The sequence below is a fragment of the Ochlerotatus camptorhynchus genome, unplaced genomic scaffold (genome assembly GCF_037179485.1).
Source record: "Ochlerotatus camptorhynchus isolate MF236.1 unplaced genomic scaffold, CSIRO-AGI_Acam_v1.1 ptg000149l, whole genome shotgun sequence".
In the NCBI taxonomy this organism is placed as follows: Eukaryota; Metazoa; Arthropoda; class Insecta; order Diptera; family Culicidae; genus Ochlerotatus; species Ochlerotatus camptorhynchus.
The window spans coordinates 1325332-1469510 of NW_027040639.1; the positions used below are offsets into that span (position 1 = coordinate 1325332).

At 40.2% G+C, this 144179-nt stretch overlaps 7 protein-coding genes and 1 non-coding gene across 11 annotated transcripts; 4 read left to right on the forward strand and 4 right to left on the reverse strand.

The window, feature by feature from the left end:
• Positions 1-1326: 1326 nt before the first annotated feature.
• O-fut1 (O-fucosyltransferase 1) lies at positions 1327-16492 on the reverse strand. Its single transcript, XM_065221793.1, has 2 exons — positions 16319-16492; positions 1327-3059 (listed from the first exon to the last, which is right to left on the reverse strand). The coding sequence occupies exons 1-2, from the start codon at positions 16422-16424 to the stop codon at positions 1957-1959; spliced, it is 1209 nt and encodes a 402-aa protein (XP_065077865.1). The 5' UTR covers positions 16425-16492; the 3' UTR covers positions 1327-1956.
• Positions 3118-3189, reverse strand: TRNAE-UUC (transfer RNA glutamic acid (anticodon UUC)). Its single transcript has one exon. It is a non-coding gene; the product is annotated as a tRNA-Glu (tRNA).
• Positions 16493-16715: 223 nt separating the features above from the next.
• LOC135701081 (UPF0587 protein GA18326) lies at positions 16716-17388 on the forward strand. The gene is made up of 2 exons (XM_065221794.1): positions 16716-17019; positions 17073-17388. Exons 1-2 carry the CDS (start codon positions 16767-16769, stop codon positions 17309-17311), a joined length of 492 nt encoding a protein of 163 aa, XP_065077866.1. The 5' UTR covers positions 16716-16766; the 3' UTR covers positions 17312-17388.
• Positions 17389-18254: 866 nt separating this feature from the next.
• Positions 18255-64258, reverse strand: SCAP (SREBP cleavage activating protein). Of its 4 annotated transcripts, none has more exons than XM_065221776.1 (9): positions 63968-64258; positions 61894-62874; positions 22296-22655; positions 22047-22221; positions 19445-21970; positions 19213-19381; positions 18784-19152; positions 18516-18722; positions 18255-18442 (listed from the first exon to the last, which is right to left on the reverse strand). In XM_065221776.1, exons 2-9 carry the CDS (start codon positions 62349-62351, stop codon positions 18261-18263), a joined length of 4446 nt encoding a protein of 1481 aa, XP_065077848.1. In that variant the 5' UTR covers positions 62352-62874; positions 63968-64258; the 3' UTR covers positions 18255-18260. The 4 variants fall into 4 exon arrangements, with proteins under 4 accessions (XP_065077848.1, XP_065077847.1, XP_065077846.1 ...); XM_065221775.1 differs by having other exon boundaries at positions 63955-64258; XM_065221774.1 differs by having other exon boundaries at positions 61894-62871; positions 63811-64258.
• Positions 64259-71591: 7333 nt separating this feature from the next.
• On the forward strand, positions 71592-75060 carry LOC135701069 (Golgi matrix protein 130 kD). Its single transcript, XM_065221778.1, has 4 exons — positions 71592-71668; positions 71926-73356; positions 73414-73650; positions 73712-75060. The coding sequence occupies exons 1-4, from the start codon at positions 71627-71629 to the stop codon at positions 74855-74857; spliced, it is 2856 nt and encodes a 951-aa protein (XP_065077850.1). The 5' UTR covers positions 71592-71626; the 3' UTR covers positions 74858-75060.
• Positions 75061-80771: 5711 nt separating this feature from the next.
• On the forward strand, positions 80772-81681 carry Ntmt (N-terminal methyltransferase). The gene has a single exon (XM_065221762.1). It carries the CDS (start codon positions 80889-80891, stop codon positions 81660-81662), a length of 774 nt encoding a protein of 257 aa, XP_065077834.1. The 5' UTR covers positions 80772-80888; the 3' UTR covers positions 81663-81681.
• An 8177-nt stretch (positions 81682-89858) lies between these two features.
• On the reverse strand, positions 89859-104992 carry Klp68D (kinesin-like protein 68D). The gene is made up of 4 exons (XM_065221779.1): positions 104775-104992; positions 103907-104094; positions 93552-95247; positions 89859-90597 (listed from the first exon to the last, which is right to left on the reverse strand). Exons 1-4 carry the CDS (start codon positions 104805-104807, stop codon positions 90154-90156), a joined length of 2361 nt encoding a protein of 786 aa, XP_065077851.1. The 5' UTR covers positions 104808-104992; the 3' UTR covers positions 89859-90153.
• Positions 104993-119899: 14907 nt separating this feature from the next.
• On the forward strand, positions 119900-136259 carry LOC135701079 (senecionine N-oxygenase-like). The gene is made up of 3 exons (XM_065221791.1): positions 119900-120112; positions 134829-135396; positions 135462-136259. Exons 1-3 carry the CDS (start codon positions 120098-120100, stop codon positions 136160-136162), a joined length of 1284 nt encoding a protein of 427 aa, XP_065077863.1. The 5' UTR covers positions 119900-120097; the 3' UTR covers positions 136163-136259.
• Positions 136260-144179: the final 7920 nt, after the last annotated feature.

Genomic DNA, 144179 nt, shown 5'->3' on the forward strand with positions numbered 1-144179 from the left:
CTTAAATTATCGACACTAATTTAAAACTTCTTCAACAGTCTAAACTTGCCTGGTGCCTAAACGATTACTGAATTTCTTTAAAGTTCTCTAGACTGCCCTGAATTTATCAGTATTTTTTAAGAACCCGCAGCTTTACTGAAATTAACTAATTTGCCTTGGAGTTTGGAAAATGTTCCTTAAGTATTATAACCATTATTAACACTCGCTTTTCCCTGAACTTATCTATGCTTACCTGAAGTTCTGTTCTCATTCTAAACAAGGTCATATTTGAAAAAAAAAAGTGATAATCGCGTTAATACAAAATTGAGTATATTAAATTATTAGCTTAACTTAATATGAAAACTGCTTGCAACCATTTTGTTGAAATGGCTAAATGTAAATGTAAAATGGCTAAATGTAAAATGTTTGACAGGGATGCTCTACATAGTTTTCTTTTCGATTTTATACTATATGTATTTCCACTGTGATAATTCTTAAACATAAACCAGGGGGAACGTCACTTCTGGGGATGCATTTTATTTCAGAAAAAAATATTTAGCAGCGCTGGGATGGCATGCAAGCGGAATGAACAGAATGGATTAGAATAGACAGAAGGATAAACAGGGATTTTCAGGATATTTTGCAAAAACATTGATAGGAATGCATAGGAATTAGAAAGGAAGGAATGGAATGAAAATAAAATTTTCTGGATTTTTTTTTTCATTTATGGGGATATGTAGCAAAATTTGTGAATAAATTGTTTGGGGATGAGGATTCGTTGTTATCCCTAACCTAAACGTATCCTACATATACCTACCGGAAACAAATCGACAGTGAGCATGCATAAGGGCCTATACGCGATGATCGATTCTCTTCGTCGATTTACTCGCTAGATTTAACGTTTCTCGGTGCGTTTGCTGTTGCTTTTGATAGCCAATACAACCTGTTACTACTATGCATTGAACAAATTCAAGGAAATTGTTTCGCTTAGCTGTAGCAATGCAAAGAAAAAATCGATGAAGAGAATCGATCATCGCGTATTCGCCCTTATGCATGCTCACTGTCGAAATATTGTTGCCGATGAAACGAGATACTCATATATCGAATTTGTTTATTATCGGGGATGGCACCAGTGCGAAACCGAAGTTTTTGTCATTGCGAACCTCAACCTGAGGTAGGTTTTAAAAACAAACGATCAAACTGAAGTTTGCCAGAAAACAAGCAGACCCGATCTTGATACCCGATCCAGGTTGGAACTGAATAATAAACAAATTCGCTAATAGAAAACGAAACAATCAAGACATAGAAGTTCGGATAACAAGAAAACACGTTCAAAACTGATTTTCTGTACAGCCAAGATTAAATCTTCATTTTTAATTATCACTGAGTTACTGAGTAGTTGCATGTTCATTTCATCAATCAGTCTGCAAAACACCTGACCTTCCTATGTAAATAATACTTCCTAAGTCTATCAGTTTCAATGCTATTGTGTGTTTACTACAAACAAAAACCATACGTGCTTACTCATCAAAAAAAAAAAAAACTATGTCATAAAATGCATTACTAATCGTCAGATCGCTGGTAACCGAAATGGAACATCTCACAGAAACAAACCACTGATTCTCGTGGGCCTATAAAGCAAAATACCAGCCCACAGAAACGCAACAAGAAGGTCATTCGCAGAGAAAAAGAGATATTGCGTTGTATACACAATCTCAACAAAACACCATAGAATCGAAAAGTCACAAAACCTATTCAAACTACACTATGTATATTGCACGAACGGTGATTGCTGTCTTAAAATCAAAACAACCAACGTCCACCAATACGAGAGGCGCTGTTGTGCCTCCATACAAACACTCACGTAAGGAACCTTGGGGTAGCCCCGTATGTTGTTTTTTATTTGTCTTAATTCTTCAGTTTCTTTCTATGATCTCATCCTCGATCGTCAGCATCATCCCTCCACGCCGCACATGATCACAGCTCTTCATGCGTCACTGAACCGGCTGCCTTTGCCGTCGTCTTCACAATATGTTTCTCCGCCGGGAAGGCCCAGAATGTGGACGGGAATCCCTTAGCGTCTCGCTCCCGTTTGACGAAGGCCGTATAAGATGAGACACAATTCCCGATGAAGTGGTTGGACATCCCTAGAATGGCCAGATCCAGATGTGGGTTATTCTCCGGCAGTTTCACGACCACGACATCCATCCGTCTGAGTGCTTCGTTCAAATCGTGAATCATATGATTATTGTCCGACGCAACAAAAACCGATTTGATTTCGTTATTTTTATAAGCCTCTTTATGGTTTTTGATCTGCCGTTTAATCTGACGAATTATGATGTCTTTCGGTGGAAGACACATGTCCACGGTAAGCGATCCTTTCTCGTTCCGGTAACCAAGACACTGTGGCGACGAGAACAGGTTGGAGCTTTCTTTAACGTGGTCGCATGCCCGTACCCAATCGATTCCATTTCGCAAATGGATTCCCATGAAAGCTCCTTTGGGCAGTGAGCTTTGAATGAAGTCACGTGCGGCATTCTCTATCTTGAAAGACCACTTCAAATGCTTGTGCAGCTCGCGATTCTCCATCTGAATGGGAAAACTGGCAGGTGCTCCAGTAAATGCAATCACGGGCCACTTATCACCTGGATACTTTTCTGCCCACTTGTTCGCCATGCCATGATGATACACATCGTAGTTCAGCTTGGGCCCGAAGAACTCCGACCTGGCAAAATTGACCTGGAACGTATCCCAGAAAGGCCCGAACGGATTACCACTCTTGGCGTTGCATCCACCACCCTTGCTCCCATCCAAACCCATCCTCTCCGTGTAGCAGAACGAAATCCGTTCCTCTGGTGGCCACAACGATGGCGCCAAATGTGTCATGAAGTTCTCCATCGTAATCACCCGATGATAATCCATCAATGGTGCCACCTGGAAGTACGTATTAAACGGCACCTGAATGGAATTCGCCGCTCCTTTCCTATATTCCACCCACGGTGGAAGCACCAGCGTCCGATTTAATCCGTGAGCAAAACCTAACGCACCCAGATAGTGATCAGCTTGGTTACCGAAACGACCTACAACAACGCGGGACAAACAAGGAAAACGTGAGCAATTACATGGAATGAAAAAAAATTCCCATACCGGGAATCGAACCCGGGCCTTCTGGGTGAAAGCCAGATATCCTAGCCACTAGACCATATGGGACACGGTTGAATGGAACGGGATGCATGGAAACAAACGCGGCGACTGGTTCAGCGCTTAACAGCATCTTTTATGAGCCTACACGGTCATTGAGTTCAACCCAAATTTGGGCTCGGTTTACTCATAGATCGCAAAAAGTGCAGGAACACAGCGATGAGTAAATTTGCATCATGTTTTGCAGGATTTTCAGGAAAAACTTCTCGAATATGGGATTAACAAAGATTTGCTTCTCTCAGTCTATTGATATTTATCCTAGACTGAGTAAAACATTCGTCAATTTATCTCATTTTCCGGTTGATTTTTGAGGTTTTCCACAGGAATACATGAGGCAAATTTACTCATCTGAGTTCCTGCAATTTTTGCGACTATGAGTAAACTGAACTCAAATTTGGGTTGACCTCATTGGCCGTGTATGTACATTGTACGTGCATACAACAGAGTGGACAGTAGAGTGTGCCTCAAGCGCGCAGATGTGAGATGAAATCGAAAGTGTTATTGCGGTATTGGAGATCAAACGTTGGCCCTCCCGGCGAATGTAAGAACTATCGAAGTGATGATGGTTTCAAAATATCTTCACGATGAGAGACAATTTCTAAAATGCTTATATATTAAGGTGATACTGCACGTCATCCAACAATGGCTGTCCCTACAATCATTAAATAAACGTGTTTTGATATGCGTACGAAAGACATCTTCCTACAAAACAGTATATTACTAATTACATACCTTAAAAAATGGGCCTGAATTGTATGAATAAGATCTGGATACATATTTTGATACTTTTCCACCAAAATATTGCCAATTCATTCACGCATTGGTAATATTTGCATTAAAATGTACGATCAGTCGATTTTGTTCTGTCCAGGGCATCAAATTTCAATAACTGTTTTCACTAGTTTTCACTTCTCAGAACCACACTAAAAACAATTACGACACGTGCTTCTACAAGCACTTTCAAGTTAATTAACTTTTAAAGACGATATTTGCTTAAATAATATCATTTGCATCGTTAAAAATGCGAGCCGCGAATAATTTTGCAAGCTGAAACTGTTTTGTTTACCTTTTTCTACACACCGCATTGCGAAGGTGTGTGTACGAATCATCTATCATCGTATCCAGTGTTGTCGATTTAATTGAATCAACTTGTGTAAAAACAATGCTTTTATTGCTTTTTAATGTGCTTAAAATGTGTTCAATTTAGAAACAATCACTAATAAATGTTTAAAACAATTTCTAATTTTGTTTCTCAAGACAAAAAATGAAAGTAAATAAATCTAGAAATCTTCTATAGAAAACATATGTGTCGTTCTGAGTGCACTGCTCGAAGCAATCAGCTGATATGCAAAAGGCGGCAAAAGGATGATTCTAAAACAAAAACATACACGATAAGAAAAAATATCCAATGGCCAGTTCATTTTTGCCTACTTTTGACTTTGAGTATAATCATATACACCTACTTTTGGGTACAACTAACTATTTTTGGGTAGAAGAGAATTGTCAATTCCATACTAATTGAACACAAGTAAATGAAAACTCTTCACCCACATTACCTACTTTTGGCTTCCTGCAATATAGTGCCGAGATTTGTGAAAATGAGTCACTTTGGGATCTTTTTTCTTACCGTGTACCCGCAGGTTTGAGCTCTGGAATCACTTTTGGACAGGTCGTATGTAACAAAAGTGTACAAAGTGTGATGTTGAATCAATTAACTACTATGATGACTTGACATGTTGGTCTTGGTGGCTAGGCGCATAATTATTTTCTTTATAGGAAGGGGTGTCCTGGGAAGTGGTAGGTCGATAATATTGGCAATTCTTTGCCTTTCTATTTTTTTAATTAACATTTACACATTCGACCTGATAATAATGAACTCTAGAAGCTATGTTTACGGTAGTTGCGGTAGTGCATGATGTACACTCACACCACTACAGCATCAATGATAATCAATTCACTGACACATAGAAAGGAGAGAAAAAAAGCAAAAAAAGCGTGACGTATCGTATCACCTTAAGAAGTAAGCATTTTAATTAAATTTGGTTTTTACTACGGTGGAAAAAAAAACTTTATGGATAGACGGATAACATTTTTTTTTTCAGTTTTTGCATGGATTTTAAATTTGTAGTAAAAACTAAATTTAATTAAAATGCTTAATTAATATAATGCAAGCGTTTTTTTAATTCTTTGCCTCATCACGAAGGAATTTTCAAACCATCAGCATTATGATAGTTCTTATGTTCGTCACGAGGGACAACTTTTGATCGCAAATAGAATGAAATAATTTCATTGAAATTCAGAGGGGAGGAAAAAATTATATTTTGTCGCATATAGAGGGAACAGTTCACAAATTACTCAATAAACACGAAAAAGTAGTAGAAAACATCATTTCAAATCATCAAAAATATTTCCTTTAACATGGTGTATTTCCAGTTGTCCGCTCTATGATGCATCTGATTGTTACGCCTCACACCAAAACTACGAATTATAATGTTTTAATATGCAAAAGGTACTGATTATTTAGTATCTAGTCACGTCCGATTCATTTGAAATGCAACCGATCGATATTTCACGTGTAAACAACGAACAAAAAGGAGACCAAAAAAAAAAATCTCCGGGCATAATTCCCCTCTCACAAAATTTGCGAAGGAAGAACCAAGGCGGAACAACAAACAAAAAATCCCGAGGGTGTTTTTCCACGGCGTATCACCAGTGTTGGCATTTCAAAGGGTGGAAGATCCGGAGGTAACAACAATTAAGTCATTATTAGGGCGTATGATGTTTTCTTCTTAATTTCACGGTACAAAACACTGTTTTTGTGTTTTTAGTGACGCACGATGTTAGATTACACTGGTAACTATAAGTCAAGATAATTAAACCATCAAGAAAATGGGAAGTTGTGAAATAGGATTAATTTTTTGGTCATCAAAATTCGGAAGCGGTTTTCTCGATATGCTGATTTTGGATTCCACCCTTTTCAAATGTTAGTCTAGACTTTATCAAAATTATTAACCCTCTTTTTCATAGACGATGTTTTGTTTGTGTTTTAAAATGCAAAAATGTGTTTGAGAAACAAGTGCTAAAACAAAAGCTTAAATATATTGAGTAATTAAAATAAGTTTTTATTTAAATCGATAATATTTAAAATGTTTTCAGAAGTTGAACTAACTGTAGCTTCGAAGGTTACAAATGTCAACTTAATAAAAATTCCGGTAGAACTAGCAAAAACCGTTATATTTTTATAAAGCGAAGACAAGTCAACCATAAGAACCTAAAGTACCAGCCACTTAAGGAAAAATTCAGTACATTTCTTTCAAAGGAGTTATAAAATTGTATCTTCTTTTTAAAAAGGCTTTCTATTCAACCCTGGACTGGTTTATCTCTCAGGATTTGTTTAGAATTTTCTCTAGAATATTTCCTTTCCATCATCTGAAAATGTCCTGAGAGTTCATCTTAGAACTCTATCTGGAATTCCCTTACAACTTGCTGTATAACACTCTAGTAATTCGCTATTGAACGATTTTATCCCCTCTGCAATTCTCTTACAATCTTCTAATAAGTTAATTCGAAAGTTTGTCCGTAACGCTTATTTTTTTCTTCTTTTGGATCCACTGAGAATGGAATGACAAAAAGAAAAATGAGATTAGATTATGATTGTGTAGATACGTGAATTATACACCATGGACGCAGGACGTGAGAAGCGGATGGGTGAGAAGTAAGTGAGTGAGTGAATAATGAGAAATTCATCAAATTATCCCGAGTTGCCGAGGGTATTCAACTAATTGTTGAAAATTATTAACTATGTATAATAGATTGATGCAAAATTTGAAACTTTCGCTCCACAGCGCTCAAACGGTTCCAAATTGGATCCTTATTAGCCTCCCAAAATTTGAACTCATTTATTAAGAACTGACTTGGCATCAAATTTCAGGAACAAAAGTTATTAATAATTCGAGTTACTTATATCTTATGATTATGCTCAATCAACTGTTCAGAAGGCAACAATGGTCTTCCTGGCGCGTAGAATCCGTTGAATAGAGCTCAAATTCATGACTACTACACTTTACCAAAACAACATCCTCTATTCGAATGAAACCACAGATCATTGAGATCGGAAGATCGAAATCGCTTCTTCAAATGAAAGCTGCAACCGGATGACGGTAGGGTTGTTTTGTAATTAGATGATGCTTCACTCGAATACATTTCATTGATACGAGAAGCGAACGGACCTCAGTTGAAATACGTAATACTCTCTGTAGAATAATTGTCATCCCAAATTGAAATGCATATGGTATTGGTATAAGCAGGGTGGCCAGTGAACTTTCATTTTAAAATTCCCGGTTTTCAACAAAAAACTAAATTGAACGCATTTTTAAAATGGCGACCAACTGTAAATTTTCGATAGTTATTTGTAGAAAAAATTACAGAAAGTATTTTTAAAGCTGAATGTAAAAATTGAACTCTATGAGTCAGTTAATGTATTCCAAACAAATCATTGATCTTTCGAGATACTTTGAAAGCTCACATTTTTTTAAGCTTGATACATCTTATGATTTCAAAATCCTAGAATTTATTGAGTAACAGAGATTAAAGTCACTAGACCAAATGCTATCTGGATGAATAGGTTATAAGACAGAATTGTGAAAAACAAGAAATTTAATTAAAAAAATGTTTCAGAAAAAAATGATCTTGATACAAATGAAAATTAGAAGAAATTGTTAGGGATATCGGATAAAGAAAATGTGTCATCACTCCGTTGTCTATATTAACATGAATTTTAACCTTTCAGTACTCGGGCTGATGTACAAGGTTTTTTTATACTTTAACTTGTTTTTCGTCGATCTGAGCACTAATGCTACCGACGCCAGGGAGGCAGCCACAGATTTGAAAAAAATAAATCATACTTGAGTCATAATTGTCAAGGTTCTGAGACTAGGAAGCATTTGAAAGGTTATAACAAATAAAAGACCGCGCGATCACACTGCTGAGCGCCGCCTACAAGGTACTCTCCCAAATTCTATGCAGCCGTCTGTCACCATATGCAAGAGAGTTCGTGGGGCAATACCAGGCGGGATTCATGGGTGGGCACCACGGACCACGGACCAAATTTTCGCGATTCGGCAGGTTCTGCAGAAATGCCGCGAATACAACGTGCCCACACATCATTTGTTCATCGATTTCAAATCCGCATACGACACAATCGATCGAGATCAGCTATGGCAGATTATGCACGAGTACGGACTTCCGGATAAACTGACGCGATTGGTCAAGGCGACGATGGATCGAGTGATGTGCGTTGTTCGAGTATCGGGGACACTCTCGAGTTCCTTTGAATCTCGAAGGGGGTTACGGCAGGGTGATGGACTTTCGTGTCTGCTGTTCAACATCGCGTTAGAAGGTGTGATCAGAAGAGCTGGGATAGACACGAGTGGCACGATATTCAGGAAGTCCATCCAGCTCCTTGGCTTCGCCGATGACATTGACATTATGGCACGGAACTTTGAGATGATGGCGGAAACGTACATCAGACTGAAGGCTGAAGCTAGACGGATTGGACTTGCCATCAACGCATCAAAGACAAAATACATGAAAGCAAGAGGTTCTAGGGAAGACAATGTTAGCCTCCCACCCCGAGTCCAGATTGACGGTGACGAAATCGAGGTGGTCGATGAGTTCGTGTATTTGGGCTCACTGGTGACCGCCGAAAATGATACCAGCAGAGAAATTCAAAGGCGCATTATGGCAGGGAATCGTGCCTACTTTGGGCTCCGGAGGACGCTCCGGTCGAATAAAATTCGCCGCCGCACGAAGTTGACTGTCTACAAGACGCTGATTAGACCGGTGGTCCTTTACGGAGACCTGAATTATGCTCGTGGAGGACCAACGCGCTCTTGGTGTTTTCGAACGGAAGATGTTGCGTATCATCTACGGTGGAGTGCAGATGGATGACGGAACGTGGAGGAGGCGAATTAACCACGAATTGCACCAGCTGCTGGGAGAATAATCCATCGTCCACATTGCAAAAATTGGGTGACTACGGTGAGCTGGGCACGTCGTAAGAATGCCGCACGACGACCCAGTGAAAATGGTTCTAGAAAGCGACCCAACAAGAACAAGAGGAAGAGGCGGGCAGCGGGCAAGGTGGATCGACCAAGTAGAAGGTGACCTGCGGACCCTTCGCAGACTACGAGGCTGGCGAACTGTGGCCATGGATCGAGTAGAGTGGAGACGACTTCTTCGGACAGTAGAGGACAACAAGGCCTTAGCCTGATTGGTAAGGTAAGTAACAAATAAAAGAACATCTATAGAATCTTGCGGACAAACCCTGGAATTTTTAGTAAAATTTAAAAGTAGTCACAGTGTTGATTTCAAACAAATATTGAGGAGGAATCCCATATAATTTCGAAGGAGAAGTTCTGAGCAGAGTTCCAGAATTATTCTGATTTGAAGTGCTTAGAAATTGTTAGATGAATTTGGAGAGATTTCTGTGGAGAAGGATGCTCTAAAAAGTTCTAAATTGAATTCTTAGATAATTTTGGAAAATTTCAGAAGAAGTTGTGAAAAGAAAACTTTAAGGAAAATTCCTACGTAATTTTGAGGAGATTTTTATGGGGATCGCGAGTAAAATGACAGATGAATTTTAAGAAGAATTTCAAAAGAATTATGATGAGAATTCAACAAGAAACAGAGTTCTTAGAGTTTTCTGGTGATGCGCTAAAGATTCATCACAGAGCTCTAACAAAATTGATTGAAAAAAAAAAAATGCTGATGATTAGAAAGAAATTCTTTAAAATACTCCAAGGGGTTTCTAAATAAAATTTCGAAAGATTTCTGCTGTTTTGAATAGAGTTAAAAGAAAATGTTGAAATGAATTTCCAATTAATCAAAGTCTCCGAATAGGTTCAGGGGAATTCTAAGAAGAATTCCAATCAGGGTCTTACAAGGGGTTTCAAGAAAATTCAAAAAGGAATTCAACGGTAATTATTAAGCGGAGTGTTTTGTGGTTAATTTCAGAAAAATTGTATGATATTTTAGAACAGAATTCCAAGTTAATTCTGGAATTCATATTATGAGAATTTTGAATAAAATTGCATGGTTATTTTAATTTCAAATTGAAAACAAAAAAATTAAAACATCGGAAAAGAGTAGTTCAGATTCAGTTTTTTTACAAATAGGGGAAAAGTTGGCTTCGGCAATACCTTAACCTATTATCGTCATGGGGGTAAACAACGTCCTTGAGAGCTCAATTTTGGCATGTGGATACATTGTGTTTCAGAGCAACTATTGGCCAAATTTGAGTGCTCTAGGACTTTGTTTACCCCCCTGACGATAATAGGTTAAGGTATTGCCGAAGCCAACATTTCCCCTATTTGTTTCCAAGGTCGAGCATCTTCAATATTTTCTTTTAATGCCCATGCACTTTACATCTGAAATTGAAACGACAAAAATTAATTTGAAATTTTGCTCAGTGATTAAATACTAAAAACAATAAGACGAAAAACTGTAGAAAATTATACAGCAAATAGAGCTAGACATTCATTTGGTAAATAATCACTCTGTTTTAATAGTTTATTCTGAAATTTTGGTTCCTATGGTATGGTAAAATTATTTTTCCCGGTTCTTTCATCGAATTCTCGGGTTTTTCAAGGTTTTCCCGGTTACTTTTCAAATTCCCGTATATTTCACGGTATTCCCGGTTTTCCCGGTTCGCTGGCCACCCTGTATGAGGCAAATCATCCAAAGCGATGATGTAAATAATTCTATCGAACGTCATTTGCTGATGTGAGCTTACAAATGAGGTTGAAACATAGTCAATGCTATCAGAGGTGGTACAAACATTGATAAAGCGTGGAAACCGTGGATTGTCTATTTGTTTGTGGATGAACTATCCTCTACCAACAAACGATGTTTGTATACATGGCTGATCATGGCTATTCAGTATGGAAATGTAAACAATCGAATTATAAATCTAATCTAAAGCATTTGCAAGTCCCCCTATTCTTAAATGGTTGTCCTCTGAGCACTGTATGTTTTACAGCCAATTTTCAAATATATATACACACTAATCGAGTCAGTACGGTTTTACCGAGTTTTTGAATTGCGGAACTGTTCGGTAAAAGTTTAAAAATCTGTGGAAAATTTATTAATGAGAAAATTTGTTCTAAACTTGTACATACTTAGTTCTGTTAACCCCATTTAATGATAGAAAATAAAATTGGTCAATTTCATTGATTCCTTACGGATAACGGTCATTTGAATTTTTACCGACTTTCTCAGCAATTCAAAAACCCAGTAAAAAAATACTGACTCCTGTAAAAAAATCTTAGTGTGTATATTTATAACTATAGCCAAAAGGTACAACACAATAAACACGTTATCTCCCGCTATCCAATAAGCCTCTTCTATACTAACGGGTGCCGGTTCCAGTGGTTTCATTATATGGCAATATTGGCAATATCACCAACAGGGGGCTGAGCACTTCCTACAATGGACGCAAAACGTGATCATCACTCACACACTCATCTCGAAACGGTTACTTTCAAAAGTCGGCGACGCATCGACCAAAAGAACTTGCTGATGAAGAACAATGAGAAGGACCACACAATGGTTGCTGCCGAGTAAACAGATGATCGCGTGACACACATCGAGAGTGGCCTGCTTCTGTCGACAGCCGAGTGAACACAGATTTTTTTTTCAAATAAATATCATCCTTTATTTGTTTGACAGTCATACACTGAGGCAAATAAACTTAAGAATTTCATGAGGCTCGACTAATGAATGAAACATATGAATTTCATAAGCGTGACTTATGAATGCTCTTATACGCCTTTAACCATTTAATTTCCTCAAGTGTTGAAAGACGAATGGTCAACACACAAACCCGGTAATCTCCACGTCCATGTTTCGGTTCCAGTCTGCTCCGTGTTATTATTTTTTTGCAGACATTATTTTTCAAACGGCAAAATAGGTTCTTTTGCTTCAGTGTATATTTTTTTTTTTTTCCTTTGGTTTGTTTTTTCCGTCGATCTTGTTTTCCGTGCTGAGCACCAATGCTACCGACGTGCCAGGAAGGCAGCTCCCACACCTGGACCCTACCTATCGACCCATCAACTCATGAACCGGGGACCAACGGCTTTACTTCCCATCCGAAGGAAGGCGTGATCAGAGATGTTATGCCTCAGAACATCCCGGCGGCGCCGACTGGTATTGAATCCAGGCCTGCTGGGGTGAGAGGTAATCACGCTTACCACTACACCACCGGCGCCGTTGCTTCAGTGTATATGTATCAGTTTATTCACCAAAACCCACAATGATTTGCGAACTTTTCCCTTAGTGAACTTCTTAAAATATCGTGAAATTTTTCAACCCTGGTATTTATACTAATCAGCTGATGGAGAATTCAACCATAAGGCAGTAACCCGAAGTTCGAATGCATACTGTTAAAGAGCTCAAACAATTCAATAATCATTCAAAGTATTGCGGATGTTTTCGTTCAGTGTATGTCACTGTCACATTGCAGAATATAGTGTTGCCACAAAACAGCTGCTTGATCATGGCACAATCTGTTAAACAATTAATAACTTTTTAATTTGACGTTCCACTGAAAAACGATTATCCGCAAAGTTGTAGCTGGGAAAATTTCCCTTAAGAGTAGCTATGGAATTCCGCTTGTATTCTCCTTTTTCTCTTGGAATTCACTCCCAGATACCTAGGAATTCTCTTTGAATTAAATTTTAGTTCATACAAAGCTCATAGAGTTCTTCCCAAAATTACTTTGCCATTTGCCATGGAATTCTCCTCTTTGAATGCTACTCCGCAAGTTTAAACTGATTGGTTACTCCTTTCATTTGTTTCCCTGAAAGCTTATAAACATATTTTAGAAGACTGCTCGATGCTATAATTATCAATTGCACGACTGAATAGGTACTGGCTTCAACAGAAAGTTCCCAGGTTATTAAAGAAACTTTCCTTTTAATAGCTACGTTAAAAAAAATGCTATTTTCGGTAAAATAATTATTAAGTACTACAAACGTGTTTACCTAACGTGAGTGCCATAAACTGTTTGAAAAGAACAGCTTGATAATCAAAACTATTAAAAGTTAAACAATTATTTAAATATTTAACGACATGAATTTTAAAGAATATCCTTAGCAGAATCTGTAAATTGTTTGGTTGATGTAAGGATAGCTCTTTTCATTCTAGATTCTAGACCGAAAAAATAAATTAAAAAACTACATTTGTAAAAAAATGCATACACAGATAAAATTGTAAATGTATAGTTTGAATTATTATAAATTTAATTAATAGTAATTAATATATTTTTGAATTTTAAATGCTTGATTCTTAACAGAAGCTGCTATTTTCAGGGGTATCGTTTTACAACAAAATGTTTACTCATGTATTATGTTTTTCCATGTGTAACTCATTTGTTTTGGTAATATTTTATGTTAAAACTAAACATGAACAACCAAGAAAGAATTGCCCCGTAACGTGGGTAGATCACCTTTTCGTGGTACGTTACGGGATGTAAGATCTACCACCGATTCCTAGTCCTGACTACTTCAAACTAGGGGAATAGGATTTTTAGTAATCCAAGGAACACATCTTAGTCCTTCTTACTTTTTATGAATTGTTGATAGTGACAAGACTCGACTTTGTCTACCGAGGATGATCTTGAAACAAGGAAAAAAATGAGTTAGTTGTCGCCATCTATGTGAATCCTAATCTTCTATTCGTTGTTTCCTAGTTTGAAGTGGTTAAGGGGGTAGTCCACTCTGGAAATTTTAAAAAATCTTTTTTTTTTGGCTTAAAAAATACTTTGGAATGTCTACTTTGACACTTGACCGCAAGTCCGCAAGTGACATCGTTCCAAAGTTATAGGCCGATTAGTGGACTCGTGTCCAGACGCTCCAAGCGCGCTCAGGTGAGCCATTGGAGTACCCGCCCGTTACCGGCGAAACGGCGTGTCTTAGTAGTTCCAACTGATGCCGCGATTATCTCTAAACGATGTTTTCAAAATTGGCGGGCGCTGTATTTTAGAAACGGCTCATTCGATTTAAACGGTGATTGAATTTTCGAGTTAAGTACCTTTTTTTCTAATCTTGTACGTAGCCGATTTTCAGAAGAATCAAATATGGATTTTTGGTGCAAGCTTTTATCTCCAATGTTAGGGTACAAAAACGGACTGTTTTTTTTTTTCAAAACGTCGCCAAATTTTTATTTTTCAACCAAATCAAAAACGGCTACGTACAAGACTGGGTCATTTATCAGAGAATAACCACAAAAAAATCGTTGTTCCAGCTCCAGTGGTGTGAACGCCAGACGTCCCGCCCCGCGACGACTCAGACGGGAGGTCTCCTGGGGAACCTGGTGCAGCGGCTACAGGAGACATCCAATCGCGCCAAAAAAATCTCAATTAAAGAGGACATTTCAATTGACAAAACCATGCATTCCTTTTTTTTTATTGATCGTTATTTACACTCAAAAAAAAAATTCGTGAAAATGACCTATTTTTCATGCCGCCAGAGTGGACTACCTCCTTAAGACTAGGGTTCTGATGCATGGCCATTATCGGTGTCATACCTTAATTTTGTTGCTAAGGAATCCAATTTTGACTGACAAAGGGGCGCGCCTTTGGAGGGTGTTTCAACACTCCGAAGGGTATAAATAGCGGGACCTTTCAGTTAGAGTGGCGCAAGAGTGGCAACTGTAAAAAATCGAATACTATGAAGTCTTCATCATTTCTCAAAAGTGATGGAGTAATACAACATGCACTAAACTAAGGACACGGGATATACTGCAATAGATCAATTTACTGGTCGCAGTAGTGTTAGGTTCTTGTTCGCTGTGCTGTCATTTTTTTCACCAATGAGAGTACAGAACATGTTTGAAACTATGATAGGTGATGATCCTCTGGAGAAGTTAATGGCATGATATAACCGATTAAACATAATTGATTATTCGATTCGTTAAGCGATTAATCGATTATACGAATAACAATCAGACACCACTAGATGAACGTGAAACGTCATTTAAAGACATCCACCGTCAATGTGAAATATAAGAGTCGTTCATAAATAATGAGAATTTGAAAGGGACCTGGGCTAAACACAAATGACGTCCCCACGGTTATTGAAAAAAAAACACGACCCTAATCAAATGTGCATGGTTATTTTGCTTAACGACGTGTTCCAGGTATCATTCAACCCATTTGTGGAATAGTTATATGATGTGGGTTATCATTCGTTTATGGCATTTTTTTATTAGGGGAGTGCTGATCGGTTGCTTTGAACCTTTAAGTTCTTACAAGTCCCTGAGAATGCTCCTCAAAATTACTTTGCAATTTATGTCAGAATTCTCTTTTAATTACCTTGACTCCTACCTCAGACTTCTGTTGGAAATTTACTTTGAATCTTACTCTTGATTCTCTTGGAATTCTACTCAGAAACACCTCTGAATTTTCCTTATACGCTTCATCTGAAGTTCAAGAGAACTAACTTGAAAAGAATCCTCAGATTTCACTTCAATGGCTGTGAAACTGTTGCAAGTCCCTTAGTTTAAAAAATCTGGATTTTTCGAAAATGTTCAATGTCTTGACTATTTATTTTCGTTCCAGATACTAGACTTACCATGTCTGATTTTATATGGATCAGCTATTTAAAAAAATGTTCCAGGTTAAAATTCTTAAGAAATTATCCATGTCACAGAACAAAAAATAAGAATTTCAGATCGCACGCTGTTACCGAAGGGAACGTAAATCCACTCCATAATTACTTTGATCAATGAGTAAAAGTGAATAACGGGGACGATAAAGTTGGTAGTATTATAAAATGTTTTGAAATTCCATGGCGTACTTTAATATACTCTATTCTTATTTTTAAGTTGATTGATATGAGAATTTCAAAATTCCCTGCGAATTCAAGGTAAAATCAAATTCCCTGAGTCCCGGTTTTCTAGATTTACAGTTAAAATATCATGGTGCACTATCAGCGAAACGCATTTTTTTATATGGGATTTTTGGTCAATGCACCCGAAAAGAAGCACCGTTCAAAATTTCCAACTGTTACTGTATCACATTGCTAAGCAGGTACATTAACCTCAAACAGGCAAACGAAGCAAAATTGTATAACTGACTTACCCATGCAAGGACAGAACATGATGTATCCATTATCGTCCACGCTGATACTCCGCACATTCCGGATGAAAGTAACACCAAGAAAAACTAGGAAAAACGTGATTTTCATTGCAAAAAACGCTGAAAAATACACCCACTTTTCTCCGGAACGGAATAACTTTTGTTTGGAGACGCTAAACAACTGCGTCCGTCGGTTTCGTTTTCGTTTCGGTTGTTTTGTTGACAACTTCGTGAGTGCCCATGCCGGCGAAGGAGAATAGGGTAACCAGCTGCTGAGCATGAGTGCCTTTTCCTTCAACGAGACGTAGCTACAATGCCAAAATTGCGTGACTGCGGCTGCTGATGCTGACGTGACATCTAAATCAAAACAATCACCGGCGAGCGGCATTTTCCCATACAAATTACTACAGATTTCCTATTAAATTTTGTAGAAGAATATCCACTCAGAACCATGGTAAAAATTGGTCTTCAAATTAAGGCCACCCTCGAGAACATCGAGGAGCTCAAAACGTGCCACCCAAACTATCCGTTTTTCCTGAAAATCAAGTGCACCAACTGCGGCGAAGAGTCGGAAAAATGGCACGACATCACCGAGGGCGAACACGTCAACGAGGATTCGCGCAACCCGAAGGGCTTCAACTTCTACATGAAGTGCCGGATGTGCTCCCGTGAGAACAGCATCGACATCGTCGAGGGAAGCAATGGTAGGTGATCTTGAGCGCTGTTGAGCTGAGTTACAGGTTGATGCTAATTTCAGTTACCTACACGGCGGACGATTCCGGTAAGCTGAAAACGATCGTAGCATTCGACTGCCGTGGGGTGGAACCGGTTGATTTCAGTCCGCGGTCCGGTTGGATTGCCAAGGCGACCGACAATGGGCCGAAGTTTGAGGATATCGATCTGTCCGAGGACGACTGGGTAGAATACGACCAGAAGAACAACACCTCCATTGGGGTTTACGAGTTTGAGTCTGATTTTATTAAGATGAAGAAGTAGGTTAGTAATTCTAGATATATGCATTTGTTCCTTGCGTTACTCCAGAATTTCGTTTGCGGCAATAAAAAATATATTTAGGAACATAAAAAACGGCTTTCGGATACCATTCGGAGATGAACTAGCCTGTGGCTTAAAATCTCATTAATAAAGATATAAAAAAGGCTTTCGGATACATCTGACTATAAAATCGAACAAAGTAAAGAATCATTTAAGTTAACTTTCATTTTCTTCCAGTTCTTTAAAACCGTCTGTTAGTTTGCATTCTTTTCAGTAAAAGGCCTTTTCGTTCAACACTTACAGGTAGACGACAAAGTACTATGTGTTGCATGTGTTCTTTGATTCATTTGAAATGTGCCTGTGGCGTGATAACTGTTACTTTAATGATAACCCTACTATCTACCTACTGCATTTGGTGCTGCAATGCATACATGTTAACATTTCCATGAGTGATTTTTGCGATTCCAGTTTATCTGTTCAAAAGGCCCTAGATACGATCACCGTTTCAAAATTGTTCGGTCCACCAGTTGGTTCTAAATTTTAATCTCAAAACTCGGCTTTACACGAAAACAAAACAATAAATAACTAAAACAAAAATTTCACTGTTTTAGAGAGCTGCGCGATTGCTATTTCTCTTCCTATTTTACCGATTTAATCAACAATTTTGAGCGAAAGAAAATCGAGTACCTACAACGAAATCTTCCATACACGCGGCAAATAAATATTAGCTAAATACGAGCGTGACTTTTGCGATAAATTAGCTTCTTGTGTGTATCTTTTATTGCTAGTGAAATTAATGAAGAAACCTACTCTTAGTTCATAATTCTTTAGTAAAAGTTGCTGGGTCTGCTTACTATTCTCTGTCTTTGCTTTGAGTGTTATAACTTTGTAATGTACCGTCTTTAGTTAGGTTTTGTTGTGTGTTGGTATAAGTCTTCTGTTAGGGCTTGATTTAGTCGCACTTGTCCGCAGCAACCAGCGGGAAGCGAACGATTCTCATCTGGTTCCCGTAGTCGCAGATCACCGATCCGCACGCCGGTAGCATAATCTTCGGACTTAGCTGCGAGTTCGAGCAGTCCAGTTTGACTTCCCGGGCGACCTCCCCCGTCCGTACGTCCCACACGACCAGCGAACCTATGGTTTAGAAAGTAAAACAAAAAATACGGTGGAAGAGATTCAAATTTGAAGTGCGATATTCAGAACTAACCTGGCTTCCCCGTTACGAGGAGTGATGGTGTCAGCATAACCAGCGACGAGTAGGCATGTAACACGGTCATCGTGGTCAGCGGTTGTCCCTGGAAACGATCCCAGACTCGTATTCGTTCGTCCAACCCCAGCGAAATGACGTAGCTGGGAGAGCACGCGAGTGCCACTATCGAATCGTCATGAGCTTCGATTTTGTACATACAGGCACCTACGGAGATCAATTGCGTTAGAGGTAACTGATTCCACGGAAATGATTCCTCATATTTTACCTCTTATCAAATCCCACACACACAGGAATCCATCCTGACAGCCGGATGCACCCATTCCGGCTTGCCACTGGTCGATGAACAAGCACGATATCGGCCCGCAGTGTCCGTGCAGGGTGAATTGCAGCATATGACTTTCTAGGCGGAACACCTTCACCGTGTGATCCTGGCTGCCGGTCATGACGGTTCCGCCTGCCACTTCCAGGCACGTCACCGGCATCTGGTGCCCCTGTTGATGGAATTCCAGAATGCACCGAAGTTCCTCCTCCGAGGTGTGATGATTCAGCTGCTGTGTGCTGGACGGATTGCCTGCTGAAGAACCTCCCATTTGGAACATGCCCAAGCTGCCGGCCGAACCGGTACGGACATGAGCTGCAAATTAAAAAGGATGGCTAAGAACAAGAACTTTAGCAACAAATACATTTAACTTACTTCTCCGATAGGCAGACGTAAATCCCCAATCGATCTGTCGACCCTGGGTGTATGTTTCTAACCGAAGAAAGTCGATGCGACCACTGAGCCGCGCCGCTATCACCTTATCACCAGTAAGTTTGATGTTCGTTACCCCATTATTGAGGGTATGTTCCGTCTCATAAATACACTGCAACGAGATCAAACACCTTAAAACCTTTGTGCCTAAACCGAGAGCAGCATCCAAACTTACCTTAAAATTACCCGTCGTTCCCTCCCAAAACTCCAGTCGCCCGTCGGCACACCCAATCACGATGAGATTATCCAAAAAGTCCAAACACCAAATTGGTGAAGGTTGGTAGATTTTCTTACGAACGGTAGCACTGGCACCGGCAATTCCTCCGCCCGGTGGTGGTTGCGAACCTTCACCGGGACTTTTATGGGCTTCGTCTTCTCCGCTATGCGACCGCCGATAGCTAGAAGCAGGTGGAGGTGATCGATTACTACGCTGCTCCACCGCCGCATCGTAGTACTGGGCAGCGCTATTTGATAGGAAACGATTCCGGAGATCCGCACCTAGTCCCCCGTTGCAGAGTCGTCTCTGCTGTTGACTGGTCGGGTCACTTGTGAAATGGCGGTCATACTGGGCAGCAAAGTCGAACATAACAGCGTTCGGCTGCTGCTGAGGATGATCCTGGTGATTTTGACTAGTAAAGTTAAACTGAAGCTTCTTCTTCAGTTTGAAGGCGAAACTGGTAGGCGATTGCTCTGGGAATAATTCCTGTACTCCGGTAACGTTCGAACAGGTTGGTTCGGTCTTTACAATTATCGATCCGTTCGGTGAACCCTGGCTTTCTCTCCGCTGCAAGTCCAGGTGGCTGACCCGATGGATTTCGGCCATCAGTTCACCGTTGCTGACGTCCCAAATTTTTACCTGCCCCTGAAGGCAAGAACTAGCAATCATATTGCCGTCCGTTACAATGCATTCGATACGATGCTTATGGCCGTTAACCTGGATGGGGACACCCTCCAGGATGCGTTGTTCTTGTTTGGGCTCCTCGTTTTCGCTTTCGGTCCAACTGGCACGCCACTCGGCATAGTTCCGGGTACACATGCAACGGTACAGCATTATAAGCGTGTAGGCGACAACGAAAATGCTGACCGCAATCAACATGCAACTCAGCAGAATCTCCATCGGAGTCTTCGGATAGAACGGTGCATTGCTAGTGTTCATACTCGGCGTATCGCCATTGTCAACGTCGTTCAAATCCAGAGGATCCAGAGCAGCTGCCAGAGCCTTCCACTGGAAATGATGCGGAGCCTTCTCTTCCGAATTACGTAACTTCAAAGCGACCTGTGGATTCACCGCGTGTGAAAGCTTTATAGATGGCAACACGGTTACGTACCTTCCGGAAAGAGATATATTGTATTGCTTCAGGATCGACGACCAATGGAAATTGGACAAATGGTACACGGTTTCGTAGTCCGGATGCTTCAGTCGATTCAACTGTTCCGTAATGTTCAAAATTCGTTCGCTGTTCCCGGGGAGTTCTCCTTCCGCAAAATGGTTATAGTTTAGCTGTCCGGCTTCCGCCGACCTGAGATCATGCATATCATTCATCGGAATGTCAATGTTGCTAGCTTCGCTAGCGGCACGATGTGCCGAAAGATTCTTATCGATCATTAACTCAATCAACCCGGAATTGTAGATGATATTCGAGATCCACAGAACCATCCAGATCATGAATCCTCTCTGGAATAACCTCGTTCGCGCCCAAAAGTTCACTATCCTCAAGCGCTTTGGTATCTTCTTATCCTTTCCGTTTCCAGACGTGGTTAAACTGTTTTTCTTATGGCCCCCTCCTTGGTCCATTCCGGACAGCTTCGGATGCGACATTGAACGACTGATGCCTCCATTCCGACTGCCATCCACCACATTCCTGCGCACATCGCTATTGTAGTACAACATCTTCGGTAGCTGACGAACCTCCGCACTGTACTCCACCCGTTTGATATCTAACGCCAACACCGTCGAGAAGAACATCACCTGCAGGAAGAAATCCGAAACCAAGCCAACGATAGCGAAGATGCAAAATTCCTGAATCACCGGAACGAACGTACACAGCCCAACCGTCAGAATCGTTATCTCCGTCAGCAGGTTCTTCGTGATGGACCACCCTTCCCGGGACAATCCCTGTGCCACCCTAATCTTTACGTCCAGATTACTATCCGTTGTGAGGACGCTCTTTGTAATGACCACCACATTTTCCAACCCGACCAAAATCACCAGGTACGGATAGACTCCCTTCGACTGCAAACTAATGGTTAACCCGAAGAAGAAACACATTCCCAGCGACATTAGCAAGCTTCCCAGTACGGTCAGGACAGCACTGGACGCCAATACCAGTCGCGATCGAATTTCGTCAATCTTCCGCACCGAGAAATACACATACAGGAACAGCATCACGATCGCAATGCACTGTGGCAGGAATTCTTTCCAGTCAAACTCGCCCGGGTAGAAGATGTACATGATCGAAGACTGATCCCGAATGGTTTGCTGTTTCGAATCCGGTGAAATCGGCTGATGTAGCGGGTAGGTTTTCGTAAGCTTTTCCTTTAACGAGTTGATGTAGGCCGGATTGTTCTCGCGCAGGATCAACGTAACGGCATACTGGATTATCCGGGAGCGAGCTCGCATCGGATAGCGCTTTACACCCGTGTCCCGAAGGGTGATCCCGAACAGCATTTCCGAGGTAGACACCTTGGATTTTTGCAAGTTCTAAAATGGAACCAGATTCAAATGTAATAAACTGTTTTCTTCATAAAACGAGATATTGCTGTTGCCAGCTACTCACGTGATTCACGTAAATCGTATTGAGCAAACTGCTGTCCTTGTTGAAACTTTGGATATTCTGTTGCCATAGGTTCGCCGGCGACAGCAGCAAGCAGTTGTACTCCGGAAATAGCATTTGCTGCGAGGACCGCTTCACATTCTCCACATGCAAACACAGATGACTCAGCGTTGTTTTGCTGCGAAAAGAAAAAAAAATGCGCCAGTTAAATAGATAAAGAAGAGACAAACACCTGACAGTTGAAAGCCTCACCTCTCGTCCTCGTGGTTCCGGATGATTTCGATCAGTTTGAACACCTCGTACATCGGCCCCCGGAAGGCGTCCGTCAGCTGCAGGTCCTCCTCCCAGGGTACTACACTGGATCGCATGATGATCTGCTGCACGTACAGCAGTGGATCGATTCGAGCCCATGGGAACGGCGGTTCCAGGCTGATGTTGTAGATGTTGAAAAAATTGTTACCATTAAAGTTAAACGGGTTGTACAGATCGGATGGGCTGGTACCGCTGGCGTTGGCATTCGTCAGGTGTAGATTCTGGCCAATTTGTTCGGTGTACGGGAATATCACCTTGGTCGGGATCGTCCCCGGAAGGGGGATGTTGAGCAGGGGGTAGCTGCAAACAAAAAGCAATAAAACAGTGTTCCATGAGCAATTAAAGACAACATTAAAGTAGCATGATGACTCAGCAGGGAACGGCGAAATGGCAACGTCATCATACACGCAACGACGCGTAGATAAGCGACTTGAAGTAAGGAGGAGGATGCCACAAGACAACAGTGACTCAAGGTGAGCCATTAAGCCAAATGTTGAATCGGTCGGGAGGCCGACATTGACATTCAAAGAGAGATAACAGGCTTTTTCTATATGAGTATTGATTAAAGGTGATGCGATAAGAATGTTTCTTATTCGGAAAGGTTATAAAATGCATACAATGTTTAGTGCACTTTCAGCAGACTGTTGGGGGCTTGATCACGGGATATTTCTTAGAGCCTTCTAGACGTTTTTATTAATGTTATGCATTTAAAGCACTATATGTACCTTACTGCAATTATCGACATACAGTGAACTCTCTACAACTCGATATTCAAGGGACCATCGAGTTATGGAATAACAATCTCATACAACATCGCTATCACAGTTTACTATGGTTCTATAGCTCGATATCGAGTTGTGGAGAGTTGACTGTATATTTGTAAAGAATCAATATGACAAATGTAAATACTGTACTATCAAAGTTGATTTCTTGCGGATCAATAGCAAGTTGTTTGCACAAAAGTATAAGCCTAGATAGAGCTGGAATTAGGGCCTAACAGCTTTTGTAAACAATGACTTCTCTGGATGATTTCTAGAAATTCAAGGCTCGCCCACGCAAACCAACATTCTCGGACGTGCCTTGAATTCCTAGAAATCATCGATAGTAGTCATTATTTACAAAAGCTGTTACGTCCTAATTCCAGCTCTATCAGGGCTGGTAGTGCTGATGCGATATAATAGTAGTGACTTTAGTGACTAAAATTACGGAAATAGTGACCAAATAGTGACTTGTAAATACTAAATAAGAAACCATTTATATGGTTACATAGAAATTCAAATACAGTTTGATATGTCATGGAACTTAAAATCAAATATCATAAATTCCTCTAATTTAATCGAATCTCACAACGGAATCTCCTGTTGTTGTGGTTAATGCAGTCACCGGGCGGTCCCTTGTTTCAGCGTGAGAGTATTCGTGAACGAGAAGAATATATAGGATAAATGTCTGTCGAATTGTCAGACGATACAAATGTCAAATGTAGAATTGCTTTGTCATTATCTGGTGAATCGAGTGCAACATTATATATTATTACGTAAATATTATACTACAGTAAATTAGTACCTTTTATTTGATTTATATTCTTGTTTCTAGACTGGATAAGAGAAAATTGAATTCTTTATTTGTTACATTCATTGGTACATTGTGTAAGGAGACTAAATGTAAGAAAACATGAATTTATATTGTTGCTATCCTAACCTTAAATAAATTTACAGCTTTGAGCTATCTTGATCGGGAACACAGACGAGTTGCTTTGAAGACCTCCGAAATAATTTCAACATAATCTCAAAGATTTATAGAGTACCGAGAATGGAGAAATCGTTTGTTCGTCAGACTCGTTCCAAGACCAAGGCTGCCAAACAGTCTAATCTCTTCGGTGAAGAACATCTTAGTACTTCTGAACACGATCTGGACCTGACAGAGGATGGATTTATGCCTTCGATGATCGATTTTGAGCACGGACAGGATCTCGATTGTGCTGTATGTGATCAACCCAACAATGCAGAATTGTATATGGTCCAATGCGGAGGATGCAAGCGTTGGAACCATTTTTCGTGCGCGAGGGTGGATACGAATACTGTCCATTCGAAGGAGTTTTGCTGTGCGGAGTGTTCGTCGAAGAGAGTACCAGAGCGATCAGCTAGGTCGGGATCTGGTCGATCGAGTGCTACAAGCGGTCGTAGGTCCCACATTGACCGTGAAATCCAACGTCTGGAGGACGAGAGGCGAGCTGAAGAGCAGGTAGAACAGGAGCGGATACAGCAGGAGAAGTTGCTGATTGAGAAAGCCGCTAAGGAGAAACTGGAGCGGGAAAAGCAGTTCATAGCTAGAAAGCACGAGTTGCTCCGCCAGTAGGACGATGACATTGAGAGCTTTGTGAGTCGTCGTAGTAGCAGTAGTAGTATACTAAAGGTGGAGAAATGGGTTGAGCAGCATATTTCCCGCACCGGCGCCGTCGGTGGTAGTGAGAAAGAAAACATTCCAGAGTCGGTCGAACCACAAGAGTCTATCCCTGTTGGTTCGTCTACTCCGTTGGGTGGTAGCGCAATCACTGCTGGAAATCAGCAACCAGCTGCTGACGAGCAACGGGCATCTGTACCCCGTACGATCGAGAGCATCACTATTGGTGACAGTCCGGAGGAAGATTTCCCCAAGTTGCATTTGGTAAACATTCAACCATACACGCGGCTTTTGGAGGAGTCAGGACCAAACTTTCCAAGTATTGAACTGACCTTGAAGCGACCGAATACCGGTGCGAACCCGAAGATCATCGGAAAGTTAACGAACCCTATCTCTCGCCCTACCCCCTTTGAAAAATGGACGCGTGAGACAAATGAACTTCAAAAGCGTGGCAAAGCGGAACTGCAGCAAGCATACGACGAGAAGAAGGAATTAGAGAATCGATTACACGAAATTGAATCGAACTTGAAACGGCAACGTCACATGGAACTAGAACACCAGCAGGAGAACGAATTGAGGCGAAGGCGAGAAATAGAACTTGTAAACCGACTGAATCGACTGGAGGAGCAGCGTGCAGGAGAGCGGCAACAGCTACAGGAAGTGGAAAACGCATTGAAAAGACAACTAGAGGATAGTCAGCAACGATATCAGGCACTGGAAACCAAACGGCGGCAAGAACATGCTGCGCGAGAAGAAGAGCTACGGCGACTTAAAGAACGAGAGCAGCAGCTTGCTCAGCAACTGGAATCGGTTCTTCTACGAGAGAAAATCGGACATCCATCACATGCAGCATTACCGGAGTCCACGGGAAGTGGTACATCTCTGGCGTCCATGGTGAGTGATTCTCGATTTCATAGTTTCGAAGCAGATTCTGTAGCGTATGCGGATAGAAAGACACCTTGTCCTAGTGTCATTAGTACGGTGGGTAGAGCAGGAACACCTTGCACTTTTACCATAAATCGAGAGATAGGGCCGACAAATGTAACGCAGTTTAATCAATACCACCCTCCAGGGTTAGACAATTTCGGTAGGACTAATTTCTTGAATGCCCAATACGGACCTACGCGTCAACAGCTAGCAGCTAGACAGGTGATCCCAAAGGAACTCCCCACGTTTTCTGGGGATCCTACTGAATGGCCTCTCTTTGTAAGTAGTTACCAGCATTCAACAGATGCATGTGGCTATTCAGACTCGGAAAATTTGCTGCGTCTACAACGTTCGTTGAAAGGAATCGCAAAGGAGTCGGTGAGCAGCTTTCTGCTACACCCATCGACAGTACCTCAAATTATGTCAACTCTACAGACCTTGTATGGGAGGCCCGAGCAAATCGTGCATCACATGGTGACCAAAGTTCGTGCCACTCCCGCACCAAGAGCGGACAAGCTGGAAACTCTAATCCAGTTTGGTCTAGTTGTCCAAAATCAGTGTGGACATCTACAAGCGATTGGAATGGAAAATCACCTTTCCAACCCCATTCTACTACAAGAGCTCGTCGATAAACTTCCAGCCAACATCAAATTCAGCTGGGCACTGTACCAGGAGCAACAGCCGATTGTCAACTTGAGGACGTTTGGCGAATATATGGGAAGAGTCACGACCGCTACTAGTAGAATAACTAATGTTTGTCCGATTTCAAAGCATCAGAAAGATGAAAAACCTAAGGCGAAGGAAAAAGCATATGTGAACACACATACTACGTACGAAAAGAAGAAGCAAGGATCATCTGCCAGTCTTCCTAAAGGTGATCAACGGGTAGAGTCATCGAACATAAAGCGCAACGAAAGCGATACAAAAAAGGAATGTCCGTTGTGCAAATCGCATGACCACATCGCAGAGAAGTGCGTCGAGTTCAAGAAGCTCTCAGTGAACGAACGCTGGAAAGTGGTGAAGGAAAAGAAACTCTGTCGGAGATGTCTGATCGCACACACTCGCTGGCCATGTGAAGGCGAAGTTTGTGGAGTAAACGAATGTCAGAAACGTCACCATCGGCTACTTCATTACGACCCTAAGCCGGAACAGCCTTTGACTACTACGAATGCCACTGTCACTGTCCACCGACAACCAGTTACGTCGACCTTATTCAAAATACTACCGGTCACGTTGTACGGCAAGACAGGCACTATCGACACTTACGCATTTCTTGACGATGGATCATCTACAACTCTCCTAGAGCAATCAATAGCTGACGAACTTGGGGTCGATGGCAAGGTGCAATCCTTGTGCATGCAGTGGACCAGCGGAATCAACAAGAAAGTGGCTACAACTCAAATCGTTAAGCTAGGTATTTCGGAACCTGGGAGTAGAAAGGTGTATCAGTTATCAGAAGTCTACACAGTTGAGAACTTGGGGCTTCCGGAACAATCGATTGATGTAGATGAGTTAGCTAAACAGTACAAGCACCTACAACGTTTACCGGTGAAGAGTTTCCAGAGGGCTACGCCAGGACTGCTGATTGGAGTAAATAATATTCATCTACTAAATACTGCCAAAATACGTGAAGGGAAGGAGCAAGAGCCTATTGCTGCAAAAACTCGCATCGGATGGGTTGTTTGCGGTTGTCTGCGTGGTGAAGAGAATCAGTTTCTACATCGTCAGATGCACATTTGTGCGGAATTAACCGAGCTCGATCTACATAATTACGTTCGAGAATTCTTCTCGGTGGAAAGCATAGGTGTCGCCGTTGCACCGAATTTGGAAGGCAAGGATGATCAACGGGCGCGCTTGATCCTTGAAGGAACGACGATACGGAAGACGGACGGAAAATTCGAGACAGGGCTGCTGTGGAAACAAGACGATTTCGAGTTCCCTGACAGCCGACCGATGGCCGAGCGACGACTGAAATGTCTCGAGCGGCGCCTGGAGAGGGATCCGAAGCTGTATGACAGCGTGCGTCAACAGATAGCAGATTACGAGTTTAAAGGGTACATCCACGTAGTGACCGATGAAGAAAGGGCTAAGTTTGATCCACGCCGTACTTGGTACTTGCCGCTTGGGGTAGTCTTAAATCCCAATAAACCTGGCAAAGTGCGCGTGATATGGGACGCGGCCGCCAAAGTAAATGGTGTGTCGTTGAACACGATGTTACTAAAGGGACCGGATCTGCTGACCCCGCAAATGAGCGTAACGTTCAAATTCCGTGAACGAGAAGTGGCGATGTCTGGGGATATTCAGGAAATGTTTTTGCAAGTCGGGATCAGAGAAGAAGATCGAAGTGCACTTTTATTCGTTTTCCGTAACTCCCCATCTCAGCCCATGGTCACTATGGCGTCTGACGTTGCTATATTCGGGGCAACCTGTTCGCCAGCACAGTCTCAATATGTAAAGAATCTGAATGCGGCGGAGCACGAGCAAGAATATCCACAGGCGGCTGCGGCAATTAAGAATAAACATTACGTCGATGACTTTCTCGTCAGTGTCGACACAGAAGAAGAGTCGGTTGAGTTGGCATTGGCAGTAGCGGAAGTGCATCAAAAAGCAGGCTTTCATATTCGGAATTGGGTGTCAAACAGGTGCAAGGTTCTGGAAGCTATTGGAGAGATCAATCCAGCAACAGTGAAGAACCTAACGATGAACAGTCAGAGTGGTTTTGAGCGATTGCTGGGGATATCGTGGTTGCCCGGTGAAGACGTCTTCTGCTTTAAACTTGGCGTACAAGAAGAGCTTCAAGAACTAGCAAAAGGTGATAGAGTGCCCACCAAACGGATGATGCTCAGTTTCTTAATGAGAATTTACGATCCATTAGGGTTGGTGGGTTCGCTGGTGATCCAGGAAAAAATATTAATACAGGACGTGTGGAAAACAAACGTGGAATGGGATCAACAGATCCCTGAAGAACTTGTTGGGCGTTGGAAGGCGTGGCTGCAAGTGCTGAAGGAGTTGGAAAACGTGAAAATCCAGCGATGTTACTTTCCTAGGTACGATCCTAACTGCTACGATTCATTGGAGCTTCATATCTTTGTGGATGGTAGCGCACAAGCATATTCTGCAGTCGCTTACTTTCGCGTACGTGACCGAGGGCAGATACGATGCTCTCTGGTTGCGTCCAAAACAAAGGTTGCCCCACTGTAGCTTTTGTCGACCCCCCGTATTGAGCTGCAGGCGGCGGTAATTGGCACACGGTTGCGTAAAACAATAGAAGAAGGTCATTCCGTCAAAATCAAGCGAACGTATTTCTGGAGCGATTCAAGTACAGTTGTCTCTTGGATTAGATCGGACACCCGACGTTACCGACAATATGTAGCTTTTCGCGTCAATGAGATCCTGAGTTTGTCGAAAGTTGACGAGTGGCAATGGTTAGGAACGAAGATTAACGTAGCAGACGAGGCAACAAAATGGGGGAAAGGCCCGAACTGCAAACCAGATAGCAGGTGGATGCGTGGACCAGCGTTCTTGTATGAAGAGAAGGATGACTGGCCGAGAGATAGGTTGGAGTTACTGGATGAAACTGTGGAAGAACTACGTCCAGCATACGTGTGCAGCCATATGTTGATAGTTCCAGTGGTTGATGTAGATCGTTTCTCGAAGTACGAGCGACTACTACGTAGTGTCGCGTACGTACATCATTTTTACGACGTCATGCTGCAACGGGCAAGAAATGGACTTCACTCAGGAGTATTGACATGTGATGATTTGCAGAAAGCTGAACGAATTTTGTGGCGTATTGCGCAATCGGAACATTATCCAGATGAAGTGGCGACATTGAAACGTAACATGGATGCGGGGCCAGAACAGCGGAAACCGTTGGACAAAAATAGTCCGATTACGAAACTGACTCCACAGCTCGATGAACATGGAGTTCTACGATTCAGTAGCCGACTCGCAGCAGCTGAATACGTCAGCTATGATACCAGATATCCTATTATCCTACCAAGACAACATCAGATCACTAAATTGCTTTTGGATTGGTACCATCGTAAATTCCGACACGCGAACAACGAAACTATCGTTAATGAAGTCAGGCAGAAATTCTATATCCCGAAGTTACGAATTGAAGTACGTTCTGCAGCTCGTCGCTGCCAATGGTGTCGTGTCTATAAAGTTAGACCTGTACCTCCAAAAATGGGACAACTTCCAAGGGTTCGAGTCACGCCATTCTTACGACCATTTACATTTGTAGGGATCGATTACTTTGGGCCCTACTACGTAAAGGTAGGACGCAACTCGGTCAAACGCTCGGTTGTTTTGTTTACGTGTCTCACTATCCGCGCAATACATATGGAGGTAGCCCACGGTTTAACAACTGATTCGTGTACGAAGGCCATTCGGCGATTTGTCGCCCGAAGAGGAGCTCCGCAAGAAATATATACTGATAATGGCACGAATTTGTAGGTGCTAGCAGGGAGCTTCAAAACGAGTTGCGATCGATTAATACTACGATGAGCAGTACGTTTACGGACGCGAATACCCAGTGGAGGTTCAACCCCCCAGCAGCACCTCATATGGGTGGCTGTTGGGAGCGAATGGTTCGATCCGTGAAAACTGCATTAGGATCGTTACCAACAGCGCGAAAGCTGGATGACGAGGGGTTCGTGACGCTGCTGGCTGAAGCAGAACACATGGTCAACTCGCGACCGCTAACGTTTGTACCACTGGAACATGAGCAACAGGAGTCTTTAACCCCGAATCATTTTTTGATGCTGAGTTCTAGTGGAGTGCGTCAAGCGGTCAAAACCCCCGTGAACACAAAGAAGGCTTTGGCAGAGGGATGGACTTTAATCCAACATATACATATTTTGGCAGCGATGGATTGTCGAGTACCTACCGGTTATTTCCCGACGCAGCAAATGGTTCCAAGATGTAGCACCGGTAAAGGAAGGAATGTTAGTGGTGATAGCTGGTGAAGGGAACCGTAATGGTTGGGTACGAGGTCGAGTGATCCGAACTTATCTAGGTAAGGATGGAATAGCACGTAAAGCGGACGTAGAGACATCTAGCGGTGTGTTAAATAGACCTGTGAACAAACTAGCGGTACTTGATGTAGTTCCAGTTGGTGACGCCGAAAAGGATCTTGTGCGTCACGGTGGGGAGGATGTTGTGGTTAATGCAGTCACCGGGCGGTCCCTTGTTTCAGCGTGAGAGTATTCGTGAACGAGAAGAATATATAGGATAAATGTCAGTCGAATTGTCAGACGATACAAATGTCAAATGTAGAATTGCTTTGTCATTATCTCGATCTTGATAATCGAGTGCAACATTATATATTATTACGTAAATATTATACTACAGTAAATTAGTACCTTTTATTTGATTTATATTCTTGTTTCTAGACTGGATAAGAGAAAATTGAATTCTTTATTTGTTACATTCATTGGTACATTGTGTAAGGAGACTAAATGTAAGAAAACATGAATTTATATTGTTGCTATCCTAACCTTAAATAAATTTACAGCTTTGAGCTATCTTGATCGGGAACACAGACGAGTTGCTTTGAAGACCTCCGAAATAATTTCAACACCTGTGAAGAGCATTTGAAGTGACTTGAGTAATTTACTTTTGCTTACGTGATACATGATGACATGATTCCCATTTTTTATGATCTTGAATTTGATTCTGCGTTCGAAATCTTTAAAATTTTGATATATATAGGTAGGCAACTTTGATAATTCGCTAAGAACTTTTCAAAATGATCTCAAGAACATTTTCAGAATGATGTCAAGAACATTTTTAGAATAATTCCCCTTCTCTTAAGCTTAAAGGCAAATAAGGTTTTACAAAAATAATATTGTATTCTTGAATTTTTTTGCAGAACAATCAACAAAATTCTTGGAAATAGATTATTTTTGTATTTGGAAATATCAGATTTAAAGTGGACATTTTATACGATAGATGAGGAGATGAAAGCAAAGCGTTGATAGTTCCGTTATATAATGGCAGTGAGAAATTTGTATATAGAAAGTAGAAAGCGAGCAAACGACAATTTTGAGGAAGGTGCGAATCGGGTAGAGCATCTCCTTTACCAAGCTCATCCGTTAATGAGGGATGGTGAGGGGTGATTCCCCCTGCCACCACTGGCAAAAGGGATGATCGCCGATTTGCTCATGTACCTCCGATGTGCGGAAACAGTTCTATCGATTGTTTCACACTCAAGTCGCCATCTGACGTAAACAACTACCCGATTCTTACCTTCCTCAAAATTGCCATTTGCTCGCTTTCTACTTTGTATATACAATTGTCACACTGCCGTACTATAACGGAACTATCAACTCTATAGTTTAATCTCCTCATCTATCGTATAAAATCTCCATTTTAAGTAGGATATTCGACGTTAAACAACTCCGACTATGTAAATCGTTAAATTCACGCATGAAATAATAACACATCCCAAGTAAAATTGCAGGTTTTATCGCGGTTTTATAGCATTCTACAAGTCTAAGTCATGGTCTACAGAACCCACATAAAACCAAAATTGTTACTTGGGATGATTAGTTAAAGTAGATTATTTTCGTTTTTTATTGACTCTTCTAGGAGCTCCCTGAAGGCTCCTTCCATACATCAATTTTAAATTTATTTGAAATATCTTTTGAATTTCCATGCCATTGACTTCAGAATTTTCATAAATTTCTGCTTAGATTGATCTTGGACTCCTCCCCTGCATTCAATTGGAAATTCAATACGTATTCTCCTTAGAATTTCCAAAGTATTTCCTCAGAATTCTCAAAACAAAAATTCATCACAGAATAACTTTGACAATCTTCTCAGAATTCCTTTGAGAACCCTCAAAATCCTATTCCATTGGAATTCTTCTCAGAATTTATTTTGAAATCTTTTGGAAGTATCTTCAGAACTCTCTTGGAAGTATCTTCAGAAATCACCCCAGAATTCTTTTAGAACTATCCGCAGAGATCATCTGTGGAGTTCATGGGATTTTCATGGGATTTTCATGGGATTTTCAAGCAAAATTTCAGAACGAATTTTGAATTCTTATTAGAATTTGACCTGGAATCCTCATCCAATCATCAAAGTATTCTTCTCAGAACCCTCGTTAAAATGCACTCTCAATTATATTGGAATTATTTCCAAAATTGTTTCTGAGCTGAATTTTGCGTCTCTAATAATTTAAACAATAATCAAAAGCGACGCTCGTATGTGTTAAGCCAAGTTTAACTATGTAGGTATACTTGGCTTAAGATTTAAGCGGAGATGAAGAAATCGGCCCTCAGAGCACTTAATTTTACATGAGACTTTCGTAGTCTGTACTTTGGTATTCTTCTCTGATATATCTTGGTGTCTTCCAAAATTCTCTTAAATTTACTTTGGATTTTTTAAAGTTCTTAATCATCCTTGAAAGACTTTTGAAAATCTATCACAGACAAATAGCTTTGAAAAGTTTTCTAGGTTTACAATTTATTTTCTGAGGAAGGAGGTATATTTTCCCCTATTTTGAATTGAAATTTAAAGGCCCACGCACTTTTGATCCGGATCGGACGCGTTGCGGTAAAGTGACAGCAAAACTTATTGTCTAACTGTCACATTTACGACAACGCAACGCAAATGGATCTATTATGGATGGCATTTCCCAATAGTTTTCCGCGTTGTTCTAAAGTTTTGCGGTTCACTTGTCACCCTGGTAAAAAAAATCAATTTTTTAACTTTGTTAAAGCTACTTTGTTAAAGCAAATGTAGACTTTCTTAGTGTCATGTACGCAATTTAAACATTTCGTTGATATTTTGAAATTTCACTCTATTTTAGTAGTAAAAAAGTGACTTTAGTGACTATTTTAAGGGAAATAGTGACTTTAGTGACTTTATGGTGTAAAAAGTGACTTTTTAGTGACTGACTTCAAAATAGTGACCAAGTCACTAAAAAGTAACCTGCTACCAGCCCTGCTCTATCTAGAAGTAGGCTATACTCTAGGCCACCGTTTCTCAATATATAGTTCGCGACTCACCGGTGGGTTGCGGGCTGCCCTGAAATGAGTCGCAGAAATTCAGACAGTGCACATGAGTTTTTTTTAAATTCCATGCAGAATTTATCTGATTATAAAATTGTGCTGCGATAATCAATTTCAAGCCATTTTGGCATTAACTATACAGCCTGTTTGACAAGTCTAGACCATTTTTGACTAATTTGGACCAGTTTTGGCGATTTTAGGGCCATTTTAACGTTTCATCATTATTACAAAAGTTGTCATTTCCAAGCTGTCTATAAGATTTCTAGAACAACAATTGAAATAGGCGGAACAACCAAACGTAAACAATGGCTTTAAACACAAAATTATCGATAATCAAAACACTCTCACGCAAACTTTCAATGTCATTCGATAAAGGAAGTTGGCTCTATCAGATGATGGTGTTAGATTGCTTGGATGTGCTTTGATTCTCGAGGAATTTGCCATTGTTTACGTTTGGTTGTTCCGCCTATTTCAATTGTTAGTCTAGATTTGTAGGCATTTTTGAAACAATTCCAGGCCGTTTTAATCTTGTTTAGCAAATGTATGGCCTTTTTGGTGATTTGACGTTTCTAATGTCGTTTTCGTTTTTGAGGTGTAGCTACACCGGTGCTACACCGCCGAAAACCGAAAAAAAATCAGCGTGTAGCTATCGGTTGCACCTTTGTTTACAAACAAATGATGATGAGCTGTCAATGACTCACTACACTACACAACAACAAAAAATGTAATATCGATCAATGTAACTCTAAGACCAGAAGGTCCCAAAGAAACGAGCTCAACTTTTTGGCTCAGCTCTGGAAAATCCACTAACCCCCCATTTTATCTGTCAAACTTTCATAGCGAATCAAAACAAACATAGTGTAGTACTGGAATTTATACTAGAATGGGGTACGTTAATCGATTTGCTTGGGACCAATAGGCTAGTCAAGTAGTGAGCCAATTTAAAATCGTTAGTTTCCACCGGTTGGTATTACCGTTCTTTCTCGCGCAGATTGGATGTGGCTTAAGGGCAATGAGATGTATACAGGTAAGGAAATGATCGTAAAATGGTATTCGTGTAGTGCAAAATATGTTATAGTGTTTGTGAAGTATACCTTCCGTGACGTCAAACTCCACTTTTTTCATGCCAATTTTTTAGGAGTTTTTCGTCATCACCGATTGTTTACCTCTTTTTTGCTACTAATACCAACGAATACCCTCTTGTGCCACACCTGTATACTCGCCTGTATATACCTCATTGGCTTAAGTGTTTTTTCAGTGGACCGGGATATGGAACAATCCGTCTCAGACTGACTGCTTCATATGGAACTTTTCCAAGCTTTGGATTGTTTGGATAAAATAGGGTCAGATATGCTAAACGATTCACATACAAATTATGCGCTTATTAATACATGATAGCTTGAATTCAGACAGAACCGAACTCGTGCCGTATGGGCGGTACTTTCCGGCGATGCTGGCTCGTGATTTGCGGCAGTAGAGTAGAAAAGGCCAAAATCAGGGTGGCAAGTGAATTTTCATTTTGAAATTCCTGGGTTTTTCCTGGTTTTCCTGGTCAATGATTTAAAAATTTCTTGGTTTTAAAAACCATGTATTTAAAAAACAATTTTTAATAAAAAAAAGTGAATCCTTGTACCATCATTCTTCGCGCAATGCGGAATTTCACAAACCAAAATAGGCCTATTAAGGTTCTTGTGAATGCACGTGAAATCTTTATCTGATTGTTTGCTGTAAAGAAGCTAGAAGTATTTTAAGATCTTAGGACTTCCCTGAAGTTCGAAGTTTTTGGAAATTCTTAATACTTTCTTAAATATCGTAGAAGTACTACGAAGTTCGTAGAAATTCTCAGAAGTTCGTAAGACTTCCTTCAAGTTCGAAGAACTTTCTCCAATATCTGAGGACTTCCCTGAAGTTTCAAGGACTTAACTGAATATATGAGGACCCTGAATTTAGAAGAGCTTCCCTAAAGTTCATAAGGCTTTAAATATCGAAGGATTTTCCAAAAGTTTGTGGGTCTTTCCTTATTTTTTTTTGAAATTCCCTGAAGTTTGGAGGAGCTCCCATGAATTTCGTAGGACTACCTGTAGTTCAATCGACTTCTCGGAAGTTCTAGGAACTTTTTTGAGCTTGGAGAACTATGTTAAGTTCAGAGGACTTCCCAAGAGTATTGAAGACTTCTCTGAAGCTCGGAAAAAAATCCATAAGTGTCATAGGATTATCCTTAAGTTTTAAGCAATGCCTAAATGTCCTAGAAGTTACATCAAATCTGTAGAAAATTCTGTAAAATTCGAAGTTATTCCCCAAAGATTAAAGGACTTCCCTGAAGTTCGTAAGACTTCTCTGAAATATGTAGAACTTCTCTGAAGGTTCGGAGAGATTTCCTGACCGTCGTAGTTCATCACAGTAGTTCACAGGATTTCCTGAAACTTGTAAGACGTTCCCGAATTTTGTAGAGCTTGCATGAAGTTCGAAGGCCTTATCTGAAGTTTTTAGAAATAGAACTTTTTTACTGAACATGTTGAACAGGTACTTCAAAGTAGTTACGCGTCGGTTACTGCTTAAGTCTGCTATCAATTAAGCACAAATCATACATGCGATTGATTCGAGAAGAAAAAAATTAAAAATTAATACAAAATATATTTACTAAATTCTCAGGGTAAATTTTGTTCATCAATATTTAGTTGTGTGAAAGATTTAGCTTGAACAAAATGGTTAGTTTTGACCTGATTATAAAAAGAAACTTTGACATATATAAAATTTAAAACCTATTTAAATTATACAAACAAGATTATTTTCCCGGTGGACTTATGTAATTTCTGGTTTTTCACCGTTTTTCCTGGTGAAAATAAATTCCCGACTTTTTCCCGGTTTTCCTGGTTCAAAATGCACCCAATAATAGTTTTTTTCCATTACTAATTCTAGGATTGTTTGTGTAGAAATGCTAGTTTAAGATCGGAACTAGCAATGCTGCTTATCATTTTCATCCCGTTTTAGGAAAGTTATGAAAAATCGCATCGGACGTTTTGCCCCGGGGTGCATTTAGGACTGTCTTCCCCCTACTGGTACTAGTTAACTCTCCCATACCACCGCAGATCCAGTCCCGTCCGGCACGAGCTCGGTTCTGTCTGAAGCAGGTGAAAATCGGGTTCTCGGGAAGACAGGGCTGGTAGTGATCACTACTGACAAAAATAGTGATTTTAGTGACCATGTTGAAGAAATAAGTGACCAAATAGTGACTTATAGTTGTTAAAATAGTGACTAAAAAGTGACCTAAGAGAAGAAAAGTAGCACATAAAAGCTATAATACCTCAAGAAGTTTTAAGAATCTGGAGTCAAATTCCATGCACAGTTTTAAAGGCTCGTGGAATTTTTATTATTATTTCCTAGAACCTCATTCCAAGGGAGTTCTGGAAAAAAATCTTTCAAAAAAACATCAAATGCTATCTGCTTTCAAGGTAGTTCTGAGGAATTTTGATTCATGTGAAGCCTGATAGTTTTGAGTAGTATTTCAAGAAACCCTGAATTGAATTAAAAGTAAATTTTAATGAAAACTCCAAGAGTATTCTGAGGATAATTTCATAAAGATTGTGGTAGAAAACGAATCCAGAGCATAAGTCCTTGGAATTTGTATTAAAATACTAAAAGGAGGATTACAATTAAATCTAAGAATTACTCCAGGACATCTTCAAAGGAATTTGGAAAATGAATTCAGGAAAGTTTGCCAAACAAATTATGAGAAGAAATCGAAGGAATTTGTGAGGAGAAATGCTAATGAATTCTTAGGAGACTTTCAAGGTGAGTAGAATGCCAAGAAAAGGAGTGAGATTCAAAAGGAAATCGGAAATTAATTCAATGCATGTTCGGAGAATATTTCCAAAGGGTTCATATTGTGGAGAATTTCAAGGTAATTCCGAGGAAAACTAAAAAAAAATATTGGAGGACAGCTTCATCTAAATTTTGAAGAATTGAAATTTCCGTTGGATATGGAATGGACTATTCTGAGAGCTTCAGAACTACTTGAATGTTCCCAATTTTTTCCTGAGTTAATGAAACTGCCTTGAAGTTCTTTTGTAGTTTGAGAAACTAGCCTGATACCCACAATACTTCTCATCAAATTCAAACTTCCCTGAACTTTATAGGACTTTTCTAAAGTTTCCTCAATTTTTCTAACGATCATGGATCTCCTGTAAAGGTTTAACAATTCGCTGAAGTTCTTTAAAATTTATGTGACTTCTCTAATGTTAACGGAACTGCTCTGAGGTTCTGTATTCTTTTCTGAAATTCTTAAAACTTCTCTAAAGTTTTTGCAGTTCTCATTCAGCTTGTTGTACTGCGCTGAATTTAATTGAACGGTCCTAAACGATTGCTGAATTTCTTCAAAGTTCTCTAAACTGTCTTGAACTTGTCAGTATTTTAAAAAAAACCCACAACTTTACTGAAATTAATAGATTTGCCTTGAAGTTTCAACAATTTTCCTTAAGTATTATAACCATTATTAACACTCGCTAATTATCCCTGAACTTATCTATGCTTACCTGAAGTTCTCTAAATTTGTTTAATAATCCGGAAATTTTTTTGGTATATATTCTTAATTTCCTGACGCTTCTGACGTTTTTGGATCAATCATAGAATTCTTGGAATACCTTATAATTCCATGGAACTCCTTGTAAGTCACTACAAGTTCTCACATTTTTCTTTAATTAATGGAAATTTGTTGATGTTCTCTTATCAACATAGCTAAATTTTCGAATTTTGTTAGTTCTTAAAATCTCCATGATATAACACCCTTAAAATACGTTCCAGAAATTCTCTCGAAGCTTTGCTGAAGTTTCCGGAAATTCCGGAACTTTGCTGAAGTTTCGAAACTTCTATACGGGTTTTACTATTTCCTTGAAATTATTTGAACTGCCCTTTAATTCTCTGACCTGTCTTGATGTTCTCGAAGCTTCCATAAAGCTCTTAGTTCAAATGAGGATCTCGGTTCTGCTCGGAAATAAATAGAATTACCGTAAACACCTTTAAATTTCCCTGAAATTCATTGGACTTCCGTGAAGTTTCTGAAATATTTCTGAAGTTTCATAAATTCTCTGAAGGTCTCTGTACTTATCTGAAATTCGCGGTACATCTTAAGGGTTCTCGATTTGTTTTCAGCACATCCTGGAACTATCTTGAATTTATCTAAATTTACGATTATAGATTTTAAATCTATTTTCTGAGGTGCTTAGAACTTCTTAAAAATTTGCACAATACCCCTCAAGTTTTCTAAATTTCTCAAGTTCGCTTGACACCTAGGAAGTTCTCTGAAATTCTAGGAACTTCATAAAAGTTCGTGAAAAGTCTCGGATGCTAAAAGAACCGCTTTGAAGTTCTTACAGTTTCCAGTAAGTTTCCCATATTTTCAGCGTGTTAACTTCTCTTACGTTCCTACAGTTTGTTTATAGAGCTTCACTGAAATTCTCAGCATTTTTCTTTCATTCCTCAGAACTTCTCTAAAGTTCCTACAATTGTTGTAAAGTTTATGGGACTGCATTGAAGGTATCTAATCTTTCATAAAGTTTATTGCGAACTTGAAATAAATCATTAACTTTTTCTTTACTTAATTTTGGCACTTAGAATATTTTAAATATCTTGAACTTGTACATGGAATACGAAACTTCAAGACATTGAATATTTTTAGATCTTGGACTTATTTACTTGGAAAAACTCAGGTAATTTTATCCAGAAAAATGAGTAGGCATCCTGTATATAGAGAAAGACAATTAAACGTCACAACGCAAAGAATAATCAACCTTGAAATAAATTCACGCTAAAAAAGTTGAAAATAGTGACTTATTAAAAGAAAAAGTGACTTTAGTGAGTTGGCCTTAAAAAAAGAGACTTTTTAGTGACTGACTTGAAAAAAGTGACCAAGTCACTAAAAAGTGACTCGCTACCAGCCCTGCGGGAAGAGTGAATATCATAATCACCGAAAAATAAAAAATTGCCGAAAAGGAAACGAAATTATCGGCTGTTACTACCGAATGAGAAGAAATTATCATGATTGCTTTACTCGAGAGAACTGCTTTGCTTGAACAAAGTTCTCTCGCTCTGTGCATTATATTTTCATCATCTGTACGGGTGAAAAGTTCCGTTTCTCTTCTCACATCAGCGATAATTTCGATCTCTGTATAATCAACTAACATCTACTATAGATACTATAGATTCCATAGATAAGCGGAGACACAAAAAGTTTGCAAGCAACTATGCAACTATGAAAAATAAACGATCTTACTGGCGACCGCGAAAAATGTTCATGACCAGTGTTGGCAAAATCATCAATCAATTGATATTTTTCCACTCTCATACGCTCTCAATATCACGCGTGATATTGGAACAAAATATCATGCTTGATATTGATTTTACAAGCTCCTTTGATATTGCGAGACTATTCACAACGTGCAAAAACCAAGCTAAGAGTTGACTCAACACAAAAATGATTCCGTTGCACATCGTTTTCTTATAAAGAGAAGGTCTAGTTTGCTATCTCGTTTTACTATTCACCGATGGCAGACACGAAGTGGCTACTGCCAGCCGTTATGGAAGTTTCGGTTGCGTTCGGATGTAAAGCAAAAATCACGAAACTCAATCTCACCACAGTTTGTTGAGATTTGCAGCTGGTGAGTTTTGTTAGCTTGATATTCTGAGCTGCGATATCACAGCTTGCAAAATCAATTGAAGTTGTTTACTTGTTGATTTTTGTCTTCGAAAATCAAGCATGATCTTGGGCGTTGGTGAGATTTGATTTTTTGATATTTACCCACCACTGTTCATGACATCATTGAGCTCTTCATTGTGCAGTTTTGTTTTCTTTTGTGCGCCAAAGTTCAAAATGAAGTGCAAAGCAAATCTTTGCAACAATGAATCGAGGAGTGGTTTCCTTCTTCCACTTTTCATTTTCATTTTGCAGCGTTTGGTGGAGCAATGGGAGCGCAAGTCAATCCAAAGCCGAGGATAAAGGACGGGTAATGGCTGAATAGTTTATGCGGACCACTTGAACACCATGGGAAAAGGAAGGGATTGAAGAGGCCGGTTATTGGGGGTTTTGAGGAAATGACACATAGTATACAAATTGATATTTTAAAGCAATAATCAAAATAAACAGACAATACATGAAAAGGCTAGTTGCCAGTTGCTTTAAAGGCTAGTTGCCTCCCTAAGCGGACCCTCCGCATCCTAACTCTTCTGTTAATCCACTTAATGCTACTAAGCTGTCTAAATTTTCTTATTTAAGTTCGTTTGATGATTATGATATCTCTAGTCTAATTTAATAAATAATTGAAATCTCTAATCTACCTACCATGCTTTATTAAGTACCTGCACTTGTGAATTGAATCTAAAATTTAACGTGTTTCAAGTTGTTTTTGACTTTGACCTATATTTAATATATATTAGTTCGTCCCAGGTGACACCTGCAAGTGACTAAAATGCTTCACTTTGAAGTTAGTTTCCTAGCTGATTTTTAAATTACATAGGGTATATGCTTCAACTACGCTCACGCTGGAAATCCCGAGCGATAGTTCAAACACTTATCCCAAATCAAAATGAAGCACATATAAGATTAGTTGCAATACCATGTACAAAAATGGTGTTTAACATTGTTCCCTGAGAAAGCTTGTCACGCAAGTAGAAGGAGCACTGTTGGGCACTTTCTGAAGTATTTCAATAGTATAATTCCCTTGCAAACCCAAATAAATCTATCTGCGTAAAAATCAATAAAATAAGAGTGATTTGCGGCAAAACCCGCCAGTATCGCACCCAACGTCAGTGCCTATACGTAAGCGTACTACAACGCGGCTTTCAAATAAAGGAGTAACAAGTGTGATACTATCACTGCTAGACTAGAACTTTGGTTCTCTTATGCAATGGTTCATCAGAGAGGGGAAGCTCAGTAGTCCTCATCGCATGCTCATGACGCTATTCTGTCACGGCATGAGCCAACGATGCCGGATCTAAACCAACCGTCTTCAACGCTCCACTATGAAGCATAAGATTAGGCCCGTCCACCAACGTCCAGGTTAAAAAACTAGCCAAGGGGAGGGGTTTCCTTCTTCCATATTCCACTTTTCGCGAAATAAATCGGAATATGGAGTGTGGAAAGCGTTTTATGCACATAATATTACAATACTTCTCCCTAAAACAACACCATGATGACGTCATGCTCGTATGGCTACACTAACTGACAGTTCGTTTGGCTACATTCTACTTTGTCTCCGCTTACCTATGGAATCTATAATATCTATAACAACTACGATAGTACTCAAATAGTAAGTTGTAAAGTGTAAAGTTATAGCTTGGACGTTATAGTCGAGAAGAATTAAAAAAAAAATTCACTAATTTTATGAATTTTGATTATATTTTGAGAGCTGGAGGCTGGTACATATCTGGATTGAGGTTAGAGTGACGACAGGTGATCAAATATGCTAACATTGGCAGTTACTTCTGTTATAATGGATACAACGAGGAACGGTGCAATAAGTTGAAATACCCAGGCAAATTATAAACCACAGCAAATAGCAAATAATAACTGACCAGCAGCACAGGGCCTCTTCTAGTTATGACATCTACGCTAAACACTCATCATGAAGAGGTGCTAAATACTGTAGATCGGACTTCGTCTTAGAGACCATTCATAAATGACGTAGCATTTAAGCGGGGACGGGGGAAGTTGTGACTGGTCATGTTTTAGGTAGATAAAAATATGCTACGAAAAGGGGTCTAAAATTGGTTAAGAATACGTTACGTCATTTACATATCATGTAAGGTACACCGGGGGAAGTGTACCATCGGGGTAAGTGGAACATTTCATTTTATAAAATTCTACTGTTGAAATTTTGTACTAATAATTGCATAATAAAGATGTATTGGATCCTAGTGACCTACTAACACCAACACTACGATAATATCGAGAGCATACGTACACTAACGTAACTAATTCCTTGATACGCCATTCTCAGTTCCGCAAAAAGTTGGCTCACATCGTAATAAAAAGCTTCGTATAGTTTTCAACCACCAGTTTTTGCAGTTGTTTCGTATTGCTGGTAACTATTATGATGTGGTTGTTGGGATCACTACAAATATTCAGTGCTTCAAACTATCAAAGAAATTAAATTTGCAATGATACACTTTCCCCAATGTTTGATAGCCCTGGGGGAAGTGGGACATGCTGTGTTTACATAAAAATGGACCATTGTCTGTGGGTTTTTCTCATGCTAATTGTTGTAATTGATTATTTATTTTATTGTTTATCTTATTTCAGCGACAATGACCCGGACATACGTTAGAAAAAGGCCAGTATCTACATATTCTAAAGTTACGTTAGATGCTGCCATTCAATCTGTGAAAAATAAACAAATGACTTTGTCACATGCTGCAAGATGCTATGGAATCCCAAGATCAACCCTATACAAGCGAGTGAATGGCCAAAGAGGCGTAAAAAGTACTACGGGAGGTAGATCCACTGCGATTCCGATTGACGAAGAAGCCAAAATTGCCTCATGCATTAAAACCATGGAGAAGTGGGGGTTTGGCTTATCCAAGTCTGAAGTACTGCAGGCTATTGCACGGTACTTAAAAGAAAATGATGTTCCAAACCCCTTTAAGAATTCGATGCCTGGAGACGAATACTTTTACAGCTTCAAGAAACGCCATGGTTTGTCTCAAAAGAAGCCTCAAGCTGTCGAGGTCGCCCGCAAGAGATGCATTGATCCTTTTATCATGGCTGATTATTTTCAATTGCTCCAGAAGATAACTCGGGGAGTGTTTACAATTTGGATGAGTCTAGCTTCTGCCTTGACCCAACGCGCGTGAAAGTTGTTGGAGCAAAGGGGACAGCAGCACATCGCGTTACAGCAGGACCTGCTAAGGAGAATATTTCTGTATTGATGGGTGCTAATGCAGTAGGTGGGAAACTGCCTCCGCTGATCATATTTAAAGCGAAAAACGTTTGGACCAGCTGGATGGCCTCGAAAAAGGACGAGTTTTCCGGCCTAAGTTACGCATCTACGCCGAACGGATGGATGGATACTGAGATTTTTAACAATTACTTCGAGCGTCAATTTTTAAATGCGATCCCGAAAGAACGACCCGTTGTTCTAATCTATGACGGCCATTCGTCCCACACCAGTCTCAGGCTGATTGAAAAAGCGTTGCAAGAGCAAGTGGTGATATTGAAGCTTCCACCTCACATAAGCCATTTGCTTCAACCCATGGATCTTTCCGTTTTCAAATCCCTTAAGCAAAAGTATGACGAACTCTTAATTGCTTGGCAGCGCAAAAACTACGGAGTCAAGGCTTCAAAATCAGTATTTTCTACACTTATTTCTCAAGCGTGGAACCAATTCGATAAGACGAACATTATCAGCGGGTTCAAGAAAGCAGGGATTTTTCCCTTCTCTGACAAAGTCATTCCTGATGAGAAGTACGAACCAGGAGCACTTGAAAGGTTTAATCGACTTCAACGTGCCACAACATCTGCTACGAACGAATTAACATGCCAAGTAAACATACAACATGCCAGTGTGCAGGTAGAAAACGCATCTGCAGCTGATGGATCTTTTGAAAAAGTTTTATTGGAATATGTTAAGCAGAGTTCATCAGCCTCGAAAGAAAAACGACGAAAGATCTGCGCGGGAGCCGAAGTAATCACCTCATCAGATGCTTTGAAGACATTGAAAAACTCAAAGAAGACTATCAAAATTTCTGCGAAGAAGCGTATTGGAACGTTCAAATAATAATGGGCACACTATTGCGGTCTCCCTTTGAAGAACATTTGATTTAAGGATAGGATTTTTTTATTGTTAAGTTGCTTATCGACTAGAAAAATAATTTGATTTGCTAAAAGTCAATAAAGGTGTTTGGAGATATTTTAATTCTAATTGTATATTATTTCTTCCACAATCTCAATGATAACAAACTCCCGATGAACCAATTACCCCATATCGTCAATGTAAATGCATGAGCAAGTCAGTTTTTAAAAATCTCGTATTTTTTGTGTATAAAGGCTTGTTCATAAACTATTTAACGTTGAAATGTGAGATTTTGAATACTCCCCATACTCGCTCGTCACTTTTTTCATATCAGCTAATTCATGACATATACCCCGTTGTCGAATACCCTTCTACAGCTACACCCTCTTGCGTTACGTAATATGTGAGCAGACCCTAATGCAATCAATGAGATATTGTGTGTATGTTATATGTAACAGTCACACATAAATTTTACAGTAAAAAAACCTAAAATATTGCAATTTTGAAGGTTGCACATCAAGTAGAAGTCGAACTTTGTATTGTATTTTTTTCCATTTTCATCGGTGTACTTCTTAAGAACTAAGGGCTAAAAATCTCGTTAATAAAGTCTAAAAAAAAATCTTAAGAACTGGGTTTTCTTTCTTTATTTTAATTTTTATTACGTACTTATAAATGATTTCATAAGAAATAAGTCATTTAAGCGTGTTTGAGATATTCTGAATGCATTTTATATCAATCACAATCGTTATTTCTCAATTACCGAACCACCGGGGTAAGTGGACCATCGAGTCAATTTTTTTAAATCTTTGGTGAGCACTAGCGAGTAATCTTAATGATTTTATTTTTATATTGTGTTATGCACAACACTTCCACATTCATTTTAAAGGGTGTCCACGATGAAATTGCCACACTATGAAATTGCTCTAACTTTTTAACCGTTGGGTAGAATTTAATGAAAATTTGGGTGGATTTAGTTCATAGTGCATTATTTACATCCTGCAAGTTTTAAAGTCCTGTGATCAAAACTCGCGGAAATGGAGTCGAAAGAACAGCTCGTGCGTGATAAAATCTTGCGCATTCATCACGAGAACAAGGATCTCTCGCATCGTTCCATCGCTAAAACGTTGGGAATCGCGAATTCCACGGTGTCACGAGTGATTAAACGGTTCGAGGAACGGTTGACCACCGATCGGAAGCCCAGAAGTGAAGGAAAAAGTATTCCGTACAACACCAAAAATCACAACCGCGTAGTTGGGGCCTTCAACCGAAATCCGAACGCCTCCGTTAGGGATGTGGCTAAGAAGCTGCACCTAAGCCGAAGTTTTGTCCAGAAGGCCAAAACTAAGGCTGGGCTTCGAACGTTCAAGGTACAAAAGGCCCCTAATCGCGACGAGAAGCAGAACAAGTCCGCCAAAACCCGTGCCAGGAAGTTGTACCTCAACATGCTGACGAAAGTTGAATGCTGCATCATGGACGACGAAACATATGTGAAGGCCGACTTCAAACAGATCCCCGGCAACCTGTTTTTCACGGCCAAGGATAAGTTCAGCGTTCCGGAGCATGTCCGCACTCAGAAGATGTCCAAATTTGCGAAGAAATTCCTGGTTTGGCAAGCCATCTGCACGTGCGGGAAGCGGAGTGCACCTTTCGTGACCCAGGACACGATGAACGGACAGGTGTACATAAAAGAGTGCCTCCAGAAGCGGCTGCTTCCTCTCCTGAAGGCCCACAACGTCCCAACAATCTTCTGGCCGGATTTGGCCTCATGCCACCACTCCAAGGACGTGCTGAAGTGGTATGCGGACAATAAGGTCAATTTCGTGCCGAAAATGTTCAACCCTCCCAACACTCCGGAGCTCCGCCCCATCGAGAAGTACTGGGCGATTATGAAGCAGCACCTTCTTAAACGACCTAAGATAGTGAAGACAGTCGAGGAACTGAAGAAAGTATGGGTTTACATGCAAAAAACGGTTGATTCACAGGTTGTGCAGAATCTTATGGCCGGGGTTAAGGCCAAGGTGCGGGCATTTGCGTATGGACTGTAAATAAAATACGAGTAAAATGGTAAAATGAAGTTTAATACTTATTTCTCAATCCCTGAAAATTTGATGGCAATCGGATGAAAACTCGAATTTTGCGAATCAATTTTGTGTGTGGCAATTTCATCGTGGACACCCTTTACAATCAACAGAATAAAAATCGATGCATTTTTAAGAGTTGCACATCAAGTTGAAGTTGAACTATGCATTTTCTTGTATCCACTTCCCCCGGTGTACCTTATATGGTTCACAGAAAAAAGTTCTGAATTTTACCACCACCTAAAACCTTCCCTCGTTTAATATTGGGATCCTTAATTTTGAAAAATATATCGGTTACCATACATCGAGAAGAGCTTCGTTTTCTTCCATCTTAACATCAATCATCAAGATTTCATGCAAAATAACCACTTCACTGATTGACACTAAACTTACAAATTGACAGCTCTTTTTCTGATTGCTAACGCAATCACACTTTTTTTTATTACAGTGCTTCAAAAATTGATTAAATTTAAATGCAGATTACGCATATGCAACTACCTCAATACCCCTACAGAACGAAATTGTTTTCAAGCTTGTATAGAACATTCCTGATTTATGCGATATGTCGCTTTAAATTTGCATGAACTATCGTGTAAAATTACGCTAAATCTAGCGTTAATTACGTGTGCGGTGTAGACAGCGAGGCGGGCGCCTGCAGCAGCAATAAATGGTACATTGGCCTTACTTTACCCACTGCAGCAGGCATATTATTACCAGGAGTTCAAATTGCACCAGCCAAACCGACTGACCGACCGATTGACCGTCTTTTACGTGTACACGTTCGTTATCAGTTATCGGCTGCTTATTTACACCACACGGGCATTATCGCTTAGTATGCTTACATATATACAGGGACACATTTAAGTGAAATGCAGTTTTGTGCGCATGCAAAATGGAATCCGAATGGGTAAGCCGGCTATGGAGCGAAGATGCACGTAGCTATTTATATTTATTTGTATTGTGTTTACAGGTTTTCACGTCAATACGGCTTTCAACCAACTTGGAGGCGTTTCCCTGATTGACCGACAAGTAAATCCTATATTTGGAAACTTGTCTATCAAGTACACACACACACACAATACTGATACGGCATAAATGAGAAGAAAAATATGCCATGTAGCAAATTACGATAATCAATTGAAGTGCCATAAATTGCGGGAACGCAATTTGCTCGGGCCAAAGCGCTTCTGCCTCTGAAACAATATGTTTTTAAACTCGTTCTCCGCATCTAAAGTAACTGGAGATGCCTACAAGATTCCACGACGACAGGTTCTAGACAGCGAGGGCTGGGTGCGCGTGTTTAGCTTACTTCTAACTCGTTCTCATATAAATATGTTCACATAACCCTATACCTAATGTTGCCTATTGGTTCGGACCCGAGTTGGTCAACAGAACTGGTTTTTGACGCGCATTATTTGCATGTTAATCTGTGTCCACGCGATACCTGCGACTGTGAAACTGATATACTTAGCGTTCCTTCTCGCACAACTCCGTCTAATACGCAATATTATGATTGCACTCTAGCCGGGGGTTGGTTTGGTAGGTTACCCAAGAGTAAATATTTTGGTTTTTCTACTTTCCTATCGCTATCGGACACGCTGATGTCTTGGTTTGATTAAAGATTTACTCGGTAGCACGTTGCTTAATACTATATTGGAATGAAGATGGTTTGCAAATGAATGATGAATTCCTATAGACGTGCCCTCCAATAGCGCGTAGTTAGTGTGGACCGAACAGGATGCAACAATAACAATGTTGGAAAGATTATATTGTGGGTAGGGTTTTTACTATTGAGACTCTAGGACACACAGACTGTTATCAAACGCCTTGAAGATCTGGAATGTTTGTGATTCTTGTTTCAAGTAAAAGGTACACCAAATGTACAAACAACACCGGGATTCTTCTCCTTTAATTATTACATTCCAATTGAAACTTGACGCCTGCCCTGCCTTTGCTGGGAGCCGAAATTAATAGTAACCGATACTATTTCGTTTTGTTAACTGGAGCTTGTAACGAACCATTATTTAGCACTACATCCGGATCCAAATCAGATAGAATATCAAAGCAATTATCGATTGTAACCGTAGATTGCAACTGTTGACTGTTGGAAGAACAGTCATGGCAGACCTGATAGCAGTGTTAGGCAATGGAAATAAAGAATTAGTGACCAAAATTATTTAAAAAAGGGACTAAAAGTAACCAAAATGTGACTTCAAAATAATTATAAAGATTTCGGAAAAAGAATCATGAAAATTGATTTGTCAGTCATCCAAAAAAGACAAGCATGGATTTCCTGTCTCAGGGCTAGTAGCGATCACTGTTGTCAAAAATAGTGATTTTAGTGACCATGTTGAAGAAATAAGTGACTAAATAGTGACTAATAGTTGTAAAAATAGTGACTAAAAAATGACCTAAGAGAAGAAAAGTAGTCGTTATAATGGCACACCATATAAATGTTTGATGTTTTAGACTTATTCAATTACAATTTCAAAAACATTTATGTACGGTATAAACCTTTAAAGCGATAGATTCAGTAGAAAGTTTATGCCTAAACCCACGGTATTAGTAAGGGTGTCTACTAACTGCAAAAACCTTGAAAACCGGGAATTCTCAGGATTTTTTTTGACGTAGGACTACGTCTATGATTTCTATAAGGGGGTAAGCTTTGTGAAAACCGAAAATGGAACATGTAACAAAAAATGAAAGATTTTGAACGTTAATAACTCAGCTGCCCCTGGACTAATTTCAATAATTTTATTACCAATCAATAAGATATATTTCTACACATCTGTTAAATTTAAGACTTTATATTTTTTAAATGCCACTATTGAAAATTGCACGAATGTGCAACTGTTGCTTTAAAAATTATCACTGATTGCCTGCGAAAAGCGATTTCCCTAACACAGATTTCAAAGCTGAATTCCATCCGGTCTCACCAGACGGTGTTTATTCACTCACCGCCTGGTGAGGGGTGGTGTTTTCCAGTACACAACGAAAGGCTGCCTGCACACAGCGAGTTGCAGCCCACATGACCATCCATAGAAGGAGGAAGAAGCCGCACAGCTATATTATAAGACCACGTAGTCCTACGTCACCATTGCGTACAACCCCATAGGGCTGTCCCTTGTAGTTTTTTTCTAAGAATACCTGGAAGACTCAGAGAATTTAATAATTTTCTTACAAAGGATATTTGAAAGAAAAGAATGAATTTTAAAATACAAGCATTTAATTTTTCTCGATATTTTCATTCACAGTGGATTAATCTTCAGTTACAAATAAATTTAAAAAGAAAAAAAAACAGAGACCTGAACTGTTTATTTTTTTTTATTTTGTAACTTGCATAGGGGAATTTACGTATTCTCGGCAACCTAAGCAGCGACCTTCTTTCTATAGCCTTTTTCTCTATGGAACGCACACATATGCAGTATTGGTTTGTTTACAATCTTTTGCTGCCAGCTGCTCAAACAATTTCAGTCGAAAGAATTTTCAAAAACTGTTTTGAAACGCTTTTACAAAGCTCCAATCTTCTCTAGTGAGAGCGAGTATTGTCGGCAACCAGTTTTTCTTCGGCAACCGTTCCATTTGAACTGCATGTAAATCTGCTGTTCTATTATCGGCAACTCGAAATCAGCTACAATTTGTAGTGCGTGTGTTTCATTTCAAGAAAACCCTGCTAGATTGCTTTTTCTCAGTGGTAAAAATATAGTCAAATTGAAGCTGAAAGCATAAAGAATCGTTTGCATGCATTCAGCGAAATGTTTTCAGATTCAGTGAAAATAGTGTTTCAATTTGGGTTGCCGAAAATAGTCTGTCATGCCGAAGCCGTCATTTCCCCTATTTCCTAGAAATTTTAAAATTGAACTATTTCTGGACTTAAAAACCATAATACTACAAGAAATTTTCAAGAATCTTAAGTAAAATTCCATGCACAGTTTTAAAGGCTCGTGGAATTTTATTATAATATTTCCTTATTTATAAGGACCTCATTCCAAGGGAGTTCTGGGGAAAAAAAATCTTTCTGAAAAACATCAAATGCAATCTGCTTCCAAGGTAGTTCTGAGGAATTTTAGATTTCATGTGAAGCCTGATAGTTTTGAGTTGAATTTCAAGAAACCCTGAACTGAATGAAAAGTAAATGTTAATGAAAACTGTTAGGAATTTCTGAGGAGCACAACTCCTGTGAACTGCAAAGGAAAATTCCAAGGGAATTCTGAGGATAATTGCATAAAGTTTGTGGGCGAAAACAAATTCGAAGCATAAGTCCTTGGATTTTTAAAATACTTAAAGGAGGATTACAATTAAATCTGAGAAAAACTGAGAATAATCTGAAAAAGAAATTCCAAAAAATTAATTCAGCAGAGGTCTTCAGAACTACTTGAAAGTTCCAAACAAATTCCAGAAGGTAATGAAACTGCCTTGAAGTTCTTTTGTAGTTTGAGAAACTAGCTTGATGCTCACAATCTTCTTCTTCTTCTTCTTCTTCGCATTACAAGCTTATTGCATATCGCATATTAGCTTATTGCGTGCTCTCAACTTAGTGTTCTAGATGCACTTCCACAGTTATTAATTGAGAGCTTTCGATGCCTGTACCATTTTTGCATTGGTATAATTGTGTGGCAAGTCCAATCATACTTCTATGCCCAGGGAAGTCGAGACATTTTCCAACCCGAAAAATTCCTAGACCAGACCACGAATTGAACCCAGCCACCTCCAGCATGGTCTTGCTTTGTAGCTGCGCCTTTACCAACTGAGCTAAGGGAGGCCCCAATACTACTCATCAAATTCTTAAACTTACCTGAACTTTATAGGACTTCCTAAAGTTTCCTAAATTTTTCTAACGATTATGGATCTCCTCAAAAGGTTTAACAATTCGCTGAAGTTCTCTAAACTTCTTTAAAATTGTGAGTTCTCTAATGTTAACGAAGCTGCTCTGAGGTTCTCTGTTCTTTCCTGAAATTCTCAAAACCACTCTAACGTTTTTTGCAGTTCTCATGAAGCTTGTTGTATTGCGCTGAATTTAATTAAACCGTCCTAAACATGTTTGAGCTTCAGTGAACTTCTGGGAATCTGGGAACTGCTTTAAATTTTCCATTAATTTTCTGAAACTAATGGAACTCCCTGAAATTCCTCCAATTTTCTGAGGGTACTAAACTTATTTCAAATGCTCCTTAAAAAATTCTGAAGTTCGCGGATCTCCCCTACATTTCTATGAAGTTCTCAAAATGTTTCGGAAAACCACTGTCCTTCTGTGATTTTCATGGGATTCGAACAAAATAATTATTATAGGGGAAATGGCTCTAATGTTGGCCTATGGATCTAAGATTGGGCCCATCGCTAAAAATCTGCTATTTATCAATTGTATCTAGATGAACGCGTCATTGGGACGGTACTAATGGATATTTTTGGTCAAAAATAGGGACACTTAGGCCGACATTACATACATTTCCCCTAGTTCTACGATTTACTAATTTAAAACATCTTCCTGGTGTTATTAAAACTGCTTAAATGATTACCGAATTTCTTTAAAGTTTTATAGATCGTCCTCGTGCTGAGCACCACTGCTACTGACGCCAGGAAGGCAGCTCCCAAACCTGGACCCTACCTATCGACCCATCAACTCATGAACCGGGGACCAACGGTTTCACTTCCCTGAAGGCGTGATCAGAGATGTTATGCCTCAGAACATCCCGGCGGCGCCGACTGGGATTGAACCCAGGCCTGCTGGAGTGAGAGATAATCACGCTTACCACTACACCACCGGCGTCGATGATTGCCCTCAATTGATCAGTATATTTTAAGAACCCACAACTTTACTGAAATTAATTGATTCGCCTTGAAGTTTCGACAATTTTCGAGTATTCTAACTGAGCGTTTACACTTATTTCCTTAAACTTATATATGCTTACCAGAAGTTTGCTAAATTTGTTTAATAATCCGGCAAATTTTCTGATATATATTCAAAATTCTCTGACGAGTTCATATCAATCATAGAATTCTTGGAATACCCCATAATTCCACGGAATTTCTTGTAAGTCGCTGCAAATTTACTTCAGTTAATAGGATTATTCTAAAGCTATCTGATGAAACTTGTACTTGGAAGTACTTGGAACTTCGCTGAATATCATGAAACTATCTAAATTTATTAGAAGATCTCTGGAATTTCTTGAAGATATCGCTGCTTCCTAAAAGCTGTAGCATTTTTTTTAATTACTTCTCTTATCAACTTAGCTAAATTTTTGCATTTTTTTAAGTTCTTGAAATCTTTAAAAGTACTCTTACGTTTTCCAGATGTTCATATAAGTTTTATCTCGTCCTATAAATTCTCTAGGAGCTTTGCTGAAGTTTCCGGAACTTCTTTAAGGTTTCTACAACTTCCTTGAAATGATTTGATTCTCTGATCGGTCTTGATGTTCTCGAAGCTTCCCTATATCTCTCAATTCTATTGAAGATACATTTCCCTGAAATCCTCTGGACTTCTGTGAAGTTCCTGAAATATTTCTAAAGTTTTCACAAATTCTCTGATGGTTTCTGTACTTCCCTGAAATTCTCGGAATATCTTAAGGCTTCTATTTTTTTTCTAAATTTACGATTATAGATCTTTAAACTGCTCCAAAAGTCTGAACTAAAGCCATAGGAACTGCTCTTAAGATCTGCAATTCCCCAAAGATCTCTAGATCTAGCTTTTCTTAGGTGCTTAGAACTTCTTAAACATTTGCACAATACCCCTCAAGTTTTCTATATTTCTCAAGTTCGCTTAACACCTATGATGTGCTCTAAAATTCTAGGAACTTCATAAAAGTTCCCGAAAATTTTCGGATGTTAAAAGAACCGATTAGAGGATCTTAAAGCTTCCAGTAAGTTCCCCATATTTTCAGTGTGTTAACTTCCCTAATGTTCCCGCAGTTTGTTTATGGATCTTCACTGAAATTCTCAGCATTTCCTTTTATTCATCAGAACTTCTTCAAAGTTCCTACAATGTTTTGGGACTGCAATGAAGATCTCTTATATTTCATAAAGTTAATTACGAACTTTTTTTTATTGGGTATCAAGCTGGAGCTGCGTGACAGCTTAGTTTTCAAGACTTGACCCATTTGAATTGGGTCGGCCAAATTTTGAAATGAAAGTGCCCTTATTCTATACTCATACAGGAACCTTAGTGAAAATTTGGTGGAAAAATTTAAAATCAATAAAATAGTTATTAAGTCCTCCCCTTGGCTAGTTTTTGCACCTTGCTGTTGGTGGGCGGGCTTAATTTCATGCTTTATAGTGGAGTGTTGGAGACGGTAGGTTTAGGGCCGGCGTTGCTGGCTCATGCCGCGATAGAATGGCACCATGGACAGGCGATGGGGATTACTGAGCTTCCCCTCTCTGATGAACCACTGCATGAGAAAACCAAAGATCTAGTCCAGCAGTGATAGTATCACACTTGTTACTCCTTTGTTTAAGAGCCGCGTCGTAGTACGCTTAGGTTTAGGCACTGACGTTGGGTGTGATACTGGCGGGTTTTGCCGCTAATCACTCTTATTTTTTTTTTACGCGGATAGATTTATTTGGGTTTGCAAGGGAATTATACTATTGAAATATTTCAGAAAGTGCCCAACAGTGCTCCTTCTACTTGCGTGACAAGCTTTCATTGTTGTTTTCATTGAGTTATTACTCAGGGAACAATGTTAAACACCATTTTTGTACATGTTATTGTAACTAATCTCATATGTGCTTCATTTTGATTTGGGATAAGTATTTTAACTATGGCTCGGGATTTCCACTGTGGCGTGCTTCTGTTGTAACATACCCATACGTATTTTTGTGGTGCGACATAGTGGAAGCGTGTGAGCATAGTTGGAGCATATACCCTATATAATTCAAAAATCAGCTAGGAAACTAACTTCAAAGTGAAGCATTTTAGTCACTTGAAGGTGTCACTTGGGTCGAACTAAGATATCATAAATAGGTATAGGTCAAAATCAAAAGTACTTAAAACACGTTTAATTTTAGATTACAAGCACAAGTGCAGGTACTTAATAAAGCATGGGTTATGATTGATTAGGTGAATTAGAGATTTCAATAATTTATTAAATTAGACTAATGTGACATCATTATCATTAAATGAACTTAAATAAGAAAATTAAGAAAGTCTAATAACATTACGTAGATTAACAAAAGAATTAGGATGCGGGGGTTCGCTTAGAGAGGCAACTAATCTTTAAAGTTGTAGAATAAATCTTCCTATTTAGTCTTGAACTTCAATAAGAAAACGCAAGCAAACCAATAGCATTTAGCAAATTAACAAGGAGAGGAATAGTTAAGGAAATAAGTAAAAGTAGAGGTATGTGACGATTGATAACTTTTAATTTGTGTAGGTATTGTTTTCCCCTGAGTTTATTGTACTCGATAACTATATTATTCTCTCAATACGCGAAATCTCTTATATATGCGGTTAAAGTATTTGAGTTAACTTATTTCTTAGTGTTCAAGTACTTACATTTGTAAACAGCAGTCAATGTTAATCTATGAACTACTTTTCACGGCTGTCGGATTCAACGTGCCTACGTCTACGGAGCTTACGCAGAAGTGTTTCGCAATTCGGTTTAAAAAATGCGGAGTTCTAGGATCAGTTTCATGGATTGACCACTTTTACTGATGTTCCAGATCTTCTGAAGGACGTTCCCATGGACATCCAGGTTCATGTTTATGTAACAACCCCAAATTCTTTCTATCATCACAGTTCCTAATGTTTATAAAAAAACGCGAAGCTCTAGGATCAGGATCGTGGATTTACCACTTTTACTAATGTTCCAGATCTTCCGCTGGCCATCTGGGTCCAGAACTAAATTCATTCTTATATCACAGATCCTAATGTTAAAAAACGCGGGACTCTAGGATCAGTTTCATGGATTGACCACTTTTACGGATGTTCCGGAGTACGTTCTCATGGCCATCCAGGTACATGTTTATTTCACGACCCCAAATATTTTTTTTTATATCACAGTTCCTACTGTTTTCAAAAAAAAACCGCAGAGCTCTAGGATCAGGATCATGGATTTGTTAGAGTATCCGAATCGAAGCAACCAGTGATTCCCTGTTCTAGTATATAAGTGATACCTGTAATAAAGAAAATTTAGTCATTTGTCTACCGCTAAACCGTTCAGTCGAACTTCTTTGCCCTTCCGAATAGTCCAATAGGTTATGGGCCCAGGACAACCGTCGCATAGCAACGTTTGAATTTGTTTGAAGATTTTTTTTTCACTTCAGTGTGAAAATTCTGGAAGTTCCATGGAAGGCAACAAAGTGTCGGTTGTTAAACTGAACAATTCCAACTATTCGGTTTGGAAGTTCAAGGCGGAGATGCTGCTGACCAGGGAGGACCTGTGGCGGTACATCGAAGACGCGGCTCCAGAACCGGTGACGGAAGGCTGGAAATCCGGTGACCGGAAGGCAAGAGCGACGATTGCGCTGCTTGTCGAAGACCAACAACACATGCTGATTCGCGAAACGAAGAACGCCAAGGAAGCCTGGGAAAGCCTCAAGAAACACCACGAAAAAACATCCCTTTGTTCCAAGGTTGCGCTGCTGAAACGGATTTGCAACATATCATTCAACGACGGGGACGACATGCAGAATCATCTTTTCGAGCTGGAAGAGTTGTTCACGAAGCTGTCGTGCGCTGGACTGAACCTGGGTGAAGCGTTAATGGTCGCCCTCGTTCTTAGGAGCCTGCCTGATTCGTTCGATACGTTGACCACGGCCCTGGAAAGCCGGTCCGATGAGGAGCTGAAACTGGAGCTGGTGAAAGGGAAGCTGTTAGATGAAGTGGCGAAGAGACGAAGTCAAGGTTCTTCAAGTTCAGCGATGAAAGCAGGATTCCAGAAGAAGAAGAAGAAGCCGTTAACGTGCCATTTCTGCAAGAAACCTGGACACAAGCAATCGGAATGCAGGCTGTATGCGAAGGAATCGGTTGACGGTAAGGAAAAATCCCCGAAGGTGAAAAGCGTGCGCAGTGAAAACGAAACCGTTACGTTTGCTTTGGGAGTGCATGAGCAATCGGACCATGCGGAATGGATTGTGGATTCAGGTGCGTCCGCGCACATGTGCTGTGACTCCGATTTTTTCGAGGAAATCCAGAAGAGCCAAGTGAAAACCGTTACTCTGGCTGATGGAAAAGTTGCGAAGGTCGAAGGTGCTGGTAGCGGAAAAATTTCGTGTTACCATGGAGACGGAAAAACAACCGATGTGTCTCTAAGCAACGTGTTGTTTGTTCCAAGCTTGGAAATGAACCTGATGTCAGTGCCAAAGCTCACAGAGAAGGGAGCTGCTGTGATGTTCGACGCTGGAGGATGTCGTGTTCTTGTTGGTGGTACCGTGGCAATTGTCGCCGAGAAAACAAGTGGCCTTTATAAGGTGAAAACGACTTGTGAAGTTTCGATGGCTGTGAACGACCACCACGAAGTTGATTGTCAGCACGTCTGGCACCGAAGATTTGGACATCGGGATCCTGAAGCTCTAAGCGTGATGCTGAAGAAGAATCTGGTGTCCGGCTTGAAGGTGTACGACTGCGGAGTCAAGCAAGGATGCGAATGTTGTCAGCGAGCGAAGCTATGCAGAAAGTCATTCCCTAAATCGGTCGAACGCAAATCTCGTGCAATGCTGGACATTGTGCACACAGACGTTTGTGGCCCGATCGACAATGCATCAGTGTCTGGTTATCGGTACTTCATGACCGTCATTGATGACTACAGTCGATTCTGTGTGCTGTATCTGCTGCGGAAGAAGGAGGAGGTTCCAGAGAAGCTGAAGGAATATGTGGCATACGTGAAAACCCAGTTCGGACGAAAGCCGAAAGCCATCCGATCCGACCAGGGTGGTGAGTACACTGGAAACGAGCTGATGAAATTCTACAAGCAAGAAGGAATCAAGCCACAGTTTACCGCCAGCTACTCTCCCCAGCAAAATGGAGTCGCCGAGAGGAAGAACCGGTACCTGGTCGAGATGAGTCGCTGCATGTTATTCGATGCAAAGCTTCCGGAGTGCTACTGGGCAGAAGCCGTAAGTACTGCTGTCTATTTACAGAACAGGTTACCATCGAAGTCAATTCCCAAAACACCGTTCGAGCTTTGGACTGGAACAATGCCGGACGTAGCGCATTTGAAAGCATTTGGATGTGCTGCATTCGTTCACGTCCCCAAACAAAAGCGCAAGAAAATGAATCCGACAGCAAAGAAGCTAACGTTTGTTGGATATTCGTTGGACCATAAGGCGTATCGTTTTTTGGATCGATCTACAAGGAAAGTAATCGTCAGCCGAGATGCCAATTTCGTTGAGGAGGAGCACACCGCGTCGGAAGTGTCCGAGCGTTCCTTGGACCGGGCAGTGGAATCGCTACCAGTGGAAGAGGTGATTGAATTCGAATTCAGCAAACCAATCAACACTGATGTCAATCCAGTCGGTGAGATCGAGGAAGAAAATTCGAACGATGAGAGCTCAAGTATCTCGTCGGACGATTCAGAATACGATGACGAATCGGATGATGGAGATGCCACATTGATCGAGGACGACGACGATGAAACATGTCAAGTCAGGAGATCGAGCCGAACCACGAAAGGTATCCGACCAGCTCGATATAGTGAGACAGTCCAAGCAGCATCTAGTGGCGAACGAGAGCCACGAAACTACCGTGAAGCAATCAATGGGATCAATCGTGAGTATTGGATGGCAGCGATGGATGAGGAATTCTGGTCGTTGATGGAGAATGACACTTGGGAGATTGTTGATCTGCCCGAGAACCGCAAGCCCGTTGGATGCAAGTGGGTGTATAAGCAGAAGGAAGACACCACAGGAAACGTTGTCCGGTATAAAGCCAGGCTGGTTGCGCAAGGCTTTTCACAGAAGTATGGGACCGACTTCGATGAAGTTTTTGCACCTGTAGCTCGTCAAGTTACGTTTCGGACGTTATTGACCATCGCAGCAGAACGTAAGCTTCTAGTGAAGCACCTGGACATCAAGACGGCGTACTTGTATGGAGCTTTAAAAGAAGAGGTCTACATGAAGCAGCCGCCAGGATACGAAACCAAGGGTCCGAATGGAACGGGCGTGTGCCGGCTCAATCGCAGTCTATATGGGTTGAAACAAGCGGCAAGAGTATGGAATCGGACGATTGACGATGTCTTTAAGAAAGCTGGATTTTGTCAGTCGGTGGCAGATGCGTGCCTCTACGTCCGGACAACGAAGGGACAGAAATCGTTCATCCTCATCTATGTTGACGATATTCTTGTCGTGTGCCACAGCGAAATAGAGTTCCGTGAAGTAGTTCACGATTTGCAACGATGCTTCAAATTGACAGTCTTGGGCGACATTCAAGTGTTCCTTGGAATTCAGGTAACTAAATCCGCCAACGGTTACCGTTTAAATCAACAGGCATACATATTGAAACTTGCCGGCCAGTTTGGTCTCTCGGAAGCCAAGGGCTCGAAAATTCCAATGGATCCCGGATATCAGCAAAAGGAGGAGAATTCGGCGGAGCTACCAAAAGGCGACCTTTATCAAAGTCTGGTAGGAGGTTTGCTATATATCGCGGTAAACTCACGGCCGGATATTTCCATCAGCGCTTCAATTCTGGGACGGTCCGTTAGTAAACCGAGGACCAAGGATTGGATTGAAGCCAAAAGGGTGCTGCGGTACCTTGTCCACACACGAAATTTCGCGGTGCAGCTTGGATCATCGAACGCTGCATTGATGGTCTATTGCGATGCTGACTGGGCCGGGGACACCCGAGATAGAAAATCAACGTCTGGATTTCTAATCTTCCTCGGTAATGGCGTTGTGAGTTGGGCATCAAGAAAGCAGTCATGTGTGGCGCTTTCGTCCACTGAGTCTGAATTCATCGCCCTGGCTGAGGCTTGTCAGGAAGTGCAATGGTTGCTGAAATTGCTGAAGGACCTAGGGAAGCAAGTCAATCATCCCATCTGCATACGTGAGGACAATCAAAGCTGCATTCGGCAGGTAGAGAACGAGAAAGTGGATCAGCGATCGAAACACGTGGATACGAAGTACTGTTTCGTCAAGGATCTGAAGAACAAGAACATCATTAGTTTGCTGTACTGCCCCACAGAAGACATGTTGGCAGACATGATGACGAAGCCGTTAACCAGTGTGAAGTTGGATAAACTGCGAGAAGCGACAGGAATTCTAGCATTCGATGTCGAGGAGGAGTGTTAGAGTATCCGAATCGAAGCAACCAGTGATTCCCTGTTCTAGTATATAAGTGATACCTGTAATAAAGAAAATTTAGTCATTTGTCTACCGCTAAACCGTTCAGTCGAACTTCTTTGCCCTTCCGAATAGTCCAATAGGATTGACCACTTTTACTGATGTTCCGGATTTTTCGAGGACCATTCCGTTGTCTCCAGGATCCATATATAGGAACCATGACTGTATTTTGGCTAATTGTGAACATTTGTACCCATTAATCTAAATTACAGATCTTGCGCCACTTGCAAAACCCTACAAACACACCTTTCAAAAAAACGTGTAACAACTCTTTTCGCTTTTTAAAAAAGTAGGCGACTCTATTTTCAATCTTTTTACAATTAAAATCATCTACAAACCCTAGGAATTCTAAAGGTACCACAATTTGTGAAATTCATTAAGAAATGACTAAGTTATGCCATTGCAAACTTGCCGTTACACACTTTTCGGAGGCTTCGTGGTCGGCGTAAAGTTTTTTACCCACCGTATTCGGAGTGTTATAGGGTGACCAAAAGCTTATGATCGGGGGTGTAAGTTTTATTCAATACGTTTCAAATGGCAGAGATGCATGTTTTTTTTTGCTGACCCCAAAGTTTTGATCGGGAGTGTATCTTTAGAATTCATTCTAAAATTTGTTCAAAATTGCTTCGAGAAAATAAAATAAAAAATTCTGGTTTTTCAAATACACGATCGTCAAAGTGACTGTATCCTGAAAACTTATTCCAGTTCAAGTGTCTTGACATTTTTTAAACAGAGGAAGATTTTTTTTTCCAATTTGGCATCGAAGTTCACGGGTGTGTTCCGGTGACATCAAATTTCTGGCTTTTTTCCGGTTTTCCAGATTTCCCGGTCAACCGTGGCCATTGTATTTTGCAGTTAAAACTTCTTCTCCTTCTTCGCAATTCAAGCTTATTGCTTATCGCACATTTGCATATTGTGTGCTCTCAACTTAATGTTCTTGATGCGCTTTTAATGCCTGTACAATTTTTGCATTAGTATAATTGTGTGGCAAGTACAATCATCCTCTATGCCCAGGAAAGTCGAGAAATAATCCAACCCGGAAAATTCCTAAACCGGACCGGGAATCGACACCAGCCGCCTATGTGAATTTCTGTCTGATTCGAGTTCGAATGGGAATCCCCCAACTCTGCAGCTTGCAGCTAAATTATGACTAACCTCTTGAAGCTCCTAGGGATGAACAGCCACGAGATCTGGTTTTTCAAATACACGAAGCCTGCTTTGATCAAGTCGACAATGTTTGTCGACTTTAGTTCCATATACAATTCCACCGCATCATTAATACAACTTATTTCACAATTTCTTAAGCTCATAACTGCATGCCGCACAGCCTCCAGCATGGACTTGCTTTGTAGCTGCTTCTTTACCGACTGAGCTAGGGGAGGCAGTTGAAACTGGACTTCTCAAAGGTACGGAATCGAAAATCAAATCGTTTTGGTTTCTTCTGTGTACTTTTCCGTTCGTTAGTTTAGTGAACTTCCAACTAGAAACTAACCATACTGTAGCACTGTAACAACTTTTATTTATGTCTTGAACGAATTTTAAATTGCAATTCAAGCAGGAATGTCGAAAAACATGACTTTAGTGTTTTTTTGCCGAAAATAGAGTATTTTTAGTGACCACCTTCAAAAAAGTTACAAACTCACTAAAAACTGACCCGCTATCAGCTCTGCGGTCAGGGTGATCAGCAAATCCCAACTAAGAATTTCCCTGTTTTTTTTCCGGAATTTCGGAAATTTTCCCGATTGTTCGATATGCATCTAAGTTTAAGATAAAACCGAATGCAAATGCGCCGAAGCGAATTTGGTTTTTGCGTTTGGAGTGTTGAAAATTTGTATACCTTGAAAATTGGCTCAAAACTCTGAACAGGATTTTATTTCTCATTACCCTTCATTCAGGGTGGCCAGTAAATTTTCATTTGTATATTCCCGTTTTCCCGGTGCAAGTTTCAACAATTTCCCGATTTTTAATATTCAGCAAACACCGAAAGTGTTCACAGGGTGGCCACTGAGTTAAGAAATTCAATTCCTAGTTTTTCCCAGTTTTTTTTTTTATAAAAGAGACTTACCAGCAAAAGATGATAACGACAATGGCGATGCTGGTGGCACAGGTCGGATAACTGGACAGGAACAGCCCATGCCGGTAATACATCTGCGACACCCTGGACGGTAAGGTCGTTCCCTTCGCATCGCCATCCCTGCCCACGGTTGGCTTCTGGCGTGAAATGGTACGCACTGCTGGTCCGTTGACTGCAGCCATCGCCGGCATGGGCGTCGGCAATTTTCCGTTGATAATCGGCGTTGCCATGGCATTGCCGGTGAACACCACCGGATGGCGGTGGTGGAACGCTTGCTGCTGCTGCTGATGTTGATTGTGCTGCGATGAGGGAAGATGGTTTTGCTGTTGTTGCTGGTACGGATACTGGGGCGGTTGACCGGCTCCGTTGCCACCGCTACCCGCGGCTGATCCACCACCACCGCCACCACCAGGTGAAAATTGCGAATCAATGTTTGATGACGACGTCATCACGTTCTTCCTGCGTGTTCTTGTCTCACCAATTTAACACTTCTTATCCCGCTATTCTTCGTGGCTTGCGTGTTTAAGTCTTCTAAAGCGCTTCCTAATGAACTCGATCGCCGTGATGCGATTCAAGGCCACCACATATAATAACTATTACAATTGCTTCTCCTTCGGGGTGGACCGTTCCTTGTTTGACTCGTCTCCAAGTTCACATGCAAACTCACAAAAATTTCCATTATCTCGGTGAACGCTTTCGGTGCCTCTTCTCGGCATTCTCTGCTGCTCCTGCTGCTGCTAGCGTTATATTTTTTTGCGATCTTCTTGTTTTTTTGAGCCTCACACTTTTTACCTCATTTTCCTTCACTGATGTTTTTTTTTTTCTTTTCGTAAGAGAACCTTTTATGTACTTTTATTAGACGCACATACGGCGTCTTTAATCAAATTTTATTGACTCACAAAGCGGTGCACACAACAAACACTCGGTAGCTATAGGTGGTACACTTGCGAATCCCGTCAGCCGTCACTGCTGCTAGAATATAAAACCACCTCGGCGATATTCAATCTCCTCTTGCTTTCGTTTCTGATGGGGTGCCACAGCGGTTCACAGTGGGACGAGAGGGAATTTCATCGTATTTAAAATAAATCAAAAGAAGTTGCTACACGTAGCTACAATCTATAAATGGACCAACTAATAATAGGCACATATATGTAAATGTCTAGTTAAATGCACTTAAGGTCACTTCTTCTATTGCTCGAATATTTCCAAAAATTAATTAATTAATTTATCTTTATTAGGGAGGCTTTCAGCCTGGGGCTGGTTCGCCTCCATAATTTCCAAAAATGGTGAAATTACTTACATTACTTATTCAAATCTTGTATTACACTTCCTTATGAATTTTTCCGTTTTCTTGAGAAATCTTGAGTGGGAAGGGTAATACCAATGTTTTAAAATGTTTTGACGTCAGTATATTTAATGTTAGTAAATGAATTATTCTTGATCTTCTGTAATTCAGTCTAATGGAAACTCTTAGCTTGGATAAAAATTATTGAAATTTCTGCTAACAATTTCCCTCCAGCCCACTGTGCGCCGTGCATCCCGCACCGATGTCTTTATGGTATCGGCGCAAAATTTTGATCTGTGTCCTCTTCTCACGGAATCGAATCTCACTCAACACTACTTCTCTGCTGTGGTGATGTTGCATTATTATTTATCAAACCCACACACAGATAATGGCGCGCAAGATTCACTCTCGAACGCAGAAAGAAGATTGCAAGCTGCAATCTCTTGGTTTTCTCCTCTTCTCTACAATTCGCCGCCTGTTTGTTGCAGTCGGTTCTGCGTAATTTCCGTAGATTAACCAGGATTTCGCTATCTCTATTGTCGTGTTGCCGCGGCGGCACCGCGGATGCCTGAATAAAGTGTGGATCCGTGCGTCGTTTCAACAACCCTCAGAATGAAACTCACCCCTTAAAAACGCACCAATTTTGCCGTCTAAGCCAAAATTACATAATAAATTATTTTGATATTCGGCAACACACATGCATCAGCTCCGAATCCGAACGGCGGTGCACAAAAGAAGCGATGATCCGGGATTTTCTAACGCGTCACCTCTTTTTACTACGTTTTCGTTTCACTTGTTTTTTCCACTCTGGCGAATTTTGGGGACTTCTGGTAGCCTGGTCCAACTCGGAATGCTTTCTCCGCCGCACTCACACATTCGTCCAACTAGCCTGATGAAATCTTCCGGTTTCGCAACACTCTTAGCTGCAACCACAGAGTTTTTCGGACGCCCAAAACACTTTCCGTTCGCGAACTTAGTTTCGATGGAGCCTGCCACTTTCGGAGCGCGATTAATACGGAATAAAAGGAGTTATTTTTCTGCACTGCTGGCTGACGTTCGGTCGTGTTGCGGATAAGAGCACCTGAAAACTTTTTTTCGTCGCTTTCTTCACCCGTCAGTCTGATGGAAGGAGCGCGCATTTGACATTTGGCAACGTTTGTGCTTTGGGCCCATGGAGCAAAAATAATCATCTATCGTGTATACAGTGTATATTCGATTTTTATCAACCTGAGCATAAATAAATCGGGGCAATGAAAATTCGTGTACCGATGGGACTTGAGTGGTACGTGCGCACCGAAGGGTAATCCGGGGTAATCAACCCCGCAATCAACTTCATAAATCAGCTGAATTGTAAATACACAAAAAATACGTAAATGTGTACACGTTGAATCTAAAATACCCTGATAAAAAATCCCAAAAATACCTCGAATATACTTTGTACTCAAAAAATACATTTAATAATGAATTAAATACACTTCAATAAAAAATCGAGTAAAACATACAGATATACGAAAAAACGAAAACACTCGCGTCACCATTCAAATAGACCAATCTACATTGATCGATTCTCTTCATCGACTCTCTCTTTCGTTAATAACTCGGCTCCAAAAACATGGTCAGCTGTTCTTATTCTCCAATACGCTTAATAATACACACCAAATTTAAGTTTTCATTATCAGTAAAACGAATTGCTGGATCATGCTCAGCAATCCAATGCTTTACTGAAAAACAGCAAACGATATTTTTACCAAAGAAATCAGCTAACATAAACAATAGACAGTCAAAGAACTGTCAAACTGTTACTATCACAGTCGCATATATTTTTGCATTCGTTCACCGCACGAAACGAAAATCAATTATTTTATCCACTTATACATTTTTGCCAAAACATCTGCCTTATACATTACATAAGACAAACCACATAGGCCCTATAAGAATGCATAAAAGGTATGTGTGACCGCTTATACATTTCATTTGAAATATGATCTTTATTAACTTTTTACAATGCATCTGCTTATTAGTTGACTTATACATTTCATGAATCCAGCTTCCCATGTTCGGTAATGGCGGCCTGTTTGTATGAATAAATGTATCCTTCACTGTGCTTTTTGACACTATCTGGATGTTCGAATTTCAACCCCTTCCCTTTCCCTCTCCCAGGAACAGTAGAAAATGGAACAACATACGCCCTCCAGTTAGTGTCAAAAAGCACAGTGAAGGATACATTTATTCATACAAACAGGCCGCCATTACCGAGCATGGAAAGCTGGATAATCCTCGGAATAATCAGCAATAGAAATTTGCCAAAAGGTATAAGGAGATTTCTATCCGTGCACCGGTCAAACCCTGGGAGGGAGAAGCAGATAGCACACACGGAATTCATTGCATACTTGTTCTACTTGTCATTAAAATTTATGCCATTGAAATCAAATCAAAACAGGTGTAGCAAAATCGCGTGTTTTGCTTTGAGCGTGTAGTGATTGTTTGAGTTATTCAGCGTGCAGTGAGAAACTGTACTTTTCTGTTTGGTATTTTATTACGCTACTAGTTGTTTTGAGAAAAACCTTAATTGATGGTATCTTTCAATATTGATTTGTGTGTATTTTGAATGAATCAAAAAGAAACGGTGTCGCATTGAATAAAATAGGAGGAAACAACAGTTTGTCATAAATTGTTTTACGCAAGATTTCAATACCGCCTTGTGTATTCTTGTTTAACTGTAAGAAAAGCATCATAAAATCAGGCTTCCAGTGCGCGCGCTACCGTATGCGAGACGCAATACGAATAGTCTCATAGTCATAGCAGTCTCATGCGCAAGAGATTTGTAGCACTCTGTTTCTCTCTCTTCAGTTTTGTCCACATTCTCATAATGTCAGTGTGTCGCACTGTCTTGTAAGCACAGCACATTTCCGTATGTATGCGTTTCATGAGAACGAGTATCATGCGACGTCACGTGAGCCGAAGCTCATCGCTTTTCTCAATGAGACGTCGCCAAGCGACGTTTCAATGCAACATCGAAATAACAAACTCAACTGGAAGACCAACTCGTGTTCTTGATGTGGGAAAAGTGTTGTTTTGTTTTGAAAACGATGGAAAGCGACCTAGCTACTACACTCTTATCGAACATGGAGAAGAGGTGTCAGATAGCTATGGCCAACAAAGTTTTTCTAGCGGCAATTTTCGTTGATTAAAGGATTAACTTGAAAAATAGCCCATTCATAACGAACGAAGGAAGAGATGTGGCTTTGGTAAGCGAAATGTACAATCAAGTTGTGGTTTATTTGCTCGTTAATACACTAGGGCTATTTAGAAATCTGTCGTCGCAAATTGATTGTTTCAATTCAGCATCATGGTGGCTGATATGAACTATCCTGTGAGCACTAACACATCTGAAGAATTCAGTTGCTGCCGTAGTAAGTTTGTTGATTGACAGGTATTCAATACAATTCCTGAAGCAAGAAGTTTAGCAACAATCCGTAACACAGATATGACACAACTTTTTCCTAAATTTATTACATTAACCTTAATCCAGCATTTCGTACCTACGTACACTGTGGTGCTAAGTTGATCAGACAAAGGTCGTTTTCATACAAACCAGCCAAGTTTAACATGTTGTAAATGTGTTCTGTTATGATCAATTGAGCTGAAATTTTGACGCAAAACTACAAATATTTTGAATTTTACGTGTAAGAAATACCAAATTTTTTGAAGCACCTGCTGGAAGGTGACACAAAAATTAAAATTTGTGCATAGCTGATCGGACAAAGGTCAATGGAAAAGCAAGTTTTGAGTCAAAATTTCAACTCAATTGATCATAACAGAACAAATTTACAACATGTTAAACTTGGTTAATTTTTAAGTGTAGAATTGTGTGTATGTAATAAGAAGTCACCACCAACGTTTTTGCAGCAAAGTACACTTCTGCGTTGAAAATAATCCCTTAAAATAGTGTTCACTCAAGCCAGACAAAATACAAGTATTAATCTTCAGAGTTCTATCATTACTAGCGTGTTGATATGATCGGTCAAGTCAGACCGAACTGTGATTTTTTTTTTGATTGAATTTAAAGTTGGCTGTTCAATACAATGTCTTATCCCTAATAAAAAAATACCATAAACGAACGATAACCCAAATCATTGAACTATTCCACAAATGGTTTGGATGATATCTTGAACACGTCGTTAAGCAAATTAACCATAACATTTTTATTAGGGATGTTATGGGACAAATCATTTGACCGTTTTCTCTTGCTACTCTAATTTTTCGAATCTGGCTGAAAAAGTGAAATATAGCTGAGGGAATTCTTGATCTTATGATATCATTAACTCATTTTTTGTTTTTTTTTTGCTACTTAGTCCCTTCTGACTTAACGCCGACTATATGATCTTGTATAGTAAAATGTAGTGCTATTTTACATTCAAAAAAAGTCCATTTATATTTTTACTGGTCTGAGTAAAAGTATTCTGAGGGATTCTGAGTCTAATTTGGTGCAAATGCGCAATAACTTGTTTATTTTTCCACCAAATGGGCTGAAAGCTTCAGAGGCTTCCAAAAAATGTATTTTAGAAGATTTCCGCATAAGGACTTGTTAAAGGACATAGTTCCACAGATATTCCGGTATTATTTGGGGTGCCAACATGCTAACGGTATCCCAACCAGGGATGGGAAATCATTTTCATTCATTTACATTCATTTGCCTCTAACTTTTTCATCAACAGAATTCCGTAAAATAGTGTTTGAAGCTTTTGTAGTTTTTGATATAAGCTACATCTTTTGTAACTGACTCAAATCGGTATCTCTTATGCATGATGAATCAGAGCGATAAGAACCCATCATTGTTTTTCAGTGAATGTAAATTGCATTCACTGAAAAACAATAACATGTTCTGCCAGATCTAGTTCATCATGCATAAAAGATTCAGATTTTAATTATTCACAAAAGTTGTAGATAATATCAAAAGCTACAAAAGCTTGATACATCATTTTACAGTATTCTGCTGATGGAAAAAGTTGCAGACAAATGAATGTAAATGAATGCACGAAATGAATGTAAATGATTTTCCATCCCTGATCCCAACTGCCGTAAGGTTGCCATCCACCGCTCACGTAGTCTTCCTTTACCTTCCTTTAGCATCCTTTCGACAAGCAATTGCGTCTTCCTAGGATCATGAGTGGTGATCTTACACAGCAAAAAAATAATTTTGATATCACGTCAAAGTGGATGCACTACAATCATGTCGAAAATATGGTGTAATATTACTTGCTAAAAAGGACAAAATTATCATTAATACAATGCATGAACTGACATTACGCTGCTTTTACTGCATTTGTTTATTTATGTGGTCATAAAAATTACATAAAATTTTCGACATGATTGTAGTGCATCCACTTTGATGTGATATCAAAATTATTTTTTTGCTGTGTACGGTGATTCCAGTATATCTCTGGAACCATGTGTTGAGTCTGCTTGAACCTATACTAGAAGATATTTCTGGAACCATTTAAAAACTTCACCCCATTTGAAAAGGGCACACAAGTCTTCTGTGAACAAACCCTAACTGTAACGTCACCAGGGCATTGTTTTACATACAAATAAACATTGCCCACAGGGCATACCAAAACTTCTTTCAGTGATTTGAGGCTATGTCAGTCGTGCAAGAGTTAATGGTGGTAAGCTCTACCTTGTAATCACAATGTGCTATTTTATATGATTGCGTCGAGGATCGCGCATTGGGCACATTTATGAGATTATGAATGCGGAAACACTAATAAAAGTGCGGTTTTACGTTAAATTGTTGTTGTGTCTTCATCGCACTTATTCCTTGGTGAATGAAGAATAAGTGCGCAGAAGGCGTCAAGACGATACAACGTCTAAGTGCACTTTTATTAGCGTTTCCACTCTTCTAAAGAGTTCAATTTTATTTGCAATTGATAATGTCACAAAACTATGCATAGGAGGTATCACTGCACTGCAAGCCACTTTTTATTGCTGTGTCATAGGATGTATTCTAATGTTTTATGCGTGCAAAAAATTACATCGTGATGAAGTTTGATTCTAATGTAACGTTTGGTTCTGTTGTCATTGGATGTATTCTGATGTTTTATGCGTGCAAAAAATTACATCGTGATGAAGTTTGATTCTAATGTAACGTTAGGTTCTGTTGTCATTGGATGTATTCTGATGTTTTATGCGTGCAACAAATTACATCGTGATGAAGTTTGATTCTAATGTAACGTTAGGTTCTGATGTCATTGGATGTATTCTGATGTTTTATGCGTGCAACAAATTACATCGTAATGAAGTTTGATTCTAATGTAACGTTAGGTTCTGTTGTCATTGGATGTATTCTGATGTTTTATGCGTGCAACAAATTACATCGTGATGAAGTTTGATTCTAATGTAACGTTAGGTTCTGTTGTCGTTGGATGTATTCTGATGTCAAATTTTACATCGTCAAGACGTTTGATTCTGATGTAACGTTTGAGGCTAATGTATTTTTATGTACTTGGACGTCACACTGAAGTCTGAATACATTAAAGGTACAGCAATATACGTTAAAATTTAATGTATTGAAGATGTCTGCTGATGTTTCCTACATTACAATTTCTATTCGGGCTTCCAGTCCCTTCTCTCGTCGTCGTCACCCGACAACATCACATATGATGGGACCGCGAGAGTCAAGGCATGCGAAACAGCGCACGGCGATGGCGCCCTGAGAGAGCGCATAGAGATGTTGCAATGAAACAGTCGCATGTGATTGAATACATGCGTCGCATTGAGAGAGCAATGCGATTAGACAAAAAAATTGAAACGCTTGAATTTGTTGAGAGCGTGTAGCTTGTCGCGCGCATCGTTCTGGTCTCTCTTTTGTACAATTAATGTAGTACACCATGGATTTGAGAGTCATGCGACGCTCTGTCTCACAGCTCGCTGTCGCATTTGTGTACGCGTGAGATTTCCGGAGGCCTGCATAAAATTGCTTGGCTCCCAATGACAGTTCGTGACAGTAGCCGTCTGGCTGCATTTGACGTTCCATTTTTCTCTCTTTGCGACTCTCCGTCAGGTCAAACCGCAGGAGGAGGAAGAGGTAAAAAAAAACTACAAATAAATAAAATTATGTATGTAAGGACACTGCCTCGGACGAGGGGCACGCAATACAAAGAACCGGTGCGTTGAAGTTAAAATGCAATCAAAAGTACCTAGTAATGAATGCGTTTTGAAGTAGTACTGACGGTAGTATCTATCCGTAATTAATGTAATTAAAAGTATTGAAAATGTAATTAATGTACTCTTTAATAACGAAATTTCAACTGTAATTAATGGAGTTAAAACGTAGTTAATGTTCTACATTGTGTAATTAATGTACACTCAGGTCTTTTTTTACACGGGGGATACGTACCGTGTAAAAAAAAACCACGTAAAAAAACCTACAAGATTTTGATTTTTCACATTCTTAAATGTTTATAAAAATCGGATTTTGATGCCATTTGTAATTATAGCATGCTATGGTCCATATAGACATATTTTAAAAATTTCTGTATTTACACCAAAAATTGTGATTTTTTTTCTAAGTACGCCATTCGATTACCTATAGCTTGAAACGGATAATGTGATTGAAATCAAGTCGATAGGTTGTATCGTTGTCGAGAAATCGTTAAAAACGTACCGTGTAAATCGCGAAAAACCGTGTAAAAAAAACCGCGTAAAAAAACCGTGTAAAAAAAGACTTCAGTGTAATTGGGTTCTTTAAGGGTATTGAGGTAAATGCATATTCGTAATCTGCATTAAAAATGGAACCCAAACCCTAAATTTCATCAATTTTGGCACACTGGAACTATTTTAAATAAGTACGATTACATTTGCATAAATCACCTTATTAGCGCCCCTCAGTGTCACTTTGTATGGGAGCGAGCTGTCAGTTTGTTAGTTTAGTGTCAAACAGTGAAGTTATTATTTTGCTTTAAACTATGATTTAAAAATCGAGATGAAAGTGCGTGGGGTTGCGTTCCCCATTCTAGTCTAAATTCTAGCACTACACTATGTTTGTTTTGATTCGCTATGAAAGTTTGACAGATAAAATGAGGGGTTTGTGAATTTTCTTACGTTTCGAGGGGTGCATCGATTAGCTTGGGACCGAAGGTAGTACCAGCGCTGAGCCAAAACGTATAGCACGTTTCTTCGGGACCTTCTGATCTTAGAGTTACATTTACACACAAAAAACAAAAATTGTACCAGTAAAAATATTGACCTTTCAATATGAAAGTATAGTATCAGGTCTTTTTGAAAAGCTACGCAAGCATTGTTCAAGCAACAAGCGGCTGTGCAGCAAAAAACATCATCGAAGTGGAACATCGTTTCCGTATTCTCCCTGGGCTGAAACGAACACGGAGTATGTTTTATGCTCCAACATAACTTTCTGTCATCATAAAAACAACAATCATGGCAGACAAGAAGGAAAAAATTGCTGCTGCCCGGAAAAAGGTTTGTTTAACATAATTTACCATTGTTTCCAGTTAATTTTATCAGCTGCGTTAGAATCTTATGCACGTCGAATGTACCATAGTGTATTAAAAATAATAAATACTATGATATTCCCCCTTTTAATTTCGGAAACAAATCAATCTCTTGTGGGCTCCAATTGACGGCAAATTTGACACGTCAGCCCACTTGCAATATTTCCCTAATCTAATGTTTGAAAAAGTTCACTCTAATAAACCTAAACCTTCCATTGCTTACAGCTAAAACAATACCAGTCGAAGCAAAAACATGAAGGCCCCAGCAAAAGTGAAGACGACTCCGCGAGGGAAACTCCTGTTCCGGTGCCTAACAACAACAACAACAACAGTGCCGAACAAACGCCACCCCCAAAACCCAATGATGACATCCAAAACCAAAACCACTTGCTGCAAGAAATTCCATCCACTATTGCCTCTATGCAACCATCATCCTACAGTGTGGCGCATTATTTCAGTAACAATGCTGGTCAACTAGTACCGGATTTCCTCTCAATGGAACCACAGGTTGCCCGACCGGAACTGCCTGCGCCGATGGAAGTCAGTGCGCACAGTATCAATCGAATTTCGGAGGAAATCGGGCATCTGATTGCGAATGCCAGTGCTGATCTGGGGCCACAGAACACGATCTTAGAGTTGGAATCGGAAAAGGCAGAACTGTCACGGGTGATGAATGCGCAAAAGTTGGAGAACGACGAACTACGGTTGAGGCTGAGGAATAACCAATCGTTGGTGGAGGAGTTGAAGAATGAAGTCGACAAATTGAAGCTGGAGAATAGCACTAAGGTGACGAGCGAGCTGGGACCAATTCAGGAACAGTTGCAGATGCAGATCCAAGCGGTAGGGGTGCTGGTCGGGGAGAAGGCCGAGCTGACAGCGACGGTGGGCAAGTATCAGAGTTTGATGAAGGTAAAGGCGACGGAAAATGATGAGCTACAGAACCGGTTGAAAGCGTCCAGGGCAACAGTGCAGAAGTTGGAGAAGGAACTGGAAGGAATGAAACAATCCGGTTCAAGATTCGAAGATTTGGAGCGAACGATAGGGACTCAGTTGAATGAGTACCAGACGGAAGCGAATAAGTTTAAGAAATTGTACGAAGATCTCCAGGAAGATTTGAGCGAGTTGAAGCAGAAGTTGCTGGTTCGCAATCAGGAGTACCAGCTGGTGCAGAAAGAATTGGAGCATACGAAGTCTGAGCTGGGTTTGTCAAAGCTGCGGATCGAACAGCTCTCCTCGGAAGATGATTTGGATTTCAATGCAAAGGTTGAGTCCTTGAGTCAGCAGAATTTGATCAAATCGCAGCAGATCAAAGATTTGCAGGGGCTAATCAGTCGAATTGGAAGCGAACGGGACCAGAGCAGTCTGCAGTATAAGGAATATGTGCTCCATTTGAACCAAGATATGGCCAATTTGGCCAACAATATGCGGGAACTGACGGAGGAGAACAATCGATTGTCTTCTCGGGAGGAAAATTTGGTGCGACACGTCGGTGAACTGGAGAAGCAAATCCAGCAACAGTTGACGAAACAGAAGACCTATGCAGCGCAGCAGCACGATTCAACGGAGGCGGGAGAGCAGCAGGCTGCGCTGGAAGCAGAAGTAAAAGTGTTGAAGGAAAACATTTCCACGATGGAGGTCGAACGAGCGGAACATATGGTAAGGGCTAATGGAAATTATTTTGGATTTTAGGGATATCAGTTTCATATTTTACAGAACCGAAACCAATCGGTGGAGCAACTTCATCAAAAGTACGAGGAAAATCGGAAACAAAGCGAAGAGAAGATTACCGAGCTGCAGCTGGCATTGGAGCGATTGCAGGTTGATAAACCGGACGTAGCAAAGTTGATGGCAGAGATCGAAAGCGGAAAAGTTGGTGCATCAAGAGCAGTAGCACAGAATATGGAACTGAAAGCACAGTTGGAAGAGATGCAGAAAGCGTTTGTGCAAATTGTAAGTGCATTTCTAGTACATGTGTTGTGCGTGGATAAATCTAATTTTAATGTTTTTTTAGAGTAACGATAAATTGGAATTAACGGACAAGTTGCAAACCGAGCTTCATCTGGGTAAGGAGATGAAATCCACGTATGGTCAGCTAGAAGAAGAATTGAATGCGATTCGTGAGAAGCTTCACTACAAGGACGAGGAAATGATTCGTTTGGCTCACGAGACCACCGAACTGAACAAACAGATTTTCCAACAGAATCAGGAAATCGATCGATTACGGTACTATGAATCCCGGGCAAATGACTCCAACATCCTGCAGGCGGAACTGCAGCGCACTCAGCAACAGCTTCAGCAGGTGCAGCAGAACCATCGTACGGATCCAGTTTCAAGCGATGAAAATGGTAGCCCTCATCACCCCAACTGCAGCAGCCTTGATCAAGAAGAAGAGCACCATAACAATGAACAGCACGAACTTCACAGGGAAATTGAAACCTTGAAACAGGAGAAAAACGAACTAGTGAATGCCATTAACAGTCTGCAAAGCAGGTCAAAACCAAGTCCGGCTCACGAACAAGCTGGCGAGAATCACGTGGACAAGCATGACGGCATCAGTGATAGTGTTTCTACTGTGAGCTTGCCCACGCACGAGGCCATGGAAAAATTGCAAGCACGTTTCAAACGGACCATGCTGGAAGTGGCAGAGCTGACGGATGAAAAGCAACGACTAGAGCACTTGGTCATGCAGTTGCAAGGTGAAACGGAAACCATTGGTGAGTACATTACGCTCTATCAGCAGCAGCGACGTATGTTGAAGCAGAAAGATATGGAGCGTGATCTTCAGCTGGAACAGCTGGCCCATGACCGAGAGATGATGAAACTGAAGCTCAAGGAGCTCAACTATCTGGTTCATCAGCTTGTGATAGAAAAGGGTGGATCCATTCCCCTGAACTCGCCGAGTCCAACGCCATCCGGCGATCATCAGCGCAACCTGCCGCCATTTGTCGATCTACCGTCTTCTCCTAGTCCGATCAGCTCTTCGCCGATTCCCAGTGAAAATGGGGACGGCACTGAAGTGGCCAAGGTGCACATCAAACCGACTGAAACCGCCGGCCGGATCCTATCGTTGCTGAGCGACATCAAGGAAGCGAACATCCCCTACGGAAGTGGAGTGCAGCACTGTTCGTGCTGCCAGGGGCGACTCGAAACGGTCTAGAAAGCCTAACGTGAAAATCATTACCAAACAAAATTGTGTTATAGGTACTACGACTTGCTGCATTCGAGAAAGGCTTTCACGGTACGAGCAAAGTGGTGCGTCCCGATTCCCCGCGTTTGTGCATACGAGTGCTTTACAGTGCAACTGTGGTTAATTTTTTTTATATTTAAACGGTAAATTAGTAAACTTTTTATTTCACTTGCCTTGTACGGATGGCTGAATCGATCACACTCCCGAATCAATTTTAATTGCCGTATGTTAGCTTGTTTTATGAATATATTTACGATTGTTTGCATACGCTTTGAGCAGCGCTAAGAGTCAAAATGTATACAGTAACAATAAAAATAACATAAACTTACCTCCAATGAATGGTTGCGCCTTTGCTGCTGTCAAGAAGTCTTTTTCGTTTACAATGTCTGCAAAATCGTTGTTGATCAAACATGGTATGTATTGTCATGAAAGTAATTTCCCCCGAGTCTCAAGTCTTATTTTTGCTTTTTCTAGGATTTTGATGGAATTGGAATTTTTTCTCAAGAATTTTCGCAGAGTCATCGTACCTAAACTGAACCTAATTAGCACAGACAAACAGACATAACCTTCGCTAGTTGTTCATCGAACAAGCATTTTACGGTAAATTTACAAGTATCGTAGTTGGTAGTACCGCCACTTGTGACGCGCATAGTCAATTCCCTTGCGCTTGACGTTTACACACTACCGCCATCTGTTCAGCGTAGTTAACAGAAGGTGGTAATGTTTTAGGCCGTTCGCAATGCTGTTGTATTTTATAAGGACTGTTTCAATTTGAAACTAGAACAGAAACGCACCTCTCGCAATGCTGAGTTGCAGTTTCATTATTCGAGCACTACTTTGCACCAGATTTGCAACTGCTCGACTATTCTGTTTTATTTCTGAGCGAGTTTGAAACACGAATGGAACTCTGTTTCAAATTTCTGTATGTATTTAAAGATGTTTCGAAGAGCTTCACAAAAAAACTCTTTGAACTTCATAGAGAACAGTAAATTTTATGGAACTTGGTGATTACAAACATGTTTTAGAACTGTGCGTTGCGCTGATCATGGTGCAGTTTTATTTTTGACAGTTTCAAATTATAGAATTGTCAAGTCGTTTAAAACAATTTTGAAACTCAGCATTGCGAACGGCCTAAGACTAGTACAGGGTGCGTGACGAATTTTTGCAGTAAATTTCAAATAGTAATTTCTCATGCTTGTGCATCATGATTTAGATATATTTGGCAGCACTGGATAGTTTATACTGTTAGGTGTAAGATTTAAACAAACAATGTTGAGTAAACGTAAAGATGTCGAAACAAGAGAGCAATCTGTCAGCCGTTGTCGCTTTGTTGCGCGCCGGAGTATGCATGAAAGAAATAATTCGGTCGGTAAATGTGTCTGAAAGAACAGTGTATAATATTAAAAAAGGCTTGGGAAAGTGATAAGACGGAGCACCTGCTCAATAAAGCACAGAAATGGCTTACGGAAAATATTTCGTAAATTTGGGAGGAAGAAATTTGGCCCCCAAGCAGTCCCGATATCAATCCGTTGGATTATTTTGTATAGGGCGTCGTCCAACGGGATACCAATAGAACCCCTCACACCACACTTAGAGCAACCGTAACGGTCGTTGTCATTTGCGTGACTATTTTAACAGCGCACAGCGCTCTCATTTTAGTTTAGCCACTTATCTCCACACCGGTCGCTGCTATCGCGGTTATCAATTTTCTCGCCGTAGTCCGTACCGGTAGTGAGCATTTTGACATTTCTACGAATAGCAACCTTTCTCCCGCGCTGCTAAATTTGGTAACACGCTTCTCACCGAGAAGCCGACTGCTATTTTAGTTACGCGTATGGCAACCCCCGATACGGTAGCTGCGCTATGATGAGGGCTGCTAAAATGAGTTTAGCAGCGTACCGTTACGGTTGCTCTTAAGTCGCTAAAAGCTAAGTGATGACATCTATGGATCGAAACATTTTAAAACGTGCATACTGCAGTTTCCGGAAGCGTCTAACTACAGTCGTCGAAAGGAAAGGCAATTTTTTGAATAAATTTACTTACAACATCCATATGTTGCGAAAGAAAATAAATCGCACAAAATTCATTGCTAGAATAACTAACTGGTGTATTTTTTCTCAAATATGCCATTTACTGCAAAAATTCGTCACGCAACCTGTAGGTCCCGAAGAAACGTGCTCAACTTTTTTGCCCAGCTCTGGTACTATATTCGGTCTCAAGCTAATCGATGTACCCCTCGAAACATAGGAAAATCTAGAGTCGGTGTATAATGAGTCACGCCAAGAGTGAAGCCAAGTCTACCTATTGAACTGTCAAACCGGCTACCTACACGGATAGAAATCTCCTTATACCTTTTGGCAAATTTCTATTGCTGATTATTCATAAAATGTATAAGTCAAGTTATAAGCAGACGCCTTGCAAAAAGTTAATGAAGATAATGTGTCAAATGAAATGTATAAGCGGTCACACATACCTTTAATGCATTCTTATATGACCTATGTGGTATGTCTTATGGAATGTATAAGGCTTAGGTTTTGGCAAAAATGTATAAGTGACACACATGAATAAAATAATTGATTTTCGTTTCGTGTATCGTGCAAAGTAAACAAACATTACGATGCTATGAAAGGTCCACGAAAGGTATTGCAATAAAATATAAAATATAATCGAAGAAATGATCATAAACACGCAGTGAGCATTAAATTGTCATGGGATACGTTGGGTAACAATCAGTAATGAGAATTTCTACTATTTTTGTTAAGATGATTGGACAAAATCACTGATATAATGAGCCGCTATTTTTTTTTTGCTCGCTAGAAGTCATTTGAAGTTGATGTAGCAGTCCTCTGTTGCCAAGTGAAAAGAAACGGAACCTTTCGAAAACCGTGATGCAAGTTCAACTGTTTTTCTCTTGGCGTGACTCATTATACACCGACTCTAAGAAAAGCCACTAACCTCTCATTTTATCTATCAAACTTGCATCTTGCATAGCGAATCAAAACAAACATTGTGTAGTACTAGAATGTCGACTAGAATGGGATACGTTAATCGATTTGCTTGGGACCAATAGGCTAGTCAAGCAGTGAGCCAATTTAAAATCGATAGTTTCGTATTGATTGTTGGTAGCGCTGCGCTTGAGTGAAGGTGGAAGCAACGCATTGAAAAATGAGCAAATACACAAACCATTCTTCTGAGGATGTAATCTTTGCTATCAAGTTCGTTCAAAGCATTTCAAGCTGAACATTGCATTAGGTCCTAAGTAACATTGACAGATTCTCTTCGTCGTCTTTCTATTTGTATTCCCACGGCAATGTAAATATATTCTCAGGTATTTTCGGCACACAGATCGACAAAAGCAGCATCTAATACGACAAACACAACAAGAAACAGTTATGTGCTCAAGATATTAACGAAAGAGAAAGTCGACGAAGAGAATTCATCAATGTTACTTAGGGCCTAATGCAATGTTCAGCTCGATTTACCTTCGAGCGGCAGATGACGCGAACCTGGTCTCATAGCGTTTGTATGGCAAAATGGAAGAATTGCCAGTCTTCTTGATATGAAGTCTTTTGCTCGGAGTTCAGTTCACTTGAAAATTTCCCTGGAATTCCTTTTAAACTTTCCTCAGAACATCCTCACCGTTATCATTGAATACTTTTTAGAATTCCCTTTAGATTATTCTTCTTTCTTTGTAATTCTACTCACAACTACCTTGGAATTCTCCTTTAAAAGGGGAGAGTTTGGAATTCTAGTCTAGAAGATCCCGAAGAAACGTGCTCAACTTTTTGGCTCAGCTCTGGTACTCTCTTCGGTCCCAAGCTAATCGATTCACCCCTCGAAACATAGGAAAATCTAAAGAGCCTGAATTTATAAACGGCGGAACAGAAACGACAAGTTTGACAGTTGTCACAAATGGCATCAAGGATGCCTAATCGAAGTCGTTTTCAATCCGACAAGTATATTATCTGTTTCTTTGGTAACAAAACACGCCGAAAACGATGCAGAAATCGTCGCCATAGGAATTTGTATGGCGATGATTTCTGCGTCGTTTTCGGCGTATTTTGTTACCAAAGAAACAGATAATACTTACTCAAATCGGGCTTTTCCGCTGTCATTGTGCTTGGGCTTTAACTGGTTAGGTACGCGTGCCGTTGGATCCAACAGAATCCTTTGTTCGAATCCAGGTTGTAACTTTTTGACGTAGGACTACGTCTGTGATTTCTATATGGGGGTACATTTTGTGAAAACCAAAAATGGAACATGTAACAAAATTATGAAAGATTTTGAACGTTAATAACTCAGCTGCCCCTGGACCAATTTCAATAATTTTATCACCAATCGATTAGAAATATTTCTACGCATTTGTTAAATTTAAGATTTTATCATTTTTCAAAATGTCAGTATTGAAAATTGCGTGAATGTGCAACTGTTGCTATGATAATTAATATTATCACAGATTGTCTGCGAAAAGCGGTTTCCCTAACACAGATTTCAAAGCTGAATTCCATCCGGTCTTACCAAACGATGTTTATTCAATCACCACGTGGTGAGTGGTGATGTTTTCCAGTTCTCTGTTCTGCAAGCAGCGAGCTGCATCCCACATCGGAATCAGTAGCTCTTCGTGAGTCGCTGTGGCCCATCTATGTCAAGCGCGTCATACTAAAGATTTTACTACTGTTTATACAGAGAACCCCGCTCTAATTCCTATTCCTATACAAAACACAAGCTCTTGCTGCAGTTAACAAATAACATTTATTATATAAGACCACGTAGTCCTACGCGAGGTCCTACGTCACCATTGTGTATAACCCCATAGGGATGTCCCTTGTAGTTTTTTTTATGTGTTTCTTTGCTACACACAAATAACAAAAATTAATGCAATAAAAATAATACATTTTCAAATTAAAAGTTTCGAAAATATTCAAATGAAACGTTTTGTTTTAAAAGTGTTTCTTGCACTCTCGACTCGTAATATTAAAAGCGCATTCTCTTAAAATAAAAATTGTTCAACAATACCATTTCATAGCACTGTTTGATTACTTCAGTTTTGAAAGCTAACAGCTTTCTAAAAAAAAAGAACCAATGCAAACTGTTAATTCCAATGGTTTTTCAATTTAAATAACGATCATATTTTGTACTCTTCTATACGCAATTCGCCATTGGGAGCAAATTCAACAGCTTATCATTTAAAGAGCACAATGAAGAAAGTAATAGCGAATTCGTTTATTGTCGGGGATGGAACCTGTTCGAAACCGAAACTAAGACTAAGACCACGAACTTTTATTCATTGTAAACCTCAACCTGCGCGAACCTGCGTTAGGGTTTTAAAAACAAACGATCAAACTGACGTCAGAAAACAAACAGGACAAATCTTGATACCCGATCCAGGTTGGATCAGTCTAATAAACGAATTCGCTATAACTTTATACAAGCGCACCACTCTTTCTCCATTTCGTTTTGTGTTTGCCTCGGTGTGAATGTATTTTACGAGGTATTTTCATAAAGCTGTGCAATCGTTCTTCTAAATTTGATAAGCTGTAAAGTTTACTCTTTGCGCAAAATGTGTGAGGAAATAACAAGCCTGTACAACCATAAGAACAAGGAACTAATATCCTTTCCAAATAAAATAACATAAAAAATCTGTCAAAAATTACCGAAGATTTTTCAAAAATAGTGAAAAATTTAATTTCGATTTTGTGCTTGAGTTAAAAAATAAACCTCAACCTTGAAGTAAAAATATATCTAATAATTGGGAACACTGACTGTGTACGAGCTCAGCTTCGGCACTCACTTTATGTTGAGTGCCTTGAGAGTTTGGCACCAGCATTATGTTTGACAATTCGCCGACCGCGAGCAGGAGCATGCTTCAAGTTTGTTGATATTACCCAGTCGGCCATGGAGTTCAGTTTTGTTCCACAAGTCCTTTCCGTTCGAAATTAGTGCTGACTGCATCGATCTAAATTAGATAAAATCTATTTTGTAAGAGTTCAAGCACAAAGAAATGGAAAACGCGACAGAGATTACACCCTCGATCCCCAATCAAACCAACGGAGAAGTGGAAAAATCAAGCAACAATGGAAATCAAAACGATGAATCCATCGTCACCGACAAGCGCGAGGACAAGTATTACCAGGACGCGAAAAAGTATTGGTCCACGATTTCCCCCACAGTGGACGGGATGCTCGGTGGTTTCGGAAGCATTTCCTTCACGGACACTCGTGGATCGGATCAGTTCTTGAAGAACTTGTTCAAACTGAAGCCGGCACCCGGGCGAGTGCAGGCCTTGGATTGTGGTGCCGGGATCGGACGGGTCAGCAAGAACCTGCTGATGAACTTGTTCGAACGGGTGGATCTTGTGGAACAGGACGCACAATTTTGCGCAACGGCCGAAAGTGATCTGCGTCCTAGTGGAAAATTGGGCACTGTGTACAACGTGGGGCTGCAGGAGTTCCGCCCGGAGGATGGCCAGTACGACGTAATTTGGTGCCAGTGGGTCCTGGGCCATCTGACCGACGGCGATATTGTGGAGTTTTTCTTCCGTTGTACGAAGGCATTGAAGAAGAACGGAATGATGGTGATAAAGGAGAATTTTACGAACACCGATGCAGTTGAACTGGATCGGCGCGATTCGTCGGTGACAAGGCCGCTCCATGTGATGAAGCAGCTGCTGACGAAGGGCAACTTGCGAGTGGTGAAGGAGCTGAGGCAGAAGGACTTTCCGAAAGGTCTGTATCCCGTACATATGATTGCCTTGAGGCCGATAATAAATAGCTGAAAGCACACCCGCTATTGGATGGCGAACATGATTTCAGAGAAAAGGGTGTCCTTGTTCGGATATGGTTGATTGCATAACCAGAATAACAGTTTTCCATAGAATCAGTTTATTCCATATTGTGCTTTATACAATTCGGGTTAGCGCTTAATGCTCCTCGCATTAGAACTACTGTTCGAAAATGTAGAGAGAGGGAGAGTTTTCTGTTTTCAATGGGAAGCGATAGGGGAGATTTTCATTTGGTGTGTCTTTTATCCACTGGGCAAAGCTGTTGCGTGACTCCAATGTATTAGGCTGACAATAATCTCCTGTTTAAAACTTTTTGATTCCTAATCGATATCTTTTCTGTATTATATTGTTTGCTTTCATTGGTACACATAAAACTGTTTTGGTTACGCATAATTACATATCTAACGAATTGAACCCCTGCCTTGGTTTTTTTTTCAGTTATTATAATTGCATCTGGTTTGTGACTAAGTTCAGTGCGTTAGGTAAAAGGATACTATCCTTAACCGATACATGTTTGATTTTGCACATTTAATGTTTGGTTCATGAGATATAATAGCTGGTTTCGCGGTTGCTCGCGGGAAAATAGCACTTTTCTTTGTCTGTAAAATGGTTTTTGCACAGGTGTTTTGCCTAACTGACTCGCAGAGAATGTATCGATGAAATCGGATATGGAAACACTCAGTGGAGGAGATTCACGTTGGGAAAACGATACGGCATTTGACATTGGGGATCATAGACCATCTTTCTGCGTCTATGCTTTTTATGCTTCCGTAGCGTTTTGCCTGTTCTCAACATAGTGTGTTCTAGATGCGCTTCCACAGTTATTAATGATTATTAATGCATGAATTTGTATATTTTGTGGCAAGCACAATGCTACTCTATGCCCAGGGAAGCCGAGAGAATTTCAAACCCGAAAGATTTCTTCGACCGGATCGGGAATTGAACCCGGGTAATACCGTGTTTTTACTGACTAGGTTTTCTGAGACCCCAATGATCATATACCATATCCAATGATTAAAAACAGAAAATGTTGTTTAGAGAACTTCCAAAGCAGTACACTGAGTGAGGCAAAGGAAGGTTAGAATTGCATAAGACTTCATTTCCTTCTTCTTCGCATTTCAAGCTTATTGTTTATCGCATATTAGCTTATTGCGTGCTCTCGAACTTAGTGTCCACAGTTATTAATTAAGAGCTTTCGATACCTATACCATTTCTGCATTAGTATAATTTTGTGTGGCAAGTACAATCTTCTCTATGCTCTATGGGAAGTCCACAAATTTTCGAATCCGAGAAATTACTAGACCGGACCAGGAATCGTACCCAGCCATCTCCAGCATGGCCTTGCTTTGTAGCTGCGCTTCTACCGACTGAGCTAAGGAAAGCTTTTAAATTTTGGCGAAAGGAGTTCTTATGGAAATCATAACTGTTATATCCAACGGCGCCGGTGGTGTAGTGGTAAGCGTGATTATCTCTCACCCCAGCAGGCCTGGGTTCAATCCCAGTCGGCGCCGCCGGGATGTTCTGAGGCATAACATATCTGATCACGCCTTCCTTCGGATGGGAAGTAAAGCCGTTGGTCCCCGGTTCATGAGTTGATGGGTCGATAGGTAGGGTCCAGGTGTGGGAGCTGCCTTCCTGGCACGTCGGTAGCATTGGTGTTCAGCACGGAAAACAAGATCGACGGAAAAAACAAACCAAAGGAAAAAAAAAACTTATATCCGTAACCAAGGCCAACAAGTAAAACAAGCTGTTGTTAAGAGCTACTATTTATTACGTCTATCTTGGTTGGTGGTCGGATAAAGAATCAATCTCTAACTTATGACAGTCAGGCAAGGCCTACTACATCTCCCCCTTTTAGAAAATGTCATAGGAAGAGAGCTCTCTTGGAATTCTTGATTCTCGTACAGAACGTCGAATAAAGTCTCCAACTACTTCAGATGACACGGGCTTTTGTGCGGACTGAAGTTCTCCATCTTGAGCAGCAGGTTCATGGTCGATTGTCGAAAAAGGATTTTCGCCAGACGTACTTGCCACTTCACCATCAGCTTCGAGTGATACGGAACCAACAGGAATAGGGACATCGTGATTGAATGGCACTTCTGGATCCAACGGTACAGCTTCATCTTGAATTTCATCAAGCAGGATTTCCCATGGTAGTTGCTGCGTCGCTTGCTCTGGATCATCAGAAGTGTGACGAGGGTGCATTTGGTTTACATGCGACCTCACCAGCTTCGGTCTCCCGTTCATGTCCAGTGCAACGATATAGTTGACGAAACCTTTCCGTTCGATGACTCGACCAGGAATCCAGGACTTGGCGTTTCTGGGATGCTGTTCAACGTAGACCAGGCCATCTTCTTCAAACTCGCGCTTGACTGCTCCATGCCGCCAATTGAACTGTTCGTTTTGTTTGTGGTTCTTGACAGCTTCAGTTACAGGAACAGGTGTCTTCAGTAGGTCCAGAGTGGTGCGCACTGGTGTTCCGAGGAAAGCTTCTGCTGGAGACGTCGACTGCGGTGTGTTTCGGTTTGGGATTGAACTATACACCGAAAGGAATGTCTGCAGGTGCTCCAGTGTGGGTGATCCTTCCCCCTTGGCTAGCTTCTTGAGGCCACGCTTGAGTGAATCAACGAATCGCTCCGCTTGGCCGTTGGACTGCGGGTGGTAGGGAGCAGTACGGAGATGGGTGATACCATTTGCACGGCAATACTGTTGAAACTGCTCGCTGGTGAATTGCGTTCCGTTGTCTGAGACCAATGTGTCTGGGTTGCCGTAACGAGAAAACGTTTCACGCAGCATATTCAGGGTTGCAGTTGTGGTAATAGATTGAGTGCGAAAAATTTCGGGCAACTTAGAGAAAGCATCTACCATGACGAAATAGTAGTATCCATGGATCGGACCAGCAAAATCGATATGGACACGTTGCCGTGGCTTGTCCGGGAGAGGCCATGACTCCAAGGTTGCTTTTGTCGGGGACTTCGCTGCTTCAGCACATGCAGTGCACTGACGGACAAATTGCTCCACATCGTCGTCAACGTTAGGCCAGTAGATGTAACTTCGGGCCAGAGACTTCATTCGGTCCATTCCTGGGTGTCCACGATGCAGTTGACGAACGATCCGCTTTCGAAACTTTGATGGGACGACGATTCGATCGCCGAACATAACGCAGTTGTCGACAACTTGAAGTCCATCTCGTCTGGCGAACAACTTCTTGACATCAGGATCAGCAACTTGCTTCGCATTTGCTGGCCAACCTTCGTTAAGGAAATTCACCACTTGCTGAAGAACTGGATCCTTTAGCGTCTCAGCCACAATCATCTGGTGCGTGACTGGAAGGTTGCTCATGGTGTCGTCGAGAATTGCTTTTGCTTCAGATTCGACGCACACAGCGGCTATGACGTAATCCTCATCTGGTCTATGCTGCGATGACATTAGCCGGGATAGAAAATCTGCATAGCCAAAATTCGTCGATGAAACGTGTTGGATGTCGAAATCGTACAGCAGAAGTGTCAAGGCCCAGCGCTGCAAACGGTTTGCTGTGTAAACAGGAATACCTTTCTTTGAGCCGAAAACCTTGAGTTGATGATCGGTTTGCAGGAGGAAGTGTCGTCCATACAGCATTTTGTGGAAACGGGTGACAGCGAATATCAGGGCTAATGCTTCCTTCTCCACTTGTCCGTAGTTCAGTCTATCTTGGTTGGTGGTCGGATAAAGAATCAATCTCTAACTTATGACAGTCAGGCAAAGCCTACTACATCTAGGCCTACTACAATAACTTTGGCGTATGAAACAGAATTTATAAGTTAGCTCGAATCCTGAGCTCTCAGATTATTGACTCCGTGATTATTTGTCCCCACGTCTATCAACGATTGGAAAATAAAATAGGTTAAAGGTGCATAAGAACCACTCGTAGTACCTCGTGTATTACGATAATCATTCATAACTCGTTCTTATGAAATGCATAGCTCATGCCCGTGTAATTCATGTATCTTAAGAAATCATAATTGTCCTGGTTCATAAGTCTTATGGAATTCTCAAGATTGTTTGACTGTTTTGTCTCAGTGTATAACAAGCTTAGGCAAATTTAATAGGTAGCCAGACACACAAGTCCGTGGGACATTCACCGAAAGATCAAAAATCTCTGTGTATCGTCTGGGATTTCCAGTCCAGCCCAGAGCGACAAGTGGAGTTAAAAGACCGCACAAGTTAAAAGGATCTCAAGCCTAAAGGTCATTAGATGAAATCTGGGAATAACAGTAAACATTTATCGTAGGTCTAAAGGTTTCCCATAGCGAGTCTGACAAAACTCTAGCTGAAGTATACATTCAGATGATTGCGAGCATATGCCAAGCACAGCTCAAAAGGATGTTCAGACGACTAGACTATGGGTCCTACGGTAGTCCTCTATGGTCACGAGACATGGACTATGCCTCGTGGAGGAACAACCGAGGACGGAGTTGAAACACCATTTTTTGAAGAGCCTGATGTGAAACGGGCGGTTTTCGAATACATTTCACTTTAGCTGGTTTGACGTCCCTTAGGATTTCACCTGCATTACAATGTTGCGCCAACTAACTCGATTCATGGCTGTTTGTCTCCAGTTTCTCGAGCGTCCCACACTTCCTAGATCTGTGCTCCTCTGCGTCTTGCATCGGCCGGATTGTTATCCACGTCGTCAGCGATGCAGATGAGCTGGCTTGATTTGATGATGATCGTGCTTACATGTTAAAGCCTGCACGTTTTATAACACCTTCTAGTGCAATGTTGAACACCATCGCCTTTTCGAAGTCCTATGCGAGTTTCAAACGAGTCTGATATCTTCACCGTCCATCGTAGTCTTGATCAGTCTGGTCAGTTTCCGGGGAAATAGTATCGTAAGCGGCCTTGAAATCTAGCTTGAAATCAATGAATAGATGGTGCATAGGGACGATAATTTTGGAAGATCTTCCGCATCGTAGAGATTTGGTCTGTTGTCGATCATCCGCCCACAAAACTGGCTCTTAACTTCCAACAAATCTGCTTCCTATAGTGGCGATAGCCGGCGAAAGATGATCTGAGAAAGCACTTTGTCGACCGCGTTGAGAATAGTGATCTCGTGCTCACATTCTAACGTGTCACCCTTTTTGTGTATTGGGTATAATACTTCGTCGGTGATAATACTCCCTCTTTCCAATCCTCCGGTAACTGTTCTGTATCAGGCCCATTTTAATAAGTTCTTCTCTGAAACCATCCTTCCCAGCTGCATTCTTGTTCTTGAGCTGTTTGATAGCTCTTCACTTATCGTGGGAGTTGGCATGTCTCCTTCGTCTGCCGTATCAATGAAACCATTCCTCCTGCTGTCTTGGTTGTCCGCCGCTGCTCCGTTCAGGTGTTCATCGTAGTGCTGTTTCCACCTTTCGATCATCTAACGCTCATCCGTCAAGATACCTCCATCCTTATCTCCCGACACATTTCGGCTCGCGGCAAAAAGCCTTTGCGTTGAGTTTCTTGAGAACGATACAGCTGACTTCGAATGCATCTCTTGGATAATCACTTGTGGCAATCGTAACTTGAATTGGTGAGGCCGAGGTTTCGTTGAACAAACTCATGAAATGTTGAACGAAGAGACGGCACTTCTCAGGTTCAGAACTAGCGGTTTGATTAACAAGATGAACTGACAATAGCAAACCGACTCCGTTCTTTTTTTGAGTTTACAAATGACCAAAAACGCTTCGGATTCCTGCGATCTCGGCAGTATTTTCGTGGCGCTTTTGCTCTGTATCGTTTCAAACGATGCAGTGGGCTTCGGAATTCAGACATGATGTTCCAAATAATTTGACTGAAATATTCAACGTCATCGTCTATACAGCCAGTAGATTCTAATGATCGTCAGTCAATGCCGAAGATAGCAGCACTAATCCCAGGATAGTCAGCTCGTCGAAAATGCACTGTACGATTATTTTCGAAACGATCCTCAAAAACAATCGGTGCTAGGAGATTCTTTTTCTTCTTCGCATTTCCAGCTTATTGCTGATCGCATATAAGATTATTGCGTGCTTTCACTTAGGCTGTGAACCATTTGCCGAGTTAAATTTACCTTGTGGTTAAAAGTGACACTTTGAAAGTTATTCTGTATGTTCGACAATCCCTGTGCTGTCGATCGACCGGTTTTCGAGAAGAACTCAGCCATGGTTGTCAAAATTTAACTTCTTGTCTGTCAGAAATAACCACGCTCGGATAGTAGGGTTAATCGATAACTTTCCATCTGTCAAATTTTAACCAAAAGTAAAAAAATCCATCAAATGGTTAACAGCCTTAGTGTTCTGGCTAGATGCTTTTCCACAGTTATTAATTGAGAGCTTTCGATGCCTGTACCATTTTTGCATTGTGAGGAAAGTACAATCATACTTCTATGCCCAGGAAAGTCGAGACATTTTTCCAACCCGAAAAAACTCCAAAACCGTCCGGGAATCGAACCCAGCCATCTCCAGCATCGGCTTGCTCTGTAGCTGCGCCTTTATCGACTAAGCTAAGGGAGCCTGGGAGATTCAACAGGACGTCTAAAGCAGGGTAGCCCGCGACAAAAAAGGTCAAACGTTCTATGGTTTTTGAAACGGTGCATGCTAGAGTTGCTGCTTCGTTAGACAGAACAAGGTTATGAAAGCTATTCGATACCCCATTGATGTGCGTGAGGCCATGTAGAATTAGCAGCCAATAAAACCGCTTGCTCCACCGGAGTAATCACTGAACTGCAGAGCATAGTCGGTAAATACAATAGCAACGATAGTCCTGAATACTATTCATGCTAAAAATGAGACCTGTCCAAACTTTCTAAACTTGCTTTTTTTTAAATGGCTGTATCGATGAACATGTTTCATTCATTTTGGGTTGAAATTCATAATGATGAATAAAATTGGACTAGAATGATATCATTGCTGAGATCCCGAGAACATGTCCGGCCCGCGGGACACACGTTGGACAGCTCTGCTAGTAGCCCGGCTTGGCGTAGTGATTCTAATCCACAGCTGCTCCGGAGCATCGGAAATGGGTGTCGGATCGATATAACTGTTCCAAAGAGTTGAAACAGCGATTAAGGCACCTTCACCACAGGTTTTCTCACTATTCGAGGCATTACTGAATAAGCCCCTGAGTTTATACCTCAAAACCCAGACACGGGTTTCCCGGAGTTTCAAAATTCACCACAATGGCTGGATTTGTACTCGAAGTCACCAGTTTCGCTCTTAAATTCCTTTGGACTACCCACTAGAAAAACCTGTAACAAAATTTAGCAAGAACATTAATTGAACGAACAATTACCATCAAAGCTTTTGGGGTCTAAGCTCGAATGTTACTGCACTTGCGGTCGAATTTCGCAGGAATTCTTTGTTGTCAAAAACGGAACACTACTGTGGTAGGTACATTCTCCTACCCTACAATTCCTGGTTTCCTAGTTATTAGTAGTGCATTGCCGGAAGGATCAGAGATCAAAAGTTGTCATTATTCGGAAATTCGATACCGAACTGCTTCCTTAGAACATTCTCTACCAGTCAGCCTGCGAACACAAAACCATCGGCAGCAGCACAGAAGCCTTCATCAATTGCACAATATTTTTCTTCTTCTTACTACTAACAACTACTAGGGAAGTCTAAAAGGGTACTTGAATAGGAGAATATGAGTGATTCTAATGCGCTAATGGAATAGAAACAAATGAAAGACCTACAGAAAAGAGCTGCAAAATGCCTAATAATTACGCACTGTTATTGCCACAGTATATTCAGTCGAATAGATTTAGACTTAATTAAAAAAAAATGACAACCGTAGCAAAATATACTGGTAAGGAACACAATCGAACGAATAATTATAAATAGAATGTTAAAGCATTATGTCACCGCCTAAACGCAATATTTCCTAGTATAACAAAAAATAGACTCGTTTGCTAAAACTAAACAAAACAAAGATAACAACCGAAAAAATACATACATCCTATTTACACGAGCTAGTTGAAATCTACCGATGACTCCTAGAAACGAAAACCTTAAGAACGATATAGACACCGTGTACAGATTTTACAGCACTCCTACTAAGCCTACCGATATTTTACTTTCTTCGTCCTACTGAGGAGAAAAAGAACGAACTATGATGATAACGTGTCAATATATGAGCCGCTTCTTAGTGTCTCGTTCCCCGACTATATTAGTTGCCTTTTCCTTAAAATTTTGTTTTGTTACCGTGTGAGTGTTTGCCGATCAAGCCATTTTTCTTAAGCGCACGCATGTGAAACTTTTCCTACATTCAAGCCCGGAAAACCGAATTGTTTTCTCTAGAAAAAAAAGCAACCGAAACCTAATCAATCGAACCTAAAAAACCCAATATTCCTATATGAATCGATGAGCCGTGTGTGTGTTTGTGTGATGATAATTGAGGGAGCAGAGCAAGATAGAGAGGAGGGTAAGGAGGAGGGTTGGTAGAAATATCAAATGAGTACTTCAGTTTCACCTTGGCGCTGGATCTACTTCGGGATCAACCCGCGCGCCTTCGGAAAGGTTGCTGCACTGGCCGGCGGTGCCTTTTTGGCCGCCGTCACTCCGGAATGCGCTCCGAAGGTAGGTGCAGCCGACATTCCACGGTTGTAAATTGACGACCGAGCTCGGCTGGCGACACCGATGGCACCACTACTGCTACTACTGCTCGGAGGAATGCCGTTTGAGGCGGCACTGGCAACACTGATACCACTGCCGGAAGATCCTTCCGAGCCAACGTTGCGACGGGTGATCCTATCCAGGCGCTGTTTCATCATGCTTGCATAGTTGGACTGATCGGTGATGTCGATGTCGTCCTCGGTTTGCATGGCTTCGGCGAGGACAGCCTGCAGCGATGCCGACACCTTTGGATTGGAATACTCGTAGGTCGTACGGAGGGGCATGTCCAGCTCGTAGTTTAAGATGTTTTCGCCCTGAAAAAAGAGACTTAATTAGGTTCACCGTTCACATCACATACTATAGGGTGGCCACTGAACCCTCGAATTTTGTTGTTGTACCTATTTAATTGATTCTCATTCTATTAATCATTATTCTTAATCCATTATCTCGAATATTTCTCATAAAATCTTGATAATTTCTTAAAGCCCGGATTTTTAAAACTTTTCAATAGTACAAAATACCAAAAATTATGTCTAAGATCTAAAAAATAGCAATGACTTAGAGTCTGGAATTTTTAATATTTGTAATGATTTTAGAACCTTAAAAAAATCTCACACATTTTAGAAAATTTCTTCATTTTTGGGATTTTGAATGCACGTTCATAGCACGTTTTCCAAGTTTAAGATCTCACATACCTTACTGTTACACTTTTCTGAAATTTATAGCCCCATAATATTGAACAGTCTTCTAAGATCTTGAAATGTATTCTGGATCGAAGTCTCAGAATGTTAAGATTTTTTGTTAATCCTTGATCTTGAACTTCTGTGCACGAAATCTTGAAAATTTTGAAAATGTTTGAATTTACTAAATTATTTCTTAGGAACTCATCTTAGGATATCTTTGCAAATTTGTCAAGGATTTGCCTATCATCATTCCAAAAAGTCTATGCTCGTGGAGGTCCAACCTTTGGTGTTTTCGAACGTACCATCTACGGTGGAGTGGAGATGGATGACGGTACGTGGAGGAGGCGAATGAAATAGAGATGGGAGATCCGCTCCCGAGCTGTTCACTAAAGTGAGCTGATGACCCGCGGTTCATTTTTTTAGAAACCGCAGCTCATCAGCACACTGTTATCACAAATCTAAACCATTCAATCCGTCACTTATAGCGGAATCTTTCAAAAAAGCACGCATTGCTCCTTTACGCATTGAACAGTCACCGCGTAAACCAAGATGCGCGCGTAATTCAACATGTGCCTACGATTGCACGATCTTAAATTTCTACTGGTATTATCCAATGCATATGTGCTCTTACCTCTCCCCCCATCATTCTCTCGAGCTTATCAGCTCAGCTCCGGATCCGAATCATCGGCTCGAATGATTCACTGACATGACAGCTCTCGGACCCGTCCAGCTCTTCGGACACGATTCTTCACGATTCAGCTCCAGATCCGGATCTGAGCTGATGATCTGGAGCTGATGCCGAGAATAGGGAATCAAGGTGGATTCCGTCCTGAGCGATATTTCACGCGCGGGGCGAGATTTTGCGAATGTACGAGAGGGAGAGAAGTACTAGTTGTCTCTCTCATTCCAACGCAAATTCTGCTCCGCTCCGCTAATGCACGCTCAGATCTGAATACATCATAAGACTTATGATATCAGTTAGCTGATGAGCTGCGTTTCCTAAAAATGAACCACGGGTCATCAGCTGACTTTAATGAATCGGGTCTATAGAACAGCTTGGGAGCCCATCTCTAGATCGGAGCTGATGATCTGGAGCTGAAGCCGAGAATAGTGAGAGAAAATCTGCTGAAGAATTAACATCAGAACTAAAATCTGTATGTAGACTGGATTGCATAGCTTGAGAAAAGGCGTAACATCGTGTAATACCCCGTACAGACCGAGGTACAGACTATGGCTTATATAATGTAATATAGGTTGTCTTGCAATGAGCACTCATGCATCTAGTTTTCACTGGAAATCCTATGTATGAGTGCTTATTGCAAGACAGCCTATATTACATGATATAAGCCAAAGTCTGTACGGGGTATAACATGATGTCGATCATATTATCGCGTGTGACATACACGGAAAGAAAAAAGTATCTAATGTTGGGTTCTTTTCACCCAGGTTGGCAGTTCCGTGCGCCAACTCAATTTAGAATTATAGCGCCTACTCAATTTTGAGTTGTTGTCATTCACTCGCATGTAAACAGGATTACTTACTTTAAAGTTGTTTTCACTCAACGTCATGTTCAAACTACTAAAAATTGAGTTTTACACAACGTACTCAATTTTAACTTGGCGCACGGAACTGTCGAGTTGGGTGAATAGAACTCAATTTTGGTTTGTTTGGCTCTTTTCGTTTTTGACAACAACAAGAGAGCAAGTGAAAGGCATCAACTCAAAAGTAAGTTTAAAGAACTTAACCGTTGGGTAGTTTTGGTTCTCCGTGGTGTAGTTCTCTCGCATACATTTTTTTTTGCTTTTACTGATATGTTTTTTGGCACATTTTGGTTTACGGTTGTTCAGTTGTTCAGTAGCTCTATGGGTTTATGGTCAGTAAAACCCTGTATTTCTTTTCTGATTTTGAATTTGCGTCAAATTTCTATAATTTCAAGGTGAGCTAAAGAGCTGTTCGAAAGAATCGACTCCCTTTAATAAGCTGGACGGGTCTGATCCGCTCAGCCAGATGAGCTATTTTGCCCACCTATAGGAGAACAATGCATCGTCCATACTGCAAAAATTGAGCGACTACGGTGGGCTGGGCACGTCGTAAGAATGTCGGACGACGGCCCAGTGAAAATGGTTCTCTAAACCGATCCAACAGGAACATTTTTCAAGAAATTTTTCAACCCGAAAAAGAACCCTAGACCGGACCGGAAATCAAACCAAGCCACCTCCTGCATAGTTTTGCTTCGGTTATTTCTCCCGTTTTCTGCATTTACAATAAAATTCCGTAACTTTTATCCAGTGACATAAATTTCAGAAATTCAGTGCCAACATTTCAATGGAGCGTAATTGTATTTGTAAACAATGACTTTAGCCGTCGATTTCTCGCAAATAGAAGCTTACCCCTCCAAATTAACAATGCTAGCTGGTAGAGGGAACATTTATCTTACCACCATCATTAATTTTCATGAGTGAGCTTTTATTCGCGAGAAATCGACGAATGTACAATTACGCCCCTTTGAAATGTTGGGCACCCGTTAAAAACCGGTAATTTAGTTTCTTTAACTCAGTGGCCACCCTGATACGAAGAAAACCTACCTTATATCGCACGGCATCCGGTGCGTTGGATTTGATCATGTGCAGCGCATACTCGGACATCGGCCGCCGCCTGTTCATATCGGCCACCGGCCGTGGCACCATCTGGTGGTTGCTCAAAATCATGTTGCTATTGAGATACCACTCCTCCGCTTCGTCATCGTACTTGGCCTGGGTGTACAGCCGTGACTTGACCTCCGCCGGGACGAAATTATCAATTATCAACAGCAAACGCTTCAGTTCCTTGATCAGCTCGTTCTGGGTCATTTCCAGCTCTCGCCGATCACGATTGTGCTCGTCCTTGGTGTCTTGCAGTTCCTGCTTCAAAGCCATACACTTTGCGTAGCATTTCTTCAACTTGCGGGTCTTCAGTTCCACTTCCTGCTGCAGGGAGGTGAATGTCTCTCGAATTTCCATGGTAGACTCCTCGTGCAGTTCCAGCTGCTGTTGCATCTCAATCTCACGCTTCTTACGTTCGGCAATTTCACCCATCTTCTTTTCCAATTCCATCTGACGCTCGGTATAAGTATCCAATATGTTTTTGCCGCCCTTTACGAGTTGGTTCTCCAGTTCCTGCAGTTTGCCTGCTAGAGTGCACGTCACCTCTTGCTCCTTCATCAAAGCTTCCTGCGCTTTGGCATCCAGTTCGCTAAAGTCCTGTTCATTCTCCTTCTCGTCTTCTTCTTCCTCGACATCCGAATCAGACTTTTCGTCCGATTCTTCCAAACTTTCATCCCGCTTAATAGTCTTTTGCTTAACTTTCTTAACCTTTGGTACGGACTTCTCTCGGTTCTGACGTTCGGTAATAAGCTTCCGTAGGCGAGCGATCTCCTCTTGATACTCGCGCAGCTTCGTATCCTGTGGATCCTCGTTCATGACTGGCTTATTCTCGATCGTCTTAGCCCGATTGGCATAACGCAGGGTTGTCAACGTTTCATTATAGTTATACTCCGAAGGGCCAATATTGGCAATCATAATAGTTTTGGAATTGCCACCTAGTGAGTCCTGTAGCAGGCGGGTTAGTTTGGAATCACGATACGGAATATGTGGCGATTTTTCTGCCAAAGCCGAAATCACGTTTCCCAACGACGATAGCGCCCGGTTGATCTTGCTGGCTTCTTTCAACCGTTCCGCCGTGGCTCCCGACTTCGATTGACGTTCGCTACCAGCCAAATCGATTAGGTTCAACTTTCCCACTTTGACTAGAGTTGACCCGACTTCGCACATTTCGATCTTGATCAGGAAAATTGCATGCGATCTCGAACTGTGCTCGTTCATGTTGGTGAATCCAACGGTCCGATTCTTGTTTCCCATGTGCATGACGTGGATCATGTCCACTACGCTCTTGCAAAGCACCGAATGCAAGTTCGGTACCACAATTCCACCCTCACGTTCGCGCAGTTCCAGTGGTGAGGTCGAGTTCGGTTTCAGCAAATCTCGCAATTCTTCCATGTAGATTTCGAGATAGGAAACCGCTACCAAAAAGTTCATATTCTGCGACCGATTGATGTGGGCCCATATCTGCTCGAATGCACGGGGAATGATACCGCACTGTTCGGGGTCATTCTTGATGCCTTCCATGGTGTGCGTTTTGCCGGTGCCCGTTTGGCCGTAGGCAAAGACGCACCCGTTGAAGCCCTCCATCACGGAGTAGACTAGGGGACGGACGACTTCATCGTACACCTGTTGCTGGGTGGAGCTGGAAGAAGTAAATCGGGTGTTAGATTATTTAGTCGCAATTTTATGGATTAAGTATAATATAGAAGGAAAGGTCAAAAATGCCCTTGACGCCGAGATGTGTTGCCTGCACAGTACGTAAGTTGAATGACTCCCAGATCTTTTACCTTTCTTCAGATTAAGGTGGAATTCAGATCAAAAAATTAAAAAATGCTATCAAGTACGGTGCATCTATTCAACATCAGCTATGTTGTAACAACGTCACCAAGAATTGCGGTAAGAAACTTCGAGAGGTAAGATATCTTTAGTTCACATAATATGATAAGAATATTTAAGAAAATATATGGAATAGGGATAATATCGACAATTATAAATGCATGTCCATTTGCTCTTCACATTAAATACCCTAAGGAAGTGAATGATATTGTCATAAAAAGTTGGATAGAATCACCTTCGGTATTCGCTGTGCTATTAAGCACTGTGCTGATGAGACCGATGCTTAAGATGTAGAAGGCTTAAGATTTGATATCCGAAACGTACCAGCTCACGTCTTTGGCAATCATAACAAATGTCGTGAATATTTTTGTGCCAAAGAAACACTGGATGATGAAAACTACATTCCTCCGCTTACCAAATGTGATGTGCTATCGAAAATTCAAAAGATAGTTGATGCTGTGGCCGCAAAAGCAGAATTTTTGAACTATAATAAAACCAGCAATCTGTAAGTATATAAAAGCTGTGTGGCATATTCTGCCTCCTGCTTTGCGTGTAACAACTTGGTTTTAGAAGGATAATTTCTTATAATTGTTGATATAACATTTTTGTTCCATTTTTGCTACGACTTTCTATACACTTTTTTTTTAGCGTTTTATTGAGTTATCTTTAACTAGCCCTAACTTAAATATAGTTTTTAAAAAGAAGTTTTTATGTATATTCTTAGTGTTGCTTCAATGAATATCCATACATTAAACACATTTCAGGGCTGAAAATGTCTTCAGCAGGCTGTGTAAGTTCAATATGGGAAAAAGGCTGAACATTATGAGCAGACGATCATACCAGAGGAGGGTATGGATCACCGTGTTGCATCATAATGAAGGATATAATTGGCATTATGAAGTTTGAAAAAATTCGCCGGATGTTCTCTAGGTAACATTTTCAACCAGTTGATTGTGTATAAGGCGAAGCTGAAAGAAGCTACCACGAAATCAAAAAGCCGGTCTGAGTATGCAAGAAAACCAGCCAAGCTGAGTGAAGTCGATCGAGATTATGGTCCACAAGCGATTGAAGCAGCTGAGAGAGTTCAGAACTTTGAAAACATGGGAACTAATGTGATTCTAAGGTATCAGGTAATTATCAATTAATACGATCATCCACTCTGTTTATGTATCATCGAATTTTGTATTTTTTTACAGCTCACCTCTGAATCTCAAGACAAAATTCATCGAGATCTCACAATTCCCGAGTTGGAGGAATTTGCTAAAGGGCGTATTCTTTCTGCATTTTTTGCTGACATTTTATGGTCAACACCGCAGACCTTGGCTAAAAAATGTGATAACATTTTGTTGACCACGAATACTTGGAACTACATTAAGCAAAACAGGACTATCATTGGACCGATTACAGAGTATCTGAAAGTGGATCATGGATACGAAATGGGAGGCAGCCGAATTTTCATTGACAAGTGTCATAGCTTTTTGTGTTGCATACCAGATGGTAGAGAATATCAATGTTTTGAATTACATTTTTATATTATTATCCTGCTTTTCAGCTGTTTCCGATACCACTGGAGAAATTCTATTAGTAAAGAAAAAAGACGGTGAAGTAGTTTTGGATAGGAAAACGTTTTGCGAGGCACAAACCGCACTGCATGTTTGCAACCTTGGGAAGGCTGTGTGCCTTTTCGTTAATTCGAATAATCTACACGACTTTTTTTTACCAAGGAAGTGGTTAAAGATGACTCTTATTTTTCTGAAAATGTTAAGAACAAAATCGTTAAGTTTTTTGACCAATTTTTGTCACTAAAAATTGTCGAAGATGCCACTTTTATTAAATGCTGATATTTACGAATGTTTTAAGTGTGTATATATATTTTTTTTGATGGTCTGTGTATTGATAACTACCGAATAAACTTTATGGCCGGATAAGATGTAATCTAAGTGATTTTGAAATAAAGAGTAAATATTATCTGAAAATCACATATTGAACAAGCTTATACACAAAAAAATGCCATTATTATCTGTTCTCTCATCAAACATAACAATATCGTCGAAGGAGCATTATTGAAATTGCTGCTTCTTTCGGACTTCGGATCCACAAATTATAGATTAGACCATAACCGAAAACTTGAATTTGTCCTATGGTGTTCGGTGTGTCTATACTAGCATTAATGTAAACTAAATACTTATTCCTATTAGTTAGGACCCGTCCATTTACAACTCTATTTTAAGTTTTTTTTCAACCCTTTTTTCTCTAACAAATCCGAGATATAAGTACACAGAGGGGGATCCCGTGGCGTAGTTGGCTACACGTTTGCTTCTCAAGTGGATGGTCATGAGTTAGATTTCCATACCCCCCCCCCCCCACCAAGGTAGTATCCAGCTATAGAAGCGGTTGGTAGCATTGGTAGCAGTACGGAAAACAAGATCGACGGAAAATAAATCAAAGGAAAAAAAGTCAGTAAATAATGCAATTTTGAAAAATAAGAAAATGCTGAACTCAATTCCCCCGATAAATAATAAACCCTTACGTAATAAGTACATGACCCCTTACATGTATGAATTTAGTTGAATCTGAAGTTTACACTTGCCCTGAAGTTTTTAGAAAAAAATATAGTTAAACTTAAAACTGCAAAATTACAATACTTCCCCCCTTTATAAAGAGAAACACTAATTTACTGTATGTATTGGTACTCCTGCACCAAAACCAATACATACGTTCAAATCATTTATGCATACTTATACATACAAAAGCTAAATCCAATCTGATTTGCACCTTAAAAGTGATTAATGGACATTTCGCAGGGCTAACAGTCACAAATGGCCCCCACCAAGGCGGATAATCAAAGGTGTCACCGAAGAAGTGTTAGTTTGTTCATGCAAATGAACTAAGACGATTATATATGGCAAATTTTTCAATCATCAATACTCGTCGTGTTTATTCGCTAAATTCACATCACTTGCGTAGGAAATCAATTTGGCAAGGCATATGTGACCAGCATACACTTTCTGGTCGTATGAAAAAGGTTCCAATCTGTCCAAACCCTCCGCAAGCTTTTTTGTTTTGGCACTGTTTATGGCAAAATAGTGAACTTTGCATGAACACTGACGGCAAATAACTCACAACCACCGTCTTGGGCCCAAGGTTGCAAAGACTCATTTCAGCTAAAATAATGTTCTTCGGAATAATAAAACCAAAAGATGGTATGATGGCATGTTTTACTTGTAACTTACAAGAAGAGGTTACAAAGTATGCGTTGGAAACATAAAACCTGTAAATTTTGCTTTCTATGAGTCACAATCAGCGATTTGCTGATCGCTGAGTGAGTGAGTGAGTGAGTGAGTGAGTTTGTGAAAAATCGCTGATTGTGACTCTCATGAAGTGAAATAAACAGGTTTAATATGTCAAACACATTCTTTGCAACCTCTTCTTGTATCCTACCAATTCAAATTTTGATCATGGCATCTAATTATTTTATAATTTAGAAAAACATTGTTTTAGCTGAAATGAGTCTTTGCAACCTTGCTTGGGCCCCCACCAACTGTCTAACCCCAAGCGAAGACAACATATCAAGAAGACTGGCAACTCTTCCGTCTTAGCGGTGCCGGTGGTGTAGTGGTAAGCGTGATTACCTCTCACCCCAGCAGGTCTGGGTTCAATCCCAGTCGGCCCCGCAGGGATGTTCTGAGGCATAACATCTCTGATCACGCCTTCCTTTGGTTGGTCCCCGGTTCATGAGTTGATGGGTCGATAGGTAAGGTTCAGGTGTGGGAGCTGCCTTCCTGGCATCGGTAGCATTGGTGCTTAGCACGGAAAACAAGATCGATGAAAAAAAATTCCGTCTTCTCATACAACCGCTATGAGATAGGCACAATCACGTCATCTATCGCTCAAAGGTAAATGATCTAAACGAATTTGATAGAAAAGATTTCAACCTCATTTTTATATTCGTTGCCTCCAGCTTCGCTCGAACGCAGCGCTGTATCTGTCGTTTGGATTTTGGCAAAGTTGTCAGTTTTTTTTACGTAGTATTACCAACAATCAATACGAAACTAACGATTTTAAATTGGCTTACTACTTGACTAGCCTATTGGTCCCAAGCAAACGATTAACGTACCCCATTCTTCTCGAAATTCTAGTACTACACAATATTTGTTTTGATTCGCTATGAAAGTTTGACAGATAAAATGAGGGGTTAGTGGATTTTCCTATGTTTCGAGGGGTGAATCGATTAGCTTGGGACCGAAGATAGTACCAGAGCTGAGCCAAAAAGTTGAGCACGATTCTTCGGGACCTACTAGTCTTAGAGTTACCTCTATGGTATTACATCTTTCGGCAACATATTGGGGGTGCAATTTCAAAACTGACCGCATTACGAAAAGTGGTAAGGTTTTGTCAATAGCGGATGGATTTAATTCTTCAATAGGTCACTATTGAAAATTGCACAAATGTCCAACTGTTGCAATAGTGATCTAAATTATAACAGATTGCCTGCAAACAACGCTTTCCCTAACACAGATTTCAAAATTGAATTCCATCTGGAAATTTACAGCCCGGTCAGGTCAAGCTGGTTCATCTCCCATAGCTGCCAGTCTTCTGGATATGAAGTTTATGCAACTTGGCAATCGCGATGACATTTTAGATTATCGAAGGCTGCTGACAAGTCGCTGTGTATAAAGTCTCTTTGATCCGTTTTATCCCTTTCTACGATGTCAGACAATGATATTAGAACGACCGGTTGTGTTTGCTTCCCTTTTCGGGTACAGGGAACATGTGTGCAAATTTCCAACTAGATGGAAATGTACCACTCGAGATGGACATTCAAAGTAGATGATGCAACCGTATCAGCACCGACATATAATTCTGATTTATGCCCGAAAATCGTAAACGGCCGATTTAAATGTGCAGTGATCCGAACTGTCAAAACCATAGGACTTTTTGAATTATACCTTGTACAGACATACAAAGTACACTGTTGTACCATAGAGGTAACTCTAAGACCACTGGGTCCCGAAGAAAATCATTATTATTTTTGGCTCACTCAGTACCAGAACAACGGTCCCAAGCAGTCCCAAGCTATTTCACTCACCCCTGCATGTTCTGCATGAATCCACACACCCCTGATGTTATCTGTCAAACTTTCATAGCGAATCAAAACAAACATAGTGTAGTAATAGAATTTCAACTAGAATAGGGTACGTTAATCGTTTGCTTGGGACCAATAGGCTACTAAAGTGGTGAGCCAATTTAAAATCGTTAGTTTCGTATTGATTGTTGGTTGTACTACCGTTGTATTTCTTTAAGCTAGTACCTCAAATTGTACCTTTTGAGGTACTCGATTAAAGGAGTACAACGTACAACGGTACTGCTTTGTATGTCTGTCAATGGTATTAGATAAAAATAATTTGTCCAGAATAGATCAGACACGAACCAATTCATAACTTTTTCATGCGGTTTCATGGCTTAGCTAAATATTTCCCGCGAACATGGAGCCAGATTTCAGTAGTGTGATTTGATTAGAAATTTTATGCAATTGCCGGAAGTCGTGCTTACTACGGACTCCACAAAACCCTGAGGTCGGGTAAAATTCATCCCCGTACTAAATGTACCATGTACAAGACGCTGATAAGACCGGTAGTTCTCTACGGGGTCGAGACGTGGACGATGCTCGAGGAGGACCTGGGTAAGCACTGGGTGTTTTCGAACGACGAGTCTTTATGACCATCTTTGGCGGGGTGTGTGAGAACGGTGTATGGAGGAGAAGGATGAACCACGAGCTGACGCAACTCTATGGCGAATCCAGTATCCAGAAAGTCGCGAAAGCTGGACGGTTACGATGGGCGGGACACGTTGTAAGTATGCCGCAAAAATTGTGTTTGCCTCAAATCCGCAGCGGAGCACATCGAGCAAGGTGGTTAGACCAAGTGGAGCGAAATCTAGGAAGTGTGGGACGGTCAAGAAACTGGTCAAGCCACGAACCGACTTGTTGGCGTAACATTGTGACGCAGGTGCAATCCTGAGGGACGTTGGACCAGGAAAAAAAGTAGAAGGGTCTGTGCCTAGGGGCACGAACGGAAGCTTGACGTAGGACCGCTAGTGGACGGAATAAATGTGAAGAGCATTTAGTTCTTTTAAGTGAACAATTATCTATTATCTCAACTCTTTCCGTTTTTGAATTGTAGGCGTATCAAATTTGTAGTAATGTTTTTCAATTAGAATCAATCAAAATCACTTGCCCCCTGCATCCAAGTTTGGTTACAAGATTACAATTCTGGAGAGCATTTGGTGTGGTCGTTGGGGGCTTGTGGTTCTGAATATGGACAAACAAGCACAGATAAATTATATTCCAACTCTTTACTGATGTAAGCTTGATGGTCCTGAAAAGGGTCGTTTTATTGAAGAGGACATCCATGGCCACTTACGCTTGGCGTGTTTAGTGTAGGTGACAGCATCATGGACCTCATTTTCCAGGAAAACCTTCAGCACACCTCGTAGATCAGACCGGAGATACGTTTGACACCACCACGGCGAGCCAGACGACCGACGGCGGTTATCTCGAAGAACTTTGCGATGACGCTTGGCGCCTCCTTTACCAGACCTTTTCCTCCTTTGCCACGACCAGTCAATTGTTGCTTGTTAGGTGTGAAGGAGTGGACTAGCCACCACCTTCCTACTGCTGCTATTGCTGTTCACCACGCCGTCCGAAGCGAAAATGAGCTAATGCCATACAGCAGCGCTCTTTTATATCTTTTTCAGGTTAAATCAGAATGATGTGTAACCAAGGTATAAAAGCTACAAAGACTCCTCCCATTATGAGTAGTTTGCTATCAAGTAGCGACACTGGCTCTTTTCCTTTTGCGTACACGGCGAATGAGAACGACCCAAATTTGAGTTTAGTTCACTCATAATCGCCAAAAGTGCAGGAACTCAGCGATGAGTAAATTTGTCTCATAGTTTCCTGTGGAAAACCTAAAAAATCTGCCAGAAACCTTGGTGGGCAATTTAAGCATTATGAGCTTTTTTTGTTGTAAATTTAATGTGTTTTAATATTAACACTATTTTAAAGATATTCGATAACTATTGGTAGTATTTTGGAAAATACTTATTTTTTTTCAATAATTCATAACTTTTTAAATTATCATTTGCCCAGCAAATACACAGTGTCAGTAGGTATTACTTTATCTAAGCTACAAAATAAATATAAAAAATAATTTAAAAAAATATGCATTTTGAGTAATTTTAATTTTTTTTTGTTAAATGACATGTTGGACAATAACAAACAACTGTGCAAAGTTTCATCATAATCGTAAAAGTTCGATCCGAAACGATTTGCGAATCTGTGTGGAACTGATCAAGAGAATATTGATCTCACCAATTTCAAAGAATTTTGACACAGCTTTTCTAAGCACCTGTCACAATTTCCTAATAAATTGATCATGATGTTTATCACAGAAACTGGCCTCAACTGTTAAGGAGATTAGTTTAAAAAGATATAAAACTCCAATGTAAACTTTTAATTTTATTGGTCTTAATTTCTAAGAAAAAAATAGTTACATTCGGCCGCAACTTACAATGAAATTGATCACAATATATAACGAAATTTTCAATGTCAATTGATATCATTAACAAATAACAATAGGCAGACATTCAAACAAATATTTCTGTTGCTTCTAATGAAAAAGGTTATAATTTTGACGAAAATTTGGCGTAAGTTCTAACGGAAATTTTCACACGCAACAAAATCTCACCCTTATACCCTGGACAGACTATGACTTATATCATGTAATATAGGCTGGCTTGCAATGAGCACTCATACATCTAGTTTTCACAGGAAATCCTATATATGAGTGTTCATTGCAAGCCAGCCTATATTACATGATATAAGCCATAGTCTGTCCGGGATATTACTTGAAAAAAAAAACCTTTTTTCCGTATCAAATAATATAGCAAACGAAATATTCATACATCTAAGAGAAATTTGTGTTACTATTAATTTCATCTACAGTATATTTAAAGTTTTGCCACACCTCATTGTATTTAGCAGTAAAATTAGCTGAGACATAATCACATGTATATATTCAAAGTGTTTTTATGTTACTTCATACGCGAAGTTTGCGATTTTCAGAGTTGGTTGGAAATGCAATCTAACATGAAGCTTTAGTGTGATAATTTATTAGCTAGACAATGGTCTTTAGGGTAGGTAGATAGATCCGTTAGAGTACGGCAGTATGAAAATTGAATAGAAGTTTGAAAATGAGCGAAGGGCCATTAATGCGACAGTGCAAGTCAAACGCACACTCTTTGCCTAACCCGTACGATGTACGCGGAGATTTGAAGTATGTCTGTAGATTTGACGAACGAAATTAAACTTAAATATTTTTGGAACAATTTCAGGTGAATTAAAATATTGCAGTTTGAAGGTTGACTTATCAACTCTAACGCAATCTACTCGGCGACTAACTCACCTCCAATCGTACACCGCATCGTAGGTGAACATTTTCTTGTTTTCCCGTGATGTTTCATTGCAATTTACTATCTCGATAACGCCACGACTGGGGTAGACGTCGACCACCCGCTGGAAGTTGCCCGCTTGTTCCTTGTTGTTGAGCGGCCGACAGCGCACCACCACCTGTACGCACTCATTTTTCGCGCCCTGTGTGGAAGAAAAGGTAACATAAGTAAGACGGAAGGAGCAGCAAAGGAAAACCACGGCAAAGACAGAAAAAATGAAGTCATCTGATTATAAAAAAAAGAGAAAAGCTGTGGTTGAGTTTTTCCTTTCTGTGACGTGGGGAGGTCGGGGTGTGTATGCGTTCTTCAGAAACTTCCCCACGAGAAACGCAAATTTAAAGTGGAGCAGTAACATTCTGACGTCATTTCGTGTTATGATTAAGTTGAGTTGAAAAGAAAATTCCATTCACAGTTTGCTCTGCATTCCCCTAAAATCAGTCTCGTAGAATTGATAATGACGTCTGGTGCGGGCTCAGCCATCGCACTGGCACGGCAAGCGATTCACTTTCATTATTCAACTTTTCATAACATTTTGATGTATGGTTTGTTCCAGTCGATTGGGCCGCGTTTCTGCCGTGCAGGAAAAAAGAGCATTGCATTGATGCAATCGAGATGATGATGCACAAACACACGACTGAGCCCCCCGAAAAAAAGGTTGTGCAATTTTTGTTTGCCGTATCGGCAATATCTAATCATCTTCTTCCCGACGTCTCTATGAAAATGTTCATCTATTTTTCTCTCATATTTTTTTTCACTTGACACTGCCAAGCAGCCCAGCCTGACTTTGAGGAGGAGTCTCAAGGCTGCAGAAAATCGACTTACCGCGGCGCTCTTCAGCTTGGCGCTACGACTCATCGTCCTATCCGGCCAGATTTACACCACTTTACACCGGAAACACTGGTTTGGATGGAAATTTTCCCGATTTTTCGCAGATTTTCACGGAAAACAGCACATCTTGATGACTAGACTCGAACTTTTGTTTGGATTATCGATTCAGCTGGTTTCCAACGCAAAACAACACAGCAGAACGAAACGACGACGACGAGTGAGTGGTGAGTGCTCCCAACCCGAAACGAGAGCGCACACACCCACTCTGGCTTCTCTATGGCTATCGAGTATGGTGGGGTGGGTTGTTTGTGCTCACTACATAGGGTAGGACAGGCAAAACCGCACTCCTGGGGTAAAGAGGCCCCGTGTGGTTTTTCATAGCTTTTCCATTATCAATTCGTGCAGCATTAGAAGTTCAGTAATTAAATTAGCATTTCGGCACATGAAAACCCAGAAGTAGTAATGGGAGGTCAACAAAAAAACCGCGTAGGGCCATTTTATCCCAGCGGTGCATTATGGACTGTTCTCCCCTAACTACTCGCTCACCGAACATGTTCTCTCACTTCGGTTCGCAATCGTTTTGTATGCGAAGCGGGTAAGCGGGCCCGGGCGTGATGAAAAACAAACCCAAAGGGGGTGGTCAAGTGGGTGGTGGTGAGAAAGCTTTGACGTTCGAGTTCGACTGAGTGCTTCGGCGGCGACGCTGACGTTTATCGGTGAGATGGAGGTGCGTTTAGTACGTTGTTAAGGCCTGTGTAAAGAGATCGAAGCGAAGTGAAATCTCATATAAAATACTATATTTTTACACCTAAGTTAAGAAAGTCGTTCGCAAAACAAAAAAACACTTAGTTTGGAACTGTAAACAGCAGGCATGGAAAATCATTTACATTAATTTCGTGCATTCATTTACATTCATTTGCTTCTAACTTTTTTCTTCAACAGCATTCCTCAAAATGATGTATAGAGCTTTTGTAGGTTTTGTTATTAGCTACAACTAACAAGTCAAATCCGTTTCTCTTATGCATGACGAACCAGAGCGAACAGAAGCCACTACTGTTTTTCAGTGAATATATTTTACATTCACTGAAAAACAGTAACAAGTTCTGCCCGCTCTAGTTCGTGATGCATAAGAGATACATATTTGAGGTAATAACAAAACCCTAGGCGCCTAATACATAGGTGCCACAGTCGGAAGAAGTGTTAGTTTGTTTACTAAAATGAATCGCCCATTTTGTTATGGCAAGTTTTGCTATAAGAAATGCTCCTCGTGTTTATTAGCGAAATTCACATCAAAGATTGATTGATTGCGTAGGAAATCAGTTTGGCACGGCATTTGTAACCAACATACACCTTCCGGTCGTATGAAACAGGTCAAAAACTGTCCAAATCCGCAGATAAAAAATTTTGTTTTGAATTTCTGTATGGCAAAATAGTGAACTTTTCGTGAACATTAACGGCAAAGAACTCACCAACACTGGGAGACCGTGAGTTCCTGCCCACCTGTCATAAAACCGTCTCGAACAAAACCTACAAAAGCTCTATACATAATTTTGGGGAGTTCTGGTGATGAAAAAAGTTAGAGGCAAATTAATGTAAATGAATGTATGAAATGAATGCAAATGATTTTCCATGCTTGGTAAACATACACCATCCAACGACATCGGATGTTGTGGATCGCATCTTTTTCGCTTAAGTTTACTTTTTTCACGCATGTACATGCTCGACGTTCGACGTTTCGAGAAAGAGCGTATCTATCAGTTTTGATCGATTTTCCCATCACCGGAGGAGCTTCAAATTTTAATCGCTTCGATTTATATACTAGGCTTTAGGTGGAATTTATTAAGCATTGATAGCTAAATTGGCTACGTCACAAAACATTTAATATCGCTGCATAGAATAGCAAGTATTTGGAAAACGGAAATGCGATGGAACAATGGAATATTTCAATAACGATTCGAGGAATGAAATACAACAGTCAACTGTGATGAATTATGTGCGACATTGAGTCCTATAAGAGACAGAAACGGAAGACAAAAAAACTAACTGGCAACATGACGATATTCTGATCTAACCAGCACACTTAATCTAGCTCGGTAAAATCTCCAACAGCCGATTACTTCGGCATTTACTGTTGCTGATATCTCTGCAAAATATCTGTTTGTTAGCTGATATCTCAGCAAAATGTTATTTGTTAGCTGAGTCTCGGCAATTGTTTGACTGAATCTCAGCAAAATAAATTGTAGAATTACTCGGCTGTTGAAATCTCGGCGAAAAAGTTTAAGTGTGAGGAGTATGTCAAATCCAATGTACACACTTAGTTTTTTTTTCTACCGAGCTCGGCTGTGCAAATCTCGGAAAAAAAAGTTTCACTGAGATCTCAGCAAAAGTGACATTTGATTGCTGAGTCTCAGATAATGCTTTGCTGAATCTCAGCAAACAAATGAAAACTAGTCTTAGAGTTACCTCGTAGTACCAACCGGTGGAAGCTAACGATTTAAAATTGGCTAACTACTTGACTAGGCTATTGGTCCCAAGTACATCTATTAGCGTACCCAGAGGGTAAGTCACTCTGCCACCTCGTGACTGTGCTGATTGTGTTTCTTGCGTGTTTCTTCATGTCGATCGAGCTGTCAAAACATCAATCGAAAAATTATGCTTACCGGCAACCACCCAACAAACCATTTTAGCTGCAGACCAGCCTTTACAGGCATAAATTAGCTGCATAAGGCATTTTTTGCTGTATAAGCTAGTCTGCAGTCAAAATTGTTAGTTGGGCATAACATCCACAGCGTTGAAAATGACAAATCTCTCTGCGACTCTAACGTGTGAGGAGTGGAGCTGAGCTATTCTATTTGAAGGGATTGAGTATCTGAAGAAACACGGATGGAGTGTGGATTATGCCTTTTACCCCTGCTTTTATCTTGTATTTTTGTTTGATTTGGATTAAAAGTGTATTGAAACAACAACAACTAAATTGATCAACAAACGTAAACATTATTGGCAGTGGTGCCAGAATTGATGAAAAAATAGCTTTTCATAAGGCGGAAGGGTGTTTGAAGTGTGTTTTTGCTGTGTTTAACACAAGGTGGCAGAGTGACTTACCCTTGAGCGTACCCCATTCTAGTCCAAATTTGAGTACTACACCGAGGAGGGTTATACATCTAAATCTCAATTCTAGATGCTCGAAAAATCTCACACTAGCGAATAAATCTTCGAAAATTCTTCTTTCATTTCTCGCATCTACTTGCATCGCGCATCATTTTTTTGCAGGAAATCTTCAAAATCGTGATAAATCTTCTTTCTATCTACTCAGCGTATGTGCAGCTAGCCACAGCAGACAGAGTCGTCCCCCTCGTACTACACTATGTTTGTTTTGATTCGCTATGAGAGTTTGACAAATAAAATGAGAGGTTTGTGAATTTTGGTAGTACCATAGAGGTAACTCTAAGACCAGAAGGTCCTGAAGAAACGTGCTCAACTTTTTGGCTCAGCTCTGGTACTATATTCGGTCCCAAACTAATCGATGCACCCCTCGAAACATAGGAAAATCCACGAACCCCTCATTTTATCATAGGTAGCTACTCATTTTTTTTCTGATTAAGATAAGTTGTGTGATGTTGCTGACTCCTTATGCTTATCCGGATGCGTTTGGAAGTTTTCTGTCTCTGTTGGCTCTCCCGAAGATTATTCAAGATTCCCACTTTCTTCGTGTCCTGCCGTACATCTGACGGATTCGTCATTGCTTGGGCTCTCAGTGATCTTAAATTTATCCCACATTAGCAAGGTGAGCATCAGGGCTGGTAGCAATCACTGCTGTTAAAAATAGTGATTTTAGTGACCATGTTGATGAAATAAGTGACCAAATAGTGACTTATAGGTGTAAAAATAGTGACTAAAAAGTGACCGAAGAGTAGAAAAGTAGTCGTTTATGATGGCACACCAAATAAATGTTTGATGTTTTAGACTTATTCAATTCGTATCTCATAAACACATATGTACGATATGAACCTTTAAAGCGAAAGGTTCAATAGAAAGTGTATGGCCATACCCACGATATTAGTCAGGGTTTCTACTAACTGCAAAAACCTGGAAAACCGGGAATCTTTAGGAAATTTTATTTTTGCCTCAAATACCTGGAAGTCTCAGAGAATTTTGTAATTTTCTTACTAAGGATATTTTAAAGAAAATAATGAATTTGAAAATATCAGCATTTATTTTTTCTCATTATTTTCATGCACACTTTGAACTTTAAAGATGCACAGTAACAAATAAAATAAAAAAAACAAAGGCTTGAAATGTTTTTTTTTTTGGTTTTGGAACATGCATTTTTTCTAGAAATTTTAAATTTGAACTCGTTCTGGACTTAAAAGCTATAATACTTCAAGAAATTGTCATGTATCTAGTTAAATTCCATGCACAGTTTTAAAGGCTCGTGGAATTTTATTATAATTTCTAAGGACCTCATTCCAAGGGAGTTCTAGGAAAAAAAGAGTCTTGGAGAAAAACATCAAGTGCAAGTGCTGAAGGTAGTTCTAAGGAATTTTAGATTTCAATTGAAGCCTGATAGTTTTGAGTAGAATTTAAAAAAACCCTGAATTGAATTACAAGCAAATTTTAATGAAAACTCTTAGGAATTTCTGAGAAGCTTCACAGGAGTTGAACTTCATAGGAAAATTTCAAGGGTATTCTGAGCATAATTTCATAAAGTTTGTGGGAGAAAACGAATCCGGAGCATAAGTCCTTGAATTTTTTTTAGAAGATACTAAAAGAAGTACTATAATTAAATCTGAAAATAACTACAGGGCATCTTCAAAGAAGTTCGGAAAATGAATTCACGAGAATTCATCTATGGAATTTGTGAGGATAAATGCCAATGAATTCTTAAGAAACTTTAAATGTAAGTAGAATTCCAAGGGAAGGAAAGAGATTCAATGAATATTCGGATAATCTTTCCAAAGGGTTTCTTATTGTGGAGAATTTCAAGGTAATTCTGAGGAAAACTAAAAGAAAATTGAATTCGAAGGATAGAATCATCGAAATTATGAGGAATATTTCAATGGAAATCTCTCCGTTGAATATGGAATGGATTATTCTGAGGACTTCAGAACTACTTGATAGTTCCCAAATTTTTCCTGAAGTTAATGAAACTGCCTTGAAGTTCTTTTGTAGTTTGAGAAACTAACCTGATGCTCACAATACTTCTCATCAAATTCTGAAACTTCGCCGTAGTTTATACGACTTCCTAAAGTTTTCTCAATTTTTCTAACGATCGTGGATCTCCTTTAAAGGTTTAAACATTCGCTGAAGTTCTCTAAACTTCTTTAAAATGTATGTGTCTTCTCTAATGTTAACGGAACTGCCCTGAGGTTCTCTGTTCTTTTCTGTAAATCTCAAAACTTCTATAAAGTTTTTGTAGTTCTCATGAACCAAGTCCTAAAAATGTTTAAGCTTCAGTGAACTTCTGAACTTATGCGTGGACTTCAATTAACGTTTTAACGTCTCTGAAGTTATCTGAAAATCAGAGAACTGCTTTAAATTTCCCACAAATTTTCTGAAAATAATGGAACTGTACTCCCCCGAAATTCCTCCAATTTTTGGAGCTAACTTAAATTCTTTTAAATGCTCCCGCATTTTGCTAATGTTCATAAAAATTCCTGAAGTTCGCGGATCTCCCCTTAAGCTCCATAGATTTCTATGAAGTTTTCGAAATGTTTCTGGAGATCACTACCCTTCTGTGAAGTTTTCGAAGTTTTACTAAATTTCTGCGGGAGCATAAACCGCAATTTTTATGGAACTAGAACGAAATAATTAATATAGTTCTATGATTTTCACAGAAGTTCTCATTTTTAGAGATGAACTAGCCTAAGGCTAAAAATCTCTTTAATAAAGAATAAAAAAAAGAAGTTCTCACGATTTTTCTGAAGTTCATGAAACTTCCCTTAAATTATCGACACGAATTTAAAACTTCTTCAATGATGTAGACTTTCCTGGTGTTATTAAAACTGCCTAAACGATTACTGAATTTCTTTAAAGTTCTCTGGACTGCCTTGAATTTATCAGTATTTTTTAAGAACCCGCTTACCTAAAGTTCGGCAAATTTTCTGATATATATTATGTATTCATAATTCCCTGACGTATTTGGATCAATCGTAGAATGCTTGAAATAACCCACAATTCCACGGAACTGCTTGTAAGTCGTTGCAAATTTGCTTAAGTTAATGAGATTATTATGAAGCTATCTGATCGTCATCAAAGTACTCGGAACTTCGCTGAATATCATGAAACTATCAAAAATATATAAATTTATTAGAAGTACTCTGGAATTCCTTGAACGTATCGCTGCTTGCTAATAGTTCTCGCATTTTTTATTAATGGCACTTCGTAGATGTTCTCTAATCAACTTAGCTAAATTTTCGTATTTTTTCAAGTTCTTGAAATCACTATGATATAACACCCTTAAAATACTCCGGATGTTCATATAATTTTTATCACGTTGCAGAAATTCTCTCGGAGCTTTGCATAAGTTTCCCGAAATTCACTTTGATTCTCAGAACTGTCTTGATGTTCTCGATGCTTCCCTAAAGTTCTCAATGCTATTGAAGATCTCGTTCTGCTCGTTAATAAATAGAATTCCCGTAAACACCTTTAAATTTCCCTGAAATTCTCTGGACTTCTGTGAAGTTTCTGGAATATTTCTGAAGTTTTCATAAATTCTCTGAATGTCTCTGTACTTCCCTAAAATTCGCGGAACATCTTAAGGGCTTTCGATTTGTTTTTCAGCACATCATGGAACTATCTTGAATTTATCTAAATTTACGATTATAGGTTTTAAACTGCCCAAAAGTCTGAATTATAGTTACGGGAACTGCTCTTAAGATCTGAAATTCCTCGAAGATCTCTAGATCTAGCTTTTCAGAGGTGCTTAGAACTTCTTAAATTTTCTTTTAAAGTTTTCTAAATTTCTCAAGTTTGTTTTACACCTGTGAAGTTCTTTGAAATTCTAGGAACTTCATAAAAATTCCTGAAAAGTCTCGGATGCTAAAAGAACCGCTTTGAGGTTCTTACAGCTTCCAGTAAGTTTCCCATATGTTCAGCGTGTTAACTTCCCTTATGTTCCTGAAGTTTGTTTATAGAGCTTCACTGAAATCCTCAGCATTTCCTTTCATTCCTCAGAACTTCTCCAAAGCTCCTAAAATTGTTGTAAAGTTAATCCATTGCTCATAAAGTTAATTACGAACTTGAAATAAATCATTTATTTTTTTACTTAATTCTGGCACTTTGAATATTTTCAGTATCTTGAACTTGTTCATGGAATAAGAAACTTCAAGACATTGAATATTTTCAGATCTTGGACATCCTCTATATAGAGAAAGAAGATTAAACATCACAACGCAAAGAATAATCAATCTTGAAATAAATTCACGCTAAAAAAGTTGAAAATAGTGACTTATTACAAGAAAAAGTGACTTTAGTGATTTGGCCTTAAACAAAGAGACTTTTTAGTGACTGACTTGAAAATAGTGACCAAGTCACTAAAAAGTGCCTCGCTACCAGCCCTGATCTTAAAATAAATCAGTATTTATATCTAACCTATCAGCACAGACAAACAGACGTAACTCTTTGAAAAAGTTTTTCTTGAAAACATATTATCTCAAAACATATGACCTCAGTAACGACATCTCTCGGGCTTCTCGCGGAAAACAAGCTTGCTCGCTAGCTCACAAACAATATTGCATAAAAGTTCTATAGAATGTATAGAAACGTCAAAGTGATCCGATGCCAGCGCTGCTGCGAGTAGTTCGCGGAACTGATAATATTCAAATCAATCGTTAAATCCATGAACGAAAATGTTGAACACAATGAAGAGTTACGTCTGTTTGTCTGTGCTATCAGGTACTTCAAAAAACATATTAAGGAATTGGTACCTTCAATTTCATCACGTCCAAACCCATAAAAACCGGTTGTTTGGTTCTCAGGCTTATTAGAAATGGACTCTGCCTTTTTTTCATCTTCTGGAAAACATAAAACAGGTTGGTATCACTTGCAGGACCCGGCCAAATCACGACAGACTGATGTTCCTCAAGTTAATCCTCCTCCTCAAAAGTTTTAGCTGTCCGACCTTGAGGTACGAGGTTGAATACGCCCGGCCCTCTCACCGTTGGGCTTATCTTGCTCTTGAAGGAGCATTTGATAGTTATCCGCATTAGGATCTCACGGCACAATTCCACACTTCCGGAAACCATGTACAAGTATATTTAGGTTTCTCGATAGGTTTCAAGTTTTTCATATCATCACCGGCTTTTTTCAAAAGCTGTGCAATTTCATGCTTTGGCATGGACTCCCCAGCATGAAAGGTCCGATACTCAATAAAATGTATGTTCGATTGGACCTTCAATGGCTTAAAAAAGGATACGTCCTATGGCTGCAGTACCTTCTCGAATTCGGGAACAAGGAAAGCAGTCTGGTACGATACGTGAGAAGAATGACCATCCACAAAAACAATGATTGGTAGCGGTATTCCTGTTTTTTCAACCACGGTACAAACACATTCTTTAAATAATCAAAAAATGTTTCTTGAGTCATCCATCCCGACTGATTTCTTCCAACAGCCCAACCTGGTGATGCACTCCGCGCGGTTTCCACCGAAAAAGGTTGTTAATAAGGGAAAAGAATCGGTGCAGCAGACTTCCTTCCAAACAAAGCGGTATAACCAACCGGTGGAAACTAACGATTTTAAATTGGCTCACTACTTGACTCACTTGACTAGCCTATTGGTCCCAAGCCAATCGATTAACGTGCCCCATTCTAGTGAAGTGCCCATACTCCGTTGCACTAAATAATTCCAGTACTACACTATGTTTGTTTTGATTCGCTATGAAAGTTTGACAGATAAAATGAGCGGTTCGTGGATTTTCATTTGTTTCGAGGGGTGCATCGATTAGCTTGGGACCGAAGATAGTACCAGAGCTGAGCCAAAAAGTTGAGCACGTTTCTTCGGGACCTTCTGGTCTTAGAGTTACCTCTATGGTATAACTTTCCTTCTTGGAGTTTCCGTTGTTCATGTGAACATATTTTTCCAGTTTTCGCAAAAATCTGTTCATTTGCCGGAACCATTCTAACTGCCGATTCATCCATATTGAACATACATTCTGGCTACTCAAGAAATTGTAGTTTTTCATTGTTTATAAATTAATCAACTTCGCTGAACCAGTTTCTTATATGTTTCTCCGAAACCGCAGTTCGTTGCTTCGAGAGAGCACCCGGTAGGCGTCGTAAAAACAGCTTCAACCACTTACGACCAGGGATTCCACCAGTAAAAGGGTTAGGTCTGCCAGACTGCTAAAGCAGGGTGTCGACTCAAAGTCGAAAAAAAAATTCCCTGACTTTCCCTGACTTTCCAGTGGGTTTTCAGAAAAATTCCAGTCCACAAAACTCCGATATTTAAACCTAAGAAGCTACAACGTGATGTGCTTTATTATACCGTAGTGCAAACTATGGTTAGTTTAAAATGAGCAGTAGAGTAAGCTTTCGAAAATATCAAGAATAGCATACTCATGGCACGCGTGAATAGGCCTAGGGTTATAAATACATATTATAATATAATAATGAATAACTACTGCTCACAACTAGGCTCACTATTCATTACTAAGTAATAATAGGAATATTTAATCAATGTCACCAAGCTCTCAATTTGAGTTCATAATGTCACAACTAAATAATAATCAACCCGTAGACGATCCTTTCTCTTTACCAGTGTTCGGAAAATCATTCTCAAATCTCATTCATTGAGTGTCCTTGCGAGAATAAACTCGCGTGTAAATGTGGCAAACAAAATTCACGCTTGAGATTCTCATGCATATTCAGTGAATATGCATGAGAATCTCAAGCGTGAATTTTGTTCACGCACTCACACTCACAACGTCGAAAAATCATTCCAACTTTAAACTCATAAAAAAACCACTCAAACGTCAATTGATACCATGGTTATGCATGTTTCGTTAGTTTTCCAACCCCTGATGCACAAACAATAGTAATAACAATAAATAACGCCAAAATATAAATTAATTAATTTTTTAGCCTGAAAACTCATCGGTGATTTTTGCGACAATCACGCAACCAATTTACCATTTAAACCATTTAAATCAAAAATATTAATGTTCATTATAGAGCATTTCCAGCCCAAAACGCAAACCGGTTGAACATGAGTGTTTCCGATTTGAATGAAACATTTCTCACGTGTTCGCTGCTACTAATGGTTGCATTTTTCAATTAAATGCTGGAAATGCTCTATATAAACATATGAGTAATTCAAAGTAAATTTGAAACATGTTTGAAACAAAAATATTTATTTTTGGATAAAATTCAAAAGCATATTTATTTTAACAATATAGAATTTGGGTAAACGATTTTTAGCGTGTCCTGCCTTGTTTACATTCGGCAAAAATTGACTCAAACTATTCCTCGGAAAACGTGAAACCGAGTAAATGGTCGTGAAACCGAATAAAAGGATCCGAAAACCCATCTAGGAAGTGTCCAAATTATGTTCCAGTTCAGATCCACATAACACCCTTTCCCAAGACGTCGAAAGAAAAACGACAATTCGAAATGGATGCTGAATCTATTCCGGATCCTCTCCCTTCTCCCGACAACAAACGTAGAAAGAGGGTCAACGTCAGAAACAAAAGATTTCACTGAATTGGAACCCCCAGACACTCACCCCGACAAGCCTTTTGGAACCCGGACTAGAACACCACCATCCACGCCATCCACAGACCACCCTTTATCGACCCCGAAAATAGTGGGAATTTACATGTCCTGTCTGCAGACTTTTCTTCTATTTATATGCTACCTATCCATTTTCTGTTTCTTTTTCGCGCTTTCAAATACTAAAATAGTTTGTTTGTTTAAAAAATGAAAAACATATTTAAAATTAAAAAATTTATGCTTGTTCACTTTGACAACAAAATGTTTTCACGTTTATTTTAAGCTCGAATATTTTTAAAATAAACGTAACATTATTTTTATTTTCAACATAGATTGTATTGACTTCAAAAATGGAATAAGTTTGCAATAAGCCTTTTTTATTTTTGTGGCCAGAACAAAATTTAAACGTTTAAATTTACCTCAAATATGTTTGTTTCGACGATAGATTTTTCTGCTTATGATTTGAGCAGAACAATTTTCTCCTGCAAACTCTCGGCTTCTTTTTGAGCATCTTCCAATAACTTTCTTCGCTTATTCTCCAGATGTTTCGCTTCTGCTTCTCTCTGGGGTATCAATTTCGCTTTGTCGGAATCGAGAGCTTCTTTCATACGACGATCCTTGTCTACATGGAAAGCGAATACGAATTTCAAACTCGCTGAATATGTTCATTCAAATTTTGTAAGTTTTCCAACCCGCCTGCATGAGTAACACCATCATAGATCTGACATCGCGCAACGACTGACTCTTCCCTCATGTTTTCAAAAAGACATTCTGCATTTACGAAAAACCTCTCTCTGCATTGGCGTTGCCATGCGATAAGCAGCAAATCATTTTCAAAAACCAACAATAGTTCTGTGAATACGCCGACCAATAACCTGTGCCATTTACCTGTGCAATATTGTTCAGATGATCAATATTAATGAACCTTTCCATAATGCCTCTAACCATTTGAGACATCGCGTTGTACAAAAAAGGTACTATAGGGTTATCCGTCTGAAATTCGCATAGAAATGGCTCAACTTCGATAGCAACTGATTTGAAGAAAGCCAGCTTAATACCACGTTCAGACTACAGAGTTATAACATGTTATAACGGTTGTCACATAATTGCAACATAGAAACCACCATCAAGGTAGTGATATAACATATTATAACAATAGAGGTAACTCTGATATAACTCTGTAGTCTGAACGTACTATTAGCCATCAGCAGCGAGTCATTCAAACAGTTTTTAACATCTTGGTAGGAAGCCGAGGTTGGTTCGATTTTGTCTTTCTGGACGCCTTGAATAAATTTTCGTATTTGCGGAATAATTTCGATTTCCCTCTGAACAGCACCACTATTATCCAGCCATAGGTGGCCGCAAAAATTTAACGGGAATATGGTAGATCCGGAATACATCGAAAAATAACGCTCGTCTTGCTGGTACATCTATGAAGATATTGTAGATACCACGCAAACATTTGACAACATCCCCAACTGGTACTGCGAACACTATCCTTGAATACATTATGCAAAATATGCAGCCACAGCTTCCTAGATCTACCGTGCCGATTCAAATTTCGGACACTTAAACTCGAATTTCGGACACTTTTAAAAGTTGATTATCTCGGTCGAATATGATCCACATGTCTTGTAAATTTTAAATTTTTTTGACTAGTGCCCTCCACGATCATCTAACATTATTACTTTGTTTCTAACTGGATGTAATATTTAATTAAAAATGAAAGTGTCCGAAATTTGAATCGTCCGAAATTTGAATCGGAACGGTATCAGCTTCTCGCCACCTTTTTGGGCCCATCCATGGACACATGGACGCAGCGAGTAGATCTGATGCCAGGGATCTTCCCAAAAACTTTGACGTCATGTAACGAGTTGCCACCTCGTTTTTCGAATCATCCCAGAATCGGAATTCAAATCCATTTGTTTTGTTGTTGTTGTTTTATTTAGGGGTTCGTCAAACCCTACAACAAAAAAGCTGAACTTTTGCAGTGTTAGTACGGAGCAATGCCAAACATATCCAGGTCACGTCCTAGCTGAACCTTAGCGGCGATTTGACTATCGAAAAACATTATTTGATAACAGTCATGTCAACGAGCTCTTTGCACCATTGCACCAGTTTTGGGGTAAACGAACTAGAGTGGGTACCAAAAAGCAAAGTACCAAAATCAATGTGAGGTAGACGCGCTATATAAGGTTATATATTAAAATTGACAACCACAGCATACCCCTGGAAAATTAGTAAAGGACTACATTTACAAAATCAGGAAGGCCTGATTATTTTTCTGAACGAAGCGGAAGAGAAAAAAGCCAAATGAAACAACATAATGCAAAATACTCAATTCGGCTATTTTGGTTCGTTTCAATTTCAATGTTAAATTGCCTAGAATCAATCAAAAATATCATTTTTTTTTCCCTGACCTACACTAAAATTCCCTGACATTCCCTGACTTTCCAGACCAGAAATAGAATTCCCTGACATTCCCTGACTTTCTAGGTTTTTCCAGGTAGTCGACACCCTTCTTAAAGAAAATATCCAACAGATGTTTTCAATCTTTGGGCATCAACCGGAAAGCCCGCTTTTGCCGCAAAACGAATCCAGTCGATTATTGTCCTTTCCTCTTCCGCAGCCAAAATCGTTTGCTTCCCCCGTGAACGCTGCTTTGGTTGCTTCAGCTTCCGCTGAACAGTAGCTTCCGGAATGTTAAACGAGTTTGCTGATTGCCGGATAGATACACCTCCACGTGCCATGTCCACAGCTTTTTCTAAGCTCAGCTTCGGTGTAGACTACTTAAATATTGTCGGATTTAGTTTCGAAACCCATGTTTTTGTTCTGAAAAAAAAAATTAGGAGAAGTATGACAAGTTTGATTAAACATATAAATAAGTAGCATTACAAGCATCAGATCACTAGTATGTAACGCATGTAACGTTCTAACAGTTACAAATGAATTTATCACTAAACTAAAAAAAAGTATAACGCGTTTCTTAGCTGCTTTGCTATGGTAGACGAAAATTGACGCACTTGACAGTAACTGCGCCGTTTTCAAATGTTAGCACTGAGTTGATGTTTTTCTTTTGCTTCTATTTTGACGTTTACTAAAGATCAACAGACAACTTTGTGTTACGAATGTGAGGAATAAGCGTTAACAAAAATACTACGATTCATTTGAGTGTATAACAACCTTTGCAAAACAATAAATTAACCAATTGACTAACACAATCAATAACATTAGAAAAGTTAAAAAAAAAGTTCAGATGACATCGAAACGCATAACCTTCGAAGTTTCGAATCCTGATTTATGTTTTTTTCAAATAAACAAGTAGAAAAATTTGCGCACTAAATAATTGGCTAAAAATTAGTTTGACAAAACATTGATGGGCCGCGATCGTTATCAAATCTGTTTGTTCTCAGTATTTTGCGTAGTTCTACTTCGATACAAACTCACAAAATCACACAGGGCTTAGGTTACTACCGCTTTGTACTAATCGTTGTGCTAATCATTTTGTTCTGAAAAATTTTCAAACGTATGACTTGTTCTATGTGATAATGAAATGGTTGAAATTTCGCACAGACTATAACTAACCGAGACAAACAAAAAAATCCACTTGACGACAGCAATTTCGTGCGGCGTCTTGGCAGCTTCGATGACGTTTTATATTTTTCCATCACACGAGAACGGTGCTATCAATTTTGCAATTTTTTAATGGAAAACTACCTTACCTACAAATGAAAAAGATGTAACGGGTTAGCGTTGCTTTACAGAATTGTATACATACCAGCGCACGCCGAAAGTGTTCGTATTCGAGATGAAGTGTTAGTAAGCGGCGAGCACGCGGGCTTCAGAGTGTGCGTTCGAGCATAGGGAATATTGTTGTTGGCTAGGTCATGTTAGAGCTGTTAGAGATAGGAGCGAAAGGGGGCTCGTCTTTGGGGTGTAATATTATAACAAGAGTGTTCCGCATCGAACATGTTTTCAACGTTGTCGGGAATGGAGCATACACATACGTCACCCCACTAGAATACGATAGCGCATGTTTACTGGGTTAATGTCAGTTTTGCGGTTCATCAACGCGAATCTACTGGGTTGAGCTGGCCGATTAGGTCTTTGTTGCACGCCGGGTGCGCCTGATTGGCAAAGCCATGTGCCTTGTTGATTGCTTGTATATGTTTCTGATGATTCGTTTTGTTTTTTATTGAACCATTCTTTGATAGGATCCGCTACCGCTGTGGCTCAAGCTGGCGCAGCTTGCGAGCACTATCAGTTGAGGTTTTATGTAGGTACTCAACATTGTAATACATTTAATACACATAGCAAATTAATCATTTACGAAGCTGTCCGGTGAGGAGTATGCGCAGTTCTACAACTGAGACAGGAACTTCCAGAGCCTGATGCAGTCCAATCGTCGTCGTCGATGGTGTTGTTAATAAATAAGAACCGGCCTGCAGAGCGGATCAGTAGTCTTTGGTCGACGGTTCGATCGTAAAGATCGAGCAAAACGAAACTAGTGAAAGGAAACTCAGTGACAAACGAAGGAATACGACTAAACAGTTCTATAGAAATATAAGAAAACGATTTAGTGTTTTTGAGGGCGGATTAACAGAAGCAGCGACATGGTGAACGACGTGGTAAGCATAATCAAAAGCACCGGGCGTGTTGTCAACGTTCTCTGTATGTTGTTGAGTGAATAGAAGTGCAACGGAAAAAGTGACTGCAACGTGTCAAAATTGTTGCATCACATTTTAATGGTTCAGTGATGCAAAGTAAGCAGGAATTTCCTATAGCAATTGAACTAATAAATTCCCACTGCTGATAAAACACAGTTTCACGATTTGTGATGATTAGTTTGACAGTATGCTTGGGTTGATTCCCCATTCAACTACTTCGGCATGAGCGCGTATTTCCGTCACATCTTCTGCTCGATCAAATATGTCAATGATTTCGACGTCAATTAATCAATCATACGTTTGGTACGATAGTTTAGTTCAAAACCTACATAATCAAATCTTTAAGAAAACAATATTCTCGAAAACAAAAGAAGCGCTCAAAGGGAATCAATTTTGTCTACCTTCATCCGAATGCCGAAGTGAATCCAATGTCGTTTCAATGTGTTTGCAACTCGTAGATGGAATTTGCATCAAGAAGAGGTGTTCGATTTTTTAATACTATCTCATTTTGTGACTCTACCAAAATTCAACGGCACGTATGGAAAGGTAAATCCATATTTAAAAGGCATCTTTGATAGAAACATTAAATTTTTTATTCAAACTTGTTCTAAAAAATGAGGTAAAGTGCGGGCTGTGTTTAGATTAGGTTGAAATTAAATCTTAATCCTGCAATGTCATGTGCGTAGGAAGATTCGAACGTAGTGAAACCCTCATAGCCTGCTTGGGGTAAACAAAAATATGTTTATTTCCCATCTTTCCAATCCCTTCGGCATGGGGATCAATAGACATCAAACAAACATCAATAGTCACATGTTTGAGATAAGCAATTCTTGATTTATTGTGACGTGACTCACTTCTTCTCTAGGTAACAGTGATTGCAGTGGTTAAAGAGGCAAATGCCGTGCTTTGAATCTAAACACGATTTGTTTTTCCTTTATTTTAACTGTACGGGCAGCGACAGCTGATGGATGGTGGAAAAAAACATTGAACTGTTTGTTATTTTAACTTCACAAACAATGTATCTACAGTCAATGAAAATGGGTATGTTGTCTTGTTCGTATACAGGTTTGCCCCGAAGAACGCGTTACCCACGGAGTTCTACCCACCGCTGTTTTTCAAAGGGTTCTTCCACCAGTCGGGCTGATTTTTTGCATGTGAGTAATGTCAATGGAGAACTAGTTACTCACAGAAAATCAGAGCGATTGATTGAAAACCCGCCGAGACAAAGCGGTGGGTAGGACTCAGTAGGTAACGGTTTCTTCGGGAGAAAGCCGTGCCATGATCGAGTGGATGTGATTCACAAAGAGATGAACTAGCCTCAGGCTAAAAATCTCTAAAATAAAGACAAAAAAAAAAAAAAAAAAAAAATGTGATTCACAATTCGTATGAAATTCTTGCGGTTTTGGAAACTCCGTGATACTCTAAGGAAGCCTTAGCGTGAAACTTCAAAGGCACAAATGTCAGGTTCCACAGAACATACAAATTTGAAATTGCTACTCTCTGTTTGTAGTAGCACAGCAAACAAGGAGTAGCAATTTCAAAATTTGTATGTTTTGTGGAAGCTAACATTTGTGCCTTTAAAGTAATGTACTGGCAGTAGTTATTTATAGAACTAAACTAATGATTCAAACATCCCAACAAACAATTGCCTATTGAAAAAACGATAACGTGATGATTTTATTCAGCTGCATGCTGCTGAATAATACTTGTACTTCTGTTCAGACTTTGTTTACACAAATCGTTAGAATTTTTCATCCACAACATTGAACTGCTTGGTGTTCTGTTGTGTAAGGTATATAGAAATGCTTTTATTCGACTACGCCACATTTTAATAGAGCCTAATCGATCAAATTTTTAATTGTTCAGCGTTTATTTAACTTCGTTGCTGCCTTAAACAGCAATTTGCTTGATTCTTATGTTTATTTATTTATTCAGCGACGGACTACTACGGACCAAATAATAAATAAAGTGAAAATAAGAATGGAAGCATTTTTTTTTTAATGATTGTGACCGTTACTTTTGTGGAACTGATCCTTTATATTACAAAAAAAATACATCTTCGTCGCTGCATGGGATTCAAATAGTGTACCAGCCACTTGCATTGCCATCTGAGCTAACATAGAATACAACATAATATGATCAGCTCAAATTGACAATAAAAGCTCTGACAACCATGCAATCGTTGTTTCACTAGAATCCAATGTTACCTCTTCACCTCTACAATTACCGATGGATTCATTGTGGTACGTTGGTGATTGCAATTTAAATTAATTAGGTGAAGTGACAAAAATTAAAAAGGGTTGCGTCTTGGATTGAACTCGCGACCACTCGACTGCACAAGTGGTAACGGTAAACACTAAGCTATCGATTTCGTCTTTTTCTTAGGCTAAACCAGTGTTATTGGTATAGTGAGTTTATAAACTGACTATATTGACCTTTATTCAGCAATTTTCAATCAATACAACGCAATCGAATAAAGGAGAAAAACATTGATTAGACATCTGATAAGCATAATAAAGCAATTGTAAACGGTCGAATTAGTGCGTCGATTTATGAGCATATTAAACGTATTGAGTTTGTTACTAGGTCAAACTTTAGCTAACGAATTGGGAAGGCAGTCAACGTTTGTAAAGCTTTTAATAAGTAAATTACACAGATCAGAGCAAACAGTGAAGAAATCGCGCATCTTCTATCGATCAAAATAAGCTTTTTTCAGCACATAATCCGACACCCCTTTTTGTTCAGCATTTATTCGATATACAGCCGAATTTCGGTCGTTGGGCTATCTTTAAGTGGGCTACGTTTTAGTTGGGCTCCCCCTAAATCGAAGTTAAACGTCATTACTGACAGTGCTGATTCCTTTTCGAGGGGCCGATAGATAAACAATTTGGATAGAAGAAAATATTTTTTAACGAAATTAAATCGTGTGAATTCACTACAAAGCAGTTTTATTTCATTAATTTTAATTAATATAACAATGTAAAATTAAAACATAGTTCTTCAATAAGCTCGTTTTAGCCATTAAGCTTCAATAAGTTTTGACCGTAGAGCGTTCAATCGGCAAACTTCTGTTGCATCATGTTTCGTGAAACGTCGTTAAAATCTGGACCTTCCTTCTTCTTCATCGCGTTTCAAGCTTATTGCTTATCGCATATTAGCTTATTACGTGCTCTCAACTTAGTGTTCTAGATGCACTTCCACAGTTATTAATTGAGAGCTTTCAATGCCTGTACCATTTTTGCATTAGTATAACTGTGTGGCAAGTACAATCATACTCTATGCCCAGGGAAGTCGAGAAATTTTCGAACTCGATACAATTCCTAGACCGGACGGGAATCGAATCCAGCCACTTCCAGCATGGTCTTGCTTTGTAGCTGCGTCTTTACCGACTGAGCTAAGGGAGGCCCCTCTGGACCTGCTGCATTGATAATCGAGGCATCAATAGAGTTATAACCGTCCTCTGTGGATTCTTCTAGCCATTTCTCATACATTTTCGGCTGGTCTTTGTTAAGCACTGATGACAAAATATCTTCGTCTGTGAATATTTGACTGGTAACCCAATCCGGATTAAGGTCAGCGTCATACATTTGATCTTTCATCCAAAGATCAATGTCTTGTTCAGTCGTCGTTGTTTCCGCAAGAATGTCGATGCTCACAACAAGTGTATTGAAGTTCGTCTCGTCTGTATTCGCATTCCCATAAACAGGATCGTCCGGCAACTAGTCGATCAGCTTTCTCCAAGAGTTTCGGATGGTTTTTGTGGACATTTCACTCCTAAATGTAGCCAACTGAAGTAATCTTTTTCAATCGTTCTTCGAAGGTCAAATGTTCATTTTCCAACATCAACTTTAACATAAGTTTCCTCTCATATTTACGCTTCACTGCATTGATGACCGATTGGTCCATCACGTGACATTCCGATGTGAAATTTGGAGGTAGCTAGATAACCTAACCTAAGCCCCTCGTCACTTTGCAGAGAATCGTTACCATCGGTGCTCGGTTGAACATTTCCGCACCGGCGGAACAAATTTGCCATAAAACCATTGACGGAATAATTGCTGGGTCATCCAAACTTTTTTGAGTGACAATATGACACAGGCAGTGCTGCTGTATTAAGCCCTCGTGGCTTTGCAGCAGTTCCAATAAAACGCAACTGAAGCTTAAGAGATCCGTCAATGTTCGAGTATGGCATGAACGTATATCTAGTTTTATTTTGCTTCCGTCCACTTGCCACAGATTCAGTACACGTAATAACAGAGCGTGTTGCCAGTGCAGATTCGTCTGCATTGAAGAACTGAGATGTCGATACCTACAGTAGTAGTATTTTTTTGAAATTTAGGTACGCTTCAATGTCTGCAGATGCCTTTTCTTCTGCTACAGCCTTTACGCGCAATCCCTGCAGCATCTTGAACAGCAGCTCTGATTTTGCTTCTACCGTTAACAAAATGTTGGCCTATCGCTGCTGGAGTCCAGACGAAAAGAGCTTCTTCCAGTAGAGGGAACGTCTGCTCTTTTAATGTATTTCGATTATCCACCCCCAGTTTATAAAATTTTTCCCCCGCTGCCCGAATCGCTCTCTTTATGTGAATGATTCTGGTTACAGTGGAAGATCCAATGCCGTATTTCTTCCTGGGCGAATCATGTGTGCTGCCTCCCGTTTCAAAGTCCTCAATTATGCGGACTTTTTCCACCAGAGTCAATGTTTCTTGTTCTAATCTAATCTAATCTAATCTAATCTAACACCAACACAGCCAGTTCTTGTATATATCATGGAAAATAATATATAAAGGGTGCGTGACGAATTTTTGCAGTAAATGGCATATTTGAGAAAAAATACACCAGTTAGTTATTCTAGCAATGAATTTTGTGCGATTTATTTTCTTTCGCAACATATGGAAGTTGTAAGTAAATTTATTCAAAAAAATTGCCTTCCTTTTCGACGACTGTAGTTAGACGCTTCCGGAAACTGCAGTATGCACGTTTTAAAATGTTTCGATCCATAGATGTCATCACTGCCTTGATTTTAGCTTTTAGCGACTTTAGTGTGGTGTGAGGGGTTCTATTGGTATCCCGTTGGACGACGCCCTATACAAAATAATCCAACGGATTGATATCGGGACTGCTTGGGGGCCAAATTTCTTCCTCCTAAATTTACGAAATATTTTCCGTAAGCCATTTCTGTGCTTTATTAGCAGTATGAGCAGGTGCTCCGTCTTATCACTTTCACAAGCCTTTTTTAATATTATACACTGTTCTTTCAGACACATTTACCGACCGAATTATTTCTTTCATGCATACTCCGGCGCGCAACAAAGCGACAACGGCTGACAGATTGCTCTCTTGTTTCGACATCTTTACGTTTACTCAACATTGTTTGTTTAAATCTTACACCTAACAGTATAAGCTATCCAGTGCTGCCAAATATATCTAAATCATGATGCACAAGCATGAGAAATTACTATTTGAAATTTACTGCAAAAATTCGTCACGCATCCTGTACATACCTACATCATTTTTCTTGTCTATTTAATATATGTTTCAAATCGAAGATGCGTCACACAAAGGTATCAAAACGGCCAGGTCTAATGTGCACTATTTAAGGGGCAAGATGATTCAGAAAACATAGGGCGATGCTTCAGAATCCAATAAATGGATGACACGTGGACATCTCGTACCGTACGTTCTAATTTTGGTAATTATATGATTGGTTGGTCGTTGGAAGCATCAAAGCTAGAAAGGTAAAGTGATGCTCCATTTTCTTCTGACGGTTGGGGCATGAGCTTTATGTAAAGAGAAGAGGGAAAGGAAAAGGATTATGTGAAATCTATGAACATAAACAATATTTTTGATTTGAAAGATACAATATAGAAAAAAAAGGACTAAAATGTGATCCTTTGATTTCTGGAAAATCCTGATTCCCTAGTTTGAAGTTGTCACGACTAGGGTTCGGTGGTAGATATTATACCAGTAACGAACCACAAAAAGGTGATTTCCCAACGTTACTGGTTTGAAAAAAAAAAAATACAAAATGGAACGAACTCACCAAGTTTAGCCAATTGAACCTAAAGGCTACCTAACATGTGTTTATGTAGAAGTCCAAATTGTAGACGTGGCCAATAGCCAGGTTAAACGCTGCGACTCAACGAATGATGCAACTAATGATGGGACGCCTCGTGGAGGTTCTACTTGGCTTCGGAACAGCTTCTCAGCGGCAAATAATACGGACCTAGAATGAGGAACTAGAAATTGTCTCCTGGGCCTGGTTATGGCAAGATCAGCAACCGATTACGGATTTTTAAAAAACTCCGCGGAAAAACAAACGTCAGGTTCAATCCCCCGAGTCAATGTTTCTTGTTCATTTTCGAACTTGTTTCTTGGGAGCCTTCGATTTTTCAGCCGGGTTGGCAAAGTTAAACGTGGGTATTCATGATAATTTCTAAATAATATTCACTTACCAAACACATTAAAAGTAAGGTAAAAAAAAAAACAGAAAACCGTAACACCTTTTATAAAATGTAAAACGATTCTGATGATAATAAACTATCCAATACCAACAATTGAAAAAGCCTCAACTCGGTTTTTTGTCAATACATTCTGAGTATTGACAAATTGAAATTAAAATCAGCTTTTCGTAAATACTTCTCATCAATCATCGTCTTCAATATCACATTTTCAATAATATTGTCAGTATGTCAATTTATTGTCATTATATTGATATGTGCAATGAGCGCTTTACATAGAATGCACATCAAACTAGCACGACATAGCACGAAATCTGTTTGCATAGCAGGGTTTATCAAAAGAGAAAGTCGACGAAGAGAATCGACCAAAGCAGATAGGACCATTTGAAAATCTAGATAAACATTTCAAAAGGTCCTATATGCATTGATCAATTCTCTTCATTGACTTTCTTTTCCAATAATAACTCAGCTGTAAAACCTTTCCCTGTGTATTTGACGTTTTGAACGCTAGATAAGAACCTCCTTTATCAAACAATGTGGTCAAAAGAGCGCGAAATCTGTTTGCATAGCAGTGGTTATCAGAAGAGAAAGTCGATGCAGACAATTTGACCCTGAGCCTGCATAAGGGCGTAGATGCGATGATCGATTCTCTTCATCGATTTTCTCTTTGCATTGCTACAGCTAAGCGAAACAATTTTCTAGAATTTGTTCAATGCAGAGTTGTAACAGGTTGTATTGGCTATCAAAAGCAACAGCAAACGCGCCGAGAAACGTCTATTCTAGCGAGTTATTAACAAAAGAGAAAATCGACGAAGAGAATCGATCATCGCATTTACGCGCTTATGCATGTTCACTGTCGAATTGATCAAAGCGGATAGGACCTTTTGAAATCTTCATCGAGAACTGCTGCTGTGTCCACAGCTGAAAGCGAACTGACACTCGAACTTTGCCAAGGCACAATATTTTGTATTTTTTTCATCTAGAACCTCAAGCAAACCAAGGGGCAATACATCTTCGATATATTGAAAAATATCATCACATATTTTTAAATATCTACGAAAATATTTAAGCAGTTTTAAAAACTAATACATGTAAAAGAAGTACTTTTTGTGCTGAACAATGTTTGTTCTACAGATACTTTTGTTTGTATGTCTAAGTAAAGAAACTTAATATATAATCAAAAAACATTTTGATTATTCAGCAAAGGAGCCAAATGATGAATCGGAAAAACTCGGCCTTTTCCGATTTTCATGAAACTTTGCATAATTGTCTGTTATGAGCTATCATTTTCTGTGAAGCAGCGCACTAAGAAAAAAAAAATAAAAAAATGGATTGTTCTATGAATTTTGTCAGATTTCAAGTGTTCATGGTTTTGAAAATTTTTATAACCTTCTTTTTGATTTTTTTTTGAAAACTTGCAAGGAAATTTGGATTTTATATATATATTTTTAATGTTTACTTAAAATAAATAATGCACATTATTTTTCGCCGAAAATCACTACAACTTTGTCTCAGGCGTCATTTCGATCGAAGTCCAATGGCCGAATTTGAGCAAAAATGTGATGCATATAACTTACAATTGCGCAAAGTTTCGTACAAATTGGAGAAAGTCGATTCAAAAATTCATTTTTTTTCTCACTATTTTACCTGGAACTGCTCAAAGGTGTCCCGCCCTTTAGAGAAAATAAGGTCTTATTTATACTAAGCTAGTAAAATCAATAATTTATTTATATAGTTGAAGATGCTAATTTCAAATAACAGACTGTAGTGGTAATTTTTATACGATAGATGGAGTAGATGAAAGCATAGAGTTGATAGTTCCGTTAGAGTACGGCAGTGTGAAGATTGTATATAGATATTAGAATAGCGAACTAGGACAACTTTTAAGGAAGGTACAAATCGGTTTTTTCATCTCTCTTTACCAAACTCCCCCTTTGGAGAGGGATGGTGAGGGGTGTCTCCCCCCCCCGCCGCCACTGGCAAAAAGAGATGAAAACCGACCCGTTCAAGTACCAACTGAGTGTTTGAAACAGTTCTACCGATTTTTACCGCACTTCAATTGTTATTTGAAGGAAGGCATCCAGTCGTAGGTTTGGAAATTGCAACTATTGTTTGCTTGATTTTTTTTTAAATCGCTGGTCTCAAAACTGCTAAACAACGTTTTTGCCTTCATCCGCATGTCAAATTAAATGCAATGAAGTTCCTATGTGTTTGTACGAAATTGAAACTGGTAGGCCGAATTTTGAAACAAGAAGCAGTGTTGTATTTTTAACAAAATATAAACAATTTGTGACTCTTTATCAAATCATCGGTACATATGGAATGGTCAATACACTTAGAAGCCGTCTGAACATTCCATTTGGCTAAAAATCCGTTCGAAAAAAAGGTTAAGTGTGTGTGTGTGAATACAATCCATTTCCACACAGGCCGACAGTGCTTTTATGGAAGGAAATCGTTTGCACCTATTTTTATACACAAGTGCAAACATTTTTAGCCCTGGCGATGGAAGGTGATAGCTCTACTGTACATCCAACGACCCATTTAAGAATGCTTGTTTATACACGTACATTCTGAGGTCACCTTCATATACAATAAGCCCCGCATGAACACATTGATGTATCAATTGGATGCATGTAATGCATTCACACTTTCAGAAGCTTGAGCTTGAGCTTGAGCTTGATTGACCGCCCACGGTTGCTACTCTGTTACTGCCAGATCAGCTGTAATTACACAGAGAACCAATAGACGATGCTTGGGACTAGCAATCATCCTCAATGTGTAAAAACTGGTGATCTTAAATTAGGCAATACCAGCGCCGGCCGCGCCCGAACACAGGTCAAGAAAGGAATGGGAAGGATTGTGTTGACATGACACTCGCTTTGATGGAAGCCGAGAACACCTCTGCACTTCCACGAGGAATCACTGGGATGTTGGATAAGAGGGTTGGGTTTGCAGCAGGGTTCGTTTTGGTAAACGATAAGCTGAATTGATATCCTAACGATCCTATAACGCGAAGGAGCTTGGGACTAAACCCACGGTCTTCTGCTCAGTAAGCAAAAACGTTTGCCACTAGGCAGACGAGCACCTTTTTAATCACCGAGTTGCTGTTATTACCATGTAGTCATATTAACAAATAAAACGATTGGCGAATCTTGAATGTGGATGGGCCTGAGATTAGACTCATGATGTTCTGCTCAGTAAGCAAAAACGGTTGCTCTAAGGACACCGAGCCCCTCATATCACATACCGTTGCTCAAATTTGTGTATCCATTCAAACCCGGAACCAACGACAACAACGAGTTTCGCAAAATACACGATACACAAGCGATTTTACCATAAATCTCTTTGATATGTAAGGACCTGGGACCGCGTTTTTCTGCTCAGTAAGCAGGCCACTGTAACCGACGATCTTTCAAATCCAAAAACTAAAAACTACGAAAAAGTACTTAGGCCTTCATTAAGTTCCACTTTCACGCGACGTTCAATGACAGGGTCCTATCCAGGATTACATCTGAAAAATCCAAATCTGGCCAACGCCCACCCTAAACCTAAACCTGTTCTAATCCACCTGAAATGACTAACGAATGGAAGGCTTTGACTACCCAGCCATGCAATAGTCTCATTCCGTGCCTTATGGCAACTTGATGATTCTATTGCGCTCATCTTTTGGCACCACCCAGGGGAGACTTTGTCCTGTACCCAATGCTTAACTTATCTCCTATGTAATAGTACGTTCAGACTACAGAGTTATAACATGTTATAGCACTATCTTGATGGTGGTTTCTGTGTTACAATTATTTGACAACCGTTATAACGTGTTATAACTGCTCAGTCTGGCCAGCGTTTAATGCATTCACACTTTCAGAATAATAAAAAATACGGTTTTATTCTGGCACGTATATATATATATAAGCAATTTTTTATATAAATATGAGCAACAATAAAAATTTAAACCGATCTCACCAACTTCTGCTGTTTCTTCACTCTTATGTCCAATTGTTGTGCGTATTTGTGAACTCATTATTCTTCTCTGCAGCGCATCTAGTCTCGCGAAAGTTGATCTTGAGTTCCTAGTTGCGTCTTGTAAAAGTGTAACACCAGCGCGGGTATTTTCCTGATGAGTATCAATTGGATGCATGTAATGCATTCACACTTCCAGAATAATAAAAAAAATACGGTTTTATTCGGCACGTATTTAGTATAAGCAATTTTTTATATATATGAGCAACAATAAAAATTTAAACCGATCTCACCAACTTCTGCTGTTTCTTCATTCTTATGTCCAATTGTTGTGCGTATTTGTGAACTCATTATTCTTCTCTGCAGCGCTGCTAGTCTCGCGAAAATTGATCTTGAGTTCCTAGTTGCGTGTTAACACCAGCGCGGAAAATAGACAGTGCCCATTCCTGGGTATTTTCCTAATGAGCATCACTCCATTGTCGTATCGCATGTGCTCCATTTTACTGCTCTTTTTACACTTTTTTCTTTGTAGACTCCATGGTACCGGAAAAGATATAGATATATACATTATTAGCAACAATCAATACGAAACTAACGATTTTAAATTGACTCACCACTTTAGTAGCCTATTGGTCCCAAGCAAACGATTAACGTACCCTATTCTAGTCGCAATTCTACCAACAATCAATACGAAACTAACGATTTTAAATTGGCTCACCACTTTAGTAGCCTATTGGTCCCAAGCAAACGATTAACGTACCCTATTCTAGTTGAAATTCTATTACTACACTATGTTTGTTTTGATTCGCTATGAAAGTTTGACAAATAACATCAGGGGTGTGTGGATTCATGCAGAACATGCAGGGGTGAGTGAAATAGCTTGGGACTGCTTGGGACCGTTGTTCTGGTACTGAGTGAGCCAAAAATAATAATGATTTTCTTCGGGACCCAGTGGTCTTAGAGTTACCTCTATGATTCTACTACTGCGCAATGTTTGTTTTGATTCACTATGAAAGTTTGACAGATAAAAAGAGAGGTTATTGGTTTTTCCTATGTTTCGAGGGGTGATTCGACAAGCTTGGGACCGAAGATAGTACCAGAGGTGAGCCAAAAAGTTGAGCACGTTTCTTCGGGACCTACTTGTCTTAGAGTTACCTCTATGTTATTAGCAAAGCTGTGATATAACCACAACGGTATGGCCATAGAGGTAACTCCATAGAGGTAACTCTAAGACCACTGGGTCCCGAAGAAAATCATTATTATTTTTGTCTCACTCAGTACCAGAACAACGGTCCCAAGCAGTCCCAAGCTATTTCACTCACCCCTGCATGTTCTGCATGAATCCACACACCCCTGATGTTATCTGTCAAACTTTCATAGCGAATCAAAACAAACATAGTGTAGTAATAGAATTTCAACTAGAATAGGGTACGTTAATCGTTTGCTTGGGACCAATAGGCTACTTAAGTGGTGAGCCAATTTAAAATCGTTAGTTTCGTATTGATTGTTGGTAACTCCAAGACTAGAAGGTCCCGAAGAAACGTGCTCAATTTTTTGGCTCAGCTCTGGTACTATCTTCGGTCCCAAGCTAATCGATGCACCCCTCGAAACATAGGAAAATCCACGAACCCCTCATTTTATCTGCCAAACTTTCAAAGAGAATCAAAACAAACATTGTGTAGTACTAGAATTTCGACTAGAATGGGGTACGTTAAACGATTTGCTTGGGACCAATAGGCTACTCAAGTAGTGAGCCAATTTGAAATCATTAGTTTCCACCGGTTGGTATGGCCGTTCAGAATGGTTAAACGGATGTGAAATGAGGGAACATTTAAATTTAACACGATTCAATGTATTCCATGTCCATGAGTTGATGGGTCGATAGATAGGTTCCAGGTGTAGGAGCTTCCTTTCTGGCGTCGGTAGCATTAAAGAATTACATAACCTTGTTTAATTCCGTGAAAAAAAATCATTTTGAATGAATTTGATATTAAAAACAATTTGAACTGAAATGCGATTGCAGGCTTTCACCTTATTATATAACAAATTCTAGTCTTATCACGTGTTCACAACGTTACGACCGACACGGACCACGTCCTAAAACTCAAATTGACTCGGCTCCACAATCGATGAGGCACATCCGTGACGACCTACTACTCGCATTTTGCTCATAATGTTACCAACAGGAAAGTGCTATTTCCAGAATTATCAACGGCAACGTTTAATTGGTTGGGACCAGTTCAGATTTATTTTGGCATTTTGGTGGCAGGGTCAAAGAGTATTAATTGTACAACACTCTCTTTGAACCATGTGAAATACGTACGTAGGACCGTATACCTATACGTATATAATAATAAAATTTGCCTCTTAATCTGGACCATTCTGTGGAATGCATGCGCTGCACATCTGGCATGTTTTGCAAGTATGTTTGCTTCAGAATCAAGAAGAGCAACTTCGTTGCTGATAAATGCACGACCAGAACGTACCTTTATCTGTTGCAACAAAGTAAAGCACGACGAATACTACACATAATCCGGTTATTGGCTCTCTCATCACCGGTAGCGTGTCCTGCATTTGCAAAAATAAATAATTGGTGCTTTTAAATCTATAGTAGAGCACAGAGGGGTCAACTGATAGGACACACGTCATCGGCAGTCGTGGTACTGAGATGCACTTATAGACTTTTAAACGTTTTTTTTTTTACTTCAAATGATCATTATTTCTTGAATTTGTGTGGTTTACAAGTGACACAAATGCATCTTTTCAACTTTAGTTATTTTTAATTACTATTCAAAGTGCCTAGTCTTAGCAGGCCTGTTTAGAAAATGCCCACCTGAGTGGGATTGGTTTGATCACTTATATTGATCAATTGATTGCTTGTAAATAGCAAATTGATAGGCAAAAGGGTGTGTGTACTCTATGAACACTTATTAGAGGATAGTTGTACAGTTTACGCTTATGGTCGAAGCTTTGGCTTAAATGCAGCGAAGCTGGATGGGTTGATTCGATGTGCGGGATCTAAGGTAACACTAGTCGACTCTTTCATTTTCCCGACGTTCTTATGCATGATAAAACCAGTCCCCTTCACTTTTTGAAATTTACAGATACAGATAACAGCGCCAAACGGTTTGTGACGAGACAATGTTGAACTGCAGCGTTGAAAGAAAATACGCACACCAACATGAATGTACGAACCCACACCACTGAGCGAACGGTATAGACCTTTTTGACGTTTAATCGTCTTTCTCTATCTAGCACACATGGATCAATGGACGGTTTGTTTTCCCACTTATCTGTTTCCCTCTTGCTCACACTCGTTCGATTTAAATGATGCAGTAGTGTGCGCCGATTAAACGTCAAAAAGCTCTATAGCGCAAATCAAAACACGAAGCGGTGTCATCACTCATCTTCATCATTTAGCTTCCTTGTGCATTCGCGGGCATTGACAAATTCCTTCCTACGTTATAGAATATGAAAGTAATCCATTATTCACCGTTATTTTTGAATAACAAGGGAATGTTTTTTTCCATGTTTACTTCTATACGCATAAGGATTATTTTGAGTAACAGCTTCGCAAATTATCAATTCTCGATTACTTTTTCGGAGGGACGTATCAGCTTTTGTAAACAATGCATTTGATCGTCAATTTGGCGTAACTGGTAGCTCGCCCAAGCATACTAACACCACTATCAGGTAGAGGAGAGTTTCCCCAATCTTATGTTACTGTTAGTATGCGTTGGTGAGCTACTAGTTACACCAAATTGACGATCAAATGCATTTTTTATAAAAGCTGCTACGTCCCTTCGAAAAAGTAATTGAGAATTACTATTCGAGATTTGATGAAATCGAGGATGATATCGTCCTCTACCCTCGGCTGATCATCAACGTCCCCGCTGGCATCTGTCATACTGGCACCTGTCATCTCGGCTGGCGGGGGACATTGCCTTGTTCAGAGAATTGATTATTGAGATATCTTGTTAATTAGATATCTTTGATAAAACGTAACGTCACGTTGGATCATGCATAAGAACACCAGGAGAATGAAAAAGGCGACTAGTGTTTCCTTCTGCCCTACCTATAAGATCCCGCACATCGGGGTTGACCCAGACAGCGCACATAAGCCAATTTCTGATAATGCCAAACGGGACCTTGGAATACAATTGCGTGTAACTCTTCGCAGCAGACTGTTTAGTCTATCGCAGTTATCAATTTAGACGTTAAACAATACTAATCGATTTATTTTTTTTCCTCCGCAGACTAACGAGAAAAAACGCACCTACTGCGTGATTGGTGCCGGAACAGCGGGACTATGCGCCGCGCGTCATGCACTACAAGCCGGCGGTGATATCACCGTTTTCGAGATGGGCAAACAGCTGGGCGGTACGTGGGTATTCAACGAAGAGATCGACAAGAATGAGTACGGCATTGATGTGCACTCGAGTATGTACAAGGGTCTGAGGACTAACTTGCCCAAAGAGATCATGGGTTACCCGGATTTCCCGATTCCGGAGCAGGATAGCAGCTACATTCCGGCGGAGGATATGCTGAGATTCTTTAAGTATTTCTCGGATTATTTCGGAATTACCGAGAATATAAAATTTAGTCACTATGTGATCCGGGTGAAGCCCACGAAGGATGAGAAACAGTGGGAGGTGATCGTCCGAGATTGTCCGAACGATGCACTCAAGACGTACTACTTTGACTATGTACTGATCTGCAACGGGCATTACCATACTCCAAGGTTACCCAACTATCCGGGATTGAATATATACAGAGGGAAACAAATGCACAGCCATGACTATCGATGTAACGATCCGTTTGTAGGTAAGGAACTTGAAACGCGGCTATGAATCGTTTTATCAATATTTAAAATACCAAATTCGTTCCAGGTGAAACCGTATTGGTAATTGGTGCTGGTCCTTCTGGTATGGATCTGGCATACGAGATCTCCAAGAAGGCAGAGCGAGTCACGTTGAGTCACCATCTCAAGGACAATCCCAAGACAGTCTTCCCGGACAATGTAACGCTGAAACACGATGTTGCTCGGTTGACCGAAACGGGTGTAGTCTTCGCAGATGGATCTTCACAAGACTTTAGCGTCATCTGCTACGGTACCGGCTACAAGTACACATTCCCGTTCCTGAGTTGCGATTGTGGTATTATCGTCGAGGACAACTTTGTTCAGAAGCTGTACAAGCACTGCATAAACATCCGTTATCCGACGATGGCGTTTATTGGATTGCCGTTTTATGTGTGCGCAGCACAGATGATGGATTTGCAGGCTCGGTTTTGCATAAAGTTCTTCAACGGGGAGAAGCAGCTGCCGTCGCAGGAGGACATGGAAGCGGATACCAATGCCGAGATGGAGGAACGCTGGCGTAGGGGTATGAAGAAGAGACAAGCTCACATGATGGGACCGCAGGAGGATCGGTACTACGATGATCTTGCCAAGACGGCCGGCGTGGATCCCATCAAGCCCGTTATCAAGAAGTTGCACAAACTCTGCGCCTTTCGGTTTAGTGAAGATTTGGTCAACTTTAGGAAGGACAAGTTCAGAATTGTTGACGATGAGACCTACGTTAAGATTTAATAGGGAAGATGTTAGTGCGTTAAGTTTATTACTAGATGTATATATTGTATGTTAGGTTCAGTTAATGGATTGAAATAAAGATTTGTTGACCGATACGGGTACAGATTTATAATGGCATATCAGAAATTCACATAAAGTTGATTTTTGTTGTTTCGAATTTTGTGCACGATGAAATCACAGACAAAAGGACAACAACAAAAACGTCAAACAACAAGACATTTGACTGCGATGCTACCAACCAAGAAATCTTTAAATTGACAGTTTCATTTTCATTTTCAAGCACAGAAGGGGGTCATAGCATAGAGGTAACTCTAAGACTGGTAGGTCCCGAAGAAACTTGCTCAACGGAAGGCTACAAACTGATGGTCCCGGCCGAAAAACACTTCAACGCAGTTCAGGCCCTCTTGGACAGAATGAAGCTGGAGTACTTCTCCCACGACATCGAGGCCACCTAGCCGCTGAAAGTGGTGCTGCGCGGGCTCCACGACATGGACACCACCACCTTAATGGACGAGATTAAGGCGAACGGCCTCAAGCCGGTCGAAGTCCACAAGATGACCCGCAGCAAGGCCATCAAGTATCGTGACCAGCTCTACCTGGTCCATCTGGAGAAGAACTCCACAACCGTGAAGGATCTCCAGACGACACGCACACTGTTCCACATCGTAGTGAAGTGGGAGCGGTATAAACCCACCCACCGTGGCGTCACTCAGTGCTCGAACTGCCTATTTTTCGGGCACGGCACCAGGAATTGCCGCATGGCCAGCCGCTGCATCAAATGCGGCAAAAACCACAAGATCGACAACTGCGACAGCATCGAGGAAGCCACTCCCACATGCGCCAACTGCGGTGCCGCCCACAAGGCCACGAGTAAGGCCTGTCCGAAGCGGGCCGAATACGCCGAGATCCGGAAGAAGGCCTCGTCCAACAGCCAGCCCGGTCGCAAGAAGGTTCCAGAAAACAACGCGCAGAACTTTCCTCCGTTATCACCGGTCCAATCACGGCCAATTCCAGTGTTGCCGCCGCTCCCGCTCAACCAACAGTTGGCTGCCACTGCAGTACCCGGTCAAGCCTCCGGGCCATCGACGGATCCCCCTGCTCCGGGATTGGCCGGTACAACCGGTGAAGCTACAGACGATTCTCCGCTGTCAACGGATGAGATCGTCACACTGTTGGCCCAGGCCATCATCATCAAGCGCACCTGCGCAACAAGAACACAACAGCTCCAAGCTATCATCTCCTTCGTCGCTAATTATGGACCGTGAACCCATAAAGATCGCCAACTGGAACGCTCGCTCCGTAGGGGCGAAAAACATTGAGCTTGCAGACTTCCTCCGCAAGCACGACATCGACGTGGGCCTTCTCACCGAGACCCACCTCAAGACCGGTGACAGCTTCTGGCTGCCCGACCACAGCATTGTCCGGCTTGATCGCACCAGCTCCAGGGGGGGGCGGTGTCGCGGTCATCATCAAGAAAGGCATCAAGTACTGCACCCTACCCCACTACCGCACTTCCATCATCGAGGCCGTCGGCGTTGAGGTGGAAACATCGACCGGAAACGTCCGGTTCATCGTTGTCTACTGCCCCCGGCAATGTACCGTTAGCAATGGTACAGCACAGCAGTTCAAGAACGACCTTGCCATCATAACCCGCACCAATGCCCGCTTCGTAATCGGAGGGGACCTGAACGCCCGGCACGAGGCCTGGCGGAACTACCAGCAGAACCTGCCGCCTGCTATTCGACCATTCCCAGCATGGTCTCTATTCCGTCTGGTTTCCGGACGAACCAACCTTCACATCACCGACGGGCAACCCATCGACGCTGGACCTGTTCTTGGCAAACACCAGATTAGCCAAGCCGGTTGCCGTCAACGACCTGAGTTCGGACCACCAACCGGTGCTGACCGAGCTGGGCTACAACGTGGCCCCTGCACCGTGCCAGCGGAAGGACTACCATCGAGTCAACTGGGTCCAGTTTCGACGCGTGGTCGACCGCCACATCGACGACAACCCACCGCTCGAAACAGTGGAGGACATCGACCGGGCCCTGGAGGGTCTCCATCAAGCCATATCCATGGCTGACGAAGAGTGCGTTCGACGAGTTCCTGTGAGGGGTAAGTTTCAAGCAATTTGTGTTTATTCCACTTCTCGCGCGAATCGAGATGACCATTCTCGTTTCCTTCTCGCGTGACAATTCTCACTCTATTCCGACTGTCGACTCGCACGACGCGAGATGTTCATTTTGCATCGAGAGGAAGGATGAATCGCACGCGAAGTGCTGTTCATTTCAAGAAACGTCAAACTGAAAGAGTTCATCGCGGAAGCTATGATAAGGACGTATGCAGTATTTTCTGATAAAACAGTAATTTGATTTTGGTATAAATATTAGTTTTTTCAATAAATAAAATCATAGATATGGATAAAAACAATAGAGCACACGTTTTTATATCATTTGAGAATTATAGCTTAAGGTTCTAAGTAACTTTCTGTGCCATTTTGATAGCACCACCGGTTATGTAATTTGGTCCTTTTTTGAGAGAAGTTTGTTGTTTTTAATTCGAAGATCTGTTTTTTGTGATCAACCAATCGTATCGGTGTTTAGTGGAAAGTTTTTCCGACTGGTTGAGTTTTCTGCTTTTTTTGGTTTTCTTGACCTGGAGAAAGAAATTGAAAATCCGCGATACAGCGGGATTGGAGCCGAGAAGCCAAGATCGAAACCGCTCAACGGTATTCGACTCTCGAAAAGGGAAGCTAAGCGTTGCGACGGGATAAGTGCCTATGAATGATACAATGAATAAAATAATCTCAGACGAAACACCTTAAATTAACCTGGAGTATTTTTGAAGTCCATATTGCCTTCTTTCTTGTTTGTTGAATTTTTTATTTTTCTAATTCATCACTAGGTTTTATCAATGATCCACTTCTTCACCTAAGTGTGCAGCTCATCCAGAATGTTTTCACTTGTTTTTATAATGGCACCGCCAACATCTGAAATATTCACCGCGCGAACCTCAAGTCCTTCGACGAACAATCTCTTCCCGGCGGGGATTTAAGTCAGCGTGTTTTAAATCGCAGCCCGAGTCTCCCCTCCTGCCGTTGAGTCCACGCAATGTGGACCAATCTCATCGACCAGGAGAAGAAGGGTATAGCCGGTATAGCCATCGCCAACAACTCGACTTCCGATAGGAAGCCGGTTTTACCCTTCTTACAGATAAGGGTATTCATATCAAGTGCCAGGTGATAGGTATTGTAGTCCTCCTATCGAACGCTAATGAATATCTTAGGAATTCCAAGATCCGGAGATAAAACAAGATCTGATAAAATTTGAATTATTCGTACAAAACAGCATATCTCCTAAACAAAACAGTTGCCAAACGAAAGGTATTTAAATCCCACAGTACTTTAGCTGGGATTATCTGAAGTTGGATCAGACATTCTTGAGTTATGACCGCGAATATAAAACAGCAAAAGGGTTTATCTTCCATTTAATTCCACTTAATTAATTTTTGTATCCATGACAGATACGTATTTCGACTACAATGTGCAGTCTTCATCAGTGTCATTCCCACTAAAGAACTTATCAAAATCTAACCCCCTTAAGTACTCATCCCCTAGGTAAAAAAGTCAAGATCATAGGTATAAAAATGAAACTACAATGTGTTGAATCGGAACCTACCTAACTAATAAAAACCAAAGATTTAAGTAAGCTAAAGGAGAAAAATCTATACAAATCTCTAATAAGGAAACCGCGAATGATTTGGAAATGCCTGGTTATGGGTACAAAACATCATATATTATCAACAACTGAACCGTGTTTGACAAAACAACCGCCAAACGAACGGAATTGAAGTCCCACTGTACTCTATTTAAAAATATTTGGAGTTAGTTCAGAAGTTCTGAAGTTATGACCTGAATAAAGTCTGGGTTTGTTAGTTCATTGGTACAAAATCACATATCTTCTCAACTACCGAACCAAATTTGACAAAACAACCGCATCCTTTCGTTAGGCAGTATCTTAGCTGGGAATATCTGGAATTGGTACAAAACAAGATATTTTCTCAACAACTAAACTAAAATTGACAAAACAATCGCCAAACGAAAGGTATTGATACTCTACAGTACCTGAACGAGGAATATCTAGATTTTAATGATCTGGGAATGCCAGGTTATTGGTACAAAATGGCATATATCCTCATTAACTGTAACAAATTGGACAAAACAACTGCCAAACGAAAGGTCCTGGGACCTTATAATTTTTTTTCTTGAATGTCATAAGAAATTGACTGGTGTCGAAGTTATCATCAGAACCACTGATCCAAATTTGACATACCAACCACCAATCGAAAGGTTTTGGAGTCCAACAAATCTCTAATTAAGAAAATCTGAGATTGGTTCACACTATCTGAAGTTATAAGTTATAAACGTTTTTTTTTTTAAATATTAACGATGAATGATATCTGACATAAGAGTCGTTCAAAATATTCTCACTACGGAGCGCTAGAATACATGTGAAATTCCCGCATGTGATATATACGTGCAATTATCGCATATACAATAGCTCGAGATCCTGAGCAGATAGAAAGCTACTGTTTTCGGCAAACTTGTTCATTGGGTCAAGACTTTTTGGCTGGTGCACAGTAGCCCAGAATTTTCTCACCACGTGGCGCTAGTAAACTTGTACAATTCTCGCGTATGCTATAGCTCGTGATTCTGAACAGGTAGAAAATTACTGTCTTCGAAAAAGTTGTTCATGAAGTCAATGTCTATTGCTTGGTGCACAATAGTTCAGAATTTTCACACTAAGTGGCGTTAGTATACACGCAAAATTCTAGCATGTAAAATATCTCGAGATTCTGTTCAGATAGATTTCGCTAGTGGACAGTAGTTCAAAATTTTCTCACTATGTAGCGCTAGAATACACGTGAAATTCTCGCATGTGGTTTGTTTCGAGATCCTGACCAGATAGAAAGTTTCTGTCTTCGCAAAGTTGAGAATTTCCTAAGCGGCGCTAGTATACACGTGAAATTTTCACATGTAAAATATCACGAGATCCTGACCCTATGTTCGGCAAAGTTGTTCAGGGAGCCAAAGCCTTTTGGCTGGTGGACAGAAATTCATTTTGTATACACGTGCAATTCTCGCATTAGATATATTTCGAGACCTGCTAAACTGTCATCGGTAAAGTTGTCCAGGAGATCAAAACTTTTTCGTTGGTCGACAGTACAGAATTTTCTCACTATGCGGCGCTAGGATATACGTAAAATCTTCGCATATATAATATCTCGAGATCCTGAACAGCTAGAAATTTACTGTAGTTGGCAAAGCTGTTGAGGAGATAAAGATCTTTTGCCGGGCAATTCTCGCATATCAAATATCATAAAATAAAAATACAATTTACATCAGCCTAAGTAGGATAAGCCAAATATATTCTGGAATTCTTTTATTGGTGAAGATTTTCATGCAGATTTGTGGATACATAAATTGAGGTGAGTCGTTCCACTTGTATACCTTTGATAAATTAGTGGTAACACGTATCTCAGATAGAAAACATTATCTTAAAAGATCAATATCGTTGAAACTTCCACCAAATTAATGTTTAGAGTCTCCCTTTCATTTAAGGCTAATTTCAAAATGTCTTATTGAGGGGTCAGAACAAAAAAAAATCCTTGTATTAACGTGTCACGGACAACGAAACTAACTCAGAGAGTGAGGCATTTTTGCTCAGTTGAATGGAGAAATTTATAAAACTGTACACTCCCGATCATAAGTGTAAGGACATGCCCTAAAAACGTCAAATTTTCGTTCTTTTTAGAACATTTTAAAGATTTTAAATGGAAATACGAAGGGGCAAATTGCTCAATATGATTTTCAAATTTTGTATACCAAAGCTTCACCCAAAGTTACACTATTTTTCGAAATTTACTCTTAAGAATAATGATTGATTTTCTCAGAATTGACTTGGAAAAAAAATTGAAACTAAAAGTAGTAGTAGAACCCTTATACCATTTATACCATTCAAATAACCTAAGGAGATCAAAAATTGGACGTAACATTAGAGAGCTTTGAACAAAACACATTTGCATGTTCACCATCCGGAAGAACTTTGCTGCATGTACAACTTTGACGATGACAGTTACTTCCTGACCTTAAGCTATAGCATATACAAATATTTTACATGCACACTAGCGCCGCATACCGAAAATATTCTGAACTATTTACTGTCTACCAGCAAAAAAGCTTTGATCTCATAAACAACTTTGTCGAAGACAGTAATTTTCTAGCTGTTCTGGATCTCGAGCTGTAGCATATATGAGGATTGTACGTGTATACTAGCACAGCGCAGTGAGAAAATTCTGAACTACTGTTCACCAGCCAAAAAACCTTGACCTCCTGAACAACTTTGCCGAGGACAGTAACTTTCTATTTGGTCAGGATCTCGAGATATGTTATACGTGAAAATTTCACGTGTATACTAGCGTCGCGTAGTGAGAAAATTCTGAAAAATTGTGCCAAAAAAATAGGCTTTAACCTCCTGAACAACTTTGTTCAAGGCAATAACTTTCTATCTGGTCAGGATCTCGATATATTCTATGTTGTAATCAATGAAGTCAAATCTCACGTTGTATGCCCACAGTTTACGCGGTTTCCATTTACATTTTCCCTATTATCCTTATTTTAGGTGTTTACTGTAATCAAAGTTTAGCTTCTTTAAATCAAAACAAGTTTTTTGAGGAATACTCGTTGGTTTCAGAACGATTGGTAACTCAGCAACAGAATGGCAATGGAAAACTCATGTGTGTTGTACAAAGTGCAACAGGGCGAGAAACGGAGGGTTAAGAAGCATAAGATTCGTGTTTCGGAGACAACTATTCGTTCTATGGAACCGTGGTCATACCTTTCATTTGGTGGGTGTTTCATCCCCACACACACACACACACACACACACACACACACACACACACACACACACACACACACACACACACACACACACACACACACACACACACACACACACACACACACACACACACACACACACACACACACACACACACACACACACACACACACACACACCCACACACACAAAACTTACCGTTTCACTTCCATTTTCACGCTTTTCAAACGTTCTCGATTGCTTCTGACGTATCGACAACACTCGCATGAAAACGTTATTCCGATACGAGTTTTGTCGATATACATCGACTATGGGAATACACCGAAAGTTCATCGGAGTTCATTCGTATCGACAATTGTCACTCTATTCGAGTACGGGAATTGGGTGACATAAACGACTCGACTCGGTACGCGTCACGCGAGAAGCGAAATAAACACAATTGATTCCCACACCAAACTCTTGATTCGGCTCAGAAATGTTCGTAGACGCCAGTTTCAGCGGACTGGGGATCTGCAGTGTAAATGCGAAATGGTCGATCTGAATCGGCAGATCGCTTCCAGAATGATCTCAATCCGGAACGAGAGTTTCGGGCGGCTCGTTCAGAACCTGGACGACCGTTCCAGACCATTCTGGAAGGTTGCCAAGGTGCTGAAGTCTCACCCCAAGCCCATTCCGCCACTTAGAGTCAATGACGAACGGCTTATCACCAACGAAGAGAAGGCCAATGCAATTGGGGAGCACATTGCCCAGTCGCATTTGCTTGGCTCTACAATCCCAAGTCCACTCGAGAACCAGGTTGTGCAGTGCGTCCAGACGTTAGATACCTCCCCTTGTGCCGTACCTCCAGAAGAACGGATTATAGAGGAACAAATTTGCTCAGCGCTGAAATATAGTAAAAACATGAAGGCTCCCGGGTTTGACGGAATATTCAACCTAGCGTTGAAAAATCTCAGCCCGAGGGTCCACTCGCTGCTGGCTGCCATCCTCAACAGATGCTTGGAGCTGCACTACTTTCCAAGCATCTGGAAGGTGGCAAAAATCATCCCGATCCTCAAACCTGGGAAAGACCCTTCACTACCGTCAAGCTACAGACCGATTAGCCTGCTCTCAGCGCT

Coding starts and splice junctions, on each gene's coding strand:
- O-fut1 (XM_065221793.1), bottom strand. CDS start 16,424: ATGAAAATCACGTTTTTCCTAGTTTTTCTTGGTGTTACTTTCATCCGG. Junction 3,060..16,318: donor CATGTTCTGTCCTTGCATGG/GTAAGTCAGTTA, acceptor GCGTTGTTGTAG/GTCGTTTCGGTAACCAAGCT.
- LOC135701081 (XM_065221794.1), top strand. CDS start 16,767: ATGGTAAAAATTGGTCTTCAAATTAAGGCCACCCTCGAGAACATCGAG. Junction 17,020..17,072: donor CATCGTCGAGGGAAGCAATG/GTAGGTGATCTT, acceptor TGCTAATTTCAG/TTACCTACACGGCGGACGAT.
- SCAP (XM_065221776.1), bottom strand. CDS start 62,351: ATGACGTCGTCATCAAACATTGATTCGCAATTTTCACCTGGTGGTGGC. Junction 22,656..61,893: donor GTCGTTATCATCTTTTGCTG/GTAAGTCTCTTT, acceptor TTTTGTTTGCAG/CTACCCCCTGCTCAACATCC. Junction 18,723..18,783: donor TGTGTGGGATTTGATAAGAG/GTAAAATATGAG, acceptor TGATCTCCGTAG/GTGCCTGTATGTACAAAATC.
- LOC135701069 (XM_065221778.1), top strand. CDS start 71,627: ATGGCAGACAAGAAGGAAAAAATTGCTGCTGCCCGGAAAAAG. Junction 71,669..71,925: donor TTGCTGCTGCCCGGAAAAAG/GTTTGTTTAACA, acceptor CATTGCTTACAG/CTAAAACAATACCAGTCGAA. Junction 73,651..73,711: donor AGAAAGCGTTTGTGCAAATT/GTAAGTGCATTT, acceptor ATGTTTTTTTAG/AGTAACGATAAATTGGAATT.
- Ntmt (XM_065221762.1), top strand. CDS start 80,889: ATGGAAAACGCGACAGAGATTACACCCTCGATCCCCAATCAAACCAAC.
- Klp68D (XM_065221779.1), bottom strand. CDS start 104,807: ATGAGTCGTAGCGCCAAGCTGAAGAGCGCCGCG. Junction 104,095..104,774: donor CCAAGCTGAAGAGCGCCGCG/GTAAGTCGATTT, acceptor TCTTCCACACAG/GGCGCGAAAAATGAGTGCGT. Junction 90,598..93,551: donor CGGATGCCGTGCGATATAAG/GTAGGTTTTCTT, acceptor CTCTTTTTTCAG/GGCGAAAACATCTTAAACTA.
- LOC135701079 (XM_065221791.1), top strand. Junction 135,397..135,461: donor ATGTAACGATCCGTTTGTAG/GTAAGGAACTTG, acceptor AATTCGTTCCAG/GTGAAACCGTATTGGTAATT.